At 49.7% G+C, this 121,896-nt stretch overlaps 5 protein-coding genes across 5 annotated transcripts; 2 read left to right on the top strand and 3 right to left on the bottom strand.

The window, feature by feature from the left end:
• Window positions 1–7,821: 7,821 nt before the first annotated feature.
• On the top strand, window positions 7,822–38,933 carry FBXO41 (F-box protein 41). Its single transcript, XM_074285553.1, has 12 exons — window positions 7,822–9,171; window positions 17,542–17,752; window positions 19,221–19,294; window positions 19,562–19,914; window positions 20,582–20,832; window positions 24,216–24,331; window positions 25,125–25,277; window positions 25,879–25,974; window positions 26,290–26,408; window positions 26,745–26,903; window positions 27,659–27,774; window positions 35,092–38,933. The coding sequence occupies exons 1-12, from the start codon at window positions 8,291–8,293 to the stop codon at window positions 35,152–35,154; spliced, it is 2,592 nt and encodes an 863-aa protein (XP_074141654.1). The 5' UTR covers window positions 7,822–8,290; the 3' UTR covers window positions 35,155–38,933.
• Window positions 38,934–39,277: 344 nt separating this feature from the next.
• CCT7 (chaperonin containing TCP1 subunit 7) lies at window positions 39,278–52,610 on the bottom strand. The gene is made up of 12 exons (XM_074285549.1): window positions 52,453–52,610; window positions 47,341–47,494; window positions 45,002–45,108; window positions 44,423–44,548; window positions 43,964–44,016; window positions 43,491–43,662; window positions 41,474–41,638; window positions 41,085–41,273; window positions 40,761–40,858; window positions 40,261–40,393; window positions 39,872–40,078; window positions 39,278–39,620 (listed from the first exon to the last, which is right to left on the bottom strand). Exons 1-12 carry the CDS (start codon window positions 52,456–52,458, stop codon window positions 39,396–39,398), a joined length of 1,635 nt encoding a protein of 544 aa, XP_074141650.1. The 5' UTR covers window positions 52,459–52,610; the 3' UTR covers window positions 39,278–39,395.
• Window positions 52,611–56,733: 4,123 nt separating this feature from the next.
• On the top strand, window positions 56,734–59,796 carry PRADC1 (protease associated domain containing 1). Its single transcript, XM_074285552.1, has 5 exons — window positions 56,734–56,890; window positions 58,377–58,477; window positions 58,800–58,909; window positions 59,083–59,250; window positions 59,348–59,796. The coding sequence occupies exons 1-5, from the start codon at window positions 56,824–56,826 to the stop codon at window positions 59,466–59,468; spliced, it is 567 nt and encodes a 188-aa protein (XP_074141653.1). The 5' UTR covers window positions 56,734–56,823; the 3' UTR covers window positions 59,469–59,796.
• Window positions 59,797–60,530: 734 nt separating this feature from the next.
• Window positions 60,531–74,332, bottom strand: SMYD5 (SMYD family member 5). The gene is made up of 13 exons (XM_074285550.1): window positions 73,920–74,332; window positions 71,690–71,798; window positions 70,399–70,538; window positions 68,311–68,432; window positions 67,868–67,937; window positions 67,549–67,653; window positions 67,190–67,252; window positions 63,871–63,941; window positions 63,386–63,492; window positions 63,048–63,104; window positions 62,310–62,404; window positions 61,907–61,977; window positions 60,531–61,825 (listed from the first exon to the last, which is right to left on the bottom strand). The coding sequence occupies exons 1-13, from the start codon at window positions 74,013–74,015 to the stop codon at window positions 61,678–61,680; spliced, it is 1,254 nt and encodes a 417-aa protein (XP_074141651.1). The 5' UTR covers window positions 74,016–74,332; the 3' UTR covers window positions 60,531–61,677.
• An 886-nt stretch (window positions 74,333–75,218) lies between these two features.
• On the bottom strand, window positions 75,219–84,360 carry LOC141554036 (homeobox protein notochord-like). The gene is made up of 4 exons (XM_074285551.1): window positions 83,739–84,360; window positions 78,352–78,578; window positions 77,712–77,841; window positions 75,219–76,413 (listed from the first exon to the last, which is right to left on the bottom strand). Exons 1-4 carry the CDS (start codon window positions 84,049–84,051, stop codon window positions 76,130–76,132), a joined length of 954 nt encoding a protein of 317 aa, XP_074141652.1. The 5' UTR covers window positions 84,052–84,360; the 3' UTR covers window positions 75,219–76,129.
• Window positions 84,361–121,896: the final 37,536 nt, after the last annotated feature.

Below are 121,896 nucleotides of genomic sequence, written 5' to 3'. Positions count from 1 at the left end.
TGTGTGTCAATGAGTGTGTGTGTGTGAGCGTGTGTGTGTCAGTGTGATTGTGTGTATGTGTGAGTGTGTGTGTGAGTGTGAGTGAGTGTGTGTGTCAGTGAGTGTGACTGTGTGTGTCAGTGTGTGTGTGTGTGAGTGTGTGTCTCTGTGTGTGAGTGTGACTGTGTATGTGTGTCTGTGAGTGTGTGTGTGTGTAGTGGATGTAGCCCACCCACCGCCCCTGGGAGAAGGACCCCCGGAGGCAGGGGGCTGGATAAGTTGCCCCAGGGACCTTGCAGGAAGACACAGGATGTTGGTCCAGTCCAGTGTTCCGGGAAGAAAACGGGCTGACAGAAGGTTTCAGCCAATGACCCCTTAAGACCAGGCCCCAGTGTCGGGGTGGGATCTGAAAAGCCGCATGAATTGGGACAATGTTCCGGTGTCATCCCCGGGTCTGGAGCTTCTTTATGTTCTCAGGGCTTGGGGGATCTCGGGGGCACGAAGCAAGGTGGAGACGCGGTGGCCCTCCCTGAGCTTCCATTCCAATGGAGAGCTGACATTACACTAGATACGTGAAAGGCAAAGGGTGGCGGGCTCCGAGGGCCGGACTGGGAGAAGGGAGCATCTCTCAGAGTCTCGCAGGGAGCCATGGAAACCAAGGGCAGGTTGCGGGGGAGAGCGCTCCAGTACAGATGCCTGAGGTCCGGAGCCAGAGGGTTGTGCTTAAGGAGTAACTGGGGCTAGATCACAGAATGAACGGAGGGAAGAAACAGAGCGAAGACTAGACAGGGGAGGAAGGAGCCAGGTGGGGAAGAACATTAAATAATTGTCTATTTGATCCCGGAGGAAGAGGGAGCCCCTCATTGAGCAAGGGCTGACATGGTGAAACAGATGATCTAGAGCAGGGGTCCTCGGACTTTTTAAACAGGGGCCAGGTCACCGTCCCTCAGACTGTGGGAGGCCGGACTAGAGTAAAAACAAAAGCTCACGCTCTGTCTCCGCCCCTCAGCCCATTTGCCATAACCTGGTAAACGTCCTCAGCAGGCACATCTGGCCACAGGCCGTAGTTTGAGAACCCCTGCTCTAGAGAAATCCCTTGGCAGCTAAACGGAGAATGAGTTGGAGCATTAATAGTAACAATGAAGAGAGTTCCCATTCCTTGGTGTTTCCTGTGCTGGGCACTGTGCTGAGCCCTTTACGAACGTTGGACCAGGAAGTGATGAGCCAGGAAGAACAGTCAGAAGAATCTTGAACCTAGTCAAGAGGTAATGAGGTGACTGTGAGTAGAGAAAAAAAGGGGGGGCGGAGTACAGGAGATAGTATGAAGGTGGAAATGACGAGAATTGACGCACAGATCGGACATATGGCGAGAGTACCCATGGGGAGTGGAGGAGGACCCCCGAGTTGTGATTGATAAGATGGGGCTGCCTTCAGCAATCAGGTGGGAAGAGGGAGGGTACAAGTGGAAAGATAATAAGTTCTGGCTTGCCCATGTTGGATCTGAGATGGCTGTAGGACAATTTGAGGCCCAAATCCAGCTGGGAGTGTGGGACTGGAACTCAGAGGAGGGATTGGCTGCGGATCATAGCTCTGAGAATTCTCTGCATAGAGAGATTATTGAACCTGGAAGACCAAGTGAGAGTATACAGAGAAAAGAGCACTCAACAGAGCCTTGGGGGATACCCAAGTATAGTGGACTTGACCTAGATGAGGATGTAGCAAAAGGAGCTTTCACGGAAGTAGGAGGGAAACTAGGAGAGAGAACCTGGGCTGGACAATCTCCAGGAGGAGATGATAGTGTACAAGGAGCCAAGGGATCCAGAAGATTGAGGATGGAGGAAAAGCCATTCGATTTGGCCATTACAAAATCTTCGAGAGCTTTGGAGAGAGCTCTTTTAGTTGACGATGAGGTCAGTGGGAAGAGAAAGCGGACACACCTTGTTTGGGTCTCATGGGTTTTGTCTAAAATGAAATGGAAGTTCATGCTCTCTTGCCTAGCATTAAGCCCAGCATACAGTAGGTGTTCATTAAATATTGAATTTATATCAGAAATTAGTAGGACCTAATGGAGTTGAATTTAAGGGGCAACACCACACCCCGAAGGACCGTGGCCTCCAAATCTCCCACCTTCAATTCAGTTTCTCATTTATTAAGCACCTACTGTATGGGAGGTCCTCTGCTTTCTAGTAGGGAAGATAGGGATTTAGGAAGGACAGAACTTTGCCCTAAAGGGCATTGTTATCTAGTAAGAGGGATTGGACACAAATGTGACTAATTATCACATGAAAAAAAGCTAAGTGCTAAAAGCAGGGCTTTCCTAGGGTACCATCATAAAGGATGGTACCCTTTATGATGGTACCAGGGAAGCAGGAGCTACAAAGGCCTCATGTCCAAAACTTGGGCAGCTGGTCGCAAAGAATGCTTTACTTGGAGTTAGGAAACTGACTCTGACATTACTACCCAGGTCACTTATATTTCTCAGCCTCAGTTTACTTTTCTATAAAATATAAAAATATCACCTACCTCCCAGGGCATTTACAAAGACCAAGTAATATTTTTTTGCAAACCTTCACTAACAATAGCTAGCATTGACACAGGCTCTGAAGGTTTGCAGAGTTGCCACATTTGTATGTTTCCTCAGTTGGTCCCCACAATCTTGATGGGTAGGTGCTACTATAGTGCCTTAAAGAGCCATATACATATTGGCTTTTGAGAGAATGAAGAATCCAAAATGGGGTCCTTAGTGAGCCCGCGGCAACTTGGGTGGAAGTGGATAGACAGCTGGCTCCGCTGATATCATCATGGTATCAAGAAAAGTCAAGAAAGACCATCGGTGGCTTGGTTGGATCAGAAGTGATGGACTTGCCCAGAATGGACAATGGGATGGGGAGAGAACACCTGAATCTCACAAGACTGCAGGAGTCGGGTTGGAGGGAGGTCTCTGGTTGAGTACTTAAGGAAACCAACATGGCCTTAAGTTTTTTCATTTTATTTTTTATCAGAAACTTAAATAAAGAAATAGAGGCCATATTATCAAAATTTCAGGTGACTCAAGAGTGAAGGGATAAACAATATTTTGGGTGACTGTCAGGCTCCAAAGAGATTCAGTTGAATCAAGTTCAATGTAAAGTTCTACACTGGGTTCAAGAAATCATTTTCACCAAATCAAGTTTGATGGGATCTCAGATTTAATAGCTGGCCTGGGGCGGAGAGTGCGATTTTAAAGATCATTCCATCTCATCTCCTCATTTTAGAGATGAGGAATTTAAGACCAAGAGAATCTAGGGGCCCAGGTCCATAAATCCACCAATCATACAAGTAGTCACGGAGCAGAGATTTGAACTCGGGTTCACGGACTACACAACTGGGGCAGTTTCCAAACACTGAGTAACCTCCCACATAGGAGAAGCCTGGCAGCCAAGGAGCTCGTGGCCGTTTCAGCTGCATTCACAAATACCTGTTGAGGTGGTCCAGTAAATAAAACATGAGAGCTGGAACCAGAAGACTTGAGTTCAAATGCAGCCTCAGATATTTACTAGCTGTGTGACGGTGGGCAAGTCACCTAATTTCTATCTACCTCAGTTTCTCTATTTGTAAAATGAGCATAATAATCACACCCACCTCCCAGCATTGTTGTAGACTAAAACCAGATCATATTTCTATATGTGTTTGCACATAGTAGGTATGTTTCCTTTCTTCCTCCTGTGTGCCAAGCACTGTGCTTATTGCTGTAGATAGAAAGGCAAAAGTAATTTCTCCCTCCAAGAGTTTACATTCTAATGAAGGAGATATACAAACAAATATCTACAGAAGAAGAACAGAAATCAAAGGAAGCACCCATACTATAGACCGTGGAAATATCTTTGCCCAATATTAATAAAGGAGAAATACTATGGCTTTGAAGTGAGAGCACCTGGGTGCAGAGCTCAGCTGGGACACTGTCTGAGTGACCTTTGAGCAAATTGGCTCACCTCCCAGGGTCTCAGTTTCCTAATGAGGGAATAGACTTCTTAGGAGCTGGTTTGTGAGATGCCCTCCAGCTCCAGATCTGTGAGCCTCATCTCCATCAAGGATTCTGTCTTTTTTGGTTCCTGTTCCTCCATGTCCCTAACCCTCTCTGCCTGTGCCCAGGCTCCGGTCATCTGCCTCGTGCCCGCTCCGTGTCTCTGCCTGTGTGTCTGTGTGCCTCGGTCTCTCTGGCTTCCATGTTCCTGCCCAGTTTGGACATCTGCCTTTTCCTTCCTTCCTTTCTCCTCTCCCATCTCAGCTGATCTCAGGCAGCTGTGCCTCCTAGAGAGATGTGTAAAATCCTGACCAAAATATCCTGAAGGATGATTCATAGTCATTCACTATCCATCCATCCTTCAGCAAAGGGGAGGGCAGACTTAGACTTGTTCTGCTTGATCTTAGAGGCCAGGACCAGAAGCAAAGGATGGAAGAGGCTCGATGCAAAGAAAAATTCCCAGATAATTGGCTCTGATGGAGAGTGGGAAGGCTTCTCCTCATGGAGCTTTTCAAACAGAGACTTAGCAGGTACACTAACAGGTTGATTAGAATGGGGATTTTCAGGGACAGGGAGATGACCCAGTAGTTCAAGTACTTCCCTGAAGTCAGAAGGACTTGAGTTCAAATCTTTCAGACCCCTCACATATACCAGCTTTACAAATCTCTTAAACCCATTGCCTTGAAAAAGAAGAAAAAAGAGTGGGAATTTCTTTGGTGTGTACCTTCTCTCCACCCCTGCAGCTCCCCTTGGTCTGTGGTCTTCCTCATTAAAATGGAAACTCCTTGAAGACAAGGACTGACTTGTTTTCATGCATTTGTATGCCCAGTGCTAGCACAGTACCAATTAAGTGCTTCATCAATCTTTTATCTAGGAACCTTTTAGGATTGCTAAGGAAGGAACCTTAGTAATCAACAAAAAGAACCTACTTATTTTATCTGTAGGTAAATTGAGATCCCAAAAGATGAAATGATTGCCCCTTCAAAGTAAATAACAGAAGACTTCAAATCTAGTCTTCTTTCCTTCATATCTTTTGATTCTTTCATCTACAAGTATTAATTAAGCACCTGCTGTGAGCATTGTGATAGGCAAGATGGTTGTTGTTGAATTATATGTCATTTCTGACTTCATGACCCCATTTGGGGTTTACTTGGCAAAGAGACTGGAGTGGTTGGCCATTTCCTTCTAATTGAGGAGACTGAAGCATGCGGGATTAAGTGACTTGCCCAGCATGACAGACCTAGGAAATGTCTGAGCTCACGAAGATGGCTCTTCTTGGTTCCAAGCCCGGTCCTCTATCTACTTTACTACACAACTGCCTGCTAGGCAAGAACCCTCCTCCATATGTCTGAGGCCCTTCACCGTGGTAGGAGCCATGTCCAGACAAAGAAGGGCATCTTTGGGATAAGCTGGGAGCCAGACCACCATAAATGTCTTTCAGCATCTGGGGGCTCCCTGTCTTCCTTGACAAGTTCCATTTTGAACCTGAGTTTCATGGGGCAACTGAGATGGCAACCAGAAATGTGCTCTATCTAGGAAACACACCCACACACCTCATTATCTGATAGCTGTGTTCCTGAATGGTTTCATATAAACAATGTTTATCGTATGAATCCTGAATTTTAGGGAATCCCCTTATTCACTCATTCAATTGGCGGCAATAAGTATTGATTAAGCATTTTCCACACATTGGACTGAGAGTTGAGGATACAAAGTCAAAAACAGTCATGTATTAATTGCTTACTAGGAATGGAGTAAAGTTTAAATGGAGAATGCGCTTGCCCCTTTAGTGTTTAGTCTAGTAGGGAGCTAAAAGGCAAACTGTATCTGACATTCTATGCTGCTGTGTTAGAGGGGCACTGTTTATAAGGATTTGGGGTAAACTGTTCTTACCAATGGAGAAAAACTGAAGAAATCCTCCCGGAGAAGGGAGCCTCTGAGGTGGATTTTAAAGAACGGGTTTTCAGCAGAAGGAAACAAACTTTTATTGAGCACCTATTATGTGTCAGACGCTGCTCAGCCCTTTACATCTATTATCTCATTTGATTTAGAAAGTAAAAAGATTGTGTTTTTGGCATAGGGAGGTACATGAGTAAAAGAAGGGGGACATCAGCGGATGAAAGTTCGGGGGGGAAGGGAGGCTGTGTCTGGACTTCACTCATCAGATGGCAGAAAGTCACCAAAGCTTGTTGGTTAGAAGAGCAGCATGATCAGATTTCAAGCACCATAGAGTTAGATTCGGAAGTGACCCTCTCTCTAGTTAGATGTTCTGAACCAGGAGTAAGTGAATTTATGGGGGCTTTAAAAATATCTTGTTTTTTATTTAAATATAATTGATTTTCTTTGTAGTCCCATAGATTTTATTTTATGCATTTGGAAACATTATTCTGAAAAAGGTCCATGGGCTTTACCAGCCTGCTGAAAGGCTGGCATCTAGGGGCATCCAGGTGGTGCCATGGTGCATAGAGGGCATTGACTTAGTTTCCTCATCTACAAAATGAGCTGGAGAAGGAAATGGCCAACCACTCAGTGTCTCGCCAAAAGACCCAAACGGGGTCACGAACAATTGGATGTGACTGAAAATGACTGTGCTGTTTATAAAAAAGGAAACTCAGGCCCAATGGAGTGGACCAAGTTGCTCAAAGTCATCCAAAGAGGGAATGAAAAGAGTGAGATTAGGGGTGGCTAGATACTGAAGTAGAAAGAGCACCAGCCCTGAATCAGGAGGACCTGAGTTCAAATCCAGCCTCAGACACTTAACACTTCCTAGATGTGTGACCCTGGGCAAGTCACAACCCCAATCATCTCAGGAAAGAAAGAAAAGAAAAAGTGGGGTTGTCACTCAGTCCCTTTGACTCCAAACCATCTATTTTCCTGCTCAAGTTTGAGAAGGATGAAGTGGGAGGGAAGAGGGGACATCAGGAAGACCTGGGAAGGGGGCCCCTGGGTAGTGCAGGCAGGTCCATTCTTGGTGACCCCATGGGGCGGGATCAGAGCAGCGGGGGAGGGATGAGAGGAGCCATTCCAGCTCCGTGGAAGCCAGAGCTTCCTCACGCTGTCCAACAATAGCCTTGGCTGTCTCCGCGGGCTCTCTCTGCGGAGGATGCTGTCCCCAGCTGTCCCCGGTGCCTAGAATGCATCGCTGCATCACCTCCCCCTCTGGGAACCAGAGAACGCCCCCCTCCCCTCGGGACCGCTCACAGTCTGTGGAGGCCCTGATTAAGCTATGGCCCTCCCACCCACCCCCATCACTGGCTATTTTAAACATACGTGGGCATGTGTGTGGATACACGTACATATGATGTTATTATGCCATGTGAGTAAGCACGTGCACATGCATGTGTGTTGCACGTGTGTGCGTGTTGCACGCCCCCCCCCTTGGAGCAGTGTTCAAGCTCCGGGGAGATGTCTCTCCACAGAAGCCTCAGGGATCCCAGGTAAACGGACAGATGGCAGAGAGGCTCAGGACCTGGCAACCGGTGGGGGGAGGTGTCCAGGAGAAGGGTCCAGGGCCGGAGGACGGAGACTAGGGAAGGCCCCGGCCGGAAGGGGCTGACTGAGCGCCCTTGCAGAGTGTGGCCGGGGCCTGCAGCCGGGGGCGGTGCAGGGAGGAAGCACTTCTCCACCACAACGTGCAGAGGCTTCCTCTGTCTGTGGCCAGGAGGCAGGAGGTGAAAGGAAGGACAGAGGCCGGCTGGGCCGAGGAATGCTGGCACTGTGAGGAGGGGAATGGGGCCGTGTTGGCACAGTGTGCGGGGCTGAGGGGGGAGGGTGCTCCCTTTGGAGCTGGGGGGTTGGCCTGGGCTCCCTGGAAGGGGGAGCAAAGGGAAGCTCTCAGGGGAAAACAAGAGTTCCCACAAACTTGAAGGTGGGTGAGTGGGAGGCAGATATGAGAGGCACCGGATTTGGAGTCAGGGCTGGGTTCACATCCAGGACACGTTATTTTGCCTCTGACTCCAGGCCTCAGTTTCCCCCTTTGTAAAAAGGAAGACTTGGTGAGGGCTCTGCCCAAGCACATCTGCCTTCTCCTACAAACCAAGACCCTCAGCATCAGGATGAGTCCCCCTCCTTGAGGAGGCTCTAGAGGAGCCTCAGGCCTCCATCAGCCTCAGAGAGGGGTCAAGGCCACTAATTCTGCTTTTTCTCTTCCAGCCGATCTGCCTAGAATCCGGCCCGATGCCCCGCGCCCGCCTGGTCCTTCCCACTGAGGCACACTAGCTGCTGCCATGATCGTGCCCTGAGCCCACCCTGCCCCTGCAGCTGACGGGGCAGGGCTGCGGGCAGAGAGGCTTCCCCAGGGTCGGGGTCATGGCCTCTCTGGACCTGCCTTACCGCTGCCCCCGCTGTGGGGAGCACAAGCGCTTCCGGAGCCTGTCTTCCCTCCGCGCCCACCTGGAGTACAGCCACACCTACGAGACCCTCTACATCCTCTCCAAGACCAACAGCATCTGTGACGCGGCCGCCGCCGCCGCTGCCGCCGTCTTCCCCCTGGCACCTGATCCCACCGCCATGTTGGCCATGCCCGGTGCACGTCGGGATGTCTTTGAGAGCACCTCCTTCCAAGGCAAAGAGCAGGGGGTGGGGCCCCCAGCCCAGCCTGCCCACCACCTGCACCACCACCACCACCACTCCCCCCTCCCTCGCTTCCCTGGAGACCTGGTGCCCGCGGGGGTGTCCTGTGAGGACCTGGGGGAGCCCGGCCTAGTGCCCACCACAGCGCGCTATGCCCTGCGCGAGATCGAGATCCCACTGGGCGAGCTGTTCGCCCGCAAGTCCGTGGCCTCCTCGGCCTCCTCCACACCGCCCCCTGGCTCCGGCCCTGGCCCCGGCCAGGCTTCAGCCTCCCCAGCTTCCCCTTCCCCGGCTGATATGGCCTACGAAGAGGGCCTGGCCCGGCTGAAGATCCGGGCGCTGGAGAAGCTGGAGGTGGATAAGAGACTGGAGCGCCTGAGCGAGGAGGTGGAGCAGAAGATTGCCGGGCAAGTGGGCCGGCTGCAGGCTGAGCTAGAGAGGAAGGCAGCCGAGCTGGAGAAGGCACGGCAGGAGAGCGCACGGCTTGGCCGCGAGAAGGAGGAGCTGGAGGAGCGGGCCTCTGAGCTATCGCGCCAGGTGGACGTCAGCGTGGAGCTGCTCGCCTCGCTCAAGCAGGACCTGGTGCGCAAGGAGCAGGAGCTGACCAGAAAACAGCAGTGAGTGAGCCCGGTGCAGGCACCTCTGGAGGGGGGGGGCTTAGGGGCATTCTGGAGTTTCTGGGGTGTTCTGGGACATTCTTGGGTGTTTTGGAGTGTTCTCAAGTGCTCTGGAGATTCTGGAGCATCCTTGAGGTTCTCCAGCACGTGGCCAACTGTTATGGGCCAGAACTCTGAACTGAAACAAAGGCTGCCTCCAGAGACCCCAAGGAAACCTCAACAGAAAATATTACATTTTGGCACCCAATATCTCCCTCTTTCTTTTGATTTAGAACATAAGGTGGTCATGACCTCCCTGGCTTCTCAAGGAGGTGAGAACCCCAAAAAGGAAGGTGATCACTCCTTCTCTGCTCAAAAAATGCATGAGAACATCATAAATGGAGGTGATCACGCCCTCCCCAACATCTCAGGAAGGGAGATGAAAACACTAAAGGAAATGGGAAATCAAATCAGATTAGCAGGTTTCTGAAGGGGCTCATTCTTAAAACAGGTATACATAAATCCATCAATATGGGAGGTATTACACATAATTACATAAGCACATAGTAACATAACACATGAGGAACATATCCATAAATGCTAGAAATAGTCCAAAAGGAATCCATTGTCCATTAGTTCATGTGCTAGGAATCCAATAATTCCTACAAGTTTTGAAGTCCTGCAATAGACTCACCTTGTGTTAGGGAATCCAATGATTCCTGCAGATTTTGTTCTTAGGTCTTCTCCTTTGTTTCGAGGTTTTCCTCTTTTTCTGTCTCTCTCCAGGTGCTTGTTGCCACCCATCTGATTCCTTCTCCATCTGTAGAAATACAAGCAAACCCTCTCCCCCAAGCAGTTAACCTATCTAGGCCCTTCTGTTCACCACTTTCTAGATTTCTCCTCATCATCTAGCAATTACATTGGAGCTGTTTGCACTGGACACTGCCCTTCTATTGGGTTAAAAGCCCTGTATTTTCCCCAATTGTAATCCCTTTCTGCCATCTGATTGCTTTTCAGCTGATCACATCAAAGTCCTGAACTTCTCTGGAAGTAACCTCAGCTGCCATCATGTCCCACCTGTTTCTTGTATGATATCTTGGAGCTGGGCCCCACCTCTCATTTCCCTGGGTCAATGTATATTCGGAGGCCCAGTGGAAGCCCTTGTGGCATTTTGGACATAGAGTTTTAGGTCTTCTCTCAGCCTGTCCTCTCACTCTATCTCCATATCTACACTGAGCTCTTAGATGTCCAATTTTCCAACATTGAAAGCATCAGCAAATCTCTCTAGAAGTCCCTTGCCAAGAGGGACCCTGTGTTCCCATGTTCATCATTGTCTGGACATAATAAGCATTTGTGCCCACTGTGGCACAGCATCTTATGATCTCCTCTAAAGGAACATCTTTGTGTAGTCCCCATATAACCCTTTTGCAAACGTCATTGGAATTTTCCATAACCAGATGTCTGGTCATTATTTCTGTAGCTGCATTTTCTCCAATGGTTCTTGTTATAGCTGTTTGCAAACGTCCCACAAACTCCGCAAAAGGTTCATTGGGACCTTGTTCTATTTTTGTGAAGGCTTCCCCCTGATCTTTTTGTCCAGGGAGGGAACCCCATGCTTTTATAGCAACAGTTACGATCTGCTCATAAGTTGTTATGGGGTAATTAATCTGTTCTGAATTCTCTCCATACTGACCTTCACCTGCTAGTTGGTCAAAAGTGATTTGTCTATTAACTCCTGTTTGCCTATTGCATCTGGCTTGAATCCTACATAATTCATGATACTCTGAACGCCACAGCAGGTTCTAAACATGTCCTTGCTATGACTTTCCAGTCACTCAGAGTTAGGATTTCATAAGCCAAACTATCTAGTAACATCTTAACATAAGAGGATGTAGCCCCATGAAGAGTGTACCCCTTTTTCAGATCCTTAATTTTTTCCAGATCAAAAGGAGTGTATCTTCTCCTTTTTTGACCTGAAGGGTCAATCTCTTCAATCACAAGATATGCATTTATAAAATCAGATACAGCCTGTCCTTCATTTTTTGCTGTAACCAATGCTTTTTCTAATCTTGTCATAGGCTGCTTCATAGGTGGTGCTGATTATGTTACTGCCTCTCCCCCTCCTCCTTCTCCCTCCACCCATGAAGGGCTAATTGAGGGAAGTAGGTCAGGGTATGGGGAATGCCCTAATGGCTTGTACTTAACTCCATTCTTTTTATTTTTTTTTAAGGTACAGAATCATTCATAGAATGAACATTTATTAATATCACTTATAGTCCTAGCAAGCCCTGCTTGCACTTTTATTTATTTTACTTTTAACATTTAAATTTTTTTTTATTTTATAATTATAACATGAGTAATTTTTTACAACATTATCCCTTGCACTCACCTCTGTTCCGATTTTTCCCTTCCTTCCCTCCACCCCCTCCCCTAGATGACAAGCAATCTTATACATGTTAAATGTGTTATAGTATATCCTAGATACAATATATATGTGCAGAAACGAATTTCTTGTTGCACAGGAAGAATTGGATTCAGAAGGTAAAAATAACCTGGGAAGAAAAGCAAAAATGCAAACAGTTTACACTCATTTCCCAGTGTTCCTTCTCTGGGTGTAGCTGATTCTGTCCATCTTTGATCAGTTGGAACTGAATTAGATCTTCTCTTTGTCTAAGATAGCCACTTCCATCAGAATACATCCTCATACAATATTGAAGTGTACAATGATCAACTGGTTCTGCTCATCTCACTCAGCATCAGTTGATGTAAGTCTTTCCAAGCCTCTCTGTATTCCTCCAGTTGGTCATTTCTTTTTTTTTTTTTTTTTTTTTTAATGATTGAATAAATTTTTTTTAATTTTATTTTATAATTATAACTTTTTTTTTGACAGTACATATGCATAGGTAATTTTTTACAACATTATCCCTTGCATTTACTTCTATTCAGATTTTTTCCCTTCCTCCCCCAACCCCCTCCCCCACATGGCAGGCAGTCTTATACATGTTAAATATATTACAGTATATTCTAGATACAATATATGTGTGTAGAAACGAATTTCTTGTTGCACAGGAAGAATTGGATTCAGAAGGTAAAAATAACAGTTTACACTCATTTCCCAGTGTTCCTTTTCTGGATGTAGCTGGTTCTGTCCATCATTAATCACTTGGAATTGGATTAGCTCTTCTCTATGTTGAAGAAATCCACTTCCATCAGCATACATCCTCATACAGTATCGTTGTTGAAATGTACAATGATCTGGTTCTGCTCGTTTCACTCAGCATCAGTTGATGTAAGTCTCTCCAAGCCTCTCTGTATTCCTCCTGCTGGTCATTTCTTACAGAACAATAATATTCCATAACCTTCATATACCACAATTTATCCAACCATTCTCCAACTTATGGACATCCATTCAACTTCCAGCTTCTAGCCACTATGAAAAGGGCTGCCACAAACATTTTGGCACATACAGGTCCCTTTCTGCTCTTTAGTATTTCTTTGGAATATAAGCCCAGTAATAACATTGCTGGATCAAAGGATATGCACAGTTTGATAACTTTTTTTATTAATTTTATAATTATGAAATTTTTTGACAGTATATATGCATGAGTAATTTTTTATAACATTATCCCTTGTATTCATTTTTCCAAATTTTCCCCTCCCTCCCTCTACTCCCTCCCCTAGATGACAGTCAATCCCATACATTTTACCTGTGTTACAGTATAGCCTAGATACAATATATGTGTGTGTAGATCCAATTTTCTTGTTGCACGTTAATTAAGTATTGGATTCCGAAGGTATAAGTAACCTGGGTAGATAGACAGTAGTGCTAACAATTTACATTCACTTCCCAGTGTTCCTTCTCTGGATGTAGTTGTTTCTGTCCATCATTGATCAACTGGAAGTGAGTTGGATCTTCTTTATGTTGAAGATTTCCACTTCCATCAGAATACCTCTTCATACAACATTGAAGTGTACAGCGATCTTCTGGTTCTATTCATTTCACTCAGCATCAGTTGATGTAAGTCTCTCCAAGCCTCTCTGTATTCCTCCTGCTGGTCATTTCTTACAGAACAATAATATTCCATAACCTTCATATACCATCATTTACCCAACCATTCTCCAATTGATGGCCATCCACTCATCTTCCAGTTTCTAGCCACTATGAAAAGAGCTGCTACAAACATTTTGGCACATACAGGTCCCTTTCCCTTCTTTAGTATTTCCTTGGGATATAATCCCAGTAGTAGCGCTGCTGGGTCAAAGGGTATGCACAGTTTGATAACTTTTTGGGCATAATTCCAGATTGCTCTCCAGAATGGCTGGATTCTTTCACAACTCCACCAACAATGTATTAGTATCCCAGTTTTCCCACATCCCCTCCAACATTCATCATTATTTGTTCCTGTCATCTTAGCCAATCTGACAGGTGTGTAGTGGTATCTCAGAGTTGTATTAATTTGCATTTCTCTGATCAGTAGTGATTTGGAACACTCTTTCATATGAGTGGAAATAGTTTTAATTTCATCATCTGAGAATTGTCTGTTCATATCCTTTGACCATTTATCAATTGGAGAATGGCTTGATTTCTTATAAATTAGGGTCAGTTCTCTATATATTTTGGAAATGGGACCTTTATCAGAACCTTTAACTGTAAAAATATTTTCCCAATTTGTTACTTCCCTTCTAATCTTGTTTGCATTAGTATTATTTGTACAGAAACTTTTTAGTTTGATGTAATAAAAATCTTCTATTTTGTGTGATCAATAATGATCTCTAGTTCTCCTCTGGTCATAAATTCCTTCCTCCTCCACAGGTCTGAGAGGTAGACTATCCTCTGTTTCTCTAATCTATTTATGATCTCATTCTTTATGCCTAAATCATGGACCCATTTTGATCTTATCTTGGTATATGGTGTTAAGTGTGGATCCATATCTAATTTCTGCCATACTAATTTCCAGTTTTCCCAACAGTTTTTTTCAAATAATGAATTTTTATCCCAAATGTTGGTATCTTTGGGTTTGTCAAACACTAGATTGTTATAGTTGTACCCTTTTTTTGTCCTTCGTACCTAATCTGTTCCACTAATCGACACAGTTTGATAACTTTTGGGGCATAATTCCAGATTGCTCTCCAGAATGGTTGGATTCTTTCCCAACTCCACCAACAATGCATCAGTGTCCCAGTTTTTCCACATCCTCTCCAACATTCATCATTATTTATTCCTGTCATTTTAGCCAATCTGACAGGTGTGTAGTGGTAACTCAGAGTTGTCTTAATTTGCATTTCTCTGATCAATAATGATTTGGAACACTCTTTCATTTGAGTGGAAATAGTTTTAATTTCTTCATCTGAAAATTATCTGTTCATATCCTTTGACCATTTATCAATTGGAGAATGGCTTGATTTCTTATAAATTAGAGTCAGTTCTCTATATATTTTGGAAATGAGACCTTTATCAAAACCTTTAACTGTAAAAATGTTTTCCCAATTTGTTACTTCCCTTCTAATCTTGTTTGCATTAGTTTTGTTTGTACAAAAGCTTTTTAATTTTATGTAATCAAAATTTTCTATTTTGTGATCAATAATGATCTCTAGTTCTCCTTTGGTCACAAATTCCTTACTCCTCCACAAGTCTGAGAGATAAACTATCCTATGTTCTTCTAATTTATTTATGATCTCGTTCTTTATGCCTAAAGCATGGACCCATTTTGATATTATCTTGGTATGTGGTGTTAAGTATAGGTTCATGCCTTATTTCTGCCATACAAATTTCCAGTTTTCCCAGCAGTTTTTGTCAAATAATGAATTCTTATCCCCAAAGTTGGTATCTTTGGGTTTGTCAAACACTAGATTGCTATAATTATTGACTATTTTGTCCTGTGAACCTAACCTATTCCACTGATCAATTTCTTAGCCAATACCAAATGGTTTTGGTGACTGCTGCTTTATAATATAGTTTTAGATCACGTACAGCTAGGCCACCTTCATTTGATTTTTTTTCCCATTAGTTCCCTTGAAATTCTCGACTTTTTGTTCTTCCATATGAATTTTTTTGTTATTTTTTTCTAGGTCTTTAAAATAGTTTCTTCGGAGTCTGATTGGTATAGCACTAAATAAATAGATTAGTTTAGGAAGTATTGTCATCTTGATTATATTTGCTCAGCCTATCCAAGAGCATTTAATATTTTTCTAATTATTTAAATCTGACTTTATTTTTGTGGCAAGTATTTTATAATTTTGCCCAAATAATTCCTGACTTTCCTTTGGTAGATAGATTCCCAAATATTTTATACTCTCAACAGTTATTTTGAATGGAATTTCTCTTTGTATCTCTTGCTGTTGGATTTTGTTGGTGATGTATTAAAATGCTGAGGATTTATGTGGATTTATTTTGTATCCTACAACTTAACTCCATTCTTATTTAATTCTTCATCTAGTTTATTTGGCTCCTCCCCCTCATACTCTTTCTTCTTTTTCCTTATTCTATAACTTATATAATTTCTTAAAGCCAGTTGTATTAAATTATATGTAGTATAATTGTAGTATGTTTCTTTGGAAATTGAGTCAAGTCCATTTTCATTGTAGAATTGACATAGTTGCTCTCCTACTAATTTCCACTCCTCTAGATTAAATTCTTTTTCCATAGAGAACCAAGGAGATGTGTACTGCACAGTTTCTAAAAGTTCAGTGATCTGCTCCCAAATTATAATCAAACCTTGGCTTTTCATAACCTTGACAATGCTCTCTACACATTTTCCTTGAAGAGAAACAGAAGGCTGTTTTCTAAACATCTGTCCCATCTTAGCTGAAATTCTACTTTCACAAAGTTTCCTTGTTGTACTCACCCTAATTTCTGGGTCAGAGAGACTTTCCCACTGAGATCAGGATCTTGTCTGCCCCACATTGGGCGCCAAAATGTAATATTCTCTGTTGAGGTTTCCTTGGGGTCTCTGGAGTTCCTTTCAGTTCAGAGTTCTGACCCATAACAGCCAACAGGCCCATGCACATGTCTGACTGACCATGTGGTGGCCACACCTCCCCAAAGGGGGGCATAGGCTCAAAGAGGGGGTCTGGATCAAATGAGAGGAAACGGAGGGCAGATAGTCTGTTCATCAACAAGCATTAATGGAGCGCCGACTGTGTGCCGCGCTAAAACAGCCCCGGTCTCCCAATGCCGGGAGATCACTAGGCACTAGATAATAAGCATCACGGAGGGCACGGTCCTCTCAGAGGGCTTTAGCAGGACTCTTAAAGCAGACGTGGAGAAAGGGCCTAGTGTGAGAGGGAGAGCTGGGTGCGGATCCTGCCCCTGACCCATCCTGGCTTGTGCTCTCCAGGACAGGTAACTCCCATTGGCAGGGAATAGCAGGTGCTGCCCCAGGTCCAGGTGCAGGGTGAGGGAAGGGCGGGTGTCCAATGAGCCTGCAGAAGGCCTGGGGATGGAAAGGAGGCTGTGAGCTGCAGGGACGCCACCTTCCCCAGCCACTGAGGGGGATCAGCCCCCAGACTGGGGGACCAGGAGCAGGGGGTGGGGCGTGTGTCAGTGAGAGTGCCTCCAGATGAGGGGGGTCGCTCCTCAGACAAGCTGGGCAACTGAGGGATGGCTGCTTCTGGCTGGGCCCTGAGCACCCTTCCTGCCCTGAAGTGCTGGGGGAGGGGGACATATGGGGGTGCATGTGTGTGTGAGTATGTGGATGCATAAGTGTATGGGGGTGTTTCCCCCCAGTTGCCACAGATCCCCTCACTCCCAGGACAGCCGGGGCTGACTAAAGCAGAGCAGGGGTTCTACACCCTCGGCTCAGTTGGACTGAGCGCCCCGCCCCCGCTAGCCCTGCCCTCACCTGTGACCCCCAGGGATCTCCCAGGCCGCTTGGGCCGGGGTCACAGGAGGGAGGTACAAGTGCCCTCGGAGGCTCTCCCGTACACCTCGGACCCCAAGAAGCCCCCTTGCTCCACGAGCCCTGTGATTATGCAGCCTGTGAAGGAAGGGCCCCCACCCTCCAGGCTCCCCCCCAGAGCAGTGACCCCCACACACACAAGAGAGCTTTTCCTGATGTAAGTGCCAGGAAATCGACCTCTGGTGCTCTGTGCGGCCGCTCCCGGCCGTGGCCTCCGGACGCTGTAATCAGCTGTAATCCTGAGCCGAGTGCAGTCCTTCCCTTGGAGGTGGTCAGGGGAGCCAGGGGTCAGAGGCAAAGGGACTCGGAGGGTGGCCATGGAGGTAGGTGAGGGCCCCTGGGAGCGAGGGGATTTCCAGGGGTCACAGATGTGGAGGATCCTGGGGAGCCACAGGTGAGGGAACCCGAGTCAGAGCTGAGAGAGCGGTCAGAGGGGTTTCCCGGGGGCCCCTCGGGGGCAGGGAGGGGAGCCAGCCACGTTCCTCGCCCCCAGGGAGGTGGTCCAGATCGACCAGTTCCTGAAGGAGACGGCGGCGCGGGAGGCCAACGCCAAGGTGCGTCTGCAGCAGTTCATCGAGGAGCTCCTGGACCGCGCCGACCGCGCCGAGAAGCAGCTGCAGATCATCAGCAGCAGCTGCGGCACCACACCCAACGCCAGCCTGGGCCGCAGCAGCGTGCCCGGGACCAAGGGCACCGGCAGGATGGTGAGTGCCCGGGCTCCTGGAGCAGAAACAAGAGCGACCCGACGTCCCCTGCGGCCTTCCGAGGAGGGCGCCCAGCCGGGACCCGTGGGGGTCACCCAGCCCGGCCAGCGATGCCCACAGTTTCGGCTGAAGCTCTGGGTCAGCCGCTCCCCTCTGGCCTCCCAAATACAGGGGCCCAAAGGAAGGAAGTACCGGCTAGTGTTTGTGTGGCATTTTAAGGGTTGCTTCCAGTTACAGGTGGGGAAACTGAGGCAAGGAGAGAAGCTAAGTGACTTACCGGGCCTCCTGCCTCTGAGAGCGCCCCCTCTGGGACAGCTCTCCCGTCATTTTGCAGCTTCCCTCGCCCCAGCCCCCGCCGTGGCCTCCAGTGCCCCCTTAGGTGGCAGAGGTCCTGCCAGCCAGGAGGACGTCAAGGGCAAGCCCTACAATGGGCCGCAGCAGAGAGCTGGCGAGGGCCGGGGGCAGGGAGGACCTCCACAGACAGGGAGACCGAGGGACGGAGAGGGAGCGCCCCACTCACGCAGACCTAAATCAGGGGCCGAAGCTGGTCCAGGTCAGAGCCAGTAGGGGTAGGGCCGGGGCCGTCTCCCCCTTTCTCTGCCTACTGAAAGCAGCTGGGCAGGAGACAGGAAGGGGAAGGGGCGGCAGCCTCCCCGCCCAGGCCTCCCCTTTCCCTGAGGGTCTCCCTGGGACCCAGAAGCAGCTCCCTCTGGTTACAGCCTCTCCCAGGCTAAGCAGCCCAGGCCCAAGTGGGCCAGGAAGGGGGGGCCGGAGGTCCCTGTGGGACCCGGCCCAGGCCAAGAGCGGGCACCCCAAGAATTTGTTGTGGGCTGGGGTCCTCCCTTCCCTCAAGGAAGAGGCTGAGCAAGGCCCGCCCCAACCTCCTAGAGCTCAGGGTAGTGAGGGATGGGGAAGCGGGGGGCGGGGGAGAAAAGGGGGCGGGGGTGGGGGGAGTGCAAAGACCTGGCTGGGCCGTGGCCTGGGAGGATTTCATGGAGCTCTCTCTGGGTCTGTGTGTCTGTCCTCTTCTTTCCCTCTCCCTCTGTCCTTCTGTTCTCTCCCATTCCCGCCTGGACCCTTTCAATCCTCACCTTTCTCTTCACTCTCCTGTTCCTCCTTCCTTCCTTTTCTCCCCATTCCTCTCAATTCTCCCTTTCTCACCTTTCTTCCTCTTTTCTCCAATTATTCTTTCCTTTTCTCCCTTTTTTCCTCCCCCTCCTTCCTTTCTCTTTCTTTCTCATCTCTTTTCCTCTTTTCTCTCTCCCTCCTTCTCTCTTTCCTTTCTCCTCTCCCTCCTTCCTCTCTCCTTCTCTCCCTCTTTCTTCCTGTCTCCCCTTCTTTCTTCCCCCCCTCTGGCATTTAATCTCCTCCTCTCTTCCCTTCTCTTCTTGTTCTCTCTCTATCTTCTCCCCCCCCCTCCCTCCTGCCCCTGCACCTCCCTATCCTGCCCTCTGCCCCCTCCCCACAGCGGGACCGGCACTCAGGTCCCATCATGCACAACACATACGCCGTGTCTAATCACCGCTCCTCCTCCAGCACAGGGTAAGCTCTTGTGGCCCCGGCCCCCCACCCCACCCTCGAGCACCCCTCCCCCACCTATTCCCACCCGGCTCTTCCCCCGGGAAGAATCATTGACCCTCGCTCTCCCCTCCTCAGCCACTGCGGCAAAGCCTGCACTGACCTGTCTGCTCCTCTCTGACCAGGGAAGGCTTCCTGCAGGAGGGGATGGGGAGGATGGTTGGAGCAGCAGCTCCCGCCGCCCGGTCCCGCTCACGGCCGCCTGCTCTGGCCTTTCTTGCCTCCACCCAGGGCCTCCAGCCGAGCGAAGGCCTTGTCCCAGAGCTCGGGCTGCTACGACAGTGACACCGCAGACCCCTACCCCTCGGAGGAGGCGGCCGCCGGGGACGGGGCCGGCGGCGCGGGGGCCCGGGCTGAGGGCGGCGCGGGCTTTGAGAGGCCGCAGGCGCCTCGGAGCTCGGGCCTGAGGCGCCAGGCCATCCAGAACTGGCAGCGGAGGCCTCGCCGGCACAGCACCGAAGGGGAGGAGGGCGACGTCTCGGACGTGGGCTCGCGGACCACCGAGTCCGAGGCCGAGGGGCCCTCGGAAGCCTCGGCCTCCGGCCCCACGCCCCCCCGCGCCCTCAGCAGCTGCCGTCTGTCCGGTGAGTGCCGAGCCCCTCGGGGGCCACGGTGGGAGAGGGGGCGCCAAGGCCCCGAGGCCCCATTTCCTGCCCTGCCCCTGGGGCTGCTGGGGGTACAGTGCAGAGAGCCGGGGAGGGCTCTCGGCCCGCGTTTGTGTCCCACTCCTGACCCCTCCCGCTGTGTGACTGGGGACGAAACGCTCCTGGGACCTAAAGTAAGGAGGCCGCCCCGGATGGCCTCCAGCCCCTCTCCCGCCCCCAGGAGACGGGCCAGTCTCAGCTCCTCATCACTCGGCGGAGAGCTGGCTGCTCCCATTTACAGAAGGGAGAAAGGGACAGTGAGAAAGCGGGGACAAAACCTGGCTCCGGCCAGCCACTTAGGGTCCAAAATCAGATTGCGAAGAGATCTCCCCACTGTGCGGCTGAGCATTTCTTGGCCCCTGGCGGTCCTTCCTCCCCTCCTCCCGCCTCCAAGTAAAGGTCTCCAGAGGGAGCGGGAGTCTCCTCCCTGCCTGCCTGCACCCCATCAAGCCCTCCGGGGGTGTCCACGGCCCAGTCCCTTCCTCCCCCAGCACCTGACAGGCCCCTCCTGTTCCCGCCCAGCTCCCCACCACTCCCGTCCTTGCCTTCTCCTCCCCGACCCCGTGCCTCAGTTTCCCCGCCGTGCACCCCGCTGACACTGTGTTAGGTCCTCCAGCCCGCTCAGAAGGGGGCAGCGGGCGGGGCCGGCAGGCTGACGGCGGCAGCCCCTCACGCTCCAACGAAGTCATCAGCCCGGAGATTCTGAAGATGCGGGCGGCCCTCTTCTGCATCTTCACCTACCTGGACACCCGGACCCTCCTGCACGCTGCCGAGGTCTGCAAGGACTGGAGATTTGTGGCCCGGCACCCCGCCGTCTGGACCCGCGTGCTGCTGGAGAACGCCCGTGTCTGCTCCAAGGTACGGCCCGCCCCCGCTCTCCCTTCCCAGCCCCCAATGACCTTTGTGTCATCTCCATCTTCAGGGGACAGTGGCCGCCAAGCCAACTCCACTTTAGTCCTCACCATTCAGCTGTTGCTAATCCAATGCACCTACTGTGTGTAAAGCCTTTTGCTTATTCAGGCTATTTCTAATCCCTTGCTGTATACAGATCAATGCACCTACTGTGTGTAAGGCCTACTGCTTATTCAGCTGTTTCTAATCCCTTGCTGTATACAGATCAATGCACTGCACAGGGAAGGGGTAGATACAAAGTCCATTCAGGTCACCGTTATTAAGAACCTACTGTGTGTAAGGCATTCTGCTAAGCTGTCTAACGGAATTGGACACTGACAAAATCACTCTAATATCCATTATTTACACAAAGTTCCCAAAAAGTGACAACCGAGCAAACAGCTCTCACTTGGGAGTCCTCGAGGAAAATATTCACACGTGTCAAAGGCATCCTCGACACAAGGCTTGAGAAACGGGCCGACTTTGGGCAAAAGGTCCTGCAGCAGGCCGTATTTTTATGGTGCTCCAGTTGGCTAAAAGGCCCAGAGTGCACAACATCCCCCTGGGTCTCGCTGCTTCTGAACTATTTTTACAAAAGCCCTTGATTCAGAAGAACAAGATTCTCCAAGGTGGAGTTTCCCATGGATACGGCAAAATTACCTTGAGAGATCTGACAGCAAAGATCCTTTGGGTCCCCCTTGTAATTATCACCATCATGAGATAGCCATTGCCATCACTGTGGAGGCGACCTAGCAAAGTCCCTATAGGTAGGGAGGTCCTCAGATGCCCCTGTTTGCAGAGGAAGTTGTCCTGAATGAGCCAGTTTGCAAGGACATGAGTGGAGCTTGATCTAACTGTAGACCCAGGAAACACCAAGTGGATGAAAACCACCTGTCATCCGCGTATGTTATGTCTACTGTGGAACTGGGCGGACAGTCAGAACCTGCCCCAGACGTAAACACGGCACAAGGACAAAGAGATAGGCTCGTAATTGAACACATGACAGTGGGCCAAATTGTCTTTGCCAGTTTTCAAATAACAGCTCAGCACTTTCACCGACCGAAATTCCTCCATAAAGTAAAGAACCATCTTTTTAATTTCATTATTCTTCTGCGGATGCTACATGGCTCTGAATCATGGGATACCTCAGTCTCTGAAAAGCTAAAGCTTCGTGCGTGTAACGTTTGCAGACTCCGGGGACCCTCTCTCAATCTCCCGTTGCTGAAATGGTCCCCCAAGACAAAGGTTAGCTATAGCTCCCCTCACAGGGGTTTAATGGAGCTCTTGAAGGGCAACGGAGTGATAAAGCTGACAGCTGGCGCCCCCGCTCTGGTGTTAAACACATGAAGCTTTATCATTTAACCACTTCATATCCCTTTGACAGAGGGATATTTTATGAGAATTTCCGGGGCATTTCTCCCTAGAGCCAGGAGTGTGCTAATTAATGCCTTTCCTGCCTCAGTCCCTGGGAGAAGGACTTAAAGTGGCTGCTCTGTGCATTTGCCCTCTCAGGGGCATTTCTGCAGAACGTTGGCTTGACTCCTGCAGCTGATGCTCCCAAACACTCCCAGGCTTGTCCACTGTCCGGGCCTTTACGTGGCACCTCTTTCCAATCTTCCCCAACTACAAACGAGAGAAAATAAACACAGAGACAAAAAGCAGAGGCCACGTTTGGGGCCACGTGTAGACCCAGGTGGGAAGATTAAAGTCTGAGCCCTCGCTCCCACCCAGCAGCTTAGAGCACATCTCCCCGTAATTGCAGCCAAACAGGAAAGAGGCCAAGAGCTGCCCTCTTGGGAGATAATGGCTTCCCTCTCAGTTCCAGTTCAGCAGCTAATCAAAAGGATTTTTCTTCACCTGTGGTTAGTGGTCCAGAAAGCAGACGTGATACTGCACCAAATTCACCAGCCAAATACTCAATAAAGGCCGCGATTGGCCAAGTTCCCACCCTAGTGAGAGAGAAAAACTTGTGCACAAACAAAATTAATGCAACTAAGAAGGGAAGGAGTCAACTGGGAAAACAATTCTGCTTTGTATGTCTTTGATATGTGATATCACCATTATGTAGTTCTGTATGTATGTGATATGATATTATTTAGATATACGTGGGTTATAGAGATACTATGTATATGTATGTGATAGCACAGTTATATAGAGACTCCTTTGAGCCAGAGGTTCCACTTCCAGGAAGGCGTCCATACAAAGGAGAGATCCCCACACGCCGGGATATTTATGGCAACCTTTTTCTTGTTAGCAAAGGTGGGAGACGTCCGTCAACTGCAGAGGGGCTGAATGCATTGTGGGCCGTGAGTGAGAGGGAATGTTGCTACCCTGTGAGAAAGGGTGCTTGTGATGAAGACGGAGAGCCATGGGAAGACCTACGTGAAGTGTCGAAGAATTAAGGCAGCAGGGCTAGGCAGGCAAATGACTTTCAAGAACACAGATGTTCTTCCTGGCTGTGTGACCCTGGGCAAGTCACTTAACCCCAATTGCCTCAGGGGGAAAAAAAAGACTAAATGTTGTTAAATTATAATGGCCAAGCTTGACCCCAGAGACAAAAAGAAAAGTCGCAAAGCGGGAGGGAGCACTATGGGTGGGGATGCTGCAGAGGATCCCAGATTTTTTTCAACTGGAATAATAGTGTGATTGTTTGTTTGTTTGTTTTCCTTTTTGAAAATTCTTTGTCAAGAGAAATGGCTCTCTACAAGTAGACGGACAGAGAGACAAGAGTCAGAAAGACCGGAGTTTAAATACAACCTCTGGTGTTTTCTGGCTGTGTGACCCTGGATGAGTCACTTAATGGTTTGGCTGCCTCAGTTTACTCTTCTGTAAAATGGGGTGATAACAGCACCTATCTTCCAGGGTTGTTGAAAGGATCAAATAATATCATAATTATAGTACAGAGTAAGTGATTAATAAAGACTTTTGCCATAGTTCCCTCTGTAAGAGAGAAGGAAGGAGGAAATCGTGGGATTAAGAAAATTGAGGGGAAAAAAACAACAACCTTTTATCTGTTCTTGGAAGGCCAGCATAATTCCCACTGTCTCCTCGCATGTTCCGAGTCTCTCCTGTCTCCCCTTCCTCCATCCTCCCAGCCTGCCCAGCTGAGACTGGTTTATCACACAGTCTCTATTATTCGCCATCTCCTGTATGGAAGGAAAGCTTCTCTCTCCAAGTAGGCCTTGGAATTGAAAACTTCTTCATAAGCTCAGGTCTGAACACACAGTAGGTTCTTGATCAGTGTTTGGGAGTAGACTGGTTTTCTCCCCTTCCTCTGCCTTCAACCTCCATCGGCCGCGGTGGCGGGTGTGTCCGGGACCCCAATGGGGGACTCTCCTTGTCGCCCCCAGTTCCTGGCGATGCTGTCCCAGTGGTGCACCCAGACGCATTCCCTGACGCTGCAGAACCTGAAGCCCCGGCAGCGGGGGAAAAAGGAGGGCAAGGAGGAGTACCTGAGGAGCACCAGGTGGGTCTGGGGCAGATCCCACGCCAGCAGCGGACGAGGGCTCCGGGCAGGGCCCAAGGGAGAGGCCGGACGCGGGAGGGCCATGGAGGGGCCCTGTCAGAGGGCACTGGTCATTCAAGTAATGGTGGAATTGGAGGGGAACCATATCCTCAATCTAATCCAACGGAGCATTTATTAAGCACTTAGTGTGTGCTAGGAACTGTGCTAAGCGTACAAAGACAAAAATGTGTCACTACTCTTACATTCTACTGGGAGAACAGAATATGGGAGATAAGAAGGCCCGAGTTCAAATTTTGCCGGCTGTGGGACCCTAAGCAAGTTACTTAAGTTAGTTTCTTCTTCATCTGAAAAATGGGATAATGATGGCACCTGCTTGGCAGGATTGGGGGGGAGACCAAATGAGTTAACTGCTTTATAAGCCTAAGCACTGGATAAGTTCTGGTTATTATCATCAGAACCGTCAAGGCCACATGGGGAGGGTCTGCCGGAGGACCCAGGTCCGGCACCTTTCCATATTGTCTCCTTCACGTCTCCGTCCCTCGGTTTGCCCATCTCCAGTATGGAGCCATCGGGCCGGCTGATCTTTAGGGTCCCCTCCCATCCAAAGTCCACGAGCCTCTGATTTTCTCGCTGTAGAATGTGAGCTCCTTGAGGGTAGAAGCTGCTTTTTTTGGTCCTTGGGAGTTCCAGTACCTTGCACATTGTGGAAACTTAATAAATGCTTGCTGGGCTAGCCCACGGAAGTGGTGAGGGACGCCCGTGGGGGCCCGCTGACCCCGGCCGCTCTTCCCAGGGGCTGCCTGGAGGCGGGGCTGGAGTCCCTGCTCAAAGCTGCCGGCGGGAACCTGCTGATCCTGCGCATCTCCCACTGCCCCAACGTCCTCACCGACCGCTCCCTCTGGCTGGCCAGCTGCTACTGCCGGGCCCTGCAAGCGGTCACCTACAGGTGGGTCCGAGTGCCAGGGCGGCAACAGGGGGGTCCCAGGGGGCCGAAGAGGCTATCCCACCCCCCAAAAAAACACCCCCCGAGCATCCTCTCTGACCCCTGATCCTTGCTGATGCCAGCTTCACCTCAGTAGTGCGGTGAGAGGCAATGGGTTCGGAGGCAGGAAACACCCTGGTCCAGTGGCTTAGTCCTTCTGGGCTTCAGTTTGTGTGTCTGCGAAGTGGGAACGGCAATATCTGCACAGCTTTCTGCATGAGATTGCGGTGAGGAAAGTCTGAAAATTTTCACACACAACCTGGCCCCCTCCTTTCTTGGCAGAGGTGGGGACCTACGGGTGTGGAATAGAGCATTTACAGAAGGCGTTTGCTAGCTTACTGAATTACTTTTTAAAGTTTTTCTATTGTGAGTTATAAGGGGGTGGCTCACTGGGGAGAAGGAGGAAATGAAAGGAAAAAAACAGAAACCAGAGCGACAATCTGAAACCCTCCGCCCCTCTGCAGCCTCCAGGGGGAGACGGGTGGAGGGCTGGGTGAAGGCGGCCTCGGCGGCCGAGGACCCGGGAGGCCCCCTCGGACCCTCACTCTCCTCCTCTCCCCTACAGGAGCGCAACGGATCCCGTTGGCCACGAGGTCATCTGGGCCCTCGGGGCCGGCTGTAGGGAGATCATCTCTCTGCAAGTGGCCCCTCTTCACCCCTGGTGAGTGGGCCGGGGGCTGGAGCTTGAGCAGCTGATCCAGAAAGCCCACGATGACCCCTCAGAAACGGGGGAGCGGAAGCTGGGGCGCAGAACCTCGGGGGCTGCCCGCTCGGGTCACAGGAGGGCTCCTCCTCTGGGTCCGTTAATCGATTCATAAGCAAGTGGGCCCCGGCTCGTGCTGGGTGGGGTTAGGAGGCCTTGTGGAACAGAGACTGAAGGGGAAGCATCCAGGGGAGCGTCCTGGGAGGCACCCCCGAGGCCCCTCTGACCTCCCTTCTCGCTCCCCGCCTTTGCTCCCCCCACCCTGTCTTCTAGCCAGCAGCCCACACGCTTCAGTAACCGGTGCCTGCAGATGATCGGACGCTGCTGGCCCCACCTCAGAGCCCTGGGGGTAGGAGGAGCGGGCTGTGGCGTGCAGGGCCTGGCGTCCCTGGGTGAGTGCCCGCCCAGGACCTGGGGGGTCCCCTGCTTCCAGCTTGGGCCAAAGGGAGGGTCTGCTGGGGACCAGGGAGTGACCCCCGTGGCGGAAAGAGATGAGGCCGTGGCTTAGCAAGGTGGAAGAGAGGAGGTCGGGGAGAGTTTAGTGGCTCATTTCCCAAGGGAGAACTTATTCCGCCTGGGGGGAGGGGATCCTCTTACTGAGAGGCCAGAGACTGGCCCGGCCGAGGAAGGGAAGCTGTGAACCAGGCAAACCTGCCGAGTTTCCCTGACTGGGGGAGCCAGGGAGCTGCTGCTCAGCCCGGCCTCTCCTCGGCTTCTCCCCACCCCAGCCCGGAACTGCATGAGGCTGCAGGTGCTGGAGCTGGACCACGTGGCAGAGATCACCCAGGAGGTGGCCGCCGAGGTCTGCAGGGAGGGGCTCAAGGGCCTGGAGATGCTGGTGCTCACGGCCACCCCGGTCACCCCCAAGGCCCTGCTGCATTTCAACAGTGAGTCCCGGGGCAGCCGGGGCAGCGCCCCCTCTGTGCTGATCCTGGCATGGCCCCTGTGCCAGCCAATTGTGGGGCAAGGGGTGAGGGGGGGCAGGGCTGATGGGAGTTAGGTCTTGGCTAGCTCCATCTCTCAGTGCTCTGCACCTGGAGACTTCTTTGGGTTTGATAGATGAGTGGAGAGGTTAATGAATGGAGGGGGAGGGGGATGGAGAGATGGAGGGATGACTAGAGGAATAGAGTGATTAATGAGTGGGGGAATGGATGGGTTAATCAGTGGAGGAATGGATGGATGCACGAATTAGTGAGTGGAAGTGAGAATGGGTAGGTAGATTCACAAATGAATGGAGGAAGGGATGGATGGCTGCATTCATGAATGGAAGGATGGCTGGGTTGATGAATGAATGACTAGAATGATAGATGGATGAATGAATGACAAGATGGCTGGATTAATGAATGAGGGGATTGATGAGCGGGTGGATTTAAGGACAGATTAATGAATGGATGGCTGGAGGGATTAAGGGATGGAGGAAAAGATGAACGAATGAACACACAATTTGCCAGTCCTCCATTAATCCACGTACAAAACCCCAAACCCTTCCTTCGGCATCCGAGTTTGGGGGATGACTGTCACAGGATAGAGGAGCTCCTGACGTCTGAGAGGTTTGGCAAGACATCCCCCCACTCATGCAGCCCTGGGTCAGGCCCCAGCCAAGAACTGCCTCATCCTCTCTCCCCGACTCCTTCCGCCCCAGGTGTTTGCCGGAACCTCAAGTCCATCGTGGTACAGATCGGGATTGTGGATTACTTCAAAGAACCTGGGAGCCCCGAAGCCCGGAAGCTGTTTGAGGAAATGGTGACCAAGCTCCAGGTGGGAAGACTGGAGACCTCTAACCCCCCCCAAGCCATTTTCTTTAATCCGACTGTCCCAGAACTTACTTCTGGTGTGCGGTATGTAAAGGCTTCATCCCCCAAATGACGGGCTCAGTGGAGGAAGAATAGAGCTGGGGAACAATTCCAAGAAGAACCCACATTTTCTAGAGAATGGGAGGGGACGGCCTTCCTCTGAGGAGTCTGAGCTTCAGGAGCCTTCCCAGACTAGGTGGGGGAGACGAAAATTGGCCGGAGGATGTTTATAAACTCCTAAAGAGAGGAATCCCTCAGTGAGGGGCACGTCTTCCTTCCCCAAACCTGACCCAAAGGCCAGGGTCCTCAGGAAATACCCATGTTTAGAGCATGGTAAGATGAGGATGGGGAAAAAAAGAGTGGGAAGGGTGATAATAGGGGCAGCTCCTGCACCCGAGGGCTCGCTCTCCTCCCACCCCTGCTCCTGCACTCTTGTTATTGTATCATCCTGAAGACCGGTGGAGAGGGGGGCTCACCAGTGACCTTCTGATCGCCAGGTCCAGTGGATTTTTTCCAACCTCCTTTTTCCCGACCTATCTGCAGTGTTTGCCATTCATGGCCCACACCCCGGTCTTAATACCCTTTCCGTCCCTTTGGCAACAAGCCAACACGTGGGCATCCAGCCCTTGATTGAAGATGGCTGAGGAGGAGGAAGCCATCCCCTACTCCCTCCCCCCTCCCCCAAGGCAGCCATTCTCCTTCGGATCAGCTCTTATTGTTAGCAAGTATTTCCTCGCACCAGCCATTGCCCTTCCTTCTGCCGCCAGGACTACAGCAAACACACTGCCGTCATGGGGTGATTCTGGACAAGTCACTTTAGCACTCCAGGCCTTAATTTGGTAATCTATAAAATGGGAGGTTGAACTAGATGGCTTCTGAAATCCCCCCAGATCTATGACCTTCCAGGCCCCCCAGCTCTACTCGAGCTTCCTGTAAACCTGCAGATTCTTCCAGATTCTTCAGTCCCCATGGACGCCCCTTTCCTGAGACTTCTCAAGTAACTATTGTACTCCTTGCCAGCCACATGCCGGTGCCCCCTGACCTTTGCCAGGCTTACCCACTGTTAACCATTTCCACATACCAGATGCTCCAGGCGAGCTGGATCATTCTCTTCATGCCATCAAGGCCTCCATCCCCATGAATGAACCCTTTCCCACCCAGAAAAGTTGCTTACCTGGGTCTGTGTCATCCAATAAGTGTGTAGCTGGGGTTTACCCAGTGTGCAGGGATCTGAGTTCAAATCCAGACTCAGACACATGCCAGCTGTGTGCCTCTGCCTCAGGGAACATAATAGTGAGATAACACCCAAGGACAGAGTAAAGATGAGGATCAAATGAGATGACTTTTGTCAAGCACACAGTAGGTGTTTAATAAATGTTTATTTCCTTCCTTCTCTTAACACCTCAAGGATACTAGACAGGCAGTGTCCAGTGGTTATCACTGACTCTTACTTCTGGCCAAAATACGTTCTCTTTTTTTTTCTCTAAATCCTAAAATTATTTTACATCTTCCTCTCACTTCTGCGTAATTCTTTGTATCACGGCCGCCTCGTGCTTTCCCATGATTTCTGGGGAATCTGAGCCTGCCGAGGATGGTTATGGCCACATAGCGCGATAAGAAGATTGGTTTGTTCCAGGCCATAATTCCCCAAATCAAGCCTATTCTTTCCTCTTGTTCGCTCCTGAAGCCAGCTCCTTGTTCATTGACAGTGTATATTTCTCAATATATTTGTAATAAGAGCTAACACTTACGCAATGCTTACTATGTGTCAGATACTGTGCTGAGTTCTTTTTTAACGAATATTATCTCACTTTATCCTCAAGAAACCTCTGATGTGTGCTATTATTATCCCCGTTTTACAGATGAGGAAACTGAGGTAAACAGAGGTGACACACATACACATACACATAAATGTTGCAGAATATACCTATGCTCACTTACGAAACTGTACATATACTTATAGATATGTAGGTGGATGGATGGATGGATGGGTAGATAGACAAACAGATAGATAGATAGATAGATAGATAGATAGATAGATAGATAGATAGATAGATAGATAGAAGGATGGATGGATAGATAGAAAGATGGATGGATAGATAGATGGATAGATGGATGGAAGGACAGATGGATAGATAAATGGATGGATAGATATAAAGAAATAGAACTAGAGAGTTAGGTAGACAAGAGAGCAAAGACTCCTCTTTTTTTGGTCTTTGCACCCCCAACATCTCACAGAAGGTCTGGCAGAGTGTGACCCAGAGCCGTGCCCGGGCAGCTATTTAACTAGGACCCTCTCATTGGCAGATTGGCTCCTCTATACCATCATCAGATAGTTCCTGTGCCCTGTGCCACTGGAACATGACTGGTTCCCTTAGCATTCTTTGGGGCCCACTATCAAAATGTTGGCCATATAAAGGCTATCTTCTCCTTGTGCCGGAGACATGAAGTTCTGAATTTGAATCCTGCCTCAGACACTCACTGTGGGACCCTGGATAACTCGATTCTGTCTGCCTCAGTTTCTTTATCTGTAAAATGTGGCTATTAATAGCACTCACTTCACCAGGTTGTTGTAAGAATCAAATGAGACATTTGTAAGGCATTTTGCAAACCTGCAAACAGTGTTTGTGTTTCTATTCTTCCTTTTTTCCAATAACAATAACCTAACCACCTAGGACACCTTGAACTCGTGGCACGGGAGACTAATTCCCTTCAGTCCTTTCATTCAGTGCCTCCTTTTTCCCAGACTTTCCCCATTCAGCCCCAGACTGTGATACTCTTGGATGCCTCCATCAGCTCATATTTTTCTCAGCTGGTCCTTCAGCTCTTCCATGTCCCAGAGGCATTTTTCCAAAGTCAATCTTGCCACGGTTTCGATTTGTTGAAGCAAACCTAAGTTGAACATCACTCTTTGGGGTACACTCCCCCCTCACCCAGGCTGGGATACTGCACCGGCATCAACCATGAGCTTCCATTCTCCAAGTCTTGGAGCCACCTCAGCTTCCCCAGCTCCACTGTCAAGATTGGGGCGCCCGTGCTCCCCCCAAATATCTACCATCCCCGCTGGCTTCTATCTTCAATCTTCCAACATGAAGTGTGAATTGCCAGCTTTGTGCCCCAACTTAATTCTCCTAAGATTTTGCCCCAAAAGTTGGTCCAGTTGATACTGATACCAAACCACAGAATTCAGAGTTGGAAGAAGCCTTTGCAGCCATAAATTAAAGGAATCAATCCAGTGGCCGTCTGGCCATGGTTCATACCGGAGATGGTCACTGACTGGACATCACAGAGCCATGTCCACGTCCTCTTTAGGGAACTTCAAACTCCCCTTGCTATAGCCCCAATATCGTCAGTCCTTCGTACCCATCCCCATCGGGTCCCTCTCCTCGGCTAGCCGAGTCTCTTTATTTGCTTCTGTGGCTCTTCTTCTTGCATCAGGATGCTCCAAAATCCTTTTTCCCTTCCAGGAGCGATGGCTTTTCGCACTCGGCTTTCCCGGTGCTAACAAATTGGCTTTCTAGCAGCCAAGTTCCCATTTATTCAACAAGCATGCATTCATAGCTCTGTGAGTAAGCTTGTGGCTTGGTAGATTTGGGCGCTTTCCCAGATACCGGTTTTTTGTTTGGATGATACTAAAATCCTAGATTTTCATATTTGTGTCTTCCCTCCTACTAATACCTTAAAAACTGGTCCCTGATGTCCTCAAAATTGGGTTGCTCCCAGAACAAACTCCTGCCGGCTCTTCTTAGTCTAGACTTGTCTTTTCTTTAATAACGATTTCATTTCCCTTCTGGGGACGAATGGGACTGTGATTAGAGGGTCCAAAGGGGGTATCTCCACTTTTCCTTGATGGCAAAAGTACTTTGTCATAAAAATCTTTCCAGTTTTCTGCTGTTTCTTATCCCCCTTTGGTGGTCTTTAAGTCAGATCTTTCACCACGCACTTTTAATTGTGCTCATATACTCATTCTTTCTCTGTAAGATTTTATAGATGTGTTTCTCTGATTTCTACTCCAGTTCTAAGCCCTGGAGGTTCAGAGAAAGGAAAAAACCAATTATTTCCCACAAGGAGTTTCTATTCTAATGAGGGCGACGACACAGACATAAACCAGGTTCACACAAGATGTATACCAAGGGTAGGGAAAGAATCAGGGAACAGCTGCAGCATCCGCTGACATCCAGAATTGCTGAGGCATTTGGGGTTAAGTGACTTGCCCAGGGTCACACAGCCAGGAAGTGTTCAAGTGTCTCAGACTGGATTTGAACTCAGGTCCTCCTGACTTCAGGGCTGGTGCTTCATTCACTGGGCACTTCCTAAGCAAGCCTTCTGGGATCCTTCAGTAATTACCCATGTTTTTCTGTGTTGATCTATGCCCCTTTCTCATAATTGGGATATGTGTTGCAGCCAAGACTCAGAGCGTCCCTCGTGGCTGATGGGACCACTCCCCTGAAAACCGTTCCCTCTTGGGTCCGCTTTATTAGAATAGTGCCCTGTCTTGGTGCCTTTCACCAATGACTCTGAATCTGGATTTGCTGAAGTTGACGCTTTTACTGTATCATGATCCAGGGAAGATGATTCGTGAACTACTCCAGGCGAGGGCCAGGGTTGTGAGTCTGAACGAGGGCTTGTCCTGGGTTCAAATCCCAGCTCTTCTGCTTACTACCTGTGTGATAAATCGCTCATGTTTCCAGCCCTTCACTTTCTTCATGTGAAAACAGGTTTGGGGAATAATTGGCTTCCGAGGTCCTTCCGACTCAAGATCTCTGTAGGGTCCTTTGAAATTCTTCTAGCAAACATGGCCTTCGTTTATCTCTTCCTCCATCAGAAGTCCCCCGCCTTCCTTGTGAATAGGTCCTGGTCACTTTCGTGTTACAGAGTTTGCCAAAAGAATTTCTAAATGGTAGTTACCGGTTGTTTCCATGGGACTGTCCTGCTGTTCCAAGCAGCTTCTATACATGTGTATATAATATACATGTATATGTATAGTACTATTACTCTCTCCAACCGTATTCCACAGCTTATATTTTTCATCTCCCCCACCCCTCTTTCATTCCAGCACGTCACGTCATCTTAAAGAAATGTCATACAGTGACATCAATGTCACAGATGTCATAAAAGACATAAAAATGTCATTCGTAATGGAAATAATGAAAATCCCTTCCACGAGCTACTTCCACTCAAACCCACCACTAGAAGCTCCCACCAATGGTGTTTCACGTCGTGACTGGGCAGAGCAAAAATCAGGGAAAGGGTTAATAAAACCAGTTCACAGGAAGAGTGGCGGTAGGACATTTCTCCGGCTCCTCTTCCACCAGGATGGAGGCCGACAGACGGAGCTCTCTCGGGAGCACGTCGACATGAAGCGTGGCCGGAGCGTCCTCCAGGCAGCTCACAGATGCCCTGGACCGTCCGTCCTTTCTGACTGGCTCCCTGGAGTGAGGCCCTCTGCCAGGCCTTGGGCCCGCGCCTGGGAGGCCCGTCCTACCCGTCCCTCTCTGGGGGCTGTCCTATGGTCGCCGCTTCCACTTCTGAATTTTCTGAAGTTTTTAACTCGGGCTCTCTCTCCTGTAGTCTGACATCGGCTCTTTAACAAAGTCAAGGCCATCCCTTCCCCACTAGCCGTCAGCCTAGGAAAGCCCAGCTCTTTGATCTTCATAAGGGGAGACACGTGTGGGCTCCCACACACTTGACTTTCCAGGAGCCCAGGCCAGGCGGCCACTTACGGCCCCCGGCCATTAGTCTGTTTGAGCCCCTCCCAGAGGGACCTTGAGGGCCTCCCCTACCACTGGAGCCCTTCTAAACCATCACCCAGCTCCAGCTCTCAAGGGCTGCTTCCAACAAACGTCCTCGTGCTTCTCCCGGCCTCTCCTCCCACCGAAGGGCTTTGAGCCTTCCATGCCGCTGAGAGGTATCGAGGGGACGGACACAGGCCAGCATGCTTTGGGAAATGTCACTGTGCAGATTGAATCTCAATCCAAAACAGGGCTAATCTGCTTACAAGATAGCTTAACAACAGCCCACCCTGACCTACTGGGGGGGGGGGACCCTTCTAAAAAGTACTGAAAGCATGACCAATGTGGAAATGTGGCTAGAACTGATGGTAAACACATTGGATTCCTTGCTTCTAGAGAAGGGATTCAGGGGAAGGGAGGGAAAAAATCTGGAATACAAGGTTTCAGAAGCGTGAATGCTGAAAACTGTCTTTGCATATAGTTTGAGAATAAAAAGCTATTATTTAAATAAAAAATAAAAACAAAAGTACCAGACAGTCTATAGCAGAGCTTTCTTTGCCTTTTAGGGGTCTTGGACTCCCGTGGCATCTGATAAAACCCGGGAAGCTCTTCTCAGTGTTTTTAAATAATAAAATATATAGGATTGTAAAGGAATCCAAGTAGACTGAATTCGTTATTGAAATAATAGAAGCAAACTGAAAAATAATAAAAGGAATCCAAGTAGATTGAAATGCAATTACCAAAATAGTAAAAAAAAAAAAAAAAAAAAGGAATCCAAGTAAACTGAAATAACTATTAAAATAATAAAAAGTAAATAGAAGGGGCAGCTAGGGGGCGCAGTGGCTAGAGCACCAGCCTTGAATTCAGGAGGACCCGAGTTCAAATCTGGCCTCAGACACTTAACACTTCCTAGCTGTGTGACCCTGGGCAAGTCACTTAACCCCAGCCTCAGGGGGGAAAAAAAAGTAAATAGAAATAGAAAAATAGGAAGGAATCTTAAGTAGAGTGAAATATAGTTATTGAACTAGAAAATAGTAAAAAGGAATCCAAGTAGACTGAAATAGTTATTGAAATAGTAAAAAGTCAATAGAAATAGAAAAATAATAAAAAGAAATAGTCAAAAGGAATCCAGGTAGACTGAAATACTTGTCCAAAAATCCATTTAAAAAATCAATAGAAATAGAAAATTGGTTAAAAGGAATCCAAGGAGACTGAAATAGTTCTCAAAATAGTAAAAAATCAATAGAAAAATAGTAACAAAAGGAATTCAACTAGACAAATAAGTTATTGAAATAGTAAAAAGAATAGAAAAATCGTCAAAAGGACTCCAAGGAGACTGAATCGTTATGGAAGTAGTGAAAACAAAGTGGGTGAAGCTCTGGGAAGGCCTCGGTGCTTCTGGGAGGCTGAGGAGGCCCTGCTACCCCAGCCCCATTCTCCTAAGCCTCCCCTCCCCAGGCACCCCTTGGCCCAGGGGACACTGGGCCCGGCTGAGCGGTCTCAGGACTTCCCGGAGGGCAGGAGTAACTGGGCCTCTTGTCCCTCCCCAGGCGCTGCGGCGGCGACCGGGATTCTCCAAGATCTTACACATCAAGGTGGAAGGCGGCTGCTAACCCCGGGCCGGGGGGCCCGTGGGCACCCCTCCCCCACCTCCCCACCCAGAGGCCTCCAGCAGGCAACATCCTCGGACACCCACCTAAGGGACACAGGTTTGGACTCGCCTCGGGGGCCAGCTGGCGGACGCTGGTCCCAGGCGGGAGCTCCATCTGAACTCTGGGCCGGCCCTCGGAACACCATCTGCCGGGAGTCAATGGCTTGGGGAGGGGGGCTCTTTCCCTCGAGACCCAGAGCGGGTGCCCCCCTGCCTAAGCCTGCACCCCACCAGCCACTGCCTTCCCCCCCAAGGGCTCTGGGCCTGAAGCTACCATCTCCTGGGCCCCTGATGAGAACCCCAGGGCCGCAGCCCCCCAGGACAGGGAGCTCCAGTCACCAGCAGAGGCCGGCCTGACGCCCCGACCCTGTCCTGCTCCTTCCTTCAGGGGCTCTTGCAATAAACCCCAACTGTCTCCCTCCGAGCCCCAGCCCAGGGCCACCTCCTGCAGCTGATCTGTCCAGCCGGGCCCGGGCCCCCTTTCCTGCTCCCATCCTGGCAGGTGGAGAGCCCACACCAACGTCAGCCCCGGGGCATCCTGGGAGCGTCCCGCAGGAGACTCTGGGTGGGCTGGGCCTGCCTGGGCCCAAGGGGGGGACAGAAGGGGAGGGGTGCCCTGGGCCCCCTGCCAGGTGAGGCTGGGGATTGCCGGGCAGAGATGACAGAGTTAGTATTTATTTCTGTAAGAGACGATGCAGAGATTTTAAAGCAGAGTTATATAATGTGCATGTTTCTGAGCTCTCCACTCTAGACCCCGGCCCTGCCCTTGACCTTGACCCTGACCCAAGGCCCCAGACACATACAAACCCCTCCCGGGAAGCCCCGGGGTCTTCAGGTAGGAGAGCCCGGGCAGGAAGCTGCTGAGACCCCCCTCCCCCAACCCCTGTGCACCCTGGGGAGGGGGGACGCATGAATCCGCTTTGGTACATATTGGGATATGGCCCAGGGAGAGGCAGAGGGGGCCCTGGAGGAGCTCAGCCTGGGGCTGGACTTCCCCCCCTCCCCCCAGAAGCCACACCCGGGCCCTGGGGGACAATGTGGCCCCGATCCAGGCTTGGGAGAAGCTCATTGGACCCTCCGCACTGTCTGTCTTCTGTCCCGTTTCTCGTTTCTGTCCTTTGTCTCTCTCCATCTCTGTCTCTCTCCATCTCTGTCTCTGTCTCTGTCTCTGTCTCTCTCCCCCCTCTCTCTCTCTCTCTCTCTCCTCTCTATGTCTCCCGCCCTCCCATGTCCATCCCCATTTCCGCCCCTCTGCTGGGGAGAGGTCAGACCGCAGGCGCACGTGTTCCTCAGAGCAGTAGGAAAAAATCCAGAGTCAAAAGACCTGGGTTTGGGCCCCATTTACCATCGCTGTGACCTCATACGGTCTCTTCCATCTCTCTGGGTCTCGGTTTCCCCACTTGTGAAGGGGCTAGGAGCGAATGGCACGTCCCTCCCAGCTTCAGGAAGCAAGTTTCTGATTCCCACTGTGCCCTCGGGCTCGGGGGGTCAAGGGGAGGGTCCCAGCAAGCTTCTGGGCGTGCCCAGGACCCTGACCTCAGAAGCCCCCAGCGGCCTCCTGGCCTCCGTCTGTCCCCACTTTTTGGCCGCCCCCTCAATTTAAAGAGCGCTGACAGTGCTGGTCTTGCTGCGGGCCTCCTCGTGGTCCTTCCTCTGCCTCAGTTTCCCTGCTCCCCTCTCCCTCCATCTGTCCGTGTCACCGCCCTCCACCCTGTCCCCTCTCCTGGAGTCGGGGCTAGGGGACTGTTCCCTCACCATCCCTGGCCTGCTTTGCCCCTTTCCCCCAGCCCAGCAGCTCCTCCCTGGCTCCTCCCATCGCCCCAACCCCTTCCCCAGGGGAGAAAGCACAAGGCTCCCGAATCCCCTCCCCCATGCCTGGGGGCCCCCACTCCTCTGGCCGGCCTCTAGAACCGCCCCCCCCCCAGATGGCAGCAGGAGCTCCTGGCAGCTGGTTGGGAGTTGGAGACTCTGGGCCCAGGGGGACCTTGCAAAGCTCCTGACTCAGTTTCTTCATCTGTGAAACAAAGAAAGCTGGGCCTGGGGGGCGCCGGGGCCCTTCCAACTTCCCTCCAGGTCCCAGGAAAAGCACAAGGGGAAGGGCCTCTCCGGCTCCTCCCCACAGACGCGCTCCTCCCCACAGACCCTCCCACAGGCTCCGCCAGAGACCGCCCTCCTGCCTTTGGGGGGGAGCAGTGGGGGTGTGAGTATGTGTGTGTGTGCGCGCGCATGCGTGCGTGTCTGTGCCTGCTCGCAGTGCGGGATGGGCCCAATCCTCACCCCCGTGGGGTTCCCAGCCCCCCCCATAGAGCCCCTTACTACCTATGTAGCCCGCAGCCCCCGCCCTGGAGAACGCAGGGTCCCTCTCTCAGGCCTTGGGCCCAAGGCCCCGGCGCCCCCTCCCCCCTCACTGCCCGGGGGCACAGACCTTGGCTGCCAGGCTGGGGGAGGGGAAGAGCAGCTTCCCTACCAACCCAGGCCGGGGTTTTTTCGCCTTTGACAATCAAGAGTTGGTTTAGGATGGGCCCGGGGAGCCCCCCCCTCCCCTCCCGCAGCGAACCCCGTCCTGTTCCCATCCCCCTCAGGGGCCGGCCCCACGAGTCCCTGACCGCACTTGGTCAGCAGTCCCTCCCCCAGGCCAGATCGCCACTCCTCGCAGGTCTCAGGGCGTCGGCCTGAAGCACTTTATTTCGGCCCCCCCCCAGCTACCTTCCCAGAGGCGAGGGGCCTCCTAGGATACCAAGAGCCACGGGGCCTCTGGGCTCATCTCCAGGGCAGAAGCGAGCCAGGCAGGGGAAGCAGGGTGGGCCCCGGGGCCGCCTGCGTCAGTTCGGTTGAATTCAGCAAAACAATCAAGTCCCACCCATCTCCCCAAGTTCTGAGCCCCCCACCTTTTGGGGCTCCCCCAGTGAGCTTAATGGACTCAAGGAGTTGGGGGTGGCAAAGACATTGTACCCAGAGTGAGGGCCCCCCCAGTCATCCTTCCCCATCACCCCAGGAGGGGTCCCGAGCAGCCGCCCTGCCTCAGCCAGGGCCCCCACCCATTTATCTACTGTCTGGAGCCTGTATATATTATTTATTACAAATGAACTTATTGGTCCTCGGCCCCTCCCCCAGGCAAGTGGGGAGGGGGACCCCAGGGAAGCCAGCTCCTGGGCCAGAGGGAAAGCTTCATGCAAACCCTCCCCCTCCTCCTGGTCTCCTTCACTAGGGGTCCCCTCCAACTAGGGCCTCTGACAATCAGGCCAGGTCTGGTCTCCCCAGTCCCGCAGCTTGACCTGTGGGGGGCTCTTTGGGGCAGGAGGCCCCTCCCCGATTGCCCATTGGGGCCCCCTTTCCCCCATCATTGCTCCTTCCAACAGGGGAGTGTCCTTTCCAAAGAAGGACAGCACAGCACCCCCTCCCCCCAGGCTGGAGCCACAACACCAAAGGTTCCCTCCCCCACACCAGGCAGGATGGGGGCCTTTGGGGTCTCCCTTGTGCTCCACCCCTCCCCCACCCCAGGGCCCCACTCCCACATCACCCATAGGTGCACTTTGGTGTCGTTGCTTCGTACCCTTCGCCGAATGTATTCCGAGCGTGTCCGTATCTCTGAGGGTCTGGGGGCGGCCCGGGGCCTGGGCGCCCAATAAAGATTCTGAAAACTGACTGTGGCTCCCTGGGCTCCAGGGGGAGGAGGGGCCCTTCCCACTGAGGTGGGGGGTAGGGTCACAAGCATCTGGGGAGTACATAGACATCAGATAAATGCTGGAGAGCCAAAGGCACTAGGTGCATCTGCAAGGTGGGAAGAGGCGCAAGATCCTTTCAGCTGTGCCCCCATCCCAGCCCCCTTAGTGGAAGCAGAAGGGGCCAAGGGCTCTGCTCCGGGTGTGGGGGGTACACATTAGCTGCCCCACCCCCATGTTGGCCCACTAATTTTACCAGTAAAATAGGCCAACTTCTGCCAGGCCTGAATTGGGGGGGGGGGGGCGGGGGGTGCTGAGTCCAGGGGATTTCTGGTTTGGGCTCCAAGGGTGGCTGGAGTGGCCAGCCAGGGGGGGGGAAGGGGCAGGCCCACAGGGCACTAGGCCCAAAGAATCCAACAATCACCCAGGCCTAGAGTTTTATTTAAATAACTTCCAGAACAGAGCCGGGCCCTATGTCCCCCGGGCCCTCAACACCCACTAAGCATGCCCGCCCTGCAGACAGCGGGGGGCAGAAGGGCCTTCAGTGCATGTGGGGTCGGCCCCGGCCCCGGCCCCGGCCCATGGGCGGCCCGTCCACTGTGGAGCGCGGGTTCTTGATGGTCTCGTCCACAGACACAATGAGGCAAGCGGCCTCGGAAGCGGCTGTCAGGGCGTTGATGCGGACCATGGCCGGCTCCCACACGAAGGCCTCGAAGTTGTCTGCGATGTCCTCGTTGTTGATGTCCACACCGTACCACAGGCCGCCCTGCGACAGACAGGACAGCGACGTCACCCCCGGCTCGGGAAGGACAAGCCCCCCAGGAGCGCCCAGACCCCAGAGGACTTCTGTCAGCTGGGACAGACGTTCCCGCGGCCATCGAGGAGAGGCCCGGCCTGGCCCGGCCTGGCCAAGGTCATGGAGCACCACTCTGGCCCGGTCAGGCCCCAGCCCTTCCCCATGGATGGCTCTGAGGCAGTCAGGGAGGGAACGCCCGGAGGCCCTGCCTGGGCACCCACCTGTGCATGCTTGGCCCGGAGCTTGTTGAGGATGTTGGTGGCGTCAAAGCCAGCATTGTCACACAGCTGTCGGGGGATGATCTCCAGGGCCTTGGCGTAGGCCCCGATCAGCAGCTGCTGCTTGCCTGGGATGGTCCTTGAGTAGTCGCGCAAGTATTTGGAGAGCTCCATCTCGATGGCCCCGCCTCCTGCCACCACTGAATCGTTCTGCCGAGAGACCAGAGCCCGCAGTGGGCCAGGATGCCCACAGAAGCTGCCAGGCTGGAGCCTCCACGAGCAGGACGGCCACAGAACTCAGGACCCCACCACCACCCAACCTAGACAGAAGCACGGGGCCCGCCCCTTCAGCGTCCCCTCAGGAGCAGCTGCCATCCCCCTCAACCACGCACCTTGATGGCTCTGCGGACGATCATGATGGCGTCATGGAGGGAACGCTCCGTCTCTTCCATAAACTGCTCGGCACCTCCTCGAAGGATGATCGTGCAGGTTTTGGCCTTGGGGCAGCCGGTGAAGAAGTTATACCTGGCGGGGGAGAGGGCCCGAGATGAGCCCCGGTAATTCTCCTCCAGCCCATCCAGGCCTCCCAGCAGCAGGGCTGGGCCAGGACCTCCTGCTCCCAGGCCTCTCTGCCCCCAGGCCCCAAAGGCTCCCTGCTGACCAGACATGCACACCTGGGTACCACAGACCTCCCAAAGGTTCTGTCATGGCAGCCAGCAGCCCCGTGCCCAATGAACCCCGTGCCTACTCTGTGCCCTGCACCTTGCCTTGGCATTGTCCCTCAAGTCCCCCCTCCTCCCCACCTCTGCCGACTGGAGCAGCCGAGTGAGCAGCGCTTTCCACACCCAACTCCTGGCAGAGTAGCCCGAGCCCCTCTGGGAGACACGCTCACCTCTCGCCTCCGATCTGTGTCTCCTCAAAGAGCTGGCAGCTGCCCAGCACTTCTGGGGTCAGGGCATTGACACTGGTCTGGATGGAGCCCCCGCAGGCCTGGGGAGGAGAAGAAGCAAACCTCACCACAGGGGCAAGACCACCCACTTGCCTGTGCCTCATCCACCCCATGCCCACCAGACCCCCACACTTGAGACCAAAAGAGGGCAGGCAGCAGGGAGCATGCTGGGGGGGTTGGGAGATCCACCCTCAGACTCGGTGGGCACAAGGGGAACAAGGTGAGCCTGGGCTCCATTCCAGCAGCACTCGGGGAGCCCAGACTTACCATCATGGTCCTCCGCAGATCCTCCTCTGGGACACGGCCAGCACAAAACATGTCCCGGTCAGCAAAATACTGAGTGGCCACGTCCCCGATGGGAAGCTTGGACAAGACGACTTTGGCCCCGGAGCTGTAAATCTTCTCTAACTTGTCGTATAAGATGTTCCACTCCGCGTCCACAATGGCTTGGTAGTCCTGCCCCAGGTAAGAGCAGAGATCAGAATGGAGAAGGGCGGATCTACCAGCATCAGCTGCAGGGAAGGCCCAGGTCTTCTCCTCATCCTTCCCCTCAGAGAGTGGTCTCTGCCCACGGGTGGGAGAGCATGGGGGCCACGAGACAGGCCTGCGTCCCCCTGTGGGGGCGGGCCAGCAGGGCCAGAGTCCTCGGGACCCACCTCCACTGTGTGCACGCGCACTTCGGCGTTGTCCTTCTCAGCCTTCAGCTCCAGCTCCACATTCAGCAAGGCGATGGTGGGGTTGGTGTACTTCTTGGGCTGCATCTCAAACCCAGCGTAAGAGAAGGTTTTCTTGAAAGCAACACCAGCCACCAACTGGGACTCCTGGGGACAAGTTTACCGGGTTAGGCCAGTGGCGATTTGTGCCCTCGTGGGGATCGGGCTGGGCGAGAGAAGCCGGAGGGCAGATGCTCTCAAGACCAGACGCACCACCCTAAATAACACTGTGGGGGGGAGGGGGAATCCCTCTCTGTCCCTATGGGACAGCGCATTCCATGACCCAAATGGGCAGGAAGCTCCTCCTGACACCACGCACAAATGTGAGTCTGCAATGTCTCCATACTGCCCCAACAAGGACCCCATGGCTCTTCATCTGAACCCGTCGGCTTCTCAATGTCCTTCCCAAAACACCCCACACGGCAGATGTAGCCTGAGCAGCTACAGCCTACCTGACTAAGATTACCAGGCCCCCGCTAAGGGGACCCACACTGGCTGTCAGCACGCCAGGGTCTCAGGCTGGCCTTGACAGTCACACCTGATTTTTTTTTTCCCCTGAGGCTGGGGTTAAGTGACTTGCCCAGGGTCACACAGCTAGGAAGTGTTAAGTGTCTGAGACCAAATTTGAACTCGGGTCCTCCTGAATTCAAGGCTGGTGCTCTATCCACTGCGCCACCTAGCTGCCCCCACACCTGATCTTTCTGCTTGAAGTGTAAGACATCTTTAATTAGGAAAACATCAATGACCTGACTTCTCTTTTAAAATTTACTTTATAAAATGTTATTTCATTAATTTATCCATGTTTCCATGAAAAGTCTCTCATTATAATTTTATTTGAAATTTTTTTTTCATTTTGAAACAAAATCCATCGGCTGCTGAAGTTTTCCCAAATAAGCATTTCTCTCTTTAAGATGAACAAAAAATAAAATCTCTTTTCCACCTGAACCGCTGCCTTGGGCCCAGAAGCACATCTGACTTGGGGTATTGCTGGTAGGTCTCCCCATCCGCACCCCGCTCTCACTGGGCACCCACTCTTTTCAGAGCTACAACTCCTATTCCACAGCCACTGAGCAAATCAATGGAAAGTTCCCAGTTTTACTTCCTTTAACAAACCCCCTGGAGCACCTGAGAAGACCAAGCAAAGCCTGTTATCAATTCCCTGAGCTCAACATGGGAAAGATGTGGCCAGTCCCCAGGCTGACTCCCTTCCTCAGACTTTCTTGGCCCTCTCAAACCGCTCCGCCACATTTTTTGGGCTATTTTCTCTACACACGAAGGACGGTGCTGAAGGACTTAAAGAGCTCAGGCTGGAGCCAAGCAGCCAGCAATCCTCTCCCCGGCCACTCGGCGCCCACGAGGAGAGCCCCCTGGCAAGGACACAAGGAGACTCCTCTGCCATCTGCGGGTCATAAATGAGGGGTCACAGGACATCCCCTACAAAGTCTCTCCAGGAGGCAGAAACAGCTTTTCCTCCCCTCACAAGCTACTAATGTCCTTCTCTGATGAAAGGGATCTCACCTGCAGGTGACCTCTGGTGGCTCGCCACCCCCCCCCAAACCCCCTTCATAGAAGCCTCCGGCTGTCTGGGTCCAAGGACTCCAGCACTGTCATTTCAAGTTCATGATGAGTCAGGTGATGTGACATGGCAAACGCCTCCAAAGACGGAGCCAACAACAGCACAGCCATTAGAAATCAGAGTCCCCTCGGTTTCCCTTGGCCCTGCAGCTCTCAAGTGGGCTGAGTCCGGTTAGAAATGATCCAGAATTCCCTGTTCCCTAAAACCAACCCTGGCATCATGGCCAAGGTACCTGTTAGGACACTGTATCAAAACACACCTAATAGTCAGCAATATTTTCAAAGGTGACCAAGTAAGAGAGCCCTAATGACACTGCTCAGGAAGGAGGCTTTCCAGGGGCCAGGCCGCAGGCCCTGGGAGGCTGGGGACAGCAGCAGCACTCACCTCCAGGGCACCGCCCTGAACCTTCTTGATGCCAATCATCTTGAGCTGCAGCAGATCATCGAGCATCATAACAGCGTCCACCACCATGATGGCAAAGGCAGCCTTCTGCTGGGAAATCAGCTTGGAGCTCAACGCAGTCATGGCACACTTCTCAAGCAGCCTCCTCTGCTCCCTGGCACACACAGGCAGTCAGTGCCTTGTCTCCGGGGCCATCTTCCCTCGGAGGCCCTGCCCCTCCTCCCTGCCAACCCCTTCCACTTTTACACATATTACCAGAGACAGATGGTGCCTGTGGGCCCCAGAGTCCCCAGGATGCCCATTAACTAAAGCCCATGTATTGGCACTTGGCTCGGGCCGGCCTTCCTCCTAGGGTAACAAAGGAACTGAAAAGCCTCAGGGCCACGAGCTGCTTACAACATGTTTCTGCATCTGACCCGCAGGAGTCTGGGACTTCAGGCACCAAGGAAACTTACTCTTTGTCTTCATTCTTTACAGTCACAGCAATCTCCTTGATCTTGTTAACTGCCTGCCAAGAAGGAAAAAAGCCGTGTCCGAAATTTGGAGCTGTAGGAGGCCCCAGTACCCCAAGGGTCAGAGGTGTGAGTGTGGCCCTGCCCCTTTCACTATGCTGGAGGTCAGGTGGAGGAGGCCAAAGGCTGACACCCGGCTGGGAACTTCCCGGGATGGGCAGTGGTAGGCTCTGAATCTACTTCAAAGAATGTGTCCTTTGACATGTTTCATGAAGCCCTTTAATTTACCCTCACAATCTTGTCTCGGCTCCAGAAGGGAGTTGACAGGCTTGCCCCAGGCCCTGCACGGAGTTCAGGTCTATGTCACAATCTCCTGGCTCCCCACCTCATGTCCCACCTTTCTATCAACCATAGCAGTCCCAGTCTCTGGGGTGGGGGAGACATGGCCCGGGCGTTACCTACCAACTGTGTGGCCGTGCGGAAAGCCCGAATGATGATCTGGGGGTGCAAGCCTTCCTCTACATAGGATTTCACTTGCTTCAGGAATTCTGCTGCTAACAATGTCACGGAGGTGGTCCCATCGCCAACCTGCAGTCAAAAAATGGGTTAATTCCAAAAGCTCACGGGGCCACCTGCTCCTACCAGGGTCCCAGAACAAAGGCTCGAGTAGCTTAACCCCAAGTGTGGAAGGACCCTGGAGACCATATGGTCCAAGTTCCTCATATGATCCAGAGAGGAGAGCGACTTGTACAGAGTCACAGGAAGTAGATGGCCCAGGCAGGATTTACCAGAATCCTGGTACAGGCATCACTAATCAGTTGTTTACAAACACTGCCTTTTAAAAGAAACAATTAGCAGGCACCAAGCAGCTAAACTACAGGCAGGGGGAAGACAGGCCCAAGATGGGTCCTTCCTTCATCAGCTCAGTGCTAGGTACACAGTAGGTATTTAATAACTGCCTGTCCATTGATGGATTCATCCAGGATTAGATTGGGGGGGGGGGGGAAGTTACTGCCCTCCTGGCCCACCCTCAATCCCCACCTCAGCATCCTGAGACTTGGCGATGTCCACAAGCGTCTTGGCAGCAGGATGAACAACATCAAGGAGCTTCAAGATGGTAGCACCGTCATTGGAAATTGTTGCTTTTCCTGTAAGGAATGCCCATAGATCTCAGCCATTTTCTTTCACTATGTTCAGGCCACACAGACAACCTGGGTTCTCCTTTGTTAGGTTCTTACTAAATGCTAATGAGATAATGAGATATTGGGTTCTTACTAAGTGCTAAGTCGGTACTTAACAATTCTCTAGTTCTGGTCTTCCCCAGGAATTCAAAGGGGTTGAACTCCTAGTAAAGCAACCAACTCCGAGATTCCTTGTCCAGGAGAACTGCCAGGTCCAGCGGCAGACTCAGGAAGGCCTCTATTTGTCAATCACAGGCTCCTGATTGAGAAGGACTGAAGCCTTCCTGCCCTTTCCACATAGCTTCCCGTAGAGTGCGAACACTAATGGAGCCTTGGTTATGAGCTCTTCCTTACTCCCCCAACATAATCACCTCCACACTGGCCATGCCAGCACCATCTCTCTAAACCTTTCCTACAGCAACTTCTCTCTGCCTCTTGTAATGCAGAGAGTAATACTACCAAGCAAGGAAGGACCACGCCCTAAGCTCCACACAGGCTTCCCGGAGAGGAGCCGGACTATTATCCCCAGTACAGGCCACAGTGGAGAGGACCAGAGGGTCTGGGCTCAAATCCTACCTCTAACCCTTACTAGCTGTAAAACCCCAGGCAAATAACTTCACCCATCTGCCTGTTTCCTCCTCTGAAAATGGTCATTAACATCCTTTCCAGCTCTAAATCTGTACTGGTCCAGGGCCCAGAGAAGGTGCCTCCAAAAAACCACAGCCCTGGCCTCCAAGTGTACAAGGAGCCAGCCAGCACAGCAGCTGCAGAGCAGAGGATCCCAAGAAAGCTCTCCCTTCCCCTGGATCAGGGTGGCCATACGTGTGCCCTGGGGTGCCCCCACCCAATGGGCCACAAACAGCTACCACTGTCGGGCAGCATGGCCCTGAAAAGACACACAGCAGAGCTGAGGCCCACTTTACCCTTCCCACCTGAAGTACGGGACCCAATCATGAGTCATGAAGTCCTAGGTTCAAATTCTACCTCAGCCACATAATTAGCTATGTGACAAATCACTAACCTTCTCAGCCTTAGCTTCCTCACCTATAAAATGAGAAGGTTGGGCTTGACGGTCTCTAAGGTCCCTTTATTAAACACTTACTATGTACCATGTAATACCCTAAGAAATGGGAACATAAAAAAGCGAAGTTCTCTACCCAAGGGAATTCCCACTCTAATGGGAGAGACACAACATGTAAACAACAAATACAAGATACAGAACGGATGGAAAGTCGTCAAATACTTGGGAAATATGCTGGACAGCTGAAACTGACCAGATGGGGCCCAGGTGAAACTGAGCAGAGCTGCTGCTGGGGTGAAACTGACCAGACGGGGCCCAGGTGAAAAGTGACCAACTGGGTACCATACTGGCTCTGGAGGGATGTGAGAGAATGAGGAGTCCAGGATGACTCCAAGGGAATTGAGGGAGCAGAGGGGCCACCAAAAGGAAGGTGTGAGGGGGAATGGAAGGGAGGGAAAAGATCAGGAGGTCAGTTTTGGACAGGAGGAGTTGAAGTTTCTACTGAACATCCAATTTAAAATGTCTAAAAAGCAGGTGGAAATGCCAGATGGGGGATCAGCACAAAGCTTGGGGCAAGACAGGTAGGCTGGAGAATCATTAGCCAATGAGAGCACCAAGGAAAACTGTACACAGAGACAAAGATGGGCTAGGGCAGAACCTTGAGTGTGACCTGAAGGAATACCCCACAAAGGATTCCAGCTCTGAAAGGAGGATCCTGTGGCCTCTTCAAACCAGTGAAGGTCTGGCAAGCAGCAGAAGGCCCTTCCCAAATTCCTGCTGCCTCTGCCCTCTGCCATTAACCGAGCAGGCTTCCCTCTTTCCCCTATACCAGCCCTGCTCATTCCTGCCCACCCTTCAACTTGATTTAGAGACCTTCCCTGCTGTTTTCCTCCAACTGAAACACTGCCTTTCTTTGCAGGCCAGCTTAGGCCCCACCTTCTCCAAGAAGTTTTCCCAGATTCTCTCCCCAACACCCACTTTCTGTGAAGATCCCTCACACCTCATCTGTCTGTGCCCCCATATCGGTGCACTGTCTGACTAGTAATATTTCCTCTGTACAGGGCTGTTCCTCCAAAAGCAGCCTGATGAAATGATCTCTGTCTGCCCCTGAGAATGTAGGTCCCTGATGGCTCCCACTTACCTCCACAAGCCAAGAAAGGAGCACAGCCCAGACTTACCTCTGCCATCGACGATGAGCTTGTCCATCCCTCGGGGCCCCAGCGTGGTTCGGACAGCCTCTGCAATCACCTGGCAGGCGCTGATATTGCTGACAAGCTGAGGGATCCCTTGGGAGCTGTCCGTCCCCTCCTTCAGGAGAATAACTGGTGTGGGCTGGAAGGGAGAGAACAAGTCAGGGCTAATTTCCAGCCATTCATTTCAATATATGTAAGCGTACTCAGCCAAAACAACAAATGCAATGACTAGACTTATGATAATGGTTGCTTTTCTTGCCTTCCCAATGGGTGAGGAAGGGAGAGAATTTAGAACTGAAATTTTAAGCTGAATTTTAATCATTTTTAAAAAGACTTAATACAACCCTTCACCTCTCCATCCCTTCCCCCAGTTAAAGGAATCCAATTCCAGGCAGCCAAAACTGCCTTCAGGAAGAATCAGGCCATTCAAAATGGGATGAAGTGGAAAGAAGGATGCTCTGTCCCTTCAGGTCCCTGGAGTGAACAGTCACTTGTCTGGGCATCACAGCTCAATCAGAGGAGCAGATGGGGCCCTAGTGGGAGCTTTCAGTGCCAAGTGCTTCAGGTGTGATGTTTAGACAGCATGGCCTCGACAAGGCCAAAGAATGGTAACCAGTTGGCAGCGGCCGGGTGGGGGTGGGAGATGGCAAACATCGACCCACTTCTAGCTCAGTGCCTTTGCTCAAACCTTCTCAGATTTGGGGCCACGGCAAGCTGACACCATAAAGCTCCCCCTAGTAAGAAGCTCTTAATTGCTGGCTAAACCCATTCTACATTTCCTACAGATGAGAATAACCAAGAAGTCCCCAAAGACCAAATCACAGTAATACCCCAACACTGGGGATGTCAAGGCTTTCCCCAAAGGCACTTGTGTTTCATTAGCAAAACAAGGCCTCCCTGTGACTTAAAGCAGCAAGAGACCTGAGATATTCACTTAACAAGTATTCATTAAACAGTGCTTTCTACATGAGGAGAGGCAATGCAGCCTTAAAGGCACAAGATTCAAATCCTGCCCGACACATGCAGACCACAGGACTCCTGAGTCCCTTCACCCTCAGTGTTCCAAGCAACTCTGAACAGAAAAAGAAAAAGCTGCCTTGACGAGGGAAAGTCATCATCCAGGATGACCCAATACCACTGAAATCAGGAGTAATGTCCTCAATCACCATGTGCCAGGCAGCAGAGATACTAGGTTATAGGAATAATTCCTTCTGATGTCCTAACAAAAAAAAAAAAGAGCCTTGTTTTACCCCATTAAGAGCAGGCCCAGAAAAGGCTTGAGCCCAGGTTCTCAAGCTCAAGTCTTGAAGACAGCTTTCTCTACTGCCCTTTGCTGTTGTTTTCTGGCTTGTGACTGGTCACTGACACCATGAACTCCATGGTGCCTCAAACAGAGCAAGCACCAAATCAATGCTCATGGTGACATCCTGTCCAGCTCCATAGTCAGCAACGATCTTAGCTTCTGTCACATCTCCTAGTGATCCCAAGTCAAACCCCCAGAGCGCAACCTTTGGCTACCAGCAAAAGCTGCCCCTACAACTGGTTCTGGCCTGGGTCTGGCAGAGCCACAGGGAAAGGCCAGAAATCCCAGCCTTCTCCCTCCCCTCCGCAATCGCCTCGGTCAGCAGCAAAGAATGGGTCAAAGCCAAGTTGAGCAAAGATGGTCAATAGTGAATCAGCCAATGGAGAAGGTAGGGATGGAGAATAACATCTCTTCTGGCTAAAGCTGCCAGTTCCTCAGGATCTCCTTGGCCGCCACACCCTGGAAGAAATAGGGGAGTCTTGGGAGATGGAAGCAGAGACAGGCCAAGAGGGAAGACAACATCCACAGGGCCTTCTAGACACTGTCCAGATGTGGCCATCAAAGAGGAAGAAGAGGAGGAGAGAAAGACCAGTGTAACTCTCCTTCAGCCAGTTCCTGGGCTGGAGCTCATGGCCTATGGCACTTAGTTCTTTCTCCTAGAGAATCCCTGCAATCAGAAGAACAGGGCTCTCCAGCCAAGAGCAGACCTTAAACAAATCAGAAAATCACACTCTTGAGTTAGAAAAACTGCCAGGGGCATGTGGTTCAATGCACCCTGGACCAGTAATTCCCTCTTCATCCCATCGAGAAGGGTGGCCTGAAAGTCTTCTATCTCATGTCTTAGTACATTTGGCATCAAATCTGCCTCCATCCCGGGCTAAACATCCCTTTCAATCACGGCCTCCAGATCAGTGTCCTGATCACAATGTGGGGCTCAGAACCGGTCCCACTGGTGCCCAAGGTGGACTGGCAAAGGCCTGCTTAACATTGCTTTCCTTCGTATCAAGATCAGGCAGGAGTTTCCACCACCTGGAGAATGAGGGGGGCTGTCTTTTTAATAACCTAAAATGTCAATGCCTTCCACCCAAGTCACTGTTTCAGTGATAACGGAGAAAATCCACGATGACAAAGAGCTAAGCTGAATTTCCTATCCTTTCAATGAATTGGTATTTTATTGATCACAACATTCAACCCATTTTTAAAAGCCCGGCATATATTTGTTAGACATGATTCGGTCTGTAAATGGAGGGTAGGTTTGCTGCGTACCTGGATCTGGCCCAGATCTGTGGGGGTGGCTACAAACACAGAGCCCTTGACATTCTACGCTCTCACGGCCCCCTACCCTCCCACTGTGATTCTGTGGCATGTACAAACCAAGAACCTGGGGCTTCTTACCCAATCATCAGGACAGAAAAATCCAACTATTAAGCATACTCAGGCGGCTGAGGGTTTGAGGTGCTTAAGATCTAAAACAAACAGCCCAGACAAGGTAAAAACATCCACGCCAAGTGTGCCATTGAAGCAAAGGGGGTAGTGAAGCCAGGAAACGCAGGCAGGGCACTTTCCCTCATCCCGAGTAGTTCTGTAAAACCAGTACCTACGTGAGAATGCCATTTAACAATGCTGCATAATTCTAATGGTCAGCCCCAGCTAAGTCTGAGAAAGGCACCCTCCCTCCCTTCCCTGATAGGGCTGGGGCAGAGGACGCAGAGCACTAGCTCCAAGGAATGATGGAGCACGTGCAGATGGATGTGGCTTTGCTGAATTACTTTTTTCTTTCTTTTTACATCTATTACAAGAAATGGCTCAGTGGGAAAGGAAGAAGAAAATACTTGAAACCAAATGGGCAGAAATACAAATGTGACCAATAAAAATAGGGTAACTTTTTAAAGTGTCTTGTTGGTTTCTATTTCTCCTGAACTTTTCCTCTTAATCTTGCTGGAAAAAAAACCCAACCAACCAACCATGTGGGGCAAGTGGGTATTATGCTCATTGATGGAGAAGACTGAGGCACAGAGATTAAGTGACTTTGCCAAGATCACCCCTCCAATAGTCAAAGAAGCACCTTCATATTTCATTTCATGTCAATACACAAAGGTTACTTTGGACAGGAGGGTGTGGGAAGACCACAAGTGACCAGAAGGAAAAGGGGAGAGGAGGCGTCAGACTGGGAGCTTTAGTGAAAGAGCTGAGCGCGAAAGGAAGGTCAGGGTCTCGAATGATGAGATTCTTCATACAATCTACTAGCGTTCTTGCCACCTCAGATGGCAAGTCCTCCACTGGGTGACTCCAGATGCGCCTGGGATCTACTTTGCCATCACCAAAGCCTTTGTATTTCAAGAGGCGGCTGGGTGCTTCCATACTGGCCAGAATGTGTATTCATAGGAGGGAGCACCACAGGTTTATGAGGGCTATCGGAGGGTGGGATTCCCAGCCTCCACTCAACCCCTAACTCAGTTTCTCTACCTGTAAAATGGGGACATCCCCCTGGAGTAGTTGTGATAGGAGACAGTATCTGTACAGTCCCTTCCAACATGCAGGCTCCGGGAGGACTGTATTTTCCTAGCAGGCAGCATGAAATAGGAGCTGGGGGAGGAGGGGAGATGAGGAATGAGAGCTGGATCTGAAGACTTGGGAATCATCTCCAGAGAGATAAATAAATCAAAGTGAGAAGAAACAGGGAGAAAGGCGAGATCTGGAAGGCAGACTCTGTTCAGAGGCCAGGAAACGGATGATGAACCAAAAAGGAGGCTTAGGAGGCCCAAAGGAGGAAGCCGAGGGAGAGAGCGAGGGAGGGTATTTGAGAGAGGAGAGAAAGAGAGAAAAGGGCGGAGACCAGGGAACTGAAGAGAGCCAGAAGGATCGAAGTGGGGCTCGCGTCAAAACCCATCACCTTTATTCTGGAAAATCAGATTTGGCCCGGGCATGAACGGCGGGTTCAACATTAGGAAAACAGCGAGAAGACTCTACCACAAGCAGCAACCCAAAGGGTGGAGAACAAGGACTGTTCGAAGGAACGAATGAATCAGGCCGCGGGCTCCCGCTGGGCAGGGGCCATTTTACGCCTCTTTTGGCACCGCCGGGGCAAAGCGCACCCGGGATCTGGCCCCCAGTGGGCACTGTGTAAATTCTGATTACAAGGATGAGGCGGCCCATTGGAACCTCGGCACCGATCGGGTCCAGCCTATTCCTATTGGGGGAGAATTCCCACGAGCAGCCTGAGAGGCCAGTGTTCCTCGGGCCTGGGTTCGAATGCACTGAACTAGCAGGGGTGAGGTGGGGCAGGCGCCTTCGCCTCCCTCCCGGGGCCTCAGTTTCCTCTGGGAGCTCTACAGCTTCCCTCAGGTCGAGCACAATTAGCTCTTTAATGACCCTCGTGGAGCCCACGCCGCTGATCCGCCCGGACTACATCTCCCAGCATTCCCCGCGCGCGGGGCTCGGCGGCTCCTCCGAGGTTGGACCCCGAGGCATGCCGGGAACCCGAGTCCCGCGCCGGTCCCGGGGTTCGCTCCGCCCCCGCCGGGCCTGCCCTACCCTCAGCACCGGTACCGCGCGGCCGCCCTACGCCCGCCCCACGCCGCCCGGCCCGGCCCCGGCCCGGCTCGAGAGGCTGCGCCAGGCCCCAGGCCGCGAGTGGGCCCTGAGCGCGACTGTGGCGCCAGCGGCAGCCCCAGCCCCGCTCCAACGGCCCCGAAGGTCGCCGTGGGGCGCGCCGGGGTTCTCGGAGGCGAGGCTCGGGCACTCGCCAGGTTCCCCGAGGCGGATGGCGATGGATGGAGCCGGCGACCACTCACCATCATCTTGGACTGCGAATCGGGAACCCTCCGGTGGCCCGCTCCTCTACCCACTCTGGAAGCCTCCAGCGGCCCACAATGCCTCGCGCGCGCGCTCGGCCCAGAACCTTCGGCGCAGAGCCGTTAGACGCTCTGAGGCGAGGGGCGGGGCAGTCATGGAGTCCTCGAGGGAGGGAGAGAAGGGCTCGCCGGGGCTCCGGGCGTGCGCCCCCCTCAGCTAGGGAGGGAGAGTGTCCTCAAACAAACCGCGAGCGCTGGGAATCTGTTTCCTAAACGAAATGTGCAAAAAGAGACTCCATTTTTGGACGGAGCCTTTCTTGGGAGTTTGTTTTGTTTGACCGCACTTATTTGTTACAAGGGTTTCGTATTTCTTTTCTGTGAGGAGTGGTGAGAAGGGAAAAAAATTAATGAAAACCGAAGAGGAAAAACTTCCATAAACAAATCAGTCATTGATCATTCATCAAATGCATATGCCAAGCACCGGGCCAGGCGCTGGGGATGCAAAAAGAAGCAAACGACAGTCCCCATCCTCAGTCTAATGGAGAAAACAAGAGGAAAACGTGCAAACAAGGGGAAATAAGAATTTTAAAAGGGAGGGCTAGGATGAGAGAGTGGGGAAAGTTGAAACAAATTTAAAAACGTGGCTTGTTGAGCTGCAGCAGGAGTTATGCAACTCACAAAGGGCTGGTTCAGGGGACTAAAGAGTGAGCGCTGCCTCCGGGTGTAACGAGTATGTGACATGGGGAAAGCCAGCTCCCTTTTCTGAGCCTCAGAAGGAAGAGCTTTCAGGGTTATTGAAAATTTTGAAAAGGTTTTGAAACTCTTAAGCATTAAATAAAGATGAGCCATCATTTACATAGAAAAGCAAAAAGGTTCTCTTGAAAAAATAAAATATTATCTTAACATTGTCCAAATTGACATCGCTACCCCTATTTCTACCTCCTCCCAGAGGACCATCCCTTATAATAAAGAATAACTAATTTTTAAGGAAAAAGAGGGAGAAAAGAAAAAGCTGTCAACAAAACTGGTCAAAAAAGAAACAATATACAAGGTTTCATCCCCATAGATTTACCTTACAGATATCTTCCTTCTCCTTCGGAACCTTGCTTGTTCTTTGTTATTTTGTAGTATTCACTTTCCATTCTTTCACTGTTATTGCCCTTCCCCTCTACATTGTAGCCATTCTATGTATTGTTTCCTTGGCTCTGCTAGATTCACTCTACATCACTTCCAGTTAAGTCTTCCCATGTTTCTCTGTATTCCCATATCCATCATTTCTTGCAGCATAATATTCTATTATATTCTATATAATAGAATATTTGTGTACCAAAACTTGTTAAAAGTTATCATTATTCTTGTTCTGAACCTGGGTCATCATTTTTTTTTTTTTTTGCTACTTTTATAATTCTTATTCCAATATAATTGGTTTCCTTTGTGGTCTTAGGTGTTTTATTTTCACATTTAAAAATGTGATTCTGAGAAGAGGTCCGCAAACTTCACCAAATTACCTGAAGGGTTCAGGAACCAAAAAAAGATTAGGAACCTCTGATCTGAACCTAATGTAGCTGAATTCCTTATTTTTAAAGATGAAACTAAGACTAAAAAAGGCTAAAGTAATCTACCCAATAATACAAGATATAGTGGATGTCAGGGGGGTGGGGGGGGAAATTAGCCTATGCTGCTTAACTCCAAAGCTGGCACCGCTCCCACACGATGTCCTGCATGTTTTAGACAGAATTGCCTTTATTGCCTTAATCTCGAGGGATCCGGTTTGGAGCTGTACCTCTGGAACAAGCCAACTGTGGGGCCCTGGACGAGTCAGGTCATCTTCCAAAGACTTAATTTCTTCATCTGTGAAATGGTCATCATGAGGTTCAAATGAGATAATTATGGAAATGTTTTGCAATCTTTAAAGTGGTACATAAAAATATGAAGTGGTTAAAAATGTTGATTAGTCTCAGGAGTGATTGCTGTGGTGATTAACCAAGGCTAACCCTGTAAGTCCAAACCCTTCTCAATACCCTAATCAATACATGAACCAAGCCAGAAAGCACTGACATTCTGCTTCCCACCAGGGCCTGAGCGAGGCCATGGGAAAACAGTGTCTGCCCACTAGGAGATCGCCTTCTGAAGGAGAAGGGAACCTGTACATAGTTAGATTTGTACATAACAAATATAAAACAGAGAAATGGGAGATTACCAAGGGAGGGAAGGCGCTGTCTTCTGGGGGTGGGGAAGGAGGTACTCAATCTGAGTTCTGAGGAGGCCAGGAAAACCAAGAGGCAGATGAGAGACAGACAGACAGACAGAGACAGAGAGAGACAGAGACAGAGAGAGACAGAGACAGACAGAGAGACAGAGACAGACAGAGAGACAGAGACAGACAGACAGACAGACAGAGACAGAGAGAGACAGAGACAGAGACAGACAGAGAGACAGAGACATTCAGACAGAGACAGAGAGAGACAGAGACAGACAGAGAGACAGAGACAGACAGACAGACAGAGACAGAGAGAGACAGAGACAGACAGAGAGACAGAGACAGAGAGAGACAGACAGAGACAGAGAGAGACAGAGACAGACAGAGACAGAGGGAGACAGAGACAGAGAGACAGAGACAGACAGAGACAGAGACAGACAGACAGACAGAGACAGACAGACAGACAGAGACAGACAGAGACAGAGACAGACAGAGAGACAGAGACAGACAGAGACAGAGACAGACAGAGAGACAGAGACATTCAGACAGAGACAGAGAGAGACAGAGACAGACAGAGAGCGCATGCGCGTGCCCATTCCAAGCAAGAGAAGTCAGCAAGGTGGACTAGATGAGATGCCGGTTCCCTAGTTCCCACATACTCAGGATGCTGTAATGATGTCATTGTGCGCCGGTACATAAGGGCTAGGAAGGACCGGGAGGGGGATATTCTCTCTTTGACCCTCCCGGTGGCTCTTCGGCCTCCTCCGCTAGGAGCAAGGGCTCGGCCGTCCGAGGTCCCCCAGAGCTGCCCGGACTTCCCACCAGGCGCCTCCACTCCGCCTCCTCCCACTTTCCTCTTAGCCGCGGGAAATCTAAGCTCCCCACCCACCAATCCTGCTCTCGGCAAAGTTGCCCAAGGTCTCTAAGCTGCCAAACCCCGCGGCCTTTCTTCGTTCTCAGGCCGATTTCTCTCTCGGCCCCCGGGGCTTTGACTCCTTCGGGCTGGTCCTGCTAGAGGGGCAGAGGCGGGAGGGGGAGGGGAGGCGGGTCCCGGAGCACGTGGCTCGCAGGCCAGTCCGTGGCCGGGAAGAGACGGCTCGGCTCGGACCTCCTCTCCGGGCTTTGCAAGTGCTCCGGGTGCCCTCTCTTCAGCGAGCGGGCCGAGCGGAGCAGCTGTCGGGGGCGCCTCCCTCTGTACGGGCTCTCTGGCGTCACTCGGCCAGACAGGCCGGAATATTGCAGAGAACACCTCGGAAGGAGGGTTGCAGCCAACAGCATTAGAAAAAACACCCCAAGCCTTCAGGGATACCCCTAGAACCCTAAGGTGAAGATGCAGCCACCCCCTGGGGACCAACTTGTCAGTGGAATGGGAGCTGGGGGTGGACTCTCAGTTTTCCCGTCTGTACAATGGCTGCGTAACGGACGCGGGCAAGGAGAAAGGAGGTAGTGCACGTGCACGTAGTCAACAACTCGCACTCTAGGCTTTCAGTCCTCCGAAACTCGTTGACCTAAGGAGGAACCGCTCGTGTGACTCCCCGCCCCTCGGTAGACAGCTCGATGCTAGAGGAGTCTTAAAGTGCAGAAGAAATGCAGTTCTCGGAGCTAGGCCCCAAGATCTCTCCGCGGACTCTTGGCTCGATTTCCTGTTTCCCCTTTATTCGGGATGAGTTGGTAATTCCGAGAAAGTTGAAGAGGCGGGGGGCGGAGCCAGTATGCGACTTAGGCCCAATCAGATCTTAGCTCCGCTCCCCTTCCCCAATGGCTCCGGGCAGCGGCCCGGGGCGGCTCCGAAAGCACCAAGTATTGACTGCGATTTCCACCAATACCTTCTCACCCACGCTCCTCCTTTCCATCAATGAGCGTAGGGTGTAATAGATCGGTGAAAGAAGGCGGGGGCGGGAGGCGGGGGTTAGAGGATAGCGAAAGGGATTAGCTCCAATCAGTCCTAGGCGCCTTCTTCACTAGCCAATGAAGTAAAGGAGGTGGGAGGAGGCGGTCTATCGGCGGGCGCATCTCCCAATTAGATCTCGGCCACGACTCTCCAATGAGAGTGGGCAGCGGGGGCTGGGGGCGGGCCGAGAGGAGCAGCTGTCAAGGGGCGCGCGGTCCGGAGCAGGAGGCAGCGGCGGCGGCGGCAGCCCCGGGAGTGAGTGTCCCTCGGCCGGCCCGAGATGGTCCGGGGCGTCGTGGGCTGGGGCTGCTTATGGCTGTGGTGCTCCGCGTGCGTGCTGACCCACGGTGAGCCGGGACGGGCGGGGACGGGCGCCAGACGCGCCAAACGGGTGGGGGCGGGGGATAGACTGACCTCTGACCCCATAGGAGACCCGGGACTCCCGAGCGACGCGGGGCCGGGGCGCAGTTTCCCCGTCTGTCACGTGCCAGGTCGCGGGAGGAGAGGTCAGCCCTCCTTCTGTGGCTGACTGCCGAGAATGCCTGGGACGGGTCCCGGGATCCGGCTGGGGCGCTTGCCCCTGTGACCTTGGACCATCTCATCTCAGGCCCCCACGGGAGGAAGGGCCGGACTCGAGGGCCTCCGCGGCCCTTGGCAGCTCTCCCACCGGTGACCCTATAAGGTCGCCTGCCGTGTCCGAGCCCGTCTCCCTCCCTGGCCAGTGGCGGGACTCGGAAGCCCCTTCTAGCTGCCCGCCTCCCACGCCGCAAAGTTGCCTCGGTTCCCTCTCTGTAGAACGAGTGGGAAATGCAGCCCCTGACCCTCGGTGACCCGGGGCTGAGTGGGAGACGGTGCGTGCTGTTGGAGGGGCTCCCTTCCCTTCCGGGTGGGGGCCTTCCCGACCTTTGGGGGTTCCCCGCGGGTGGGGGGAGCGCTCGGAGCCGGGTCTCCTTGGCGGAGGGAGGTGCTGCTATGAGAGTTGTCTGGGCCGAGTGGACGCAGGTCAGAGGACGGAGGTCGGGTGGAGGCCGGGCCCCTCCACCACCCCCTCGTCTGCTCCGCTCCTCCCCGGGACAGAGGGAGGACCCCGATTCTGGCCCTGCGGGTTCGGCGGAGACTCCAATGGGAGGGATCCGCATCCTCTCCTGCTCACCGGACAGAAGAGGAAGCTGAGGCACAGGGCGCCCGGTGCCAAGCTCAGCCTCTGGGGACTGTCGGCCCGCCTCTGCCTCCTCTGCCAGGCCGGTTCCCCTAGGAGGCCGGGCCGCCCTCGGCTCCAGGGTCCCTCCCACGTTCTCTGGGGCAGGCTCCCAGCCTTCCTTTTGTCTGCCCTCCCCGGCTGGGCCACCCGACCCGTCTGGGCGACACCGATCCCCGAATGTTTATCTTGGCAAGGTCCAAATGCTTCCTCTTCTGGAAAATGAGGCGGGGTCGGAGCAGCTTTGGTTCTGGCGCCCCCCGGATCCGGGCCCAGCTCTGGCCCTCCTGAGGTGCCCACAGGAATGTGGAGACGCCAGGGGACCCGGCCCTCAAACCCTCGTGTGGCCCATGGCGCAGGCCCAAGGGCGGGCTGGGACGTCTGGCTCTTCTCCCCCACAGGGGGCAGACTCTCCTAGTTGGCACCAGGGGCCGGGCAGCAGCACCTCAGCCCAGGGCCAGGAGTCCCGCTTCTGGGCCGAGTGCCCCATCCCGCCTCCGAGCAGGTTCCCACAGGAACGCGAGATGCCACGCGAGCAGAAACCTCTTCCGCCCACAGATCCCCAGATCCTGTCCTAGGCTTAGGGCTCGCGGCTGGCCGCTCCCCCAGGCCCCCACCTCTCTGCCTCTCCCTAGGTTTGCGCATCCATGAGTATCTGTACTTCCAAGTGCTGAGCCCAGGGGACATTCGCTACATCTTCACTGTCACGCCTGCCAAGGATTTTGGGGGCGTCTTCGTAAGTGCAGGCCTAAGGCAGGGGAGCCCTGCTCCCTCTCCCTTGGGAATTCCAGGATCACCAGTCCCCACCCCAGAGCACGTCCGAGGCTCCCAGGGCCTCGGACCGCCGTAGGCACAGTGGAGGAGGCAGGCTCTTCTCCAAGTTCGCTGTCTTCATGAAAATGGGGGACCAGGTTCTCCCCCCTCTGCTCATGGCTCGCTGTGGGACCCCGGCAGGCCATTTGGCCTCTTTCTGGAGCCATTAAGCCCTGCCCTGGCGCCCCTGCCCCCGCCCTGGGCTGCTTCTGGGGAGCTCCACGGCCCGTTTTCATGTTTTCCAGCACACCAGGTACGAGCAGATCCAGCTCGTCCCAGCTGACCCCCCGGAGGCCTGTGGACCACTCAACAATGGGTTTTTCATCCAGGACCAGATTGCCTTGGTGGAGCGGGGGTGAGGGCCTGGGGGTCAGAGGGCAGGGGGCTGTCAGATGTGGGAGCTCCAGGGGGTTTTATCGGTGGGCTCTGGGTCAACATCCACTTTGAGGTTTCTTCTTGGTGCCCGCTGTCTGGCACCCCAGGCCCCGCTGCTGTTCCTGCTTCCTGATAGGCTCGTCTCTCTGCCAGGGGCTGTTCCTTCCTCTCCAAGACAAGGGTGGTTCAGGAACACGGGGGCCGGGCGGTGATCATCTCCGACAACGTGGCCGACAACGACAGCTTCTACGTGGAGATGATCCAGGACAGCAGCCACCGCACGGCCGACATCCCGGCTCTCTTCCTGCTGGGCAGAGACGGGTGAGGGCCCGGGAGGGGGGCAGGAGCCAGCTGTGACCGGGGAGAGCCAGCCTTCCCCTCCAGGTCTTCTCAAGGGCGGCTCTCTCTCCCTCCTCAGCTACATGATCCGCCGCTCCCTGGAACAGCACGGGCTGCCCTGGGCCATCATCTCCATCCCGGTCAACGTCACCAGCATCCCCACCTTTGAACTGTTGCAGCCGCCGTGGACGTTTTGGTAGAAGAGATGCCACACACCCCCCTCCCTTGGCCTCCAGATTGAGGGAAAGGAGGCACCCGACCCCTGGCCTCTGGTGGAGGCTGGACAGCCCCTGGAGAAGCTGGGATTAGGCTGAGTGAAGGGGGGGGGCTCCCAGCCTCCACCTTGGCTAAGCCATGCACCACCCCCTGCCTCGCCCAAGGCCCCACACCCCTGGGAGACGGTGCCCAGAGATGCCCGGAGCTAGACTAGTCACAGGCTGGGGCACAGGGACCAAGGAGGGGTATGGGGGGCAAGCTCCTTCTCTGGCCCCCTGTGGTGAGCACAATAAAGCCTTGGGAGATTTTTAGCAATGTCCTCAGTTACCTGCCCGTCAGAATCGCCCTCCTGAAGCTGCCAGAGCCGCCAGGGCTCTGATGCTCAAAGAGGGAGAGGGATGTGCCACAGGGCCTGGGCTTGTGCGGTGTCAGCCAGGAGGCTGCAGCGAGTTCCAAAGCCGGGCTCCATGAGCTTGGTTACGAAACAAACCAAACATTTGTTTTTCAATCTGATGTGGAAGCCTTCCTCAGGGAAGGGGCTCCCCCAGGGCTCGTGCCCAGGGAGCCGGGACACAAACAAGAGGGAAGGCTCGGAGCTGGCTGCCAGGCTGGGCCCTGGCACAGACGAGCGGCTTGGTCACCAGCAAAAGGGCTCGTCGGCCTGGACTTTGTAAAAACCTCAGAGGGCAGCAAGCAGGCCGGGGAGAACGCCAGTCACTGACTGGGCGGCCAGGGTGGGAGGAGAGCCTCTCAGAACGCGCGGAGACCCCTGGGGCTCAGCGGGAGTCACAGGGACTGTGTCCCCATCTGAAGGGGAACACCTGCTCTCTCCATGCACAAGGTGGCACGAGGCACAAATACCATCCCGTACCAGAGGCACTTGGTGAACTCCACAATGCTCTGCTGTGGTTCCTGTCACATTCCCCCAGCCTCTAGGAAAAAGCCAAGGGAGGGGGCCACAGAAAGGCCCGCAAACGGCTGCAGGCTCTCCCCCGCCCCCCAACACTGCAGCTCAGTCCACTCTCCCATCCATACAGAGGGGCCTGTTCACCAGTCACTGTTTATTGAGAACACTGAACGGTCGGTAGGGCGGTGGTCTGCACAGAGCACCAGACCACCAGGGGAAGGGAGGACGTGTGCCGCGGGACAGAGCAAGCGCATCCATCACGCAGAGGCCTGGGGCCGCCTGGGGAAGCCGGGGAGGGGAAGGCCTGGCAGCAGGGGGCGCGCCCCGCGGAGCCACTCTGCTGCTTGGCTTGTTCCCACCTCCCTTGGGGGCTCCGGGAAGACGCTGGGCTCCCTGGGGTCCCACTGCTCCCAACAGCACCAAAGGAGGCAAGGAGAGGAAAGGAGGAATGGCCTGGCCAGAATGGCTCCCGAAGCTCCTGGGGTGACGGGAGCAGAGGCAGCCTGGTCAGATGGCCACCAAACAGAAGGGGTGGGGCAGACAAGGGGGGCTCCCCCAGAGAAGACCCAATCTCACCCCAAATGATCCTGGGCAAAGAACAAAATGCCCTCTCCCCCTCAGAAAGCCAGCCAGGGCCGGCCCCCACTCTTCCTGGGAGAGACTCGAGCCTCCCCGGGGCCCAGTAGGCTCCAATCACCAGCCCTCCCCAGACAGGGAAGAAAAGGCACAAGATGAGATTCCAAGGGCTCCAGGGAAGGAGCGTCTGCCTGACTGGGGGCCGAGGAGCCCCCAGATACGAGGGAGGCAGAAGGGGCCCTGGGTGGGCACGGGGCCTTCTGTGAACCAATGCAAACTGAGCAGCTGGGAGACCAGGGAGCGCCAGGAAGCCGGGTGAGACCGTCTGATGCTTCCTCGGGGGTACCCCACACCGAGAGTGCCCCCACACTCTGCTCTGTACCTTGTTCCCAAAATAAATAAATCCGTAACAGGCCGGGGCAGGCGGGAGCTCCCAGAGACTGCGGCCGGTCCTGGCCCCCAACGTGAATCCTCTCACGGGGAGAGCTCTCAGGGGGTGGGGAATGGGGGGGCCTGGCTCCCCACCTGGGCTGCACCTCCACGGTTTCCACACAAGGCTCCTGGTCTGGCTGGGTCCGGGCTCCTGCCCATCGCCCACTCCCTGGGCAGCCAGAGCGGGGAGTGGGGAGTCAGACGCTCCTCTCGGGGTGGGCAATGAGGCTGGGGGGGGCGGCTCCCTTTTCCTGCACGAGGAGGTCAGGGTCGGGACGTCAAACGTCGGTCATCTCGTCCTCCAGCTCGGCGTCCTCTGGCTCGCCTTCCTCTTCCTCCTCCTCGTCTTCCTCATCAGAGGTCACACTGGGATCCTCAGCCTCGGCCAGGCATTTGGGGCAGGAGCAGACGAACAGGTAGTTCTCCCTGCAGGGCAGAGGGCCCAGCAGTCAGAGGCTGGCAGCTCCAGGGTCCCAGAGGCTCTCTCCCCTCGCCCCATCCAGGTACCTGAGAATCTTGTGCCGGCTGTATCGGCTACGCTCGCGCTGGCAGCAGTCCAGGTAGCTGATGCAGATTTCCTGGGGGCAGGAGCAGCCACTTTGGGACACGGGGTGGGGGGCACCCACCCGCTGCCCCGGGCCCAACATCCCCGTCTCTCGGCTTCCCTAGTGCCAGGCGAGGACCAGTCGGGATTGGGGCGAGCCAGGGAGCCAGGCCCAGAGCTTCTGAGCTGGAAAGGGGATTCGTCTTGGGCCACCGGAGGGGGAGGCGGGGAAGAGCCAGGGGCTGCCCTAGAAGGGGCCTGAGGAGCAGTTTGGGGAGATGGAAGGAGAGGAGGCGGGGAGACACCTAACACGGGAACCCAGGGCCCATCCCCCCAGTACAGGAGCCGGCCAGGGCCCCCCATTACCTCCCCAGGTTTGATGTCCTCGAGGGCCGTGACATGCAGAAGGAAATTGTTTTCTGGGAAGGAGGTCTCCGCATTGGGGACACAGCTGTGGTTGCCTGAGAAATGGGGGGGTCACTAGCCAAGTCCCCCATGGCTTCCTGTGGGGGGGGGTCACTGACCCTGGGATCCCAGGCTCAGAGCAGATGGGGAAGCTGAGGCCACTGAGGGGACCGCTGCCCCTCCAAAGCCAGGACTCATGCCATGGATACAGCAAAGCCTCTCGAGGGCAGGAAAGGATTCACTGTCGAGGGTCCCCAGGGCCCAGCACAGGGTCTGGGACACAGAAGGTGCCTAATAAATGCTTGTGGCTTCACTGATACCCAAAGCCTAGCCCAGCTCCACCTGGAGCTTGTGACTGTCAGGGCCAGGAGGCCCAGCACCTCCCATTGGGAGCAGTGGACGCCTGGGCACAGCCAGCTGGCACGGGCAGCCTGGGTCTCTATCATCATCTACCCATATCCCGAGACAAGGGCTCTGGACCTGGGACTGTGGCCCCACAGAGAGCTGGTGGGGTCCCTTTTCCCTGAAATGGAACAGTTCTGTCACTTCACTTTTTACAAAACCATCTTTCTGGGGAAGGGTCCCACTGCTTGGGCACACAGACCACCAGCCAGCCCCAACACCCCCCGAGGTGCACAGCCCCAGGGGAAAGGCAGGGAGGACCCGTCCCTCTTGGGCCCAGCCCCGTGGACTACTCACAGCAGCTCTGAAGCACAAAGAGCCCAGATCCCTCACAGTTGAGGAACTCGCCGCTGGCTGTAAGGCAAACAGACAGAGGTTGTGGCAGCTTCTGGGGCAGTGGGCAGCCGGTACACGGGGGCAGCAAGCACGGCTCCACTGAAGCTAGCTTTTCTGGGGCTCAAGCTCAGCTCCTCCGAGATCCCCCGCCCAACAGTGCCCATCCACCACTTCAGACCCTCACATTTTGTGCCTGTTTCCAAGGACAGTCTGGGGAAGGGGGAGCAGGAACTTCCCAGGAAGGCAAGCAAGCAGCCACTGCCCGTCCTGCCGGCCACCCTCACTCCGCCCCTGCCCACCTCTCTCGATGTCCTTGTACAGCTGATCGATGAACGCATCCAGCTGCTCCCGTTCCTGGGGCTTCAGGTCGAGGGCGTCACAACCGTGGACCCATTGACTCAGGGAACTGGGGGGAACAGAGCAAGCCAAGCACTGGGGATAAGAAGGGGCCCCCCAGCTGGAGCTCGATTTGGGGAGGAGCAAAGCTGACCCAGGCAGCCCCACTCAACACCTGGAGCTAGCCTGTGGGGATGGGGGCCCAGCCTCAACCCCCCTGTCTTCAGAACTAGCTGTTCTGGTCATGAAGCTTACAGTGGGCAGGAGAGAAGGTCCTCCATTGGCCAGCTCCCGCTCAGGGCCCTTTATCCCTTGTCAGAGCACAGAGGTGACCCCTTGCCTGTCCGTGGCCTCCAGCCCAGGTCCAGCTGAGGCTCTGACCACAGGACATGCTCAGAGGGGTCGACCCACTTTCTTCTTCCCACTGCTCCAGACACACCCTCCTTACCTGGTCCCAATTCCTTGACCGTTTGTCCCAACAAGAGCAAAGAGAGACCGAAATCCGTCGGGCGTAAACCACTGCATGTAAACCCAGAGTGAGAGAGCAATGAGAGGCGCATCACGGGCTCATGGGTGCCCCCAAGCTGCCCCAGCTGATCCCTGCCCACTCTCCCCGCTGGGGTCTCCTCAAGCCCACCGCTGCCCACCACTCAGGCACATTGTCTCTCCAAGACTTTCCAAGTTCCAGAAACAAGGAGATTTTGAACCCTGCAGTCAGAAGGAAGATGGGTGGTCCTCAAGTACCCAAGGGGCCCTTGTGTGGCCCAAAGGGGTGGCAGTACGCCTTTAAATAATGTTTTATATATAATATTATTATATATAATATTAACATATAATATAAATTATATTTTTTTCCTTGTTTTCCTTTTTATGTTTCTTTTGATCCATTGATTCTGGAGAGCAGTTTGGAACTATGCTCAAAGGGCTATCAAACTGTGCATACCCTGAGATCCAGCAGTGTTTCTACTGGGCTTATATCCCAAAGAGATCTTAAAAATGAGAAATGTGCAAAAACATTTGTAGCAGCCCTTTTTGCAATGGAAAAGAATTGGAAACTGAATAGACACCCATCAGTGAGGCAATGGCTGAATAAGTTATGGTTTATGAGTATTATGGAATATTATTGTTCTGTAAGAAACAATCAGCAGGATGATTTCAGAAAGACCTGGAGAGACTGACAGGAACTGATGCTGAGTGAAGTGAGTAAAACCAAGAGAACATTCAACACAGCAACAAGAATATATGACAATTCTGATGAAGTTGGCTCTTTTCAATAGTGAGATAATTCAGACCAATTTCAATAGATCTGTGATGAAGATTTGCATTCAGAGAGTGGATTGTGAGGACTGAATGTGGATCACAACATAGTATTTTCACCTTTTGCTGTTGTTTCCTTGCTTGTTATTTTCTTTGTCATTTTTTTCCTCGTTTTGATCTGATTTTTCTTGTATAGCATGAGAAATGTGGGAATATGTTTAGAAGAATTGCACTACATTGGATTACTTGCTGTCTAGGAAAGGAGGGAGAAAAACTTAGAACACAAGGTTTTTCAAATTCAAGAATTTGAAAATTCTCTTTGCATATATTTTTAAAAATAAAAAGCTATTATAAAATCAAATAAAAATTTAACTCATTCTACGTGTATAACCTATATAAGATTGCTTGCCATATTGGGGAGGAGAGAGGTAAGGGAGGGAGAAAAAAACCTGGAACTGTTGAAAAGTATCTTTACAAGTAATTGGAAAAATGAAATACTATTGAAAAAAAATCTGATCTTGTATCCTCCTCCTAGCAATCAACAGAAGTTGGTTGATTAGTTCTATTTGCATTGAGATCACTTTCTTTATAAATCTTTCTTTTTAGTGGAAAGAACACACTGAATTTAAAATCAGAAAACCTGGGTTAAAATATCAGCTCTGTAATTTACTAGCTATGTGACGTTGAATGATTTTTTTGATCTTTCTAAGCCATCATTTCCTAATCTATAAAAGTAGGAGGTTGGACTAGATCAAAGCTTCTTAAACTGTGGATTGAAACCCCTTAAGAATTGGGGGGGGCCCATAAAAAATTTGGCAATGGCAAAAGGTATTGAATATTCCATCAAGATTAAATTCTTTATATAAAGATGAACAAGCACATCCAATTCATTGATATGCAAATTTCCTTCCATCTTTTCTTTAACAAACGGTAAAATTATATGTATATCAAAGAATTGTTTAAAAAAAAAAAAAACAGAGAAAGAAAATAGTCTGCTTCTACCTGCATTAAATCTCTATGATCCTTTGTCTTTGAATGGCCATTTTCGACTGTCATAGATCACTTATTATGAGAAGAACAAAGTCCATCGAAGCTGATCATAGTACAATGTTGCTGTTACTGTGTACAATATTTTCCTGATTCTGCTCAATTCACTTGGCCTCAGCTCATATAAGTCTACATGAATCAGCCTGCTCATCATTTCTTATAGAATAAATACTATTGTATTGGAATTGTATTGTATTGAAATACTATAGTATTCCATTACATATACCACAACTTGTTCAGCCATTCTCCAGTTGTTTTCCCTCAGTTTCCAATTCTTTGCTACCACAAAGAGAGCTGCTATTAAAAACTTTATACATGGGGGCAGCTAGGTGGAGCAGTGGATAGAGCACCAGCCTTGAATTCAGGAGGTCCCGACACTTGAATTCAGGAGGTCTCAGACACTTAACACTTCCTAGCTGTGTGACCCTGGGCAAGTCACTTAACCCCAGCCTCGGGAAAAAAGAAAAAGAAAAAAAAACTTTATACATGTGGGTCTTTTTTCCTTTTTTATCTCTTTGGGATATAGACCTAGTGGTGGTATAGCTACATCAAAGAATACTTAAACTTTTATTTTATAGCCCTTTGTAGTCCACTAATTCTCAAATTCTCTCTTCAGGATTTTTTTCCTAGGTTGGTTGTTTTTTCAACAAATATTTTGCATTTTTTCTAATTTTTCATTCTTTTGATTTTGTTTTGACTGATCCTCAATGTCTCAGTTATTGGCTTTCAATCAGTTCTATTTTTTAAAATCATTCCAATTTTTTTTTACTTTTTTCATTGAGATTTTTATTTTCAAAACATATGCAAGGATAATTTTTCACCGCTGACCCTTGCAAAACCTTATGTTCCAATTTCCCTCCCTAGATGGCAAGGAACCCAAGATATATTAAACAATCATTCTAATTTTTAAGGCATGATTTTCTGTAGTTAGGTTTTCTAACTCCTTTTTCCACTGGGCAACTGTATTTTTTTAAGGAATTGTTTTCTTTTGTCAATTTTTGTTGTTCCTTTTCTAAGCTGTTGATTTTCTCTTGCCTGCCTCTCATTTCTTTTCTGATTTTTACCTCTTAGTTGACTTTTAAAATCTTTTTTGAGCCTTTTAAGTAAGTAGATCCTGTTGTTCTAGAATCCATTCAGAAGCTTGATTTAATGTTTACTCTGAAATGGGGGAGAGCTCAGGTGATTTTCTGGCTTCTCGCCAGGATCGTCTTCCTCATTACTTTCGACAGAAACATCCTGCTGGCCAGAGAGTGATTTAAAAGACAGCCTGTGGTGCTGTGCATAAAGTGCTGGCCAGGGGTTGGGAAGACCAAATTCAAATCCCGCCTGGCACGATTAGCTGTGTGGCCCTGGGTGCCTCAGTTTCCCCACCTGTCAGATGAGCTGGAGAAGGAAAGGGGAGACCCCTCCAAGATTTCTGTTGAGAAATCCCCAGACGGGGTCCTGGAGTGGGCAGGACTCACCCGGCTGAGCTGTTCTTCATACAGAGCCTCTGTGAAGAGTCGTCTCAGGAGCTCCAACTGGCCCTGATGGGGAAAGGGCACAAATCAGGAAGCTCCTGGGGACCCCAGCCCAGGCCCCCCCCCCCCAGAATCAGAGGCTGGCTGAATACCAGTCCCTCTACCTGCCCTCCAGGGGGAGCCCCAGGGCCCATCCACACAAACCTCCTCCCCTAAGGGAGAAAAGAAGGGGCTATCCCCACGCCTGGAGACTGAGACTTCTTCACCCACAGCTGCCCCCCTGGGAGGAAGTCCCTAGCGCAGGCCAGCTGGGCTCTCCAGTCAAAGCAAGGCCTGGGGGGAGGAGGGGAGCCAGGACTAACCTTAAACTTGTCTCCCAGGAGCTTATGGACGATCTCTTCCTCCTCATTGGCCGTTTTGTTACAGAACTGGGAGAAGAGTTTGATCCAGCGTTCCTTATCCTTTGCCTAGAACGGACAGAAACATGTACCATAGCACCATGTAGCCCCTCAGTAACGTGCACCCCCAAACTGGGATCTCCTGCCCCACCCAGGGCACCTGCACTGCCCTACCCCCACCCCCGGACTCCATGGCACCTATACTCTCCCACCCCACCCCCATCCTGGGGCCCCCCTAGCAGCTGTGTCCCCTGGAGGAGCAGGAGGGGGAGCGGACACTCACCTGCTTCACAGTGGCCACCATGCGGGCCATCAGCATGATGCTGGCCGTCTCTGGAGGGTAATGGACGCTCCTGCGGGGATGAACAAGCATGGTCAGGAACTCCTCCCCAAAGGCACGGTTCCTGACGGTGCCTGGAGATGACTCCTGCTGCACCCCCTGCTCCCCCACAGCATCCAGGGAGAACTGCTGACCCTCAGGACTTCACTCTTGGGGAACAGAGACAGACCCCTCCTGCCCTGCTAAACAAGGAACTGCTGGCGGGCTGGGGAAGGGCCCAGTGGAGCAGACCTCTGGGGGATCCCAGGCTCAATGGGGACTTGGGCTTCCTTCCTGGGCCAATGTCCTGAGCCAGCAGGGCAAAGTCCATCCAGACTTGGACCATGGCAAAGGGTTCTGGAAAATGGATTCCCAGGGAAAGTGGGGGACAGGGAGATGAAGCTGACCTCCAGGCTTCCTGAAGCTTGTTGAGAGGATGCGCAGGGTCATTTTGGGAGGGGCCCAGGCACAGGGCTCGGTGGTACTGCTCCAAGGCCGCCTGGCGACACTCCGCGCTGCAATACGCCACCTGCCCATCAGAGGGGAGGGTCCATGAGGAATGACCATTGACTTAACAAGTAAACCTTGACCACTGGGCCACGAAAGGGAAGGAAACGGGAGGGGGCAAAGAACGACCCGGCCTGCCCTCAGGGAGCTTGCGGTCCGTGAAAAGAGGGCAGGATGGTGGGTGGCAACTGTCCAGTGTGAGAGGTTAATGACCGAACTTGACCCTAGAGGACGATAAGCCAGGCTTCCTCCTTTACTTGGCCCTTCACAGCGGGCCAGCTGCTTGGCCCAGGACCAGGAGCACGGCACACGAGGTCGGCTCTGGAAGGTGTGGGGAGAGTCTGGCTGCAATGTTTTTCCTTCCTTTTTTTAATACTTTGAGAGCTGGCTTGGGGGGGGAGGGGGCACTGGAAGTGAGATTCACGGCATTGATCCAGTGCCTACTAAGTGCCAGCACAAATAAAGGCCCAAACCAGGCCCACCCTCAGAGAGCTCCTGTGCAGACAGCCCGTACGAGCAAGCTCTTTATAGAACAAAGGGAAAGGAAAGACAAAAAAGCCAGCAGTCTCCCTTTCTTGCAGAGATGGGCAGCCTGGATGCCCCTGCCCTGCCCCTTCCTTTTTCCTCTCCCCCTCTCTGAAGATCCCAGGCTAATCTGCCTCCGTTTCCACAGACAGGAAAAGAACAGCAGCGACAGGAGTGAAGATCAAAGGAAACAGCAGCGGCGCAGCTCAGTCAGGCCCCCAGCAGCTCCATTTAAACGTTTGCTATAATTATTATTAACTCAGGGGGCAGCTAGGGGGCGCAGTGGATAGAGCACCAGCCTTGAATTCAGAAGGACCTGAGTTCAAATCTAGTCTCAGACACTTAACACTTCCTAGCTGTGTGACCCTGGGCAAGTCACTTAATCCCAGGGGGAAAAAAAAAGAAAAGAGAGAGAAAAAAAAAAAAAGTATTATTAACAAATTAGAGCTCTAGCCGGGGGCTGGCTGAAGTCCAGGCCCATTTGCTGGTTGAATTCTCCGGGACATTTCCAGATCTTTCTCAGAAGGTATACAGTAGGTACTCCAGAGATGCACTGACCACTCTTCACGTGTCTCTGTCTAACCTACACTGATCACAAGGCTGGGTCATCCAGATCACCTCCTGAGGCCGACAGACTCCAGATCCCACCTGCCGGCTTCAGTCATTTGTCCACTGCCTCCTCCCCAACAGAGCGGGGAAGCTGCCCTGGGATTCCTGACAGAGGCCCACAAGGGGCTGAATGACTTGTAGCCATTGTGACTACCCCCCTGTGCTCTCATTCAAGGCTCCTGCTTCTAATCCTTCTAAGGACAGAAGCTGGAGGTAGGAAACTCTGGAGAGGCCCTAAGCTCTAGGCCCCGAGTCCCAGGCCCAACTCCCAGCCTCCATGGCCTGACCCCTGAGTCCTAGGCCCCAGAGTTCCAGCCTCCATGGCCTGGCCCCTGAGTCCTAGGCCCCAGAGTCCCCGCCTCCATGGCCTAGCCCCTGAGTCCTAGGCCCCAGAGTCCCCGCCTCCATGGCCTGGCCCCTGAGTCCTAGGCCCCAGAGTCCCAGCCTCCATGGCCTGGCCCCTGAGTCCCAGGCCCAACTCCCCGCCTCCATGGCCTGGCCCCTGAGTCCTAGGCCCCAGAGTCCCAGCCTCCATGGCCTGGCCCCTGAGTCCTAGGCCCCAGAGTCCCAGCCTCCATGGCCTGGCCCCTGAGTCCCAGGCCCAACTCCTAGCCTCCATGGCCTGGCCCCTGAGTCCTAGGCCCCAGAGTTCCAGCCTCCATGGCCTGGCCCCTGAGTCCCAGGCCCAACTCCCAGCCTCCATGGCCTGGCCCCTGAGTCCTAGGCCCCAGAGTCCCCGCCTCCATGGCCTGGCCCCTGAGTCCCAGACTCCAGAGTCCCAGCCCCCAAGCTCCAGGTCCCAAGCCCTATGCCCCGAGTCCCAGTCCCCGTAGGCCAGCCCAGCTGAGCCTCACCTGGCAGTGGGGGCACAGCTGGTGGAGGTCCTTCCGGATGCTGCACTGCTCGGGGTGAGGCAGGGAGCCACACGTCCTACCGGACAGCCTCTGGGCGTTCTCCTCGGCGGTCTCCAAGGCCCGCAGGCAGTGGTCACAGGCTGGGGCAGGAGTCACACAGAGCAGCTCAGCCACGGCCTTGGGCACCCCAACCCCACACCTGCCATCTTCTGGGGAGCTTTCCCTGGCCCCTTCCCCCCAGCCCCAGAATCTCTGAACCTGCTGGGCTCGGCACTCAAGGATCCTTCTTCCTGATTTTTCTCTCCCTGCTCTCCCCCTCGGACCATGGCTCTCTCGGGTAGGGATCACTTTCCAAAACTAGATCCCTAAATCTCTCTTCTTCCTTCTCCTCCCTCTTCCCACTAAGAAGCCTCTAAACCCGGGCAATGGAAGCTGCTTAGGGGACCTTCCTGATGCCCGGGCCCCACAAGCAGCGGCCCTGAAATGCTGCCAGCTTTGCACCCCAGAGCCGACTCTTTTGCTATGAAACAAGGAGGTCTGGGCTCCTGAACGATGAGCCAGAGGGCCAGCCGCAGAGCGGGTACTGGCTGTGGGACCACAATTACTCCCTGAGCCTCCTGATGCATGAAGCGTGGCGCCTCCCCCAGCCCCCCACCTCACGGTGGCCTCAGAGAAGAAGTCGGGGACGTCGGGCAGCAGTTTTAGCCTGGGGTTCCCAGCAGGAACCGAGAAAGGACAAGCCACTTTGGGGACTCTAGTCCTCAGCAGGAACCTAATCACGAGAGGCAGGGGGACGGACCAGGATTAGAGCCGTCTTGTTGCCGAAATGCCCTGACTGGGGAGCCCCGGGCGGCCCAAGGCCGCTCCCTAACTCTCCAGGGCCCAGGGCCCCCAGGGACCTCCGGGCCCGACCGAGTAAAACAACACAAGTGCTGGGGGCCAATGAGGGGTACACTGACCGAGCTCCCATCATGCAGCTGACTCCCCACATCCCTTGAACAGGCTCGTTTCCAGGAAGGAAGAGCCCGGGGGATGTTGCCCTAGGAGAAGGTGGGACCCTGCTGGTCAGGGCCTCTTTTCTAGGCAGAGCCCAGGTGCCTCAGAGAGGGAGGAGGCTCAGGGCCGGTCCTTCCACCTTCTGCCTAAGGCCTGCCCTCGTCCTGACCACATGTCCCTGGGCTCGGGGCTGGCCTCTGGCCTCAATCCCATCACTACAGTCCTGCACCGGCCAATGAGTCTCACCGACACAAACGAAGCAGCCATGGCACACAGCCCGGCGGGCACAGCTTACCTCGATAGCGGTAAAGTGCGTTCCACAGGAACTGGGAGGCCACCAGAGGCCTCTCCACGAAGATGGTCTCCCCTTTCTGGACTGGCCTCGTAGCGAAGAGCCCCTTCCCCTGCAGAGGAAGAGGACCAAGGGCTTCCTGACTCCCACTGCTTAGCTCGCGTCCACTCAGCGAGCATCTCAGCCTCCCCCACCCCCCGCAAACACGCTTGTGGGCGAAGCTCTGGGGACAAGACGCCCCCACTCTATCGGGGTGGGCGAGGACATGGGCACAAGCCGTCCTTCAAAGGCCCGTTATTCCAGGGGGGACAGGGAAGGGGTGGCCATTTCCTCCTCTAGCTCATTCAACAGATGAGTAAACTGAGGCAGACCGGGGACGTGATGTGCCCAGGCTGGGAAGGGTCTGAGGCCGGCCTTTGTCCTGGCCATGTTTTGTGCGGGAGTCAGAGGCAGCTCGGCTTCAGTCATTAGCCAGTCAGGGCAAAATCCAGGCCCAGCGGCTGCCCTCGGTGCCTGCTGTCTGACCTGCTCTAACTGCTGCATCCACCCACTGGCACCGGGGAAGTCTTCTTGGGCAGACCCGGGCCCACTCACCCACGGCCTGTCGGTTCCCCTCAATCTGCCCCAGCTCTCTGGAGCCGCGGGGCAGAACGGGGCGCCAGGCAGACACCAAAGGCAGATGAGCTGCCCTCCCACCAGAAGTGCCAGTCCTGCCCCAATGCCCCAGGAGAAGCCACTGGCACAGGGCTTGGGGTCTGCGGGATTCATCTTCTTGAGTCGGGGCCTCAGACACCACCCGCCTCAGCTTCCCCATCTGCAAAATGAGCTGGAGGAGGAAACGGCCAAGCCCTGCAGCCTCTCTGCCAGCAACAGCCCCGGGTCACTCAGAGTCAGATCGATCACCATCTGGGGATGGAAAATGCCCTCGGTGGCTGCTGGGAGAGGCCGGGCGGGCAGCCAGGGCAGCAGTGCAGCTGTGAGTCATGGGGTCTGCACCCCATGGGAGCCTGGGCACAGGTGATGGGGGAGGGGGAGACCGGCTACCCAGCATGGTCATGGGGAGGGGGAGGGGCAGAGGCAACGGGAGCTGTTGGCAGGAAGTCATCAGCAGGGCACTCAAAGCCAGGGCTGCCGATGACATCACCAAGTGGGGAAGATGGCAAGCGACCCATTAAACAATCCAGGCCCAAGGCGGGGATCTGGGCTATCTCTGCACCTGCCTAAGCCCTTGTGGAGGAGGAATAGAAGGGGATGGGCCAGGAATGGGGTGTGTGTGTGGGGGGGGGTCCCAGGGGCCCCATTATACAATCCCCCCCCAGGGGCTAGGGTTACACAGTCACTGGGGGGGTCCCAGAGTGCATAGAGGCTACGATTATACAACCCCCCCAGGGGCCCCATTATACAATCCCCCCCCAGGGGCTACGGTTACACAGTCACTGGGGGGGGTCCCAGGGTGCACAGGGGCCCCATTATACAATCCCCCCCCAGAGGCTAGGGTTACACAGTCACTGGGGGGGGGGTCCCAGGGTGCACAGGGGCCCCATTATACAATCACCCCCCCCAGGGGCTAGGGTTACACAGTCACTGGGGGGGTCCCAGGGTGCACAGGGGCCCCATTATACAATCACCCCCCCCAGGGGCTAGGGTTACACAGTCACTGGGGGGGGGGGTCCCAGAGTGCATAGAGGCCACGATTACACAACCCCCCCAGGGGCCAAGATTACACAATCAATGGGGGAGGGGCGGTCCCCGGGCACACTGGGGCCACGATTATACAATCACCCCTCGGGGCTCGGTGGGGCGCGATCATCGGTACATCTAGGGGCGGGCGGACTTAATCCCACCACCAGGCCTCCGTGAGGAGGGGGAGGGGGTTCTGAGGAAATCTGGGCGGCGGCCGGAGGGACCGGGCTGCCAAAGGAAACGGGGCCTGCTGGGAGAACGGCCCAGGCCTGCGCCCGGCGTCGGGAGAGACGGAGCCACTCCTTGGGAACGGAAGAGGCCTGCAGACGGACGGGTGCGAGGGGTGGGGGCGGGGAGGGCGGAGAGCGCCGGGCATCCGCGGGCCGGCTGGCGCAGGGCCCAGACGCAGTCTCAGCCCAGACCCAAATCTGGGCCCCGCGGCAGGGGGCCGCCGGCGGCGGAAGTGGAGGAAGGGCTGAGACGGGGAAGCCGGAGCCGGGACGAGGTCCCCGGAGGGGGCGGGGGCGGCTGGGCTCTGGGCCCGCCTCACCTTAGCGCTGCTTACGAATCGGACCTCTACGGGCCCCCGGACCGGGCCCGCCGCGCCCACGCAGAAGGAGAACATGTCGCACATGGAGGCCGCCATCTTGGAGGGGCGCTGGCACCGCCCTCTGACACTTAACCCCGCGCTGTCCAATTCTCCTTGCGCATGCGCTGTTCTGCTCCTGGACTCCGCGTACTGAGGGCCCAAGGGCCTGGCCCCGCCCTCCCGCTCTCATTCGGTCTCTCCCCGACCCTGCCCACCCTTCCCACCAAGTTCCGCACCCGCTTCTCCCTTCCCCATGGCTCCACCTCCCCCTTCTTTGGCTCCGCTCTCCCGCCCACTTCGCTTTCTAGCTCTATCTGTCATTCTCTCGTCTCTTTTTCTCGCTTCTTTCTCCTAACCCTAACCCCGCCCCCTCTAGCTTCCTGGCCCCGCCCCCTCGTTCTCTAGTTTTCTGGCCCTGTGGCCACACCCCCCTCTTTCCGTCTCTAACCTCCCTGCTCCCGTTAGCTCTCTGGCCCCGCCCTCCTCAGTCCTGTGGTAACGCCCCTCTCTAAATCCTGCCTACTTCGGCTTTATGGCCACGCCCCCCAGCTTCTGACCCCGCCCCTCCTGAGTTCCTCACCCTCGCCAGCTCTCTGGCCCGCCCCTCTCCCATGGCCACGCCCCCGCTAGGTCATTCACATGAGGGGCGGGTATCTCACGGGCTCCAGCCTCCTCAGCATCCCCAGCAGCTCCTCCTCCTCTCTCTCTTGTCCTTCCCTCTCTCCTCCCCAGCTAACGGCTCCGGCGTCCCTCCCTCCCGACCCCCTCCCCACTTGAGAGATCCTCCCGGACCTGCCCCTTCTCCGGCGCCCTGGACTCTCCCCTCCAGGGCGGTGTTAAAGGGGCTTCCCTGTCCCCAGGTCACCTGCCTGCTCTGGGCCTCTCCCCCCACTCCCCCAAGCAGCATGGAACCCTCCAGGTGAAAACCAGTTCCTTGGATTCCTGTCTCCGGATGGAACAAAATTGCTGAACGCAAATGGCTCCCTGTCCCCGAGACTTGTGTTTTAAATTTTTTAACAAAACCTACTTAACCCTTGATTTCCTCAGCTTCTTTCCAAACTCAGCCCAGATCCCATTCCAGCTCTCCCCCTTTAGAATGAGATCTCCGGCCACCTCCGTGGTCAGGTCTTGCACATAGTAAGAGCTTATTAAAGGCTTGTGGACTAGTTAAGAAACTCCCCGCTCACACTGAGATTAGGAATGACACAGCTGTCTTTACATAAGCACTTTAAAGTCAAACCTACTCTGGATAGAGCCTTTTTTTTTTTTTTATTTGAAAATTTTATTTTATCTTTCCTATAAAATCCTCTAGATTTCATAATTTAGCAAAAAGGTGAACATCCAGGACAAAAGTTACAATTTACTATAAATGGGCCTGGAGCGACATCCCCATTTTCATTCCCCTGGCAGGCCCGGTCCCCAGAACATAACTACTCTCCTCTGGGCTCTGGGGCGGGGACACCTGAGAGGCTGGGGGCTTTCAAGCACACTTGCTCAGGAGCCACCTGGCAGAGCAATGTTCTGGCTCTTGTAGAAGTGTGGAGGGGAGATGGTGGGGGAGGGGCGCGGTTTGAGTGAGGAGAAGGGGACGTGGGAGACAGGGGGTGAAGGTGGGCAGGACGAGACCTGGCAGTCCATGGAATATGTGGGGTGACTGCCAGTGTCCGGGAGTCAAGGAAGGCCCAACCACAAATAGATAAGTTTGGAAAGGGGGAGGGACTTTCGGACATGTTCAGCTTGAGATACTACAAGGCATCCCACTGGAGATGTCCCCCCGGCCACTGGGATCCAAAGCTGGGCTGGGGTGAGGGGGTGGCAATGGACAGAGGAGTGAAGGGAGCACCCAGATCACAGAGCCACTCTTCATTTCCTTATCTACCCATCCCCTGCCCTCCCACTTCCCCTTCTCTCACCCCCCAACCCCAGTAGAGAGCTTCGGAAGGGCAGGGAGCCTGTTGTGTACACAGAGCCTGGCAGCTTTCCTTAGCAGTTCCAGCCAGTGATTTCCCCAAAGGGAGGGTCTCCCTGTGTGGAAAACTCCCAGATGACATGAAGATCTTTATCTTGTTCTTTGGGAGCTGCTGGAGTTGCTGGCCCAGACTCCTTCAACTCTAAATGTCAGTCGAGACTCCGCAGTGTCTCCATCCAGCACTCGGGCTGGACACGGATCATCAACATTTAATGCCCGTGGCACTGGACTGCTGAAGACGCTTGGCTGAGAGGACCAGTGTGGCCAGTCCGGCTTTGAAAGGCTTCCCTTGGAGCTCTGCAGAGCCCGACGTGCCTCCCCGTGGCCCTTCCAGGGGGACAAAGGGCTTCGAGCCACAGCCTTCATCTCGGAGACTCCCAGGGAGGCTGGGGGCCAAGCGGGACTCACAAGGCCGAGCCGCCGTTTGGAGGACAGGACAAGGATAACCGCTGGCCGTTCTGGAAGACGCAGATTCCTTTGGGCATCCTAAAAATACAGCAGCAGTTACTGTACAATTCGAGTCCATAAACGAGCCATGGCCCGCCCAAAGCGAGGTGGTGAAATGAGAACAGGAGAACAGCTTCCCCTAAGCGACCTTCCATCTTGGAGGCCGACTCAGTTCCTAGCTAGTCCCTCGCCCTTCCTTCTCTAAACTGGGGTTTCCGGGAAATACTCGCTCCTCAAGCTTTTAGGAAGGAGGCAAGATGGGATCTGGGGGAGAAGGATAGAGAAAAATGGCCCAGTCAAGAATGGGTTAAATGCTTCCTTCCTCCCCTCCCTCTGAGCTGGGGGAAGCCAGCCTTCAGCTGAGAGGCCAAGTCAGGAGGCCTTCGCCCAGCCCAGGGGACCAATAGACACACCTGCAGCCTGAGTTAGCAGCGGGCCCCTTTCCTTTCTCCACCTGCATTTTACAGGGACTCGGCAGGAATTAACCCTTAGAGAGGACAGGACTCAGCCCACTCCCAAACACAGTCCCGAAGGACAAGAAGTGCTTCCCCTCTAAGACGGGCAGAAGGTGGGAACCCTCAGAAGGCATCTCCTCCTAACCTCATTTTACAACTGAAGAAACTAAGCCTTAAGAAAGTCACCGAATGAAGCTAGGTGGACTTGGAATCAGGAAAAGTCACGTTCAAATCCAGCCTCAGGCCCTGACTAGTTGCATGATTCTGGGCAAATTGCCTAAACCCATTTGCCTCAGTTTCCTCATTCTCCTTCCCAGGCCTGCTTCGGTGAGCTAAGTTCCCAAATATAAAGTCATTCAGAGGGCATCTTCTCCCTTCTTTGCATTTGAGGAAATTGAGGTCCGAGCCAGTTAAAGTGATTTGTCCCAAGTTCTGGTATCGAGGATTCTAGAACTATGACCCACTGCTGGGACAGTCAGCCTCACTTAGGCAGACAAAGGTGGCAAAAACTGCCTTGTGCAGATAAGAGATTAGAACAGTGTAAGGCAAGAGATACGATAGGAAATGAGGCATCCTGTAAGTGCTCAATACTTGTTGGACTGTCCTTTCCCACTTTCTGCTCTTTGCTCTCCCTTCTGTCAAAGGGGGATGCCAGACCTGAGGTAGACAAACTTTCCATTTCCCAGGAAGGGACACAGAAATGAAATTTAAAGGCAGGGGGGAGGGTCTCAGTGACCCTTGAGCGTTACCCCAAAAGGGGGCAGGAGAGGGAGAGAAGGGAAAGAGACCCAGCCAGACCACTGGAACCCCCATCACACCAGGACATAACTGAGTCAGTGGGAACCAAAGGGGGGCATCTTTCGGCTGGCAGCATAAACGTACCGTCTTTGTCTTCGCTGCTGCTGCTGGGTTCCTGGGGTGACCTGGGTGGGGAAAAGGACAGCTTTTTTTTCTTCTGTTCCAGGCTTTGCTTCCGACCCTTGATCCTGCGGTTCTGGAACCACACTTTCACCTGTGTCGGAAGAGGGTAGAACCAGAGGTCACAAACTGAACCCCCAGCTCTCCGGAGCGAGAGGAGCTCTGGGTCACGCTCACAGAAGAGAAAGAAGGGGCATGGACAGGAGGGCAGTTATCTGGGCTTGGCTCTGGGAGGTATCTTGGAGTCTGCTGAAGCTGGCACTCGAGCTCTCCACAACCTAACTCAGAACGGCCCTGCCGCCTTCTCTCTCCTGAATGTCCCCACAGCCAACTTCCCCTGGCCTTCCCTCCGAGCTCCTGCACCGCAAGCCTGCTCTGGAGGTCCCTTTCATATATAAGGAGGGCTGCTGACTCTGCAATGGAACAAACACTGGGATGGGGCGATCGCTGACTGAAAGGGCGACGGACCATCGTGGCCCAGCTAAGCTCATCTCCGGGGGAGGGGAGAGGGGCACCCGGTGAAGTTCTGGGGTCACACACAAGAAGTCCATCCTCCGCCAAGGTACGGGCAGGAAGGGGGGGGACCAGGACTGGGGCTTCCCACCTGGGTCTCGGAGAGATGCAGCTGCTGAGAGAGTTGGGTCCGCTCCATCCCCACCAGGTATGGCTGCTTCAGGAAGGCCTTCTCCAGCTCGTCCAGCTGCTCGGAGCTGAACACCGTCCGGCTCCTCTTGCGGCTTGCTTTGGGGGTGCCATTTATCTTACTCAGATAGTCCGCCTGGCCCCAGGTCAGGGGGCCCTGCAGGGCCACACGGTCAGGCAGCTCCAGGCCTAGGAGGGAGAAATCGGTCATTTAAAGCCACTCACTGGCGCCATGAAGGAGGTCCTGAAACCCACGTCCATCTCCCTGGACATGGCTTTCCCACACCTGGAGGGACGCCGGCTCTTCCTCCGGGCCCCACCTTTAGCTTTCCTGGTTCATTTTAAAACTGTCCAAATTCCTCAGGAAGCCCTTCCAGGTCCTCACAACTCTTAGTGCGTCCCCTCTCAGATTACCTTCCATCTATTCACGTCTCATAGACCTAAGTATCCAAGTGAGGGAGGGCAGGGACTAGTCTAGTGTATGCCCTCAGTTTGAGGCACATAATAAAGACTTTATACATGTTTGTTGACTAAGGAATTGTTAAAAATTAAAGGTATGCAAAATAATCACCAAGAAACGATATAACAGAGGGAGGAGCCAGGCCTTGAACCCGGACTTTCCAAAAGCAGGAATCCTGAAGTGCCCAAGGGCGGGGGAGAAAGCGCTACTGCCATCACTGAACTTTGGGGAGGAAAAGGAGAGAGAGAGATCTCCCGGGTCCTCAGTCAGAGGGATCTGCTCATCCCTGCCAAGCACTGAGACTCAGGGGAAATCTGTTCTTCATTCAACAAACCAACCAAACACACACACATCCAGCAGTCTACTGTGAACAATAAATGCAGATTGAGAAGCCTACTGTGTGCAAAGCTCTAGACTAGGCTCAGTTTCCCTTTTGGAGGCTCTGGCCTAGACATTCCCTAAAAGCCAAAATGGAGAAATCAGAAACTCTCTCCCTGGGCTTCCAAAGACTTGGGCCTCAGCTCCCAGCCTGCTGCCCGGAAAAGCAGGTGCTGCTAAAGGAACCAACCTGAACTAATTGGGTTTTTCCCCTGTTCTCTCCAGCGGCCCCACACCAGGAAAAGCCCAGGGGGTTGTCTCGGATCAGCTGACCAGGAAGATTTAACTAGCTCCGACCTCCAGATGTTTAGAGAGCAGGGAGATATTTGTAGAAAGGCTAGAGGGCTTAATTAAGACAGCTGTGGCAGAGAAGAGAGGTGGGGAAGTGGCCCACCAAGTGGGGAAGCAGGCCAACTGATCCCCAAACTCCAGGACTGACCCAGGAGTCCAAGGGAAGGGGAGAGGCCTTCCAGGAGCTGCTGAACAGATTAGCAACTAATCTGCCCTAGAAAACTTTTAAAAGCCTAATTTGAATTAGACTTTGCTTAATAATAGCACTTATTGAAGCAATTATTGACAGATTTATGTGGCACTTGAAAGTTTGCTAAGTGCTTTATCTGTGATCTCATTACATCCCCACAACACAATGAGTCTCCCGGAATTATAAGCAACTCATCAGATTAGAAAATAGGATTGTTTACTAATCTGCCCCAGAAAACTTTTACAAGTCTAATTAGAATTAGGTTTTGTTTAACAATGGCATTAATAGAAGCAATTACTAACAGCATTTATTTATAAGGCACTTTATCTATGATCTCATTTCACCCAAGCAACACAATGAGGGTTAATAGGATGTGTTTGTAGTCAAGCTATAAGCATTTATTAAGCACCTACTGTATACTAGCCATTATGCTAGCCAAGGGAGAGTGATTCAGGACTAAAAACTCCCTCTCAGCATAGGGAGATAGCTCTCCAATACTCTTAAGCCTGGTCAGGCTGGGTTTGGAGGGTCATCTTTAGTCCTGGGTCTCACAATTTCCAAATACTGTCAAAGAAGGATTTTGTGGCCAGGGAAAAAAAAGACTAAGGAAAATTGGAAGAGGGATCAGACTTAATCAGCCAATGAGCATTTATGATGCCCTAAGGGATGGAAACTGAAACAGTGCCTGTCCTCAGGGAGTTTACCAAACCTAGAAGCTTGGGTTTCTTAGGGTTGGGTGGGTAGGTGAGCAACAAAAAACACTTATATGTACAAGGAGATCATAAAAATAAGGTAATAAGAGGAGGAAAGTTCAGAATGGGCTCCCCCATATGGAGTAGGGGGGCTTGAGCCAAACTTTGAAGGAGAAAAAGGCTTCTAAGAGGCAGAGAAAGGAGGCATGGGGGGAGGGGGGGTCAGACACGTACAAGACCTGGGGGTGGAAATGGAGGAGAGACCTAGAGAGAAAATGAGAGGGACAAAGACAGAGGGAGAGAGACAGAGAGGAAGAGAAGGGGAGGAGACAAAGGAAAAAAGAAGGAGGAGGAAGAGGGAAGGTAAGGGAAAAAAGAAAAGAAAATAAGAGTATTACAGAGAAAGAGAAAGAGGGAAGGTGGAAGAGGAAGGGAAAAGAGGAGGGAGGGAGGAAGAGAAAGGGGAAAGAGAAAGAGGGAGGGAGAAACAAGAGAGGAAGGAGAGAAAGAAAATTAGAGAAAGAGCAGGAGGAAGGAGGAAAAAAGGGAGGGAAGAGGAGGGGAAAGGAGAGGGAGAAGAGGAGGAAGTAAGAGGAAAATGAGAGAATATTATAGAGAGAAAGGGAAGAGAGACAAGACAGAGTGAGAGATCAAGAAGATACAACCCTAGAAAAACAAACAAGAGGAAGCAGGGAAAAGCCTGGGAAAACAAGGTTTGCAAGACAGACTACAAAAGTTTTGTGTCTAGTGATAGACTTGCCTTGTTTGCTCCGGGATAACAGAGCCAGCCCTTAAGGTACCAAGAATCAAGTTGCTGATGACTATCGGGAAAACCTGCTAACCATTAGACTCCCAGAATTGGAGGGGACCTGCTCCCCCTCCCCGGAGGGCTCTGAGCACGGCTGGAGGACGACCTGTTTTAGGGTCCTTGGGACTAAACCTTTGGGGTCCCTTCCAACTCCTTGCATGAAGTGAAGCTGTCCCTGGAGGATTCCCCATGAGACAATCCACCATTCCTTTTGGGGGCTGCTAGATCCCCTCCCCGCTGGGGTAGACTCTCCCTACAAATGCAGATTGTCAGAGAGGGAAGTCCTGCAGGGTGGATGGAGGTACACAAAGGTTAATTAACTTGCGCAGGATCACAGCCAGTAAGCAGGGGGTGCAGGTGGGAGGGGAACTGAGCCTCCTATTCCAGACTCCAAACTCCAGAGAGTTCCATAATAAAAGCTAACTTGTATCTAGCACTTTAAAGTTACCAAACCCTTTACAGGTATTGTCCCCAGAGGGTCTTTGAATAAAACATTCCACCGGGCAAGTCTTTGGCATTTTCCCTGCTAGCCTTCCAGACTTGTGACCTCCAGCCTCAACTAAAACCTAACTTCAGGCAGGAATCCCCCCAAATGCTAGGGATGCCCCTCAAGATGCCATCTAAGCCTCCAGCCTCAACTAAAATCTTTTTTTTTTTCCCCCCTGAGGCTGGGGTTAAGTGACTTGCCCAGGGTCACACAGCTAGGAAGTGTTAAGTGTCTGAGACCACATTTGAACTTGGGTCCTCCTGAATTCAGGGCTGTGCTCTACCCACTGCGCCACCTAGATGCCCCCCTCAACTAAAATCTAAATTAGGCAGAAAGCCCCCCCAAATGCTAGGGAAGCTCCTCAGAGATGACATCCAAACCTCCAACCTCAACTAAAATCTAAATTAGGCAGGAAGCCCCCCAAATGCTAGGGAAGCCCCTCAGAGATTCCATCCAACTTATCCTGTCTCTATCTTGCTTCGGCCTAGTTATTCACTTGGAGTCTTCCCCATTAGACCGTGACCTTCCACAGATTGCATTTGCCTTTCTTTGTATCCTAGGGGCTTAGTTCAGGCAAACAGTAGATGCTCAATAAATGCTTATTGACCTGATTTATCTCATTTGAACCTCACCATGACCCTGGGAAATGTCACTGTTACTTCCTTTTTACAGTGGAGGAAACTGGAGCGGACAGGTTTAAGTGATGGGCCCAGGATCACCCAGCTTAGGTATCTTTGGTTCGATGTAAATTCAGAATTTAAAATCGGGATAAAAACAAAATCGCCTCTAGGTTGGACCCCCTGGTTCAGACTGAGTGGGGGGGGGCCGGGGGGGAGGGCCCACAAGCTGAGCAATCGCTGTTCACCTCAGGGTCAGTTAGACTGCAGGTCTACAGCTCTAGTGGCTTATTAATTTTCTAGAAGGAAGGGGAAAGAGGGGGAGAAGATGTAACAAGAAGGGATTTCTAGAAAGGGAAAAGGGAGGGAAGATGTAACAAGAAGGGAAAATGGGGGGGGAATAGAAAAAAACTACTTTTACTAAGATCACAAGGAGGGAACCTTGAATCCCAGAGCGGTTTAGGACTGATGGAGTTGCTGGATGATACAAGGGCTAGAGCACTGGGCCCAGAATCAGGAAGTCCTAAGTTCAAATCCAGCAGAAGACACTTAATAGTCAGGTGACCCTGGGCAAGTCCCCTAACTTCTGCCGGCCTCTGTCTCCCTATCTATAAAATGGGGATAATGTTAGTACCTACCTCCCAAGTTTGTTGTGAAGATTTAAAGGGATGAGATTTGTAAAGAGCTTTGCAAGCCTTAGTAGTAGCAGAAAATGGGGGGCTACAGCTGTTCTGGAGCACTGCATGATTTAACCTAGGAAGGAGACGGTTGGGGTTGGCCCTGAATGCAGGAGCCCTGATGCTGGAGTGGACCCGGAGCAAAGCGGCACCCTGATTGGGGGGGGGGGCAGGGAGAGACAGAGCTCTCCGGAGACGGGGGGGGGGGGGGGGGGGGGGAAGATCGCCTCCTTCGGGGCAGAACATGGGAATACTGATTTGACATGATTTCTGAGTTGATTCTCCAAAGCCGCGAGAAGCATTCATGCCCAACGCTCTGACAGGGTCAAGTCCCCGGGTCATCCCCATCCCTCCTCCCGTAATCCTCCTAGAAGGTGGTCTCCACCTCCTCCAGCTTCCTCCTCCTCGGGTCTCCCCCTTTCTCCGCTCCTCACCAGGCTGACACTCTACCGGACACCCACTCCCCAGCCTGGTCCTCCTCCCCAGCCCGGTCCTCCTCCCCAGCTCGATCCTCCTCCCCAGCCTGGTCCTCCTCCCCAGCCCGGTCCTCCTCCCCAGCTCGGTCCTCCTCCCCAGCTCGGTCCTCCTCCCCAGCCCGGTCCTCCTCCCCAGCCCTGTCCTCCTCCCGGGCCGCTCCCCAGCTGAGCCCATTTCTTGCCGGTGCGCGATCCCCGCTCCGGACTAGAGCCGGCCGGCGCACGGAGCCGGAGGCGGCCGCCGGGGGCCGCGGAGGCAGGGCCGGCCCTTACCTTGGGCAGCGCAGACGGGCTGCGGGCCGCGGATCGCCGACAGCAGGGACTTAGGAGAAGGCCGGCACACGTAGACGCCGGCAAAGGGGGCCATCCAGCCCGCGGCGCAGTCTCCGGGCCGCGGCCAGCCGGGGCCGAGCGGGGGGCACGCGGGGTCTCGGGGGGCCAAGCCCAAGAGCCCCGAGCCCCGAGGGGGCTCCCGCGGCTGCGGGCTGGCCTTGGACAGGATGGCATCGATGGAGAAGGCTAACGTGGAGGGATCCGCGGGCCGCTGGGCGCCGGAGGGACGGCGGCCTCCATCGTTCTGGGTCATGTCGGGGACTCCGCGGGAGCCGGTCCGGGGAGCCGCGGGAGCCGGGGGCGTCGGGGAGCGAAGGTCGGGGGCTAGCGCCGCAGAGAGAAACCCAGATAAGGAAGTGGAAGGAAAGGGGGCTGAGAGGAGACGAGGGCTGGGGCGCGCGGAGGTGGGCGAGAAGGCAGAGGGGATGCACTCTCACCCGTCCGGGCGGGGCCCGGGCCGTCCGCGCTGCGCGGTCCGCCGGGCTCCCTCCGCGCCGCGGCCTCGAGGGCGAGGTGCGGGAGCAGGTGCTGGCGCGGCGGAGGCTACCGAGACCGCGCTCCAGCTCCTTCCTTCCCCGGACAAGCGCGGAGCGCAGCCCCGGCAGCCGGGAGCCAGTCTGCGAGTCGGGGGCGGGGTCCGAAGCTTTATAAGGCGACCACCCCCCACCTCCACTTACCGGCTCCCAGCAAAATGAATCATTCATATGCGAAATGGGCGGGCCCCTCGTTACTTGGAAAGCCTGGGTCCCTCTCCCCTCCCGAGCCCCCGGAGGCTGAGGAGGGGCGGGGAGCCTCGGGCACCTGGGAACCTGGGATGTCCCGGGCTTCTCAGCCCTTCAACTCGAGCGGCTCCTTCCCCTCCCCCCGTAAACCAATACTCCCACTTCCGCCTCTCCCCCCCCACCTACCCCGGACCGAAGAAGGGGTGGGTCCTGGGAAATCGAAGCCGAAATCCGACGTGACTGCAGAGAGGAGGGGTCCCCACAATTCACCTCTTTTCTTTCTACTGATCTCCCCCACGTCCCGCCAAAAACAAAGTATTTCTAGCTTTAAGTCTGGTGTCTAGCACACAGTAGGCGCTTAATAAATGCGTGTTAACTGAACTCCAGGAAGTTTCCAAGGAGAAGAAAGGGGAGCAGCCGGAAAATAAGATACATTGGATTTGACCCTTCTAATCGCTCAATAAATATTTTACTTTTCCAATTAAATGTTATTCTTATATAACATTTAGTTTCTCCCCTCCCCCTTCCCCCAAACAACAACAAAACCAACAACAACCAAATTTGTTACAAATATGCTTAGTCAAGAAAAGCAAGTTCCCCTGTGAGCCTCTTCTCGAGCCCATCGCGTCTCGAAAGCAGTGGCTGGCCCTTTTCATCTCCTGCACGCCCGGCCGATCTCTGTGTTGCTCAGAGTTTTTATGCCTTCCACAATTGTTTCTTTTTGCAATGTTAATGTCATAGTATAACTTTTTCTCCATTCTTCCACATTGCAGTCTCCCTGAGATCTGAGTAGCATTTTATGTCTCATTTCTGTTATCCACCATGTTAGGTTAGTTTCAACCACCTGCAATCCCATGCCATCTTTGCTTTTAATCAATTACTAATTTTAAAAAATGTTGAAAAGTTTAAAGTCAAGTCTGGCAGGGGTTGTATTTTATGCTCTCTTCCCCCCCCCCTTGGTTTACAGTGCTGACAGCAGAGCAGATTCTCAACAAACCAGATTGAACTTTCAAAAACTAGAGTAGAGCTCATTTTAGAAATGATAGATGCTAAAATCCTCATTTCCCCCAAATCCATAAAGCCTTGTTAATTGGCTCAGTCTGATCCTGACTCAGTTTCAAAAGAAGTTATGTGACCAAGCAAGTCATTTCATTTTAGCTGTGAACCACTCCCGTGTCCCAAATGGGTCACAAAGATCAGGACAAGTGAAATAAATGAACCACAATATTGTCGTGGTGATGATTAAGTGAAATCAAGTATGCCAAGGAACTTTATTTACATTATACAGATACTGTCAAGAGCAAACTCCTTCAGAAGAGCAGAAACTAACCAGGACCTTACTTGGCTGGAAAGGAACTCTCAGATTAACCAAACAAACCCACCATTAAAGTATCTTCAGATAAATTACTTTTAAAACAATAACTTCGGGGCAAAAGATGGCTCAGTAGATAGAGCACCAGTGAAGTCAGGAGGACCTGAGTTCAAATGTGATCTCAGACACTTAACATTTCCTGGCTGTATGACCCTGGGCAAGTCACTTAATCCCAATTGCCTAAACAACAACCCAAAAAACCCAATGTCTATCTTTTTAAGAGAACTTTATTTTTTAGAAATTCTGAACTTAATACCAAATAAAGTAAACATATCCATATGCATAATAAAACAGAAAAGGAGTTGTAAATGAAGATGCATGTTTGTATTATTGTATTATGTACAGTTTACTGTTCCTTTAAAGTGTATAATAAAAGGAACAGCTTTCAAAGCTGTCCTAATTGCCTGGGCTTCTTTCTGGATTTTTTATTTCTTCAGCATTATTTTCAATTTTTTTTGGGATAATCTTTCTTTTCAAATTTTAATTTAATTTAATTTAAAACTTTAATTTGATTTTAAGTTCCCTAGTTCTAGTCCCCTTTTTTCTTCAATTCATCTCATCCTTGACAATGAAAAAAAAGAAAAAAGGAAACCATCGTAACAAATATTCATAGTCAAAAGTATCACTGATATCCAGAGGGAGAACTATGGAGACCGAATATGGATCAAAGCATACTATTTTTTCACTTTTTGTTTGTTTCTCATGGTTTCCCCGCTTTGAGTCTGATTCTTTTTTTTTTTTTTTTCAGCACATGACAAATATGGAAATGTGTTTAAAATAATTGCACATATTTAAACTGTATCAGATAGGGGAGAAGATAAGAGAGAAAGGAGAAAAATTTGGAGGACAAAATCTTACCAAAAAAATGTTGAATACTATCTTTACATGTATTTGGAAACTAAAATAATATTGAAAAGTAAAAACAAAAAAATTATGGATAGTCAAGAAAAATATTTTCCTGCATTAGACACATCTAAAAATGTATCTCATTTGACATCTTGAGTCCATTTACTTCTCTGTCAAGAGGTGAGTATCATGATTTAGCAAAAGTCCTCTGGAATAATAATGATAATAGCTGACATTTATGTAGCACTTAAGATTTGCAGGCACTTTACAAGTATTATCTCATTGAATTCTCACAAAAATCCCAGGAGTTGAGGGCCATTACTCCTATCTTAAAGATGAGGGATTTGAGGAAGACTGAGATTAAGTGACTTGTCCAGAATAACAGCAAATAAGTGTCAGAAGCTGGATTTGAATTTAGGTTTTTAAAATTAAATCCAGTCAGATCCTCTGAGCCACAGAGCAGTCTAATGGAATTGAAATTACTCATTTTGTTCTTTAATTCTTGGTTACCCCCTTAGTCTTGAGTTCTTAAGGTAAAGATCTCAATGAAAACAGAGGATCCAGTTGTTGAAGTAAAAATAATGGGAACTTTAGGTGTAAACATTTTAACACATGTTAAGTAAAGGGGAAAAGTTGTATCCTAGATTTGGGGAAAACAGATTTCAAAGACTTCAAAGAAAAAGTAAGTAGGATCCCATGGTCTAAAATATCATAGAACTTGATGCCAGAAACACAAATGATTCTAAGGCAGAAGGGAAAGTCAGTCAAAGAGACAGATGTGTATGCTAGGAAACTGGCCAACTTACATTTTTTCTTCCCATTTAAGTAGGAGCCTAATGGAATTGTCATCTAAGCTTCCTCATTTATAATACAATATATATTATAATATAATATAAATTATATCATATATCTGGATTAGCAGATTTCTAAAAACTTTCTGGACTGAAATCTACGATTCTATAATTACAAATAGAAAAATATGACTACTTACAAAAAAAGGGAAACAGCATAAGCTTTCCACTGTAAGTCAAGGAACTTGATTTCAATTCCCAGGAAAATTCTAGGACATATCATGAAAGGAATGGTTGACAGATATATAGAAAAGGAAACTAGTCAAAAATACTCAGTATGACTTCATCTAGACCAAGCCATGATGCGTTAACTTTATTTTCTCTTTTGACAGATTTCCTAGTCAAGCAGATTAAGGGAATTCTCTAGAATGATACTCTATCACACTAACCTTGTGAGCAAGAAGGAGAAATATGGACTACACGAGAGCATCTTCAGATAGATTCAGTATTGGTTGAAAGATAAACCCAGAGCAGTCATAATAGTTAGTCAATGGCAGTCAATTCGGAAGGACATCTCCAAGAAATCTTTTTGTTGGTCCTGGGCAATTTACCTTTTTGATCTCAGTGACTTGGATGAAGGCAAAGATTAAATATACAGGTTCATGTATTTATCAGAGATGAAGGGAAAGAAGGGAGGAATCATAAATGGCTCTTGGGAGACCCCCTTAGCAAAATGGGTAGTGAGGGCATTGGAAAAATGTTCGAATTTAGGTTCCATACTCGCCACTCATCCCCTCATTAGATCTGTGATCCTCTGGCCAATCACTTTACCTTTTCAAGCCACATCTGCAGTATAAGGGAAATAGAAACCTATGCTTGTATGAACATTTTAATAGGACAGGGTCTGTAAGGAGGTTTTGGTCAATGAGACTAGTTGATGTCTAGTATGAGAGATCAAGTCAGAGTTTAGGAGAGAGGCAGGGGGGAAGGCAGGGATCATAGATTTGCAACTGGAAGGATCCTTACTGAATTTTACAAATAAGGAAACAGGCCCAGAGAAGAGAGGTCCAGGAGCACACAGTATGTTAGATAGGATTTGAATTGAGGTCCCTGCTAATTAAGGATGACAACAAGGGGAGGAAACATTTGAGGGGGGGGCTTTTGGCTTTTCTAGTTGAGGACTTTATTCTACCCTGACCCTTTAGGATGATTTCAAAGAAGAAGATGTGAGTCTCTCCACCTGCAGGGGATGAGCCCAAGAACAGGTGTCAGGGTGGGAGGAGAAGGTGAAGGGCAAGGGACTCATATTCAAGAGTCTGGGTAAGCAGCTAAGGAGAAGAGAAGAGAATTGGATGGAGAAGGAAGAAGAGGTGGAGGTTTTGGGGGGCCGAGGGTCATGTGGGAAAGAGGAGGGGACCCTAGATGAAAGTTCTGAGAACTGTCCCCTCCCTCCCTTCTACCCTGCCCTTTGCACCAGCACAGTCAAGACTCATTTCCTAAGGGGCAGCTGGGAAGCCCCATCCCCTCCCCCCTTGTTTCTCCCTCCATAACACCTCCTCCACAGGCCACCCTGCTGGGCTCTTTTTCCTTTCCTGGGAAATCTCACACCTCCGTGTTTTGCAGACCAGGCTGCCATCCCTCCCCCTCACACCTGAGACTAATCACCTCCAGCCACCACCACCCGTAGTGGGCCGAGCAAGGAATCCTGCCTGAAGAGCGGCTCACATCTGGCAAGACTGGCCGGGCTCCTGGGTTCTGGAAGCCTGAATCGTGGGACGCCCCTGACTGGATAGGCCCCCTGGTCCCCTCCCCTCCCAGCACTCACGCCTCTGTCTTTGCCGTCAGCCTCAATTTCCCTCCTTCTCTGTGCCTTTTTTCTGACTTTCTGGCTTTCCTTTGCCTCTCCATCCTTCTCCTTCCTTTCATATGGTCCATAGAGGGGACTTCACAGGTGATCTACCCACATCCAGTCATTTTACAGATGAGGAGGCTGAGGCTTCATGGAGGTCAGTGACTGCTAGGAAGTGGTGGAACTGAGTCTGCTCCCCTAAAACACAATGGAGGAGCAAGTGACTTGTTCCCTTTGCCCCAAGCTGACTTTGGGTTGGTTTTTTGTTATTGTTTGTTTTTTAATATAATTCATATTTTTTCCAATTACATGTAAAGACAATTTCCACAGTCATCTTTTAAAATAAGATAGCTACCTATCTTTTCATCTGTCTGTCTATCTATCCTATCTACCATTTCTTTCTATCTAATCTATCATCTGTCTGTCTATGTATTTATCCTATTTACTATCTCTATCTAACCTATCATTTATCTTTCTATTTATCTACCATTCATTTCTCTACTATCTATTTATCCTATCTACCATCTCTTGCTATCTAATCTACCATCTATCTATCTATCTATCTATCTATCTATCATCTATCTATCTATCTATCTATCTATCTATCTATCTGTCTGTCTGTCTGTCTGTCTGTCTGTCTATCTATCTGTCTATCTGTCTGTCTGTTTGTGTGTCTATCTATCTATCTATCTTTCTAAGTTTCTGTTTATCTATCCCAACTCTCTGGCCTCATCCCATTGTCCCTCCCCGCTCCTGACAACCTCCCAGATCCCACAATCCCCTCCCTCCTCAGGGGGAGTCCCAGTTAGGTGGGGAAGGTGTGAATGACTCCATCCTCATTGAAAATTTTATCCTAAATTGGGACATTAGCCAACTTATCCCACAGGCCTATAGTCATCACATCCTTCAGATGGTTGTCAGGGGGGAAATGGAGGAGCAATTGACTTGTTCCCTTTACCCCAAGGAGACTTGGGGTTGTTTTTTTGTTTGTTTGTTTGTTTGTTTAATATAATTAATATTTTTCCAATTACACGTAAAAACAATTTTCCACAGCCATCTTTTTAAATAAGATTTTGAATTACACATTTTTCTCCCTCTCCCCACCTTTCACCCCCCCGAAAAGGACAAGCAATTTGATAAAGGTTTTACGTGTCCAAGCTGGCTTTAAATGGATCTTTCTCTTAGAGCCGCTGCAGTGTTGGGGAGCCAGTCGAACACCAGCTTTGGAAAAATGGAAAGGAGAACCCCAGCTTTCTCTCCTTTGGCCATTCTCCAGCCCTTTTGTTTGGTCAACTCTGGAGCCAGCCCCAAGCCCAGTCTTAGCCTCTCTGAACCGCAGGCCTAAGCTGGGGCACATCATACTGCCCCCCTCACTCAAGCTGGCAAAGGAGGTGAGAAGAGCATCTTTCCTCCATTGGCATTAGCTTCTTGTAAAGATTCAACATTATCCAGAGGCTGTAGGCCCAGACTATGCATTATCCAAAGCCCTCTTTTTTTGTCCTGCTCCCTCCTCAGGGAACTTCTGCCCCTTTTGGGTCCTCTGTGAATTTCTTAGTCTTAGAATCTGAAAGAGAGAAAAACAGAGAGACAGACAGACAGACAGAGACAGAGACAGAGAAGATAGGAAGACAGACACCTTGTGTTTTAGGGGAGCAGTTCAGCAAAATTATCCACATCCACTTTGACATTTGCTCTTTCACATTCACAACCTCTTGAATCCGCAAAGAGAGTGGTGCTTATTTTTATCTCTTCTTAGAGGATCCAGCGTGGCTGTCCCAAGCACAAAACATTCTGTTTCATTCTTCTTTCCTTTGCATTCCCCTTTAGTATATCATTTCTTGATTCTGAGGGGTTCTTCCCTGCTTCCCCAGTCCTCCAACTCCCACCCTCTCCTCCACAGAGTTTACAATCCTGGTGCTGGAAGGAAGGGATTTTGGACATTTCTAGTTCACTCTTTAATCCCTTTCTTTAATAGAGGTGGACACTGAGGCTAAGTCAATCAATCAATAAGTGATAATCAATCATCCATATCAATCAATAAACATGAACACGAGTAACTTGACAGGTCAACATTGGAAAGTAGTGCTGGCTCTGGAACCCGAGACCCCTGACCCTAACGCATGGCTCTCGGGTAGATCTCAGCCTTTCAGGGACACTTCTCTCTGGGTCTGCTTGCCTGGCTGCCTCTCTCTGCCCACAGACCTGGCTTTTCCAGTCAGCTCCCTAGGATCTCCTTCATTGAATCCCAAACCATTGAAGTGCCAAGCCCATCCGTGGCCCCCTGGGGTTCGCACACACAAACAGCAGCAGACAATGGCTGCAGTCCCTGCCTCCGAGGCATGGGCAGTGTATTTGGGGAGACCGGATACACATAGCAAGACTCAAGGGCCCAAATCCCAGGATGAGCTTGTGTCAAAACTTTCCACAAAGGCCAGAGGGACTGGGGCAAATCAGGTCGGTCTGGGGGGGTCTTCCTGGAGGGGGCAGAGGGATGTGAATCCTTTTGTTTTAGTGAAAGAGTTTGCTGGGAGAAATCAGGAACAAATAAGATAAAAAGAGGATGGGGAGTTAGCCCAATGACAAGTCCTCAATATATGCTCTCGATAGTTGCAGGCAAAGAACTGTGGCTCAGAGTTTCCTTATCTGATCCACGGGGCTAAGGAGAGCTAAATAGCCTTTCTTCAAGCTGCTGTAAGGATCAAAGGAGATGAGGGCAGATTAGAGATTTAATTTGCTTTCTTTCTAAATTGTCACTTTAAGGTGGCAGCTCTGAGGAAGTGACTGCTTAGTATCCCTTCATTCCCCAGGGACTCCCTGAAAACCTGGAGTTCTACCTTGCTGTCCAGAGACATAAAACAGAGAAGGTTCTCACCGTTGTGGAGTTCATTTACAATGGCAAGAAACATCCAAGAAACAGGGAGGCATCCAAAGCAGAGAACTATGGGAGGCTCCGGAGTCTAGGGAAATAAGGCAAAGCAAAAACAGTCTCTGCCCTTGAGGAACATACAGTCCAGTGGGGGACACAACCTGCAAACAGATTAATCAGAAATCATCTCAGAGGAAATGTCCCAGCCATAAGGGACTGACCTCTGCTCATGTTTTTCTGTTCAATTGTATCCAAATCTTCACAGCATTGTTTTCTTGGCAAAAATACTGCAGTGGTTTGACATCCTTCTCCGACTCATTGGGGAAACCGAGGCAAACAAAATGAAATGACTTGCCCAGAGTCGCACAGTTAGAAAGTGTCTAAGGCTGGGTGGGACTAAGACTGGCAGCCTATCCATGGTGCCAGGCTGTCCCTCTGTTCATATAGAAACCTGAAAATCGAATGAAATAAAAGTGACTGGATTAATGATGAGGTGGGTGGTCCTTGCCGGTGTGACTTTGGGCTTTTTCTTCTTCTAAAAAGTTGGGATTTGGATTAGCTGATGTCCCACATTCCCTTTTAGCCTCCTATAATCTTAATAATTAAAGGGACGAAATGGGGTGGGCCAGAGGTTTCCATTCAAACAAGCATTCACTAAACACCTGTTGTGCACAAGGTTCGGTACAAGAAAGACTTCCCAGAGGACCCAGGACTTGAGTCAAGTCAACAAACATTCGTTAAGTGCTCACTGACAAACATTGACAACACTGACAAAAAGAAATGCAAAAACATGGCCCTTGTTGTGCAGGAGCCCGCCCTGGGAAGGGGGAGACAGCATGCAAACAGCTGGAAACACACAAGTTATATGGAGGGCGAATGAAAGGTAATATTTCTACAGACATACCATGAAAATCTGCCTTCTGTCACATTTATCTGCATAAATATCTGAGCTTCGTGACACGTTCCTTTAATGGTTTCTTGCAAGTGCCTTTCTTGGTAACCCATTGCTCTCTCAAATCTATTTCACATTTACAAATCCCCCTGGTGCCCATTTTACATCTTATTTTGTCTATAATCTCTTCTCCTAAATAAACCTACCTTTTGTCAAAGAACAAACAAATAGCAAATCTGGGAAGATTCAATTCCCTTCATCTGGATCAGGAGCTCTTGAGTTAGCAAGACAAAAAGGAAATCATTCTTGACTACATTCTAAGGAGGTGGGTGGGTAGGGTGGAGGGTGACTTGTTTTAAGTAACAATATTAAGTTTATGGTCATTGGCGTGGGGTGCAGGAACCACAGGGCAGGAGGCGCCAGGAAAGTCTCGGTAGATTATAAACTGCATGAGGGCAGGGACCACCCAAGGGCCTAGTGCACAGTGCCCATCTTGGGGCCTTTATGAGCTAATGGGGACCAGTCATGTCACCTGCAGCAAATAGCAGCCTGGTCAGCCTTGCCCCTCCCCGCCCCCTTCCTTCTCCACTGATTTTTTTCCTTCCCCAGTCCTCCTCCCAACAGCCTATTCTCTCCTCGTTGACCTCCTCCTGGGGAGAGGAGGGAGAAAATAGGGGGTTTATCAAGTGCTAATGAGAGCCCAGTCTCATTTCCCAGGATTAAGCAGACAAAGGGAGCCTGCCTAGTGCTGAGGTGTCAGATATGAATAGTCTGGGTTCTGGGAAAGCTCTGCTAATAGGCTGGCTCCTGCCTCAGTATCCCCTTCTCTCCCCACGCAGCCTCTGGAGGAGGCAAAGAGAAGAAAAAGCAGACTTTAGAGACTGGAGCAACGCTGGGTCTGATGGGAGTGTTTAGTTCCATTCAGGAAACATATGCTGTACTCTGAGCTCTCTGCCTGGGCCCTGGGGGAGGTACAAATGTTAAAAGAGCTCAGTTAGAGAGATAGGAGTCAAAGATTACAGATTTAAAACTGAACGGGCCCAGACATGCCCACAGAACCTAATCTTCTCTTTTTACAAATGAGGAAACTGAGTCATACAGAGAGCAAGTGATTTACTCAGACTTGAAGCCTTTATCTCCCTCTCCCCTCCCCAAATAGAGATTAAAGAGGGAGAGGGAGATAACTCCGGGCCACACCAAGAAATACAGGACCGATTAGGCCATTAGATGTAGAAGCAAAGTTCTGTGTGTGAGAGCATTATGGGATCGCAGACTATCAGAACTTGTCTCCAACCTAAAGAAAAGGTACAAGAACACACTCTTCCCTTCTTTCTTTGCAGAGGCGGGGAACTATGTACAGAACACTGTGGGACAGATTTACAGAATTAGCTTTTGTTTTAACCCTCTTTTATTCTTGGTTTTTTAGGGGTGGTTCTCTAGAAAAAGGGGAAAGACATTTTAGGAAACAAAATACAACTATAAAAAATTGAATTAAAAGCACAATGGAAGGGATGTCGGCCACTATCCTATTTACCCATCTCACTGCTACTCACTAATGAGGAAACTGAGGGAAATTTGATGAAATGTCTTGAGTCACAGAGCAATAAAGTCAGAAAATGGAATTTAAGCTTCTAAGGATAGGTGGGTTTCAGGTGAGTGACGGGAGCCCCACCACAGGGCCCAGGATGAGAAAAGGCAGGAGACAGCCATCTGACTTTAGCCTTTAGGCTGAGTCAGTCCTCTGTAGTGATCCTTGGGGTGTCAGAAACAGCCTTTCTCAGAGATGGGGAGCTTTGAGCCACTGCTTCTTCCCTAGGTCGCTCTGCCCCCAAGTGATGGTCTAGGAAATCATAAAGGCCAAGGTTTGTTTATATGGCACCTTGTTAGAGGAATATAGAGAGGTAACTCCATAACCGTGGCTTTCACCTGAGCTTCCCAGAAGCCCCACAAGGTAGGTTCCACGGGTGTTCAGGTGATGAAGTGGAGGCTTGGAGATGTTAAGTGATTTGGCCATGTGGTCACAGGCTATTCACTATCAGAGGCAAGTCTGGGGAAAGGCAGCCTGGGAGAGGATGTGCTGGGTGATGATGGGAGAAGCTCGGAGGAGGGATGGGGCACGGTCAGCTGGGATGCTCCTGCAGCTTTCTGGGAGGAGACAGGATTGAAAGCGGTTTTTGAAAGATGGCTAAGATTTAGTCCAGTGGAGAAGAAAGGGGAAAAGATACCGAGGCATTCCAGGCTGAGGAACAGGGTGAGCAAAGGTCCGAAGACAAAGATGATCATGGAAATGGGAATCGACCAATAGGAACAGGATCTTCAAATCAATCAATCAGTAAACATTTATTAAGTACCTACTATGTGTCAGGCACTGTGCTAAATGCTGGGTATGCAAAGAGAGGCAAAAGATAGTCCCTGAACTCCAGGAAGTTACAATGTAATTAATGGAGGAGCTCTCCACATCCAGAGAGAGAACTGTGGAGACTGGAGGCAGATCCAAACATAGTCTTTTCACTTTATTTTTCTTCCTCGTGGTTCCCCCCCCCCCCTTACTTCTGATTTTTCTCTCACAACATGATCAATATGGAAATATATTTTAAATGTGTAACCTATATCAGTTTGCTTGCTTTCTTGGAGAGAGGGGGGAAGGAGGGAGGTAGAAAACAATTTGGAACTCAGAATCTTACAAAAATGAATGCTGAATTGGAAAAAAATAAAATACTAATAAGTTTTAGAAAATCTAATGGAGGAGCCATTTAGTCCAATCCCTTCACATTAAAGATAGGGAAACTGAGGCCCAGGGAGGTTGTGATTTCTCCAAAATCTTATCTGAGGCAGATGTGTAGAACATTTTGAGAGTTCTAGAGAGGGAGTCCAAAGACCAGGTCATAGAGGAAACCAGATTTTATCCTGGGGGCAATAGGGAGCTATTGAAGGTTCTAGTGAGTCATAGAAAGCAGGGCTGCAAGACAGATTAGGGCTGGGAAGCACTGGGCTTGGAGATAAGGCAATAGTCCATCCAGTAGGTATCTGAAGAAAGCAAGAAACTGCTAATGATAAGAAAAAGAGATTAGGCTCAGGATTTACAAAGTGTTTTCCTCACAAATATCTTTTCAGGGGGGCTCAGATTTAGAGCTGGAACATCTCGCCCTCCCGACAACATTTGACAGATGGGAGAACAGAGAGGAGGAGGAGGAATTCCTCTCTGAGGAGGAATTTGGTATTATTTCGTGGACACCTAGGTTCAGAAAGAGTCAGGCAATTAATTACCCCTTTCCTTGCTCTCCTGTTCCTTACCCTATGGCATCCCAGGCAGGGATCCTTAATCCCTCTCAAGCAGGGGCTAACTGCCTTTCAAGGGGCTCTTGGGACAATGGGATCAAGTATGGAATCCCCCAGTTCCGATCCCCTGGGAAGCAGCGGAGCCAGAGTCTGGCCCACAGAAGTCTGATACCCGGCCTCAAAACCCTCCAAGTGGAATCCCCTCCATCTCTAATGGGGGGGGGCGGGGCAGGGCTATTCCCAAGCCCAGGGCTGCCCAGTCAGGATCCCCAACTGGGGAGATCAGATACCAAGCTCTTGGGCTGAGGAAATGGGCTCAGCCAGCCCTCCCCACAAACTGTGTTCCAACCTTTCCTGGTCAGTCTGGGTCCCTCCCACTTTCCCTAAATTTCTTTCATCTCAGCTTTGTAAAATCAACTGGCCTGGGGCCCAGCTCAGCCAGGCTGGGGTGGACTTGGGGAAATTTTAGACTCCTTTTTTTCTTTTTCTCTAACTTTCTTCTTCTTAGGTCCCCTCAGGACTAAGAAAGAGGATCTCATAGAGTCATGAAATTTAGAGCTGGAAGACATTAGAGTTCATTCTTTTACAGAAGAGGAAACTGCCCATTATCTCCATTTATCCTGGCTCTAGCTTCTCTGTATATCATTGCTGGCTCCTTGAGAGCAGGAAGGGCTTCTTTTTCCTTTCTTAGTATCCCTAGCACTTAGCACAGCGTCTGGCTCTCAGTATCTATAGAACAAATTTTTCATTCATTTACTAAATACAGAAATTACTTTTGAGTTTATATTAAATAATTTCATTATTAGTTTACTAATTAACCCTAACCCTTTGCTTTTTCTTTGTGCTTAGCCCAGTGCTGGACACATACCCGGCCCTAGTTGATGCTTCTTAACTTAGCAAAGACTTCCAGGTTTTTATCTTGGCTCTTACCTCTCATTCTCAGTCAGTAACAAGTTTAAATATAAATAGTCTCTGATTTGCCCTGGCCATGCATCATGCTCAGGGTACACTCCCTCTTTCATTGTTATGGACTCACAATCTCTTCCCCCAGAATATAACTCATGCATGACTTTCTATATGAATAAAGTCTTCCATGTTTATATGTATAACACATACATGTAGGTGAGTGCACATAGGTGCTGTATGTACACGTGTTGTGTGGCTATGTGTATGCACATGTGTGTGTTGTTGTTGAATCTTTTCTGTCCTGCTTGTGACCATTCCACCATTTTCTTTTAAACACCTTCTCCATTCCTGATTGTTTCTCTGTCAAGTTGGATGAACTTCATCCAACTCTGTGTGTTTAACACTTTTCCATTTTCCTTCCTCAATACTATTCTTCCAAGCTTCAAATTGTGAAAAATAGCAAATTCTATTTTCTTCCTTTTTTCTATCCCAATGGATCCTTTGTACCCACTTTTTCTCTTCTTCATATGCTCAGAACAGAGCCTACCCAGTCATCCAGTCAACTCTTAGGACCTCTGGATTTCTTTTTTATGTGCCTCAGGACCTTTTGAAAGATTTAAGACTCAGAACGAAGACTTATTTTTTCTCTCCCAGTTAGAACATTAGCATTAGATCATCCTCCATTTTCTTCCCGTGCCCTCATCCTGTACTCTATGAACAAAGCAGAATTGAGTCAGCTGAGAAACTCAGGATGCTCAAAGTTAGGGAATCCACCCCAGAGGTTCACATGGACAGTTTGGCTCTGTCCTGTGGCAAAGCATTCTGAATTCACAGCCACAGCCACATTGTAACTCGTCTCTAAAATAGCAATGTCATTTTGATCTTGTTCAAGAATGATGATCAACAACCAACCCACTGATTGCTCAAATAAATATATGTTTTTGAGTTTCTTTGGATCTTGATATTTATATTTCAAAACTACTCGTCTCTGGTGTTTTCATTAGGAAGATTGTACTTTAATAAATAACATTAACCAGGGAGCTTTGGATTTAGGCTATGGCATTGCTGGGGCTTTCTTTCAGGTAGTGATTGGTTGGAAGATTCTTTCATACCTTTACTCTGCCCTTGGTTCTAAAAGATCTGAGTTTAGGATTTCTTGAAATGTAGAAATACAATGTCTAGGCTCCTTCCACCACTTTCCTTTTTCAAGGTTTTCAGGATGTTCAGTAATTCTTAATTATCTCTCCTTAATCAGTTTTCCAAATCATTAAAAAATATGTCAAATCTTCAGAGAGAAATCTCTTCCACTTTCCAGTCTTTTGATTTTGTTCTAATATTTCTTGCTGTCTTATGGAATCATGATTTCTTAAAGCTCAGATCAGATGTCATTCCCCCCTTATTGAATAAATCCCAATGGCTTCTTATCACCTCCAGAGTCAAATAAACGTTCTCTTTGACATTACTTCATAACCCAGCCCCCTCCTCTCTTTTCACTCTTCTACATCTTTCTCTCTCCATAAATGACCCATTGACATTGCTGTTCTCTGCCTCTACTGTTCCCCATACATCTCCTGACTCCAAACATTTTTGGAAGCAATTGGGGTTAAGCGACTTGCCTAGGACCACATAGCTAGTAAGTGTCTGAGGCCCAATTTGAACTCAGGTCCTTTTGACACAAGGGCAGATGCTCTGTTTTCTTTGCCATCTCCCTGTCCTGACCTCAGATTTTTGAATGAAGGAGCCCCTAGCTGGAAGGGTCTTCCTCCTCCTCCTCACCTCTTGCCTTCTTTCAAATCCCAGCTAAAATCCCAGTATCTTTCAAAAGTCCTTCCCCATCCCCTTTAACACTAGTGCCTTCCCTCCACTGATTATCTCCAATTTATCTGGTCTGTAAGTGCTAGTACAGAATCGTTGGTATGTTGTCTCTCTCCCCCATGGGTGAGCTCTCTGAGGACAGGGCAGTCTTTGGCCTTTTCTTCATGCTTAGCCCAGTGCTGGACACATACCCAGCCCTAGTCGATGCTTCTTAACTTAGCAAGACTTCCAGGTTTTTATCTTGGGTCTTACTTCTCATTCAGAGTCAGTAACAAGTTTAAATATAAATAGTCTCTGAGTTCATTTCACAAGCATTCATTAAGTACCTCATTGAATACCTTTGACTTTTGTCCTGGAAGAAGATTTAAAGACAAAACCTAAATAGAGCTGGCTTTTAAGGAATTTACATTTTCCTTGGAAAGGAAAAAGAGAAAACTTGAACAAATATAATTAGAAAGAATGCAGAATTACTAATGACAGGAACTCCCATTTATTGCCCGGAGTTAGGACAGAACCAATGACGTCACCAAGTGATGGCTTGATTTGCCCATGAATTGGATTTAAGGAGAGTAGAATTGCACAAAATCTTCCGCCTCACTCTCTCCTCCTGAGTCACTGAAGTCCCGTGGCAGGACCAAAGTCGGGGTGACTGGAGAGGTGGACAGTGGATGGCCCTGGGGTCTTCTGTGTCTGACCAAGCTCTAAGTGCTCGCCAGTGCCTGCTTTAGAAGAAACTGTCCTCATCCATCCATTCTGGTGGAGGACTTGAACATTTCACTCAACATTCAGCAAACTGTCTAAAGATGGCAAATCATTGTGAAAAGGCTTCTTGGAAAGTATGCACCCCGGTGCCTTGTTGGTGGAAGTTTGAATTAGTGTAACCGTTTGAGAAAGCACTTTGGGATCATGCAAATAAATTGACTGAATTGTCCTTACCCAGAGATTCAAAACAGGAGGGCACGTACTCCAACGAGGTCATTTATAAAACTAACGTCCCCATATGTAACAAAATATTTATAGCATCATATTTTTTTTATTTTTCAAAACATATGCATAGGTAATTTTTCAACATTAATCCTTTCAAAACCTTGTGTTCTAATCCCCTCCTTTCCCCATGTCTTCCCCTAAATGGCAAGTAGTCCAGTATATGTTAAACATGGTAGAAATATACGTTAAATCCAATATATGCAGACATATTTATACAATTAACTTTATAGTATCATATTTTGTAGCAGCAAAGTAGAAATGAAGTAGATGGTTAAACTAATTATAGTACTTGAATGTCACATTATGCTATAAGATGATAAATATAATGAACAAGGAAAAGCATAGAAAGATTTGCATGAATTGAGGCAAAGTAAAGTGAGCAGAGTCAAGACAACAATAGACATAATGACTACAGTAACATAAATGTGGGGGAGGATAGGGGGAACAGCCACTTATAAAAGAATCAAAAATAAATATCACAAAATTACAAAGAGTAAATGTAGTCCAAAAGGAGAGATGAGAAAAGAGCCCCATTGCACTCTGATGAGGTGAGCGGTTCACAAGCTAGGCACATTATGCATATGGTGCACTGATCAGTTTTACTTATTTTTTTCTTCCTCTTTGTCTTTAAATTTTTTTTTTTAATATATAGGATGGTTCCTTGAGAGGTAGTGGGGGAGGGTCATAGAAGGGAAATTTATGAGATATAAAAACATTTCTATTTTTATGAGATTTATTTATTTATTTAAATATTTATGAGATATAAAAACAGAAGATAACTATAAAATTTATGAAAAATGAAAGAAGCCGAGACACAATGAAATGATCCAAGACCTAGTCTCACCTGATCTCATCTGATACTGGGTCAAATGTGAGGCCTTGATCCCCTCCCTCTCCATAAACCTACACACACACACACACACACACACACACACACACACACACACACACACATACACACATACTCACACACTCACACACACTCATACACTCACACACACTCATACACACTTACACCCACACATACACACACATACACATACTCACACCACTCACACACTCATACACACTCATACACACTTACACACACACATACACACATACTCACACCACTCACACACACTCATACACACTCACACACACTCTTACACACACACATACACACCTACTCACACCACTCACACACACTCATACACACTCACACACACTCATACACACTTACACACACACATACACACATACTCACACCACTCACACACACTCATACACACTCATACACACTTACACACACACATACTCACACCACTCACACACACTCATACACACTCACACACACTCACACACACCACTCACACACACATACACACATACTCACACACACACTCATACACACTCACACACACTCATACACACTTACACACACACATACACACATACTCACACACACACACACACACATCCAGTGCTTTTTTCTTCTAGCCCCTGTCTCTATCCTTTCATCCTGTGCTTTCTATAATCAACCAAATGATTTCCCCCCATTTTGGGGACCAAATTTTGTCTTAGAGGCTGTTTTTCTCCAGTGAAGAAACTAAGGCTTTCAGGGAAATCACTGCTCTTCTCCTCTCCTCTTCTTTAAACTGTTTAGTCAGCGGAATTCTGAATTTTTTTAAAATCCATATTTGAAAGAAATATTATGTTGCAGTTAGAGGTTAGTGAAAATAGAGATGTAATACTTTCTCCATTCAAGTTCAAAGACTTCCAGAACCCAGATTAGAGACCTCCATTTTATAGGTTTGAAAGCCTAGCTGGACACCTGGCAATGGAGAGAACAGAAAGAAAAGACCACCCCTCTTCTCTCGAAGGATTCTGGAGTAGGGATGTGGGGATGGAAGACAGAGGTGGAGGTTGCAGTTCTGTTTGAGATTCAGGAAAGTTAGGGGACTAGAAGCTGACAAACTGTGGAGGTGATCTCCACCTCCAATAAAATTATTTTTTCACAGATTCTCTCCTTTTCTGTCCCCATTATTCTCATCCTTTCATCTTTAGACCTGTCTCTTCTCCTTTTCTCCCCTCATTTCTCTTTCCCTTTCTCACCTACTCCCCCATCTATACCCTTTTCTTTTCTTTCCTCTATTCTTATTTCCTATTGATTTCCCTCTTTTCTCTCTAATTGCTCTTTCCTTCTCCTCTCCTTTTCCCCATCTCTCCCCTTTTCCTGTTCCCTCCCTCTTTCTCCCCATACTCCTCTCTCCCCACTCTCCCTTTCTCTCCTCTCTTTAATCTATAGCCCCCTTTTAACTCTTCCCTTCTTCTGCTCCCCTTTTCTCAGTCTAGACCCCTTTCTCTTCTTTGCTCTCTCTCCTTCCACTCTCCTCCCTTTCTTTTCCCCCTCCTCACCCCTCCTCTGTTTCCCCCATCTCCACTTATCTCCCCCCTTTTCCCAATCTAAACCCTCTCTCCCTTCATTTTGCTCCCTCTCTTCCTGTCCCGTTCCATTTCCCCTTCTCTACCTCCACCTGTTCCTCCTTTAGGTATTCCCTCCCCCTTCCTCCACCAAGGCCCCGGGGAGAACCTTCATTAGAAGCCCTTAATGAGTTACCTCAGGCTGAGATTACTGGGAGCAGGAAGTGGGGGAGGGAGGGTTTTCTCTCAGGCCCCTTTCCCTCCCGAGGTGCCACAAGCCCTATGTGTGTGTGCAGTCTTCGGGAGGTGTCCTTCACCTCCCAGCGCTAGGTCCCAGCTTCAGTTAGACACCTGTTTTCCCCTTCCCCTCCCCAACCTGACACCCCAGTGCTGCTGGGGAAGAACAAACACAGCCGGATTTGCAGAAAAGTACAAAGCCCTGGGTGGGTTGCCTCCTAAATCAGTAAGAAGGGGGAATATGATCCCACTTTCCCCCATCTCCCTTGGGTTCTCTCAGCTCCAGCTCCCCACCCCTGCTCCCTACAAAAGGGCATCCAGAGAGCTGCTCAGAAATTATCAGAATCATAACGCATGATAATTATAACACTTTAATAGCTCTTTAAAATTAGCAAAGGGCTTCACAATGTCCCGAATTCATTCACAAGCATTCAGAAAGATGGGGCGGAGAGGGATCATTTTACAGATGAATAAACTGAAGCCCAGAGGCTCATCTGTGAGCCTAAAGGCAGCATTTGAACTCTGGGTTTCTCTAATATTAGTCAAAGAATCTTCCCACACCAAAGCCGAGCTGTCTCAAGCATTTATTCTGAATCGTTAAATGCAGAGATTAAAATGTAAATCCCATCAGAAATCTTAAACCATCTTTATCTGGCAGATTGAAAAAGGGAAAGGTAATTAGTGAATTGTCGGTGAAACAAGATTTTTATTCCATTCACCCCTTTTTTGCCTAGAATGACAACAATTTCCTAAATGTTTAGAAAACAATTGCTTTCGGACATCTAAGGAGAGAATGTGGGTCTTTTAAATCACACTAAAAAAACAACTTTATGGAGAAAAGCGTTTCTGATAGCCAAGGAAGACAGGCTCTGCTATATGTGAGTCAACATATAAAGGGAAAGATAGTAATCATGAGTCCATCTTCAGAGTTAACACAAAAAAGGGACATTTGCCAATTAGCTCTGTTATAGCAATCCACATGAAAATGACCAACTGATTGTTGCCTACCCACTTATGCCAGTATTCTTGCTTGGAGTTAGAGACCAGGCTTGGGGATAGTTCAATTTTGGAGTGATTTGCATGTTATCCCTTAGGCAAGACTCCTAATTTTGGGGAGAAAGTGGGGAGATCACCCACTTTCACTCAGGCATTTTCAGGACTGAGGAAAACTACATGTGAGTTACCTTCCACTATTTTCAGTTCCATGAAGAATAGACTAAGTTTTACATTTTTAAAGTTTTATTGAATTTTAAAATATAAAAACTATTCTGACTGTACTTGGTTTACATCCCCTCTTAATTCCCCTAAAAAGCAATGGCTGATTTTGCTCTAGACCAGTTTGCTGCTCTCCAGTGTACTACAAAATGCCCTAGAGTGAAAGCCATAAAGGGCCATCTTACTCTATTCTCCACCATAGTTTGGTGACCTCTGTGTCTAATCTGTAAAACTTCTATTTCTGTTTGTTCTATTCCTGGACAAGCAAATTTATTGATATTCACTATATGTGATTTTTGTGTGTGTATATTTAGTGATGGGAAGGAACCTAGCCTATGGATGTAACCTTGGAGTTACTGAACTCAAAAAAAATGATGTGCCTCTAGACCAGCAATATTTATGGACCAGGGCGAGAATCATAATCTGTCTTGGCAAAGAGTGGGCATGAATCCATAGGTATCTGTCTATTTCCCTATCTGCTCCATACCCAGCTGCCTGCCTGTAGGTTTAGCTGAACAATCTCTTATATTTACATTTCTTTCTTTTTTCTTTTTCTTTCTTTTTCTTTTTCTTTTTTTTTTTTTTTTTTTCCTGAGGCTGGGGGTAAGTGATTTGCCCAGGGTCACACAGCTAGGAAGTGTTAAGTGTCTGAGACCAGATTTGAACTTGGGTCCTCCTGAATTCAGGGCTGGTGCTCTATCCACTGTGCCACCTAACTGCCCCCTTATATTTACATACTCTTAAAATCCTTGAAATTACTTTGCAAATATGAGCCATATTATCTATATCCTGAAGCATATAGGCTTCTTGAGGCTCTGGGTTAGTTGGGAAGTGGTTATCCCAGGGCCCAGAACTTTATAAGAGGAGAGAAAAGGGGAACAGAGTAGACTCTTGTAATATGAAGTGGAAACAATCTCTGGAGAGGTGGATAGACGAGCACTAAGAGCCTCTTTGGAAAGAAGATTCAGAGACACAGTACAGTAAGTTAGCAGTATTATAATAACTCTAACATTAAGCTTCCTAATGGTTATTGCCTAATCAAACAAGGAGGAAGTACCCAAGTGGGGGTTTGTGAATGAATGATAGTACCAGAAAGATCCATTCAGAGTTATCCCTAGAACTCTCAGGATAAAGTAGCCAGCTAGTCTGCTAGCATGAACGGAGTTTGGCATTGTAGCGCTAAAGCCCATACTACCCTTCTGATTACATGTTGGCTTTAAACTCATCAGCTCTTGTCCAGACCTGTCTTTGACTTCCTGCTGCACCTCTATTCCAAGACCTTTCTTTCTGGTATTATTAGATCCTATTCTAACTTATGTCCCAAATTAGTAGCATGTCAGAGCAAGGAGAAATGAGTGTCAGAGCCCTAAAAACAGAGCATTGGAGTTGAGAGGGACTGCAAAACATAGAATGTTGGAGATATGGTGGGTACCCCAGAATACAAAATGTTAGACCTGGGAGGCTCCTAAAGATTAGCTACTTCAAACTCCCCATTTTGTCCATGGGACACTCAGAGTTCTAGAGGGTTGGGGGGAAGGAAAGGGAGTAGACCGTTCCCACTTAGAAAATCATAATATTGTTACTTGTAAAGGACCTTAGAGGCATCATTTCACAGAAAAGAAACTAGAGGGACAGCATGGCATAGAGGATAGGGAATTGGGACTTGGAATTTGAAAGAGCTGGATTCAAATCCTGCTTCAGATACTTGCTAGCTCTCTGACTTTGCCCTAAGCCTAAAACAAGGAATTGGACTTGACAGTCTCTAAAATCCCTTCTAGCTTTAAAACTTGTCAAGGGGAAGTGACACTAGAGTCACACAACTGGAACCCAGAACAGAATGTTTGAATCCAAGAATTCAGCTTCAAACTCAGGGTCTTCATTTGTCAGCTAAGAAATAAACCTTTGGGGCCACACCAACCAAAGCAGGGGCTGGTCTGCAGCAGAGACACCTCTTCAAAGATCCACATGAGCAATGGAGGCAGGAATAAGCCTGTGTACCCACATGTGCAAAAATATTGTTGAAAAGAGCCAAATTAATCACAATTGATCATCACATAATAGTTTCTGTTGTTGTGTACAATGTTCTCTTGGTTCTACTCACTTCACTCAGCATCAGTTCCTGTCAGTCTCTTCAGGTCTTTCTAAAATCATCCTGCTGATCATTTCCTATAGAACAATAATATTCCATAACATTCATATACCACAGTTTATTCAGCCATTCTCCAGTTGATGGGCATCCACTCAGTTTCCAATTCCTTGCCACTACAAAAAGGGCTGCCACAAACATTTCTGCACATGTGAGTCCCTTTCCCTCCTTTAAGATCTCTTTGGTATACAGACACAGTAGAAACATTTCTGGATCAAAGGGTATGCACAGTTTGATCACCTTTAGGGCACAGTTCCAAATTGCTTTTGAAACAGTTGAGCCACTTCACAACTCCACCAACAATGTAATTGTGTCCCAGTTTTCCCCCATCCCCTCCTACATTCATCATTATCTTTTCCTGTTGTCTTAGCCAGTAGGAGAGGTGTGTAGTCCCTCCTCCCTTTCCAAGCTTCTTATACTCCACACCCCCATTGTACTTCTTGACACTGGCCTCCTTGTTGCTCCATGAAGAAGACCCCCAACCTCTAGACTCTGGGTATTTTCTATGCTATCCCCCACGTCTGGAATGCTCCCCTTCATCTCTGCCTTCTGGCGCCTCAGACTTCTTTCCTCAAACTTCCAGTGTGATCATATGACTTCTCTCCTTAATAAACTCTAGTATGGCCCCAATCTACCTTCCAGTCAGTCAAGAATAAAGTATAATGTCCCTACTATGTGCCAGGACTTGTACTAAGGGATGGAAACACAAAAAGAAGCAAAAGACAGGTTTTGCCCTCAAGGAGTTTACAATCTAATGGGGGAGCCCACAAACAAACTCAGCACAAATGAGATAAAGACCAAATCAATTGGTGATGATCTCAGAGGGAAGGCACAAGATTTCCTGTAGAAGGGGAGGTTTTAACTGGGACTCAAAGGAAGCCAGGGGATGGAGATGAGAAGGGCAGACCTTCTAGGAATGGGGAATGACTTTGCCCAGAGGTAGAAGGATGGAGCTGGGTCCTTAGATCGCAGAATCCATGGAGGGTAGAAGGGGGAAGAAGCTTGGAAAGACTTTAGATCTGATTATTTTTGTGCAGCGTGGTAGATGTGGAAATATATTTAGCAGAATTATATATGTTCAACCTATATTGGATTACCTGCTGTCTAGGGGAAGAGGGAGGGAGGAAGGAGGGGAAAAAATATGGAGCACAAGGTTTTGTAAGAGTGAATGTTGAAAACAAATTTTACATGTATTTTGAAAAATAAAAAAGTTTGGAAAGGTCAGAGGAAGTTTTAAAGCCAAACAAGATTCCTTTTTTGTTCTGGAGGAACATTCTGACATTCTGAACGGAAGCTGAAGGGAAGGCGGGCGAGACTTTGGGCAGAGCGACCATCCAGTGGGTTATTACAATAGTCCCGGCAGGAGTGGGGATGGCAAGGCCAGAGAAGAGAAGAAGAATATAGGAGAAACATTACCCAAGCAGAAATAACAGGATTTGGCAACAGATCCGATAAGGGAAGTAAGAAAGAGGGAGAAGTTAGGAAAGGAGGAAAGGGAATAAATTTCCTTTATTGTAGGAAAGATAATGAATTCTGCTTTGGACACGTTGAGTTTAAGATGCCTACTGGCCATCCAGTTCCAGATGTCCTAAAGGCAATTGGGGATGTGAGACTAAGGATCGGAAGAGATGGTAAAAGTTGGAGCTGAGGATGATCTGAAGAGAGTGACGATAGAAAAGGAGTTAAGGGCTTCACAAGTTGGGCAAAATTTAATAAAGGGAAAATTAATAGATATAAATCCTTACAATTCGCTTAATAGTGTTTTGCTTTTTCCAATGACATGTAAAGATAGTTTCCAACATTCGTCTTTGTAAGATTTATGATTGTATTTCAAACATTCAACTTTAAAAGTATAAGATTGAGGAGTCATCGCCACATGGCAGTTCATGAAAGAAGGATCCAGCCGGTCCCATATTAGCCATGTTACTGCTTGTTCTTTGTTCTCGAAGAGGAGCGTGAGGTCCGGGAGGTGATGCTATAACATGCAAGTAGACGAGATCTAAGAGTCGTGGCAGCCAAAGTAATAGAACAGGATCCTGGGTTTTGCTAAAGATTGCAGGGAGTCCAGAACAAGAAAGTCCTGGTCCCGTCATCCCTTCTCCCAGTCACTCCCTATCCGGAGCGTTTAATGCATTCCAGGTTCAGGAATGGGACAAGTTGGGACTTGTTCTCAAAGGATAAAAGAGAAGATAAAAGACAGACAAAGGAAGTAACCGAGACTATTTGGCCTGGAGGAGAGGGGATGGTGGATGGGGTGCTCGTGACCTTGAAGTATTTGAACTTGCAGGGAGGATTGCTCAGCTTCAGAGGGAGGAGCCAGGAATGGTAGTTAGAGGAAGATGGATTCCTGGTCATTGTAAAGAAGGATTTCTTTGCAATCAGAGCTGCCCAAAAGTGGACTGGGCCAGCCCCTAGAACAGGGAGCTCCCTGTCACTGGAGCTCTTCAAGAAGGCTGAACGCCCTGGGGGGGGAGATTCTCGGGGATTTGGACAAGAGGCCTCTGAGCTTCTTCCCAGCTCCAACAAGGGCCATAGATGGAAGAGAGAGAAGTGGGGGGGGGAGGGGAGATTGGACACATAGGCAGCTTCTTTCTTTAAGCTAATCCCCCTCCAGTCATTAAAGATATTCATAATGAAGGTTCCATCCCTTAACCCATGAATGTCACCACAAAAGGGCCAGATCTTTGAAAGTTAGGTGGGAATAAATCCTTAATCAATTTGAAAGTATTGCAATTTATTTATTTATTTATTTATTTGCTTTTCCCTAAGGCAACTGGGGTTAAGTGACTTGCCCAGGGTCACACAGCCAGGACATGTTAAGTGTCTGAAGTCAGATTTGAACTCAGGTCCTCCTGACTTCAGGGCTGGGGCTCTATCCATAGCTTCCCCATATTGTAATTTTCCTTTATATGTTATCTATCATTCAGTCATGTCCAAGTCTCTGGGACCCCATTTGGAGTGGTCTAGATACTAGTTTTTTCCTTCTCTAGTTTATCTTACAGATGAGGAAACTGAGGCAAAGACTTACGTGACTTGCCCAGGGTCACACAGCTAGTGAGTATCTGAGATGGGATTTGACCTCAGAAAGCTGAGTCCTCCTGACTCCAGGCTGGGCACTTGTGCCACTTAATAACTTCAAATCCTTTGATAGTGGAATAAACATCTATAAGAATAGCAGCCATTAAAGGTGGAAGAAGAGGTGGACCTCTTCTGGGTAGAAAAGTCTAGTTTAAAGGATTCCATTTTGAGAGGTGGAGCTGGGCCCTAGAGGAGAACTCCCTCTTGGGGGTGGGAAACCTCCAGGAGACTGACCCAGCTCTCATATCAGATACAGCAAAGTGGGACTCTCCTCCACTAGGATTCCAACCATTGGCCAACTCTAAACTGGCTTACTGGGTTTTTATCTGGCCCAAGTGGTGTGGTTTGATCTTCTCAGCCACGGGGTCTCCTGGGTGACATCATTGGCTTTTCATTGGGTGGTCCAAAGTCTATAATGATTAAGGATTTCTTCCCAGCCAACCTCCTGTGATTTCATTCATTGGCTTGGGGTGAAACACTGTCTTTACTCATAGTCCTTCCATCTTCTGGATGAACTATAGCTTTTCTTTTTCTTTTTCTTTTTATTTAATTATAGCTTTTTATTTACAAGATGTAATATGCATGGGTAATTTTTCAGCATTGACAACTGCCAAACCTTTTGCTCCAATTTTTCCCCTCCTTTCCCCACCAGGGTAGAATGCAATGGAGCCATCAGCAAACATGTCTTGAACAAGATGTCTCCCCTGCTTTGGCAGAGAGGTCCCAGAGAACAGGACAGAGTGAGACATTCGTTATAGAGTGAAATCCTGGTTCTGGCCTTTACCAGCTGAGTGGTACTGAGCAATTTCGGGAACCTCCAGAGGGAACCTTTGTCTTTCTCTGCTATGAAACAAAGAATTTGGTTTAGGTGATTTGGGAAGATTCATTCCATCTCAGAAATCGATACCTGGCTCACAGTGTACGCCTAATGATACTCGTTAATCGATTGCTTTCTAGAATCTAGGTTAGGGGCATTTAGGTGGTAGCACCACCCTGGACACAAGATTTGTTCAAATCTGGTTCCAGGGACTTACTGGCTGTGTGATTCTGGGCAAGTCACTTAACCCTAAATGCCTCCAAAGAAGGAGGAGGAGGAGGAAGAGGAAAAGAAGAGAAGGGGGAGAAGGAAGAAGAGCAAAAGTAAGGGGAAGGAGAAGAGGAAGAAGAAGAAGAAGAAGAAGAAGAAGAAGAAGAAGAAGAAGAAGAAGAAGAAAGAAAAAAGAAAGAAAGAAAAAAGAAGTCTTTTAGGCTGGAGGAGGAAGAAGAAGAAGAAGAAGAGAAGAAGGAGGAGGAGGAGGAAAAGTAAGGGGAAGGGAAAAGGAAGAGAAAGAGGAAGAAGAAGGAAAAGAAGAAAAAACAAAGAAATTAAAAAAAAAAAAGAAGTCTTTTAGGATGGAGGAGGAAGAGGAAGCAGCAGCAGCAGCCTTCTAGGTTAGAGGGGTTTCTTAGATGGACGATGTCCTTTTCTTGATTTCCCCCCTTATTTACTCCCAGAACAGGTCTGAAGACCTTGTTGCCACATAGGACTCAGAAGGCAGGAGCAGATTGCATGGAGAAACTCTTTCCTATCCCACAGAGGGTCAGCTTGAACGATGAGCAGCTGGGGCTTGCTCCATGTTTGCCAACCAGATGAAGATCCTGCCCGGAAATAATTCTTGTTTGTTTCTAACCTGCTCTGTTTGCGGTTCACACTTGCAGGGAAACCTGCCTCCTCCTGGGGTCTGGCTTCAAACAGACCACCCCTGGTAGGCCTCTATTTCCCCACCCCGGCCAGGGGACACTGCAATGATCCAGCCCACCAGGAGGTCAGGCAGAAGCCCAGGTGGACTGACAGGGGCGGAATCCTCATGTGTAAAGTCCTTACGGGGTCTTGGAGAGACAGCAGAGCCTGGTGATCCATAAAACCAGAGGAGTGCCTCTGGTGCTTAAGCAGCTCCAGCTCACTCAGAGATGGTTGCACCTTATTTTCCTACAAGTATTATTCCAGTTCTGTGTTAAATCCTGGAATTCTTTTATCTGGTCCCAAACTTTTGTCATTCATCTTTCCTTCTGCCTTTTCGTCCCTCACTTAGTTCTTCATCCCCAAAGCAACCTCAGTTTTCCCCCATCATTCTTGCTTAGACTTTCCTCGACTCCCCATCTTGACGCCTTGGAGCTCAATGCTACACTGCCCTCAACTAATTCCTTGTCCCCTCGCTCTCCCTCCAACAGCACCTTGCCCAATGCAGCCCGACCCCGGGTCACTTCCACCATCTTCCACATGTGGGTGAATGGAGCTGGAGGAAATGACGAGATCTCACTGACCAGGTACTTTATAATTGGCATTTCAACCTAATTTCGATCATTCCACTCCTCCCTAATTGATGGCTAACCCATTGGCTGAGAGGGCTGTTCCAAACCTTCTTGTGCTTCCTTCAGCCTCCCAATGGATCCCCTCTTTCCATCAATTCTCCTAACTGTGGACTCCTACCCCCACCCTGGGATCAGTCCTTCATTCTCCCTTCTCCCTCACTCAAACATCATCCTTTTCTGTCTCTCCCTTCGCTCCAGTCTCACATGAAAAGTGGGTCCTTCTGCTTGCTGAAATCAACCCCCGTATCTTGCACCATCCTCAGACTCCTCATCTTCTCCATCTTTTCCGTGCTTTCTCTAATCCACAATCTCTCCATCTCTATTGGCTCCTTCCCTGACGCTTACAAACATGACTAGATCTCCTTCATCCTTAAAGAATCCTCACTTGTTCCTACCATCACTACCACTGGTATCCTAGGGGATGACCTCTCCTTCCCTTCCTGATTAAACTTCTTGAGGTATCTCTTTATAATGGCTGCCTCTTCTTCCTCTCCTTTCATTCTCTTTGCAACATGGCTTCCCAAACTCAACAGTTGACTGAAAGTGCTCTCTCCAAAGTTATCAGTGATCTCTTAATGGCTAAATCCAATGGTCTTTTCTCAGTCCTCAGCCTTTGAATCTTGCTGGAGCATTTGATCACTTCCTGGATTCCTTTTTTACTCTTATTTTTCTTTTTTTCTTTTTTTTTTTTTTTTTTTTGAGGCTGGGGTTAAGTGACTTGCCCAGGGTCACACAGCTAGGAAATGTTAAGTGTCTGAGACCAGATTTGAACTCAGGTCCTCCTGAATTCAAGGCTGGTGCTCTATTCACTAAGCCACCTAGCTGCCCCCTTTACTCTTATTTTTCATAATACTCTCAGATATTAAAGAGGAGCTGGGTGGCTCAGTGGATAGAATAACGACCTGGAGTTAGGAGGACCGAGTTCAAATTTCAGCCTCACATACTCACTACTTGTTTGTTCCTGGTTATTTGGTCAGTGTTTTTGTGTCTCAATTGTAAAATGGGAATAATAATCGCACTTACTTCCGAGGGTTGTTATAAGTAATAAACAAGGGAATGGAGTGCTTTTGATTAGGGTCTGGTACACAGTGTGTGTTTAATAAATGCTTATTTCCTTTCTTCTCCTGCTCCATGTCAGGTGACTCTTATTTAGTCTTTTAAAATAAAATTAAGCACTTCCTCCAGGCCATTGCTTCTGAGGATATGCTCCTAGACTCTGTCCTCCACCCTCTTTTTGCCTTCAAAGCAGTCTTTCTTCTGCTTTCAAGGATTCACTTTTCTTTTCTATGTGGATGATTCTCAGAGCTCAGAGGCCAAACTGATTCAGAATTCTCCCTCCTAGACTTTGTTGAAGACTCCAATTCAGGGGAATCCCCCGTCTTCTGTTCCGCAAGTTTCTTCCCAAAGACATCGTCTAAACTTACTTCTTGTGACCACCATCCCATGCCAGCAGTTCTGCCCTCTGGGGCCAAGTCGAATAAAGTGCCCCCCCCCTTCCGATATTTGAAATCGGCTCTCATGACCTCTGTTCTCCAGGCTCAGAAACACCCTGTTTCTCTAATCATTGTTCATGTATCAACCTCAAGGCCACCAGTCATTACTTGACACACTCTTCAGCCTATCGGGGCTCTCCTTAATGACGTCATGGGTTTCTCAGGTGATACCAGAGTGGGGAAAAACAAGGTAGGATCCTGCACTCACGTCTGTAAGCTTAAGGAAATACACTCAAGAATATGAGCTCCAAACTATCAAGTCCGACTTGAGAGGCTGGGGTCTGATGGAGGGCTAAAATAAGATGAAAACATCTCGTGGGGCTGGCTCAAGTTTGGGGGAAATGGGTCCCCAGTTAAGAGAGCTGATGGAAAGAAGGGATGGAATGGGAGGCTGAAGGAAGCATAAGAAGGTGGTCTGTGAGATTTCATTATTTCCTCCAGTTTCATTCATCCACATGGGGAAGAAGGTGGAAGTCATCCAGGGTTTGAGAAATTCCTGGTAAGGAACTCCTACCAAAGGAGACAGACAGACACAGTGCATTTGGGTTTCAAAGAATTACCCAAGTCCTAAAGAGTAAAGTAGGTTTTCAAGGGTCTTCTGACCATTTATGTCAAAAAGGTGGGACTTGAATCAATTAACCAAGAAACATTTCTTCCACTATTATATCATTGTACTAAGCCCTGGACATATATATATATATATATATATATATATATATATATATATATAAAATTTTTTTTTTGGTCTCAGGAAGCTTACTAATTATGGTGATAGCTAATATTTATTTACATAGTATTTTAAGCTTTTAAAAGTGATTTGCATATTTATTTCATTGGATTTTTACAATCACCTGGGAAGGTAGACACTAAAACTATATATGGAAACTGAGGCTAGGAAAGATTACAGTTACATGCCCAGAGTCACATGGCTAATAAACATTTCTCACTCTGCCCCACCTGGCTTTCAGAGAGGATGTAGAGAAAGAAAAGACAAAATTTGTGGGATGATTGGATTTGTGGAAGGAATGAGAGAAAGGAGTCAAGAATGTCTTGGAGATCAAGAACTTGAATGGCTGGAATAATGAAGGGGAAGTTTGGGCTGGGGGGAAGACTCTGATGAAAAGATAATAAATTCTATTTTAGGCATGTTGAGTCTGAGATGCCCTTGGGACACACAGCTCTAGGTAGACACAAAGACTGGATGTGAAAGTCTTAAAGGTCCAACAAGAGACACTGAGGGGTGGAGCCAACAGGGGCAAAGCTGCAGACGAGAAAGGGCCTTTAGACCGGGCCAGGAAAAAGATCATTGATAATTTTGGAGACAGATTTTCCACTGAAAATGTCTTTAATAATAATAATAATAAAATAATGGGCTAGAGGAGCGAGGAAAAATTTTTGGAAATTTTTTTTAATGTTAAAATTTGGTTTTAGAGGTAATTAGGGAGAAATAAAATCTTAAAATAAAAATGAATTAGCAAAAAAAGAAAAAAGAAAAGGTCAAAAGTCAGTTTGCAGATGATATAGAGCGAGTGAGAAGAGAAGGTGGAAATAGTTCACAAATGGCTGTTTGGGGGTGAGGGTGGGGTGGGTAGATAGGCCACCATCATGTGGATTAGGGAATAAATTTCAATGGAAAGACTCTCAAAGGAGAAGACAGATTGCTGAGTGACGTCAGTGGAGGGAGAGTGTTGGAAGTTGCCATGAGTAGAAACTGATGTGACTATGAATGATACATATGACGTACATGTGTATGTGCATGTCCATGGGTCTATCCATATATGTATGCATGAGTGCGTATGTGTGTTCTATCTATATGATATACTTCCAAATTACTAAGGAAAAACTTCTTCACCCCTCTTCCCTGTTCTCAGTCATGGATGGTATTTATTGATTTATTATTATTTATTATTCCGCAGGCAATCCATCCAGGAGTCACACATTTTATTGTATGATAATACAAAGGACAGTAAAGGATTTCCTTCTAAAGATGCTATCTGCATCCAGAGAAAGAACTGATAAATAGAAGTATATCTAGACTAATTTTACATATATATTCATATTAAATGGTAGCCTTGAGTAATAAAATTTACATGATAACTTTGCTATATATTTAAAAGGAATATCAAGTATATAACAAATATGCCATTTCATGTATAATCAACTTTTATTTTTTAGTTTAGGATTTTTTTTTTAAATAGCTTTTTATTTTCCAAATACATGCATGGTTTTCAACATTCATGGTTTTTTTTTTTTTGTTTTGATTTTTTTATTGATATTTCTTATTTACTTATTTTTGTATTGAAGCTTTTTATTTTCAAAATATATGCATAGAAAGTTTTCAATCTTCTCTACAAAATCTTGTGTTCCAGATTTTTTTCCTCTCTTCTCCCGTAGACGGCAAGTAATCCAGAATAAATTAAATGTGTGCAATTCCTCTATACATAGTTCTACAATTATCATGCTGCGCAAGAGAAATCAGATCAAAAAGGAAAAAATGAGAAAGCAAACAAAAAGCGAGCAAAAAACAATAAAAAAAATATACTGTGTTGAGATCCACACTCAGTTTCCACAGTCCTTTCTCTGCATGCAGATGGCTCTCTCCATCACAAGACCATTGGAACCGGCTTGAACTTTGCTTCAACATTCACTCTTGCAAAAGCTTGTGTTCCAAAGTTTTCTCCTTCCCTTCCCCCCACTCTCTTCCCTGGATTGCTAATCCAATATATGTTAAGCACGTGTAATTCCTCTACACACATTTCAACATTCATCATTCTGCTCAAGAAAATCAGATCAAAAGAAACAAAAAAAGCAAGCAAACAACAACAAAAAAAAAAGGTGAAAATGCTATGTTGTGATTCACATTCAGTTCCCATAGTTCTCTCTCTGGATGCAGATGGCTCTCTCCATCACAAGACCATTGGAACTGGCCTGAAGCACCTCACTGTTGAAAAGAGCCAAATTAATCACAGTTAATCATCACATAATGGTTTTTACTCATGGTTCTACTCACTTCACTCAGCATCAGTTCCTACTGATTATTTCTTACAAAATAATAATATTCTATAATATTCATATACCACAGTTTATTCAGCCATTCTCCAACTGATGGGCATCCATTCAGTTTCCAGTTCCCTGCCACTACAGAAAGGGCTGCCACAAACATTTTTGCACATGGGGGTCCCTTTGCCTCCTTTAAGAGAATGTAAGCCCAGTAGAGACACTGCTGATCAAAGGGTATGCACAGTTTGATAGCCCTTTGGGTGTAGTTCCAAATTGTTCTCCAGAGTGGTTGGATCAATTCATAGCTCTACCAACAATGTATTAGTGTCCCAGTTTCCCCACAGCCCCTCCAACATTAAAATCAAAGTTTAAAAAAAATTTTATTATATGATAAAAATGCTACTTTTATTCTATAAATTAAAAATAAAATTAAAAAGTGATTTTAAAAAACACTATTTCTTTCCCGTACTCCATCTGTTTTCAAATTTTTCCCCCTCAGGATCCCTTTATATTCTTCAAAAGTATTGAACCCAAAGAAATTTTGCTTACTTCAGTTATATTTATTGTTATTTATATTAAAAATAAAAATGGATAACATAACATCTATTAATTTTAAATAATGAGAAGCCCATTATGTTATCATAAATGACATTTTTAATAAAAGTAAGTGTATTATTTACAGGAACCGATGCTGAGTGAAGCTAGCAGAACCAAGGGAATATTGTACACAGTAACAAGAAGATGATGATGATGATGATCAACTTTGATGGACTTGGCTCTTCTCAACAGTGCAGTAATTCAAGGCAATTCCATTAGACAAGATGGAAAATGTAATGTCCATCTGAGAGAGAACTATGGAAACTGAATATGGATTGAAGTATAGTATTTTAATCTTTTTTGTTTGTTCTTTTCTCTGTTGTTATTTCTCCTTTTGGTTTGATTTTTTTTTTATACAACATGACTAATATGGAAATATGTTTAAAAGAATTGTACATATTTAACCTGTATCAGATTACTTGCTGTCTTCAGGAGGAGGATAAGCAAAGAAGAAAGAAAAATTTGGAACACAAAATTATACAAAAACGAATATTGAAAACTATCTTTACATGTATTTGGGGAAAATAAAATGCTATTGAATTTTTTTTTTTTTTTTTTTTTTGCTGAGGCACTTGGGGTTAAGTGACTTGCCCAGGGTCACACAGATAAGAAGTGTTAAGTGTCTGAGATTTGAACTCTGGTCCTCCTGAATTCAGGGCTGGTGCTCTATCCACTGCGCCACCTCGCTGCCCCTGAAAGTTTTTTTTAAAAGAAAAGAAATTAACTATATTTTCCAAAACAAAAATAACTAGTGAGAACAGGGGCATTGTTTTCCATATTTGAGCATACCTCTTCAATATCTGTTTGGCTTAATAGAAAATACTTGAGTCTCCTAATTGCTTCTTCATGAGGTCTTGCATGTATGCTACGTGGTTTGGATTGTGAGCTCCTTGAGGGCCGGGAGTATCCTCTGTCTCTTTTTATATCCCCAGTGATTAGCACTGAGCCTGGCACTTAGTAGGTGTTTAATAAAATTTATTGACTGGTTGAAGTATATGAAGAAAATTCGACTTCATATAATGTGTTTGTATTAGGAAAAGGGGAGAGTATCTGAATAACCTTTTCAGATATTTGTAGACATTTTTCTTTGATACTACACCAAGATGTGACTAGTGGTATATAATAAAGAATCAGGAAAACTCACTATGTACTTATAGGAGAATGAGTATAATGTCTTCATTTTATTATGAAAATAGTTTTGATCTCCAGGGGTATGAAGACCACACTTGGAGATCATTATTTTGAGGAGGGGAGTGGAGACTAGTTGAGGTAGGGTAGGAGAACACTGGATCTTTTTGCTTTCTTACCTAAGTCTTAGTTTCCTCCTTTGTCAAAACAATTAAGCTACTGCAACAGTTTTTAACCAGTGGATCCATGGATTCTCAAGTGGTCTAAGGATAGATTTTTTTGAACGTTCATGAACTTGGAAGGGAAAAAAGTTGCATCTTTATCTTATTGAACTCTCACTGAAATTTAGCAAGTTCTTCAATTATGACTTTAGAAAAAAGCCCTATTCCAAGAAGGTCCATAGATGCCAAAGGAGACCAGGACATGCAAAAAAGTTAAGAACCTCTGGGCTGGAGGGAATCTCTGGGGTTCCTTCCTAATTAGAAATCTAGGTATGTGAAGACTGGGATTTAGTTCCATCAATTAAATTCAGCATGCATTTATCATTCTGAGTCAATTACAATGACTAATTGATCTAAGCCTGTTAGCAGGACAGCTGGCAGCAGCTAGTTAGAGAACAGAAGGGACCTGTAGGGTGGGTGCCTCATTAATTAGGAACAAAATGGTGTTGCTGAGATTTTCCAGCAGGTTGCATCCACTTGGTCAGTGGGGTGATCTTTGGCTCATTGGATGACTGGAATCTAGAGGATGGTTTACAGAATCTCCGAGCTGGAAGGCACCCCAGAGAGCATTTATAATCTGTGCTTGAACAAGAGTCCCCTCCACAGCAAACTCAACAATCACCTAGAGTTTGCTTGAAAACTTACAGCAACCTCACAATCTGTTGCTTACAAGAAGCATATTTTAAAAAAAAAATCATAGGCATCCACAGAATAAGAATGAGGGATTGGAATAAAATTAACTATTCATCAGGTGAATCCAAAAAAGCAGGAGTTATAATCATGTTATTAGACAAAGCAAAAATAAACATTCACAGAATAAAAAGAGATAAACAAGGAAACTACATTATGCTGAAAGGAACTATAAATAAATAACAAAACCATGTCAGTTTTAATTTGCATGCTCTCATGCCTTAGCATCTAAATTCAAAAAAGGAAAAATTTACTGAATTACAAAAAGACATAGCCAGTAACATAGTCATATCAGGAGATTCCAATGTCCCTCTATCAGCGCTGGATAAGTCTAACAGACAGATAAGCACAGGGTTAAAAATAGAATTGAACAAATAGCTGGAAAAGCCAGAGCTAAAAGACATAGCATATTCTAAATGTAACTGCTAAAGGGTATCCTTCCTTCTCAACACCATTTGGAACTTTTACAAAATTGACCATGAATTAGGGCAATTCAATGGGATTTGTGTGGATATTGCAAACAAATGTTAAAAGGCAGAAGTAGTAAATATACCTTTTACTATAACCATAATGAAAAATTTAAAATGATCAGTCAACCCAAATGGAAACAGTGAAATTCTAAATAATGAGTAGTTCAAAAAAAACAAATAATAGAATAATTATGAAAAAAATGATAAAACCAAAATTTCTATGACACAGCCAAAGAAATTCTTAAAGGAAAAAGTTAAATTTGTACAAATATACAGTAACCAAATGTAAAGAGAACAGATTAGTATACCGATGTGCATTTTAAAAAATTAGAAGGCCAGGGGCAGTTAGATAGATGGTGCAGTGGATAGCACCCCGGAGTCAGGAAGACCCGAGTTCAAATTTGACCTCAAACATTTAACACTCATTAGCTGTGTGACCCTGGGCAAGTCACTTAATCCCAATTGCCTCGACCCCTCTACTAAAAATTCAAAAGTCCCCCCAAAATAAGCAAACCTAAAATAATCACAAAAAAGTAAATGTGAAAATGAGAAAACAGATAATCTGTAACACTACTCCCATACCCCCAGGAGGGGGGAAAAGCCTACAGAAATGATAAATAAAACTAAGAATCTGGCTCTTTGAAAAGTGAAAATTAATAAATTCTCAGTTAATGTGGTTAAAAGGAAGCAGGCAGAAAATCAAGTCAACAAAATATTAAAAAACCAAATGAAAAAATAATTAGAATCTATTGTACATAGTTATATGCTATATATATGCTATATATTATATATATATATATATAGTTATATACTGATAGAGAAACTAAGAACAAAATAAATTAACTAGAATATCTTTAAAAATACAAAAATCAGGGGTAGCTAGGGGGCGCAGTGGATAGAGCACCAGCCCTGAAGCCAGGAGGTCCTGAGTTCAAATTTGACCTCAGACACTTAACTCTTCCTGGCTGTGTGACCCTGGGCACGTCACTTAACCCCAATTGCCTCAGGGGAAAAAAACTCAAATTAACAAAAGATCAAAAAGAGATATTAAATAATCTAATATAAGAAAAGAAAATAGAACTTGCAGCAAAGGAACTGCCAAAGAGGGAGGGGTGGATTTCCTGGTCCTGATAGATTCACAGGAGAATTCTAACAAATTTTAAAAGAACAGTTAGTATTGTAGGGTTGACATTTCATACTATATCCTATGCTAAACTCCATTTATATCGTCTATCTATATCTGTCTATACAGCTATAGATACATATGCACACACATATACAGTGCATGTAACACACATGTACATATATTTTACACAATGTAGCTTCAGCTGTGCATCTGTGTGTACACACCCATATGTATATTTGTATGTGTATATATGTGTATATGTGTGTGCGTGCTATAAAATGAGAGGAACAAAGAAGGAGCTACCTTTTGCAGCTGAGAATGGGGGATAGTTCTTGACCAAACTGGGATAGGGAGAATCACAGGAGACGAAATGGACAATTTTGTTTGCACAAATGGCACGTTGCAGTTAGATGTGCACACACACATAACTGAGGTCTGGAACACGTGCATACCCAACCACGTGCTGACGTGGAATTCTCACGTGGAAGGCTCACTTCTGGGAGACCGTGGAGCAGCTAGATGCTCCATTTCTGCTTCTGGGCAGCTCGGTCCCTCGGAAGAGGAGGAGTTCCTTGGATTGCCTGTGGAGTCACCTGCGGTTTCTCCTCTTGGCTAAGTCCTTGCCTCCTCACTTGAACAGACTTGATCACGCACAGGTGGGAATCAGGAGCACCCTCAGCGGCCAGCACAAATGTGCCTGGCTGCAGAGCCATCAGAGGCTTCTCTTCACGAGGCCGGCTGCCGGGAAGTAGCTCCGGAATGGATGACGGTCCGTCTGAAATAGTTTCCCTAAGGGTTATCACAATTGTCCTGGAAGTAGCCACCTTGCATCCTCCCCAAGGAAGTGATTGTGCAAGCTAAGGGGTGTTCTGAGGTAATATTTGTGCATGTCTATATTTACATATATGTATATACATATAAATGTACACATACACACGTATACATATATACATGTACACATTTTAAAAAGTCTAACAGAAGGTGACTGGCCTTGGTGACCTAGATAGATGACCTAGAGCAGGGGTTCTCAGCTACGGCCGCGGGCCAGATGCGGCCGCCGGGGACGTGGGTGCGGCCGCCGAGGACATTGACGCGGCCGCGAGGACGTGGGTGCGGCCGCCGAGGACATTGACGAGGCCGCGAGGACATTGACGCGGCCGCGAGGACGTGGGTGCGGCCGCCGAGGACATTGACGAGGCCGCGAGGACATTGACGCGGCCGCCGAGGACATTGATGCGGCCGCCGGGGACGTTTGTGCAGCCGCCGAGGACGTGGGTGCGGCCGCCGAGGACATTGACGAGGCCGCGAGGACGTGGGTGCAGCCGCCGAGGACGTGGGTGCGGCCGCCGAGGACATTGACGAGGCCGCGAGGACGTTGGTGCGGCCGCCGAGGACGTTGACGCGGCCGCCGAGGACATTGACGAGGCCGCGAGGACGTGGGTGCGGCCGCCGGGTGGTGGCAAACGGGCCGAGGGCGGAGCCAGAGCGTGAGCTTTTGTTTTACTCTAATCCGGCCTCCAGCAGTCTGAGGGACAGGGGACTGGCCCCCATTTAAACAGTGGAGGACCCTGCTCTAGAATGTGGTCCACTCTATCTCCAAGAAAGACTGTGGTTTCC

Source organism: Sminthopsis crassicaudata, chromosome 2 (genome assembly GCF_048593235.1).
Source record: "Sminthopsis crassicaudata isolate SCR6 chromosome 2, ASM4859323v1, whole genome shotgun sequence".
Taxonomy (NCBI): domain Eukaryota; kingdom Metazoa; phylum Chordata; class Mammalia; order Dasyuromorphia; family Dasyuridae; genus Sminthopsis; species Sminthopsis crassicaudata.
This window is presented reverse-complemented; position numbering and strand designations above follow the sequence as displayed.

Excerpts from the sequence above, each read along its gene's own strand:
- FBXO41 (XM_074285553.1), top strand. The coding sequence starts at position 8,291 with ATGGCCTCTCTGGACCTGCCTTACCGCTGCCCCCGCTGTGGGGAGCAC. Across the intron at positions 25,975-26,289 it reads GTGGCCCCTCTTCACCCCTG|CCAGCAGCCCACACGCTTCA; the intron begins GTGAGTGGGCCG and ends CCTGTCTTCTAG. Across the intron at positions 27,775-35,091 it reads AAATGGTGACCAAGCTCCAG|GCGCTGCGGCGGCGACCGGG; the intron begins GTGGGAAGACTG and ends GTCCCTCCCCAG.
- CCT7 (XM_074285549.1), bottom strand. Across the intron at positions 45,109-47,340 it reads GCTCATCGTCGATGGCAGAG|GAAAAGCAACAATTTCCAAT; the intron begins GTAAGTCTGGGC and ends CATTCCTTACAG. Across the intron at positions 44,017-44,422 it reads TCCGCACGGCCACACAGTTG|GCAGTTAACAAGATCAAGGA; the intron begins GTAGGTAACGCC and ends CCTTCTTGGCAG.
- PRADC1 (XM_074285552.1), top strand. The coding sequence starts at position 56,824 with ATGGTCCGGGGCGTCGTGGGCTGGGGCTGCTTATGGCTGTGGTGCTCC. Across the intron at positions 56,891-58,376 it reads CGCGTGCGTGCTGACCCACG|GTTTGCGCATCCATGAGTAT; the intron begins GTGAGCCGGGAC and ends GCCTCTCCCTAG. Across the intron at positions 59,251-59,347 it reads TTCCTGCTGGGCAGAGACGG|CTACATGATCCGCCGCTCCC; the intron begins GTGAGGGCCCGG and ends CTCCCTCCTCAG.
- SMYD5 (XM_074285550.1), bottom strand. The coding sequence starts at position 74,015 with ATGGCGGCCTCCATGTGCGACATGTTCTCCTTCTGCGTGGGCGCGGCG. Across the intron at positions 67,654-67,867 it reads TGGTGGCCACTGTGAAGCAG|GCAAAGGATAAGGAACGCTG; the intron begins GTGAGTGTCCGC and ends TGTCCGTTCTAG. Across the intron at positions 63,105-63,385 it reads GTACAAGGACATCGAGAGAG|CCAGCGGCGAGTTCCTCAAC; the intron begins GTGGGCAGGGGC and ends TTTGCCTTACAG.
- LOC141554036 (XM_074285551.1), bottom strand. The coding sequence starts at position 84,051 with ATGACCCAGAACGATGGAGGCCGCCGTCCCTCCGGCGCCCAGCGGCCC. Across the intron at positions 77,842-78,351 it reads TGCATCTCTCCGAGACCCAG|GTGAAAGTGTGGTTCCAGAA; the intron begins GTGGGAAGCCCC and ends CTTCCGACACAG. Across the intron at positions 76,414-77,711 it reads CAGCAGCGAAGACAAAGACG|GATGCCCAAAGGAATCTGCG; the intron begins GTACGTTTATGC and ends CTGTATTTTTAG.